The sequence below is a fragment of the Anoplophora glabripennis genome, unplaced genomic scaffold, assembly GCF_000390285.2.
Source record: "Anoplophora glabripennis isolate ALB-LARVAE unplaced genomic scaffold, Agla_2.0 scaffold90, whole genome shotgun sequence".
Lineage (NCBI taxonomy): Eukaryota > Metazoa > Arthropoda > Insecta > Coleoptera > Cerambycidae > Anoplophora > Anoplophora glabripennis.
In genome coordinates, this window is record NW_019416260.1 from 679 (window position 1) to 144,857 (window position 144,179).

At 32.3% G+C, this 144,179-nt stretch overlaps 4 protein-coding genes across 7 annotated transcripts in view; all 4 read left to right on the forward strand.

Annotated features, from left to right (window-relative positions):
• Window positions 1–1,874: 1,874 nt before the first annotated feature.
• LOC108918007 (class A basic helix-loop-helix protein 15) lies at window positions 1,875–82,730 on the forward strand. 2 transcript variants are annotated; one of them, XM_018724846.1, is made up of 6 exons: window positions 1,875–2,070; window positions 28,619–28,675; window positions 74,315–74,486; window positions 76,075–76,220; window positions 80,070–80,206; window positions 81,813–82,730. In XM_018724846.1, exons 3-6 carry the CDS (start codon window positions 74,330–74,332, stop codon window positions 81,958–81,960), a joined length of 588 nt encoding a protein of 195 aa, XP_018580362.1. In that variant the 5' UTR covers window positions 1,875–2,070; window positions 28,619–28,675; window positions 74,315–74,329; the 3' UTR covers window positions 81,961–82,730. The 2 variants fall into 2 exon arrangements, with proteins under 2 accessions (XP_018580362.1, XP_018580361.1); XM_018724845.2 differs by lacking the exons at window positions 1,875–2,070; window positions 28,619–28,675 and adding an exon at window positions 56,796–56,979.
• A 3,616-nt stretch (window positions 82,731–86,346) lies between these two features.
• On the forward strand, window positions 86,347–92,091 carry LOC108917985 (nudix hydrolase 8). Of its 3 annotated transcripts, XM_018724819.1 has the most exons (6): window positions 86,353–86,458; window positions 86,675–86,740; window positions 86,798–86,940; window positions 86,995–87,086; window positions 90,556–90,772; window positions 91,489–92,091. In XM_018724819.1, the coding sequence occupies exons 3-6, from the start codon at window positions 86,817–86,819 to the stop codon at window positions 91,908–91,910; spliced, it is 855 nt and encodes a 284-aa protein (XP_018580335.1). In that variant the 5' UTR covers window positions 86,353–86,458; window positions 86,675–86,740; window positions 86,798–86,816; the 3' UTR covers window positions 91,911–92,091. The 3 variants fall into 3 exon arrangements, with proteins under 3 accessions (XP_018580336.1, XP_018580335.1, XP_018580334.1); XM_018724820.1 differs by lacking the exon at window positions 86,675–86,740 and having other exon boundaries at window positions 86,347–86,458; XM_018724818.2 differs by lacking the exon at window positions 86,353–86,458 and having other exon boundaries at window positions 86,517–86,740.
• A 4,916-nt stretch (window positions 92,092–97,007) lies between these two features.
• LOC108917984 (sodium-dependent nutrient amino acid transporter 1-like) lies at window positions 97,008–108,196 on the forward strand. The gene is made up of 12 exons (XM_018724816.1): window positions 97,008–97,122; window positions 97,182–97,262; window positions 102,565–102,859; window positions 103,063–103,297; window positions 103,352–103,622; window positions 105,099–105,202; window positions 106,254–106,443; window positions 106,720–106,896; window positions 106,983–107,082; window positions 107,138–107,314; window positions 107,421–107,518; window positions 107,597–108,196. Exons 1-12 carry the CDS (start codon window positions 97,117–97,119, stop codon window positions 107,750–107,752), a joined length of 1,890 nt encoding a protein of 629 aa, XP_018580332.1. The 5' UTR covers window positions 97,008–97,116; the 3' UTR covers window positions 107,753–108,196.
• Window positions 108,197–132,732: 24,536 nt separating this feature from the next.
• Window positions 132,733–144,179, forward strand: part of LOC108917997 (sodium-dependent nutrient amino acid transporter 1) — a 16,477-nt gene continuing 5,030 nt past the window's right edge. Inside the window, exons 1-2 of the mRNA XM_018724832.1 lie at window positions 132,733–132,801; window positions 144,170–144,179. The exon at window positions 144,170–144,179 is cut by the window's right edge and continues 71 nt beyond it. Coding sequence (XP_018580348.1) covers window positions 132,784–132,801; window positions 144,170–144,179 — 28 coding nt within the window. The 5' untranslated portion in view covers window positions 132,733–132,783. The remainder of the gene's footprint in view (window positions 132,802–144,169) is intronic.

Genomic DNA, 144,179 nt, shown 5'->3' on the forward strand with positions numbered 1-144,179 from the left:
GGCTAATTTTTGCTTCATACAAAGAACTTTTATAACGAAAAGATTTCGAAATGTCTTTACAAAATGAAAAGTTAAAATAAGAGATCTCCAAAAAGGGATGTACAAATTAAAAATTTTCTACGTAGTTATACCTATTTAAATTACCTGTATGAAAAACGAAAATTTTGAGAAGAATAAAAGAATCTGCTGTTTGTGTCTATCAGTTGATTGCGAAAAAAATATTTACGAATCTGTGCTCTTTTCGAGATTCCAAGGCTGGCAACCTCTAATTCAATTTTTTTTATTTTGCAAATTTCTTTTATGGACCTAGAAATCATCCCCTAAAAAATAGCTTACGTCACATGTTATTATCAAAATATGATCACTTGAATTATCTCACTTTATTCACAGTAAAAAAAGTTATACTCGTGTTGTTCATGTTGTAGAATTACACCAGAGAAAAATGGGTTTCAATTTGTCAGTTATCAGTAAAGCTCGGGACTCGGTCTGATAATCAAAACCGTCGCGTAGGCCTTTGGCTACGGCGCACCGTATGAAACCGATAATAACGGCAGTTATTGGCTTTGTGTATACGTGTATTAATATTCTAATAATGTCGCAAAGGGGTAAAGACAACCTTTCGCTGATAAAGTACATAAATTTATTCATTTTTATTTATATTTACCTGTGTACGAACACGCCTATGACTAGCCGACGAAAACCCCGAGCCTTAGTTATCAGTTACGGACAGGCGGCATTTCTGTTTAATTATGCTTGATATTTTTGCTACAGTTGCAGTTATATTAAATATTTTCTACGAGGTACTAAGGTGTCCAGCAAGCACCAATACGCAATTCAGTTGGTATCTGGATTCGACCGTGTCGGAGTGTTTTCTGCGTACCACTATTTCCTTTGCTTGAGGTGTTTTCCAGCAAATGGTGGACATTCTGAGCATGTGTTGTAGTTTGTTTTGTACTCGTACGTTTAAAAATTACTGAATTTTGCTTCTTCGTAAGCACCTAAATTATTTTTAATACGTATGATTATTTGGAAGACGTGAGTCTTTGGGTACTTTAATTATATATTTTTCAAATACGTAATTTGATTAAAAGTGAAGTTCCTGTTTTAAGAGATTCATAATTACTAAAATTCGAGCTAAAATTTAAGCACAACACTACGTACAACAAAATCGATAAATTTTATTTTAATTATTTAAAAACTGGAAAACAATTGCCTTGAAATTTACTAAATGTTTCACAATAATAGCTGTTTACATTTTTTCCGCAGGACAAGTTTGCCACGTGTACACGTGATGTGCATCAGCTGTGTAGCGCCGTTGTCACGTTGTGATGAAGCTCCCCAATATTAATACTCGCTGTATTTTGAAAACTATTAATTTTACGCCCCTGTAATGTACAACTTTTTTGTTCATTTATGATTACTCTATCTCATGCTGATGTAATGGCAGTCAAACTACTAAAAATTGCTCATCGGTGGGTTCTTGTATATGTGCTTAATTGCTACTTTCATTAAAATCTTTGACTTGGACAGCACCTGGACACTATTTTGTTTTTTTTTTTCTTAAATTGCAACGAAACAAATGCATATTTTGAACACAGCAATGATAAAGGAATATTATCATACATAAAGCCTCAAACTTGTTTAACGGCTCTACGATATTAATCGCCGTCCCTTCCGCTGCTGTCTAGTTCCGAATTTTCACCGTTTCTATCGAAACTGCAAATTTTTTCGTGACAGCGTGCCGCACGTGTGCAAAAATACGCCCGCACTACATGCGATCAGCACGAAAGCGAGCAATAACAACAACAAATCTCGAGATAAGAAAACGATACGTTCGTCTTGGCCGAGGCATCTACTCGCGCTAAGCCCGCGCGTCAGTTCAATCGCGGCATTAACTGAATTATGTCATCGGGTATAAACTCACTGGTACAGGTAACCGAGGCCGAGCTCCATTGTTTTGTTTATAGTTTGAATCATCGCGGTGTTCCGTCCTAAGAGTCGAAAAGTGTGCTGTGCAACCCTATCAGGCTTTTTTGTTTTCAACGCATGGCCAACCCGTCCTTTAAGAAGGTAAGTTTTGTTGATCTTTAAGCTTTCGAGGAAACATTGGTAAACGACGCGTACGGTCAAAATGTGAAACAGCAAATAAAGAAAACTAACTTATGATAAGCGAAAATGTTCACAAAAAAACAAGAAATATTGAACTGAAAAAAGTAGTTACTAATTTGGCGAATCCTAAAGACGACACTGGTTAGGGATTACCGCGGAATTTTAGATTGTAATAGGAAGTATGTCTGTTATTGATAACAGGGATTTGAAGGCAATCTGACTCATACGACAATGTCGTGAAGAACGTTGCACTTTACCAATCATAAATGTACTAATAAACAGATCTCAAAGCTGCCTAGGGCCCCAAACTGTGTCTTGCGGCACAATTTTTGGTCAGCTAAGGACATGTACTGATAACATATTTGAACAATATCAGTAGATAGCATTTTATGGTGTCCTACTAAAACATAAGCACTACTTTTATTGGGGCAGCATAATCTTTTATTACAATTAAAATGGGCACCTAACGAATTCGATGTTTACTGAAAGTGCAGATATGATTTTATTATTCCAAAAGTTTTATTATCTAAAATGTTTATTGTGTTATTTAATTTTTATCATTTACAGCCGAATTCAATCTGATCGTAAAAGCCTTCATTGAAATTAAATACGATTATTTGAGTGGGTACAATGATACTTTGATAAAATTGGAGCATAAATCAAAAATTGAGGTTAGAAATGTTTATTTCGTAGGGTTGTTGGGAGGAGTCTAAATCATCGTGATTCGAGGTTGTAATAATTATGGATTACATAAAAAATTTAATAACAATTTAAATAAATACTCAAAATTTCCTGTGAAATAATTAATATTTAAAAGGTATTCCTAGACCTCGATAAATGTTTAAATACATTTTAAAAACGTCTGAATATCGTAGTAAATAATTAAGTATATTTATTATCTGTGAATTACCATTTCCTTCTAAGTACATGACGTGCAATACAGGGTGGTCGCCGAAATATCCGAGATAATTCGTATATTAATTCTATGACTAATTTTAAGTAAAAATGATTATTCTGTCCACTTTTCCCCAGTTCCCAATGGTTTTTGAAATATCGGGGTTTGAATTCGCCAGCTCGTAGGGGTAGTTGCTAAAAAGTAAATTACATTGTTGCGAATAGAGGGCTTAAAAAAATGTGAATCCTCTCGTTTCCAGTTGTAGTTCCCCTCATGAAACGCTGTATGAATCTTCTCAATGAGTTGGTTCCTATGATTAGGCCAAGCTGAAAATTAGTCGTATACGAAGTATCTCGGATACCTTGGCGCCACCCTATATATTAATGTGGAAATAGGAAATCCCAAGTAGAGAAAGAAAACAGGACAAGGTACTGCTTTGTTTGGTTCATTGCCACCGAATGTTCCAAGTCTAAAATCAAGTACTTCTCTTTTTATGGCGAAAATATATCAGTGACGTTGTAAACAAGTGGTTAACAGCTAAATAAATCTCTTATTACACTAAATTCTGACCCCCTCCCTTTGCAACACAATTTTAATGAAATGTCAGCGTTTCGCAGCTGATGTTTTCATGTTTTACGCTTGCACAAATGAAGCAATTAGACAAATCAACACGGGCTATCCTTATTTAATTTGAGAATTATATGTACAGAAGAACGTTTATTTATAGAAGCTTAATTCACGTTTGTTGTACTTATAGCCCAGTCGAGTTGTCATTTAACCGGGAAAAAAGTAGGGACCACAATTTTATTGTTCTAACCTTTACGGGGGGTTAATAGTAGTGTAAATGCAGAATCATGACTGAATTCCACCCCTGCATCAGCCGCCATCTTGAATTTAAGGAAAAATCGTTTTAGCTCAATATCTCGGCCATTTTCAACTTTACAACAAAAATAGTAAGATCTTAAGATGTTGAAAATGCGATTTCCTACAACTTCTTTATTTACAAATTTTATCGTGCGATCGATATTTTTCAAGTTAAGGGGGAAAATAGTGACAAAGTATAATTATTGAATTATCTGGTTTGTTATTGACTTTACCACATAAATGTACATAAACAAAGTTGGAAAGAATTATATTTTCTACAATTTTGATCACCTTAATTTTTTCGCTATAACCAATATTTAAGGTCCCAAATTCGTTTTTGCAAACTCTTTTCCACACCACCACCGGAGTAGAGTTTCAGGCGCGTTTTTTTACGTGGTATCTCCAATAGGCCTAATCCACGTGTCATTGCTTGCAAGATATTTGCGACTTCTGCCGTCTTCCTCTTTATAAAAGTTTCTTGCAAGCGTTAAAGGTGTAAGCCATGTTTTTTAAAATTTATTTTTTCTTATAAAGTTTGGACCATTATTGTTCATGGCCAGCTACCGGTGACGTCAGGCCTATGGAATGATGATCCCTTGAGTTTAGTTAGGCTTGCCATAGGCGTAGGACCTTAAATGTTGGTAGTAGCGAAAAAATTAAAGAGATCAAAACTGTAGAAAATATAATTCTTTCCAACTTTGTTTATGTACGTTTATGTCGTAAAGTCAATAACAAACGAGATAATTCAATAATTATACTTTGTCACTATTTTCCCTCTTAACTTGAAAAATATCGATTGTACAATAAAATTTGTAATTAAAGAAGTTGTAGGAAATCGCATTTGCAACAACTTAAGTCCTTACCATTTTTGTTGTAAAGTTGAAAATGGTCGAGATATTGAGCAAAAACGATTTTTACTTAAATTCAAGATGGCGGCTGATGCAGGGATGGAATTCAGTCGCGATTCTGAATTTACACTACTATTGACCCCTACCCCCCCCCTAAAGGTTAGAACAATAAAATTGTGGTCCCTAATTTTTTCCCGGTTAAGCCCTTTTTTTGTCTAATCCGACTGGACTATTATTATGATTACTTGTTTGCCCCGCTCGTAATCTTACGATATTACATTGACATTGAACTTTTTCGTGAGCACGAGTAGATAAATAACAACCTTAAATGTTGGAATCGAAAAATAGTCTACAGTGTGGAAATATCAGCGATTTATTTATTTATTTGGAGGCTTCAAAAAATTACGAAATTATATTTTAAATGAGTGGATTTATCTAAGCGGAATCCCACGGCAGGAAAAATATTTTTAGAACAAATACTAATTACCTCTACAGTATGTACTTACTGATGTGTACCATAAAATATATAGGTATAGTACGTAATAGCAAGTACCAGAAAAAAATTAACAAAATAATAATGTCTTACTCATAAGGAAATAGATAAGAGTTGATTTTAATAGATGCTATTTTTGCTAATGGTGGCAAAGCATCAACTACTTCACATTCTGAAGCTTCGCATCGATCAATTTATTCGATACGCATCTAGCGGCACCCTAATGCCTGCCCTGTCATTTCACTGTCGTTTGTGAGTGCGTGAGTGAGTTTGGTCGAGTGTATGCCACGTGTTTTTATGGCAGTCTGTAGCACTGTGCATCGTAAGCATAGAGCGGCACACAGTTTGACGACAGGTTAGGCATATTTCTGGTACTACAGCATGTATTGTCGTTTTTTAGCACAATATAGATTACTACTGTTTATTTATCTGATTGTCGCCACAAAGTTTCCGATGTCTACTGATGGAACTTTGAACATTGCGTAAAAAAACCAGTGATGTCGGCTTTGGGAATCTCTATCACGTGCACAAGTGATTGAGTGTGGTAGAGTTTACAGGAACAATACAAATTATAGGTATATCAATTATAAGACATCTCCTGTTTATCTGGCATATAGTATAAGAAAATGCGTTGCTATCGCGCAGACTTTTTGGTGGAAACGCGATAAAGCCTTAGGCATGCTGATATAAAAATAACCAATATCAATGATAACTTGTGGTTAGGTATTCCAAGCAAGCCTGAATGGGCTCACTGTTTGTTTTTGTTGTTGTGTATAAATCCCATCTTGAATTTCAGGTTTTTCCCGGCCGTCTCTGGTTCATTCACTTATTTTTCCATTCTCTTTCAAAAAGTATATTTTCGATGTACACAAAATGTTAGAGATTATTAACATAGCGAGTATATTTGATTGATTAGATTACGGGGAAAAATAGGATTTATTAAATTTGACTACCACTTAATCTGTATTTTCTCCCGAAAATCATATCTGTCAGTACGAGCTTTGATCTGATAGAGAGTTTGTAGCAATATTAAAATCCCAGTTAATGATACACCTACTGATATACAGGGTGAGTTTTTTTTTTAGTGTAGATATCTGGGAAAGTAGCAGAGATACAAACAAGTTTAAATGAGGAAAGATGTGCAGTTTTATCATCCTTATTAAATGTTATTTCTGTTTTTTGAAAAAACGTTATGGCTGGCTAGATATTTGGAAAAATTCGAATTCGGTCAATTCCTTGTAGCTCCGTTGCTATTTATTTTACAAAAAAAAATTGAAATTACAAAGTTTCAGGTTTCTGCGATGTTAATCAGACAGTTTGATCAAATTGTCCGTGTGCACTTTTGTTTTCAAGTTATAACATAAACTTCAAGTTTTTTAAATGTAAACCATAGTTAAAAACGCTTTAGTTCTCCCATTTTTCAAAATAACCATACCGAATATTATATCTGTGGAAAGCATAAAAAAAAACATTTTTTTCTATGTAGCTAACTGTGGTTACAATTAAAGACAATTAAAGAAAGGGTTAAACTTTTATTTCCATAAAGTTTTACATGGATTAAAAAATCTCGCGTGCGAGATTTTTTAACCGAATTTGAAATGTTCAAGTCACAAGCTTTGAATAACAAATATTCCTTGACGTAAATGTCTTTAGATTTTGGCGGAAGTTAACCCAGAGATGCAGCTTCGAGTTCTAGTAGAAAATTTTCTGTCAAAGTACGGTAAAATATGGAAATTCTTTCCAAGATCAACAATTATTATTATTGGACAAACCGGCTATACTTATAAGTTCACAATTTATAACGACTTTATTAGTATAAATTATTTTACAATATTATCTTATGTAGTTATTATAAAGGTGATACAGAATTATTATATAGAGTAATTTTTAACATTATCAAGAAAACATACACGAGGCTTACCGGGGATTAATTATCGACTGTTAAAAATATATATCTGTAGCGAATACAATAATTACGCTTTATCAGATCTATATTTGACGTCACCCCAACATGTTATCTTTTCATTATGAGGTATTAATTAATAGCTATAAATTTAATTGAAGCATGTGCTTCCGGTTTCTCGAAATGAGTTTGTTTTCATATAAACGTGATATCTTGTAGTGAGCCAACTCTTGTTTTTTTTTATGGTAAAACAATTTCTGGCCCCGGATTCTGAAAAAAAAAACAAAAATTTTATATAGTTCGAAGACGTGGTTGAGTTATTTTTTCACTTTTCGGTCCATTTGAAGGTCAAATCACCCTCTCGAAATGTTCAGGTTGATATCTCGTTAGGATAACGAGATATCCTGAAAATGACGTCTACAAGAGTTGTTTGGGTCATTGGGGCCACAATATGATGACATTGAAGGTTATTCCAAGGTCAACTTTAGTTTTTCGAAGGTAATGTCACCATCTCCAAAATATTATGAAAAATCCTTACTGGTGATCCATAAAACTTTATAGAGGACATTTTCTCGATGCCTCGCTATCCTGACCTTAGAACCGTAGAACTTTGAAAGTACGATTTGACCATCAAATGACCTTGAAATGAAAAAACAATACAACCACGTCTCTGATCGTAAAATTCCTTATTCTTTCAGAATGCAGGGTCAGTAATTGTCCTACCATAAAAAACAAGAGTTGACCTTCGAATAACCTTGAAAATGAGACATCGGATTCAGATAGCACCGTATGGTGGCTAGTCTATCACATCTTAATTTTTTTTGCCGTGGGGCTATGTTATATTTCTTCAGTTATACTACGAATATTTTCAAGATGTTAACAAAAAGGGTGTTTGTTGGAAAGCAGAACTGTGTCAAGTTAGAATAAACAAGGTCGAGCGGGTTTTCAAAATTTGCACGCTTTATTAAATCAATAATTATCATATTGATATTTAAAGATTTTCTGTCCGAAGAAAAGAAGATGGAATGGAGTAGCTAGAATAAAACGCCCTTTTTCATGTCAATGTAATGTTTTTTTAAGTGATTATTGTCATAGAAACATGGAGAGTTTGGATATTTTTATTCGTTTTTGGTCCTCTAAACCGGATATTACCTAACTTGCTATAACCACCTGCTTATTATATTAGAAATTTTTAAGGTACGTCTTTCAACAGAGTAAATATTTTGTTAAATGAAATATTCCTATATTTGGTATATCTAAAAAATACGCACATCTAAAGCACAGTTATTTAAGACACAAGAATAAAAAGTTAGGAACGAACAGCTTCGTTGCGTCTAATAATAATCAAACATCAAACTATCAAAATCAAAAAATTCGCGGGTGTCATAGATACATCTTGGATACATCGTTTATACATATATTGAAAAAATGTTTTCATTCTCATTTACATTTAATTATTAAATTTAAGATAAAGTTAAGATCAGATGTGTAAGTAAAAAAAAGTAAAACGTTGTATGCACCACAGGAGATACTAAGATGATTATGCCCTTAAGCGACTTGCTTTCTTTGGGTCTAAACGGCCCTCAAAAGCAACCTGTCGCCTGCGGGTATAATTATCCCTATACTTCCCTTGGTACATAAATAACATTTTTTTTTTTTCATTTATTTTATTGTACACTGGAACTGATGTCACTGTCACTTTTAACATGTTGATAGAAGTAATTTTTGCTTTCAATTTGTATTTGTACCCACTTTTTTCCGGCCATATTTCTGTCTTTAAACCGGATATTTATTTCCTGTCATTAACCTACCCTTTGAATCGACCGAACGCCGTGATGACCGACCTCTTAACGGCATTTTTTTCCCAGCATCCTGCAATTCTAGGACTAATAGGTGACCTTAAGGCTTCCAATCGCAGGCCTACATATCCGCGTTATGAAATTAAGCACAAATCGCGCTTATAATTACAGAAGAACCGAGCGAATTCGAAATGGTTACGCCACCTCTAATGCCATACCTAGCCGCATAGTTTTACGAGCGCATGTAATTATTTCATAAACTGGAAAAAAAAAAGAATAATAGCATCGTCTTTTCCGATACGGCTAATGGCACTAATGGCCCTAATTAATGAGTTGACTCAGGTAATGACTGGAATGGCCGATAGAACCGCTAAAAGGATTGTATAAGTTAGTTACACTGAAAAAGTGAGGGACAGAAGCATTTACATAAAAAAATGTTTAGTTGGCAAAATTTTGTTAAAATGTCAGGTTAACGTTCTTTAAATGTTTGTTTTGTGATGATCGTTCGACTAAATGCATCTTCATATATTTTTTGTCCTTCGGGCCGGATGTGATTAGAAAATTCATATCCCATTAAAATCCCATTGTAATTTTTTTAAATTAAATTGTTTAAAACGCAAAGAAGCAGATAAATATTAAGAGAATTATACAGGGTGTTTCTTAAGTAGAGGTCAAAAATTCAGGGGCGTATTCTGTGGCTAAAAATAATAGTTTTTTTGTTATGTAAATGTGGGGACTTAAGGCAGCCATTATCCAGCTACAGCGTGTCAACAATTTTTTAAAAAATCAGTTTTTAATTCTTAATTTCTAAACCGCTTGAGATAATTTAACCAAATTTTATGTGCGTATTTACTATGACAGTAGGTATGAAACAAAAAAAATACCAGCTTTAGAAACATACCAGTGGCGGAGATGTGGATATCATCGATCATTATTTGCCAAAAAAAATGTCACTATTACGTAAAATGCCATTGTATCATCTTCAACAAAAATCCTTTATTTTTGGCCACAGATACGCCCCTGGATTTTTGACCTCGACTTAAGAAACACCCGGTATAAACGGCGCTTAAAAGTTAGGAACCAGTTAGACACTTGCACAAGAAATATTGTGTGATTCAAAATTTTAGGATTATCATCAGTTTATATGAATTTTCATTCACTTTTGGTCCTTCGATCCGGATATTAACTAAACATTCGTATCCTGTTAAAAATATAACGCGTGGCCAACCCAGTTGTCAATTTTTTAAAATAAATCCTTTAACAGATTTATAAAATAGTGTAATGTGAATTTGGGTGCGAAAGACTAAAAGGATTAAATCCTGCAGGCGCCAAATCTCGTTACAATAACAAACGTGACCGACGACTGAGTATTTTTTTATTTTTTGTGCCTGAATGTGAAACATTTATCAAATCTCTGATCTGAGTATTCCGTAGGGAGTGTTTTTCTAACGAAATTTTATTAAAATCACACAAGCATCTTTTAATTATACAGGGTGTTCAAATTTAAAGCAGTTATTTCAAGTTTTCAAGAGTTCCAGGTTGTTTCTTTTGTCAAATTTTTCAAACCTAATTGTAATAATGAGTAAATCGGGGTGTCATGTGGGGAAGGAGTGGCATATCAATACTATCGAGAAATGTCTCTGGGACCAAACCCACTTAGTTCCCAGCACGTTTAAAAAAATTTCCACCGGTAGCTGTGCGTAAGCCGTTCGACCAATTAACCTGTTAAATATTCATACGCCGTCTCTGACTATTCAACAATTTTTTTAACGCAAAGTTACGATATTCGTTTCATTCTCACGGGCCGCAAAGCACATGGCTTGTCACCGTTTTCACAATTCACGTGTCGATCATACAGTGCGTAAGTGCAATGGAAGAAGTATTTTGTTTCCGTAAAAGTAGTTGTGGACCCGAAGGACGTTTGAACGCGAGTGTGACACACTAGACGGGATACTGTTATGCCTAGAACAGTTACGAGACGTGACGGAGCATCGGTATATTAGTATTAGTCGGTAACAACGCGCATTGTATACGTTGAGGAATGTTGGGCGCCGAATAATATAGTTTTTCGGTGTGTCGAAGTGTCGGAAAAGCACTTAAATGATGAGACATTACAGTATTTTGAAACAAAAGTCCAAAAGACGTCTCCATCAAGCAATTTATAATAATTAAACACTGATTTGAATGGATAGATTTTGTTGTACACTAAAATTCTTTGACTATGGAATCTGCTAATATCTATGTTTTCTGATCTTTTCCTGAGTGACAAATTTGGATTGTCTTGTACAGAGTCCATAACCACAACAGTAACAGCATCGTTATCATTGTATTATTTTTTTATTTTTTTAATATTCTTCACATCACCAGTGGTATCGAATTTTATAATTAGCTTGCGAATTGCTCAACGAGTTAATTACATTTGGATACTTTTCATTAAAAATTTGTATTGCATATCGATATGAAACATTACCGATTCCATAACATTTCAAAGATAAATTCGTTGTTCCAGGGTTGCATTATTAATTATTATTTACAAATTAATCGGTAGGCAGTTAATAAAAATAAATATGTTCACTTTAATATTGATAAGGAAATATCTCTGGTAATTATATGGTTGTAAAATTGTTAAAAATTGCTGTTCTTTTTATTTGCAACATGTAATTATTGTTCTTTTCTAAAAACTTTAACAATTGTATTTTAATATAATTTTTAAGTAACTTAAAAAAATATTTTAAATTTTTCTTGATAATTTAAAAACAGTGGCGGTGATACAGGGTATCGGTGGCACATTTTCTAAATAAAATAGTACGCCACTGCTTTACCAACCATGATATTTTCGGATTCATTTTTCAATTTTCTACAAATTACTACTCTCTTTTATGTTTTTCGAAAAAATCCTGATTTTCGAGTAAAACTTAAAAAACAAACTGAAAACACTTTTACTTAAATGACATGATAAGCACTCGGTTATTTATTCCAATAAAGAAAATTAATAACATTAGTCATCATTTTAATGATTTTATTTGAGTAAATGCTCAAAAATACCTCTATTTCCACGAACACACGCACGACATCTTTTTAGTAACGAAAATGTAATTTATTCGAAATTTATTGTTGCTTGAATCTGATGAAAAGCATTATTTATTCTTTCTTCTAACTGTAGGCCAGGAAAATATGCTGGGAAATTACCATTTCGCGGCATTTTGTTTCGACAAGTTGAATTTGTCACTATAGATGCTAAATATGTATTATGTACAATAACATATTAGTTTCCACAGTCATAAAAATGGGGGGAAGATTGTTTACAGGGTGGTTAATTGTATAATTTTTAAGTAAATTCACGTTTTTCGCTTACAACTTTTTTTCCGTTCATTTCCACGAGAAAACAGTAAAGTACTTTTTTTTCGTCTTCAAAAGACCTACAAAACTAGCCCTCGAGCATCAAAACATATTGATTAGATCAAAAGTTATAAACAGAAGAAGTTTATTTATGACTTTTGAATTAAACATTTATAAACTGCGTTATTATTACCAGAAAGTGTTGGCATCGCATCCTCTTATTCCTTATCACTGTCTAATAACCCACACGAAATCTGGAATCGGTAAGTTGAATAGTTTACAAGTTATGGCCTTATAAACAAATTAACTAATTATTAGTCTGGACGACTCTCAGTTGCAAATTAAGTATTTCACTTACTAGTTTTTGAATTATTTAAAAAAATTAAAAATATTTTTGAAGTTTAACACCCTGTATCTTTTTAACGAAGCGTCCTAGATAAAAACTTTATAAGAAAGACTTCCCTTGAAATTCACCAAAGAATACGAGGTTTCACTTTTTGTCACCATTTGTGGAATCACTCTGTATATTCACTTTTGCACTATATGAAAGTATCATTATTTTTTTCCAGTTATTAGTGAACTGCAAACCATTTTTCGATTTTTGATTCTTTTACGGCAAAATAGTAGGTTTACTGCTTGTAAAAGTAGTAGGTTTGCTTTTAGACAATAGTATGAACCTATAAACCTAAAAAAAAATAATAAATTCGTAGGAATTATAAAAGAAAGTTTTAAAAAAAACTAGAATATAACGACGTTTTGAACGGTTTCCCAGCCCCATCGTTCGAATCGCATCGCACTGAAGAAAGTAAAACCAGCACTCAAGAATGTCTGACCCTGTATAACAGTTTTTTGCAGACCTAGCGGCGCATAGCTCGATCTGCGGCAATTGCGGACTTTCTATTCGGTTAGATGGAAAGGTCATCTTCAGTGTTGCCAGTGTGGACGATTTATCGCAAATTGGACGATCGGAAATTGTACATTCGTGGCTAAATATTACGATCAGCTTTGGGCAATTTTTTATTTGCGTTTATTTTAATATTACTTGCACTATGTTTTAGAATCGAGGATCCAAAGGATCTCTAAGGCTACATGCTTCAACTAGCCTTGAATTGCACTAACAATATCAAGTAAATAATTAACTGACATAAAAATTATAAATATATGTCCAAATATTATTAATTCAAAAACACATGCTTAACATATCGAAATTATTAAACAATGTAATCTTTCAAAGAAATATCTGGTATTCCTGCAACATGTAAAAATAACCGCGATAGATAAGATCTTACTATTTCTGCATATTACTTTAGAATTGCTTTTTCAAGTGGTGTCCTTACGAATCAACATTCCAAACACATACCTTAATTAGAATAAAAGATATGAAAAATCGTTTATTTTAACTGATTTCGAATACTTTAAACTGAAAATATATTTTTTTTGTTTTGGGCATATCAAGGCGGCGATCTGCTGACGTAAATACTGGCAACGCTGGTCATCTTCCCAGCGTTGGTTTTATAAGCTACGCTATATATCTAATGTCTATGTTGCGAATTTTTCGCCAAGAATAAGTGTTAAATACAGAACAGTTAACAATATTACATCCGTCAGGTTTCCTCTGAGGACTTTCTAAACCTAAATTCGGCAGTCTCTTCGCATTATCGCCCACGCTTATATGATGATTTATTAAAAAAATTAAATAAGGACCAGTAGCGCCGATATCCCGTAATCCAAAGGGGGGAATCAGAGGAAATATCAGAATATATAATTTTTTTTTTATATATACAGTATTTTCAATATTTCGAAATGTCAAAGTAAATTATTCAGACAGACGTCCTATTATTAACTGTCTTGTGTCTTGAATATGTCATAAATAATACACAGACTATTTATAAACAACGCATTTCTTTGTGTTTATTAACTAATTAATTGCACCTATCGCGATGTTTGTTTTATTTTAAGATGCCGTAACAATTTAAAAGTTATGGTAGTGACACAAAGGCAGAAAAAATACGTTTATTATTTTCTTAATTGTCTGTTCTACGTCTCGTAAACATCCACCTCTTTTATAGGACGATAAATCAACTGCATACACTAGACAACTTGTTTTTTTTAAATATTCGCTGGGCAACATTGTAGGTAATCTTTAGGCTTTAAAATTCTGCAAGGGTTAAAAAATTAGATAACTGCTAAACTAAGTGGGAAATCAGACATTTACCGTGAAATTTTTTTAAAATTACATTCATTAACCGGTATAAAAGTGGTACATGGGGAGTAGAATTTTAAGTGGTTTTACGAAAACAAAAATTACTTTTCTTTGAAAACTTTCTCTTTATAGTTAATTTCATCTTAATTCTTTGTCAAAGGACTTGTTAAGTCACCCCGTACGCCTTAAGGCAGCGGAAACATTTTTAATGTAGCAAAAATAAGTTATCCAAGAAATGTCAATTTCCTGCTTTGGACACAAAGAAGGCATTAGTAAGATAATCGGAACATACTTTTTGAGAATATGAGTATAATTTGTGAAGCTACATTAAGAGAAAGGATCGTAGGGAAACTTTATCTGTGTCCAAAAAATAAGGTGAAGCTGTTATAGGGAAGCAAGATACTTGACAAATCCTTACGATTAGAAAAATTGAATCGCTAGTTTTTGAAATTTGATTTTAGTCACTACAAGCCAACCTATAAAACATGGAACTGCAACTGTTAGACAAAGTGTATTTTTCTTCGAACTACACGCCATTATTCTGGAAGCAATATTACATGTTAAATCTTCAAACTGAGATCTGTAAAGGGATGATATATATGCGATAATAATATTTTCCGGCATGTAAAGATAATATATCAAATACAATGAAACACAGATGGAAGGTTAGACTGATAACCGTATATCAGTCTCTGTATCCAGTAATCGATTATAGTCATTACTGATATCAATAAAAATGTATATTACGAGCACAAATATACAGGGTGGTCTCCTCAAATGACAATTATTTTATTGCAAATGGATATTTTTTTTTATAAAAACATCTTCTGTTTCAATATTGTATACTGGTTTTTATTTCAATTTTTATTGAGATATATTCAGTCAAGACAAATAATCCGGCAGCAATAGATTTATTCGTGAATAAATGCATAAATAATTAGAAAAATACATGAATAAATAAATAAATGAACGCTATTAGATTTTGTCCCCTGAACATACAGAAAAATTTCTTGACACGATCTTTCTGGTTTATCAACAGAGTTTTTTTGTGAAATATTTGCGATGTAAACTGATCAAAATAGAATTCAGTTATAGCCAGTAATAGTTATTCTAAACATTAGATTGATTTTTATTCATTGATTTTGAGACAACTTTTATGTTGATATATTCTGCACCATTATAGGTCATAAATAAATATTTATTCAAATATACCTATGGATGAACAGTAAATATATGAATATATAAATAAAGTTATGGTGTAAAACACATTTGCTTTTAATATGCTGTGAACTGAAACTTATTTTGTAATAATAAAGTTTCGGGGTACTCCAGGGTTCCATTCTGAACCCTATTCAAGTTAGCCTCAATATTAATGATGTAATATAATGCATATTCAGCGTAAATCATGGATTATGGAAGGGCTAAGGGAAAGTTAGGATAGTCCTTGGTAATTACATATATTTGAGTTAATACGAAAATATGTCATTAAGGACCCTGCCACAAAAGCTGCCCCAACAAACAGAAATTCCAAGTGGCAATTACATCCTTCCCAGTGTCCTTAATTAACGTTCAACCATACGTACTAATTAAAATAATCCACGTCGTAGGAGGCCGTGAGGGCGATTAAATTAACGAAACGCATCTTTCAGCCCACTCGATCATCCGAGTATTGTTTTACTGCGAGGAAAATTGGCGTTAATTGGAACTTATTTTTCTTCCAAATAGACAACGAATTATATTAGTTTTATACCCTCTTATTAAGGCCTTATCGATCCTGTCTAGCCCCACGGCCTTTTCATTACGTCTCCGAGTTACGGCTCTCTGTTTTATCTACCGAGTCCTAATTATAGGAAGAGGTTTATTATAGACGTCGATTCGAGGGTCCTCGATGTAAACAAATTCGTGAAATTCAACCACCCACGCCCTCGCACAGCGATAATTGGCTGCAGGAAGTGACAGAGGTGTACCAAAGACATGTTTCGTGGTTGCAAATACTCATCAGCTGGATGTAAGCAAAGAAAAGTTAATATACTGCGCGAAAAAGTGTCAGATGTGAAGAGTTCTATTAAATTTCAATAATTCTGACTCCACAAATATGATTGTGATGTGATTATAGATAAAACGTTGTATTGAATTTGCGTTTTAATTGCCTTTTATCCACTTAAGAACATTTTTGCGTGGATAAAATGCTACTTAAAACACTTATACAATAAATAACCATAAATTGAAATATATAAAAAGTGTAATGTATTATTGTTTGCTATCTCCAAAGTAAATTTAATCGTTATTTCTTTATTATAATGTTATCTAGAAAAATATTTTATTCCTCAATGATATCTCTTTATTACAAGCTTTTATTTAATTCCACATGTGTGTTTGTTTGTATGTATGTTTAGTTCAAATCTTGAAAGCCATATATGACCCCTTCTTCTAAACTTACGACTTTGAAATTTTCCATAACTTACCCCTTAAAATAAAAATTCCAATTAGGAATAAACCTCGCGACAAGCTCTTAAATCGCATAAGAACGTGAACATACTGATTATAGATAGTACGTCTTTATTTACCATAATTTTGTTGATGACAGCCATATTCAACCCTTTTGGGGGTTTGGGGTTTTATGAACTCTTTGGTTTAATTTTTTCCTTTTAGTGCATTTCAATGTAAGCTTGTTTTTAAAACATATTTTTTTTACTTTCCTCAAAAAAAATCATAAAAATATTACTTGAAATTGGTGATAATGAAAACCCCATTTCCATTCCGAAATCCTGTCGTTAAAGTTCGTTATTTAATTGAAAATATGTAGTTTTTATACATAAATATAATAATTCCATTATGTACCTTATATTTAAATTGGTCCTATCACTAAATTGCTATTATTTTCTAGTTTATTTTGGATAATCGATTTTTGTCTACTGTTCTTTATTATATTAATATTCATATTCTTTGTGTCATATGAGGACGTGTTAAGTGCTAAGTGTGGTATCATCCTACCTATGAATAATTGTATACAAAACGGAATTTGGTTGTATAACGTAAAATATACAATAAATCGTGTTCAAATTTCTTATTTGTTGGAATTCTTTAGCTGCAAAATGTTTTCAATAGTGTTTTGTAATTAGTTTGGTCAATAATACTGTTTAGTTTTTATTTCAAGATACTATTACTATTTTCATGTGTCCCTTTTGCAACTTCAGCAAATTGTTTTCACACAAAATATCAAATTTAACAATTTTTTAAACTTATTCAACACAATTGTTCTCTTTTAAATATAATTATGTCCTTTGTGAATGCATTTTTATAGCGCAAATATTCCATATTTAATTATCCTGGTTTCCTGCTAACCTCTGGCAATTATTTCTACGATTGCGTTTTTCTGAGTTCTAATTACCACTCACAATATGTTACCAACCGCCTCTAGTTATCATAACTACTGGATACGTAACAATTTAAAACGCAGGTAACTGAAATTTTATGATAATTTTCAACACGTTTTCCGTGAAAATATAAGTACAAAAGGGTATAGTATAATAACAATAAGAATATGATAGCAGAAATCGTATGTGCGGGGGTGGGGACAATATATCTACGCCTGCGATCAAGATATTCAAAATTCAAATTATGTTTATTTAGCAATGTCGATTTACCCTAGAGAATAGTAATACGTTAAAAATGTATACATTATTAAACGCATCTAAATTGGGGGTGTTTTATAAAGTATAGGCAAAATAGGCCCATCCAACCCAACTTGTCTCGATGTAAAATTTAATAATAACAAACATACAGAAGGCTTAAAGATGAGAAAAACTTTTTCCTCTATATTTTTTGACACATGGTAGATATTTCGTACAGTTACAGTACAACTCGTTCACTACAAAACACCCTGTATAACATCATGCGACAAATTCAAACACTACAGAACCAAATCGTTCAATAAATTTGGATCCTTTGTTAGTATCTTGAAAAGTAAACGAGATGTGGGTAAACTGCGGCCTTTTTCCACCAGATTTACTTTTGCCCTAAGTTCAGAAAATAAAAATTTTGCGAGGACAAATCATTCGTTTACTTTCAGGCGGATTGGGCTTCCCGGTGAAGATTTGTCTGTATCTTGTAAAATAAACGAGCTGCGGGCAAAGCGAGGCTATTTCCGAGCTTCGCGTAATCTACTGAATGCTGCATAATGTTAGAAACTGACATTTCCACTAGGAGAGACACCTTAGCAGACATTTAGGCGAATGTATTTTGTTCAAATTTATATTTTTTTTTTTATAAAAATTCTTTATTTTTTGGTTTTTCTATGTAGAGACACCCCAGAACTGTACAGTAAATGCACACGATGAATTTCCACGAAACATTTACATACATTATCATACGTATGGTAATTGCCCAATTATATCCTAATAAAATATTCATTTTGCCTAAAATTTATTACATCTCAAGTTCAGAACTGGATTTTAGGCGTCAACCTCAAAATTCAATGCGACAAAATCGTGATCGAGTTGTTTACCTCAACGGAATTCAGATTATTCTATTTTAATACAATGAATTTGTTAAAACTTCAGTCCATTTGAACCGGACTCACTCTAGATGGTGATCTATGAATCTAATAAGCATATTTAATGTAATGCCTATTTGAGAATTCCCTATTAGCCACATCCGTGTTCTATTTTTTGCGCCGGCTGATACGAGAGGAAGTCGAAAACATCTCAACAAGACAACAAATAAACCCTAGCTCTTAAACAAGGAAACGTTTCCCAATTAAAATTAATTTAAATAATTTACGAATTTATTGAGAAACTATGACAACTTTTTTTAAAAGATAGGCATATTTAAAACTATGTGCCAGATACAGGCCTTAGTTTAATATAAAGTGAATACTATAATTAACATAACGAGAACTATTATCACAAATTTGATATCACATAGGGGTCATATTTATACAGAATCTACCTTTGAGCTTTGGAAACATGTATCATAGTGTGGCGCAGAGTTTAACAGGACCGGAGTCAGATTACGAATGAAAATATTAATATACAGGGTGGTCCAAATTTTATACAGGAAATTTCGAGGGTAGATAGATCTCTTTAAAATAATATGTGTTTGCCTTATAAACATAGGTCTGGAACGGCCCCGTTTTGGAGATACAGGGTGTTGCTGTTTAAAAAAAATGATTTTTTTGTTTATATCGCACCTACCTCACAGGTGGTGTAGAAAGTAGTGTAAATAATTTTGTTGATGTGCTTACAAATTGCACTTACTTTTAAACATAAACAAATATTCTTGTAATATTATCGTTAGAAGTGTCTGCCACAAGGGGATTATATTGGTATGAAAAACTTGAAAACGGCGAATCTTTGGGAAAAATTAAAGTCGCCTTTTTTACGTATTTTGTGCATTAAAATATAAATCAGTTACAATGACATGTAAAAAATGCAGTGGCGTAGATTTTTTTGTAAAAAAGAGGGTGACCCCTGTCCAGTTGTACACCACTGGTTGAACCTTTGAAGCTCATATTTCAGGGAATATAAGGCCTATTATCATACATTATATGTACCTAATTTTATTGAGATCGGTTAATAGATTCCGGAGATATAAACAAAAAATCAATTTTTTTTGACAACTTCAACACCCTGTATCTCTAAAACGGTACCGTTCCAGACCTATGTTTATAAGGCAAACACATATTATTTTAAAGAGATCTATCTGCCCTCGAAGTTTCCTGCATAAAATTCGGACCACCCTGTATATGTAATTTATAGAATACCACGGATAAATATTTACTAATAAAATTAACTTAAAATGGAATGATAAATTATGAACTGGCAAGTTGACACAATGTGACAGTTTTTTCCAAAGCCATTTCGTGCGACCGAAAATATTAAAAATTAGGTTTTTCCAGAAAAGTTGCTATATCTTAAAAACTAACAACTTTAGGTGTAGAACATACTTAATAAAAGTTGAAGTGGACTGATATGTGAATAAAATAGAACAATAAAATACAGGGTGTTCCATCTGAAAAATTTTAAGAAATCAAGTTTGAACTTTCTAAAAATGATCGTATTACAAAAAAATGCCCTGTATAAAGTACCGATAGTAGCTAATACAGGAGTGTTTGCCTAACATTTGTCTACAACTCTGTCAAATATTTTTGCTCCAAGTGTTAGCAATTGAAAGTTAATACAATTTCTTCAAGGTCACGTTTTTTCCAAAAATTCGAAGATTTTCGAAGATTTTTCTACATAACTTGGCATCCCCGCACTAAAAGGTTTAACTGTTTATATTGCCATATATAGAATTTTCTAAGAAATCCATATGTTTAAAAATATACAGGGTGTTCCATTTAAAAAATGTAATATTTGGCGTGTCCTGTTTTTATTCATCGCCCTGTATGTTTCGAATTAATTTTATCCTTTAGGTTTTTTGATTCTGTACAACTTTTATATAAACTTTTTTTCTGTATTATGAATAACAAGGGAGTTACATTACTTTCTCACACTAATGGCCCACCCTGTATATACAACATTGAAAACGAATTATAACCTGCATATTTATTTGATTTAGAAAAAAAATCTTTATTTTGACTCATTTAATTATAAAATATCGTTATACCCGGATATCCGTTTGCAAGATTTTTTTTCATTTCGTTATGTTTAGGACTCATGATATATTCCTTTTTATTAGTTTTACAATTTGTATTAATTGAGTCAAATTACAACCCTTTTATTCTTGCATTTTTTTGTCTAAAATGCATCCTTGAAGAATTATAGGCATTTTAATAATGCTAGAAATTGGTTACAAAAAAGTGCAGGAATAAAAAGCTTTATTTTAACCCTACTACAAAAGAATCGAGATTTCCACTAATTTTGAGCCATTTTTTGAGGTTAGGAAAAAATCCTGACAATGGAGCATTTCCAATGGCTCCATTGTCTCAAAAAAATTTTTTGCACGCCTGTCTTATCTATTTATACAGTTCCAATATGCGGAAGTTTCGACTGTCCCTCGTATCCTACAGCGGACGCTTTCATTGACAAAACGCCAAGTAAAAGTAACAATTTAAATTTTACTCTTCCTTTCACTTTTACTGTCGCAACGTTGATTATATCCAATATGTGGTCAGTATTGATTTCGTACAGGGGGCTGGTTCTAATGATAGAAAGATTATCTGTAGAAAGTAACGACGATCCATTATGTTGGGCATTCACCGTTCGAAAAAAATTCTTTCGGCAAGGCTCTTCAGTTACGTAATTAACAGTGCTTGCAGTGTAAGAGGACTTGAAGACAGAGCTACTTGTCTAGACGGTATGTTGTGTTGCTTAACGATTGACTAATACCTCACTTCTATTAATAACTTGGTCAAAATTCCGTTTTACCTGTTCGCTATTTATTTAGAGAATTAATAAATCTTTAATTTCCAGTTTTCATCTTCTGTAGATTTAAATTACTTTGGAACCAAAATAAGGGTTTTTTTACCACAGGATAAACGTTCCAAAATAAACAGGACTTTTCAAAAATAGGTATTTCTAGTGAAGTACTGTCAAAATTTCATGGCATTTGGACGAATAGAAGCGTCTGAAGTGATAGTAGGCTTGTATCATCGGTACAAAAATGAGCATCGGAAGAAGAGCTAATCCTAGGTTTTGTTTTAAACTTGGTAAAACTTCTTCCTCTGTTGTTCTTATTTTTTAAAAGTCCTGTTTACTGTGGAACGTCTTAGTATATGTTTGTTTTAGAAGAGAAGATGTAGTAAAAATTAGCAATTCTTTAGAGTTATACCTTTTGCCTTAAGAACTCGCTACAATGTAACATCCTGTATACTGAATGTTATCTTTAAGTGCAATAAATCAAGTCCAATCGAAGATTTAGCGAATTCAACGAAATATTAAAAAGCGTGTCGATTTTGATAACTGACCTTGACCTTTTTCAGATACGTATTACATTTGCATATTTAAGCGGTTTTTGCTTTTAACTTTTTTTTCTCATTTAATTTTAAAGCAAGAAACGTAAAAAATCTGTATCTACGAATACGGAAAGGCTCTAAAAACCTACATTGCTTTCTGTGGGATCTTATCCTTACTAATTCCTCAGCGTTTATTATAAACTTCTGAGCTATTATTCAAAATCTGGCCTGTCAGAAAGTGTGAGATTAGAAATATATTAAAACAATAACACACTAAGCCTAGGGTTGGTCCCGAACCTTGTAATTTTCTTTCTTTGATCTAGATAGTTTCGTTCGCCTCTACTGGCCATGAAAATATATGGGATTGTCTATTCGATATTTGTCACAAATTTATGATTGAAATCAAATAAATGGCATTGCTCTTTCGCCATTGAGAATTTTTTTATAGGGGGAGTTGCTTGCTAAACAATTATATAGGAAACCTGTCCGTCAATGCGTGTAATTTTATATACGAACTGTTCGAAAAATGGTTCGATTTAAAAATGGACTACGAATCACTGTATTTTATTTTAATTATTCCCCTCGCGTTTACTAATTATCACATTTTTCTGAGAATGATTTGACCGCTCCATTTCAGTCACCCGATGCTCAATATTATATGACTGATCCATTACTGATCCATGCGTACTACTAGAACCTGGAGTTGAAGTGTCATTGTAAAGAATCCTGTTGGCTATTTCATTTTTGTTACTTAAACTGTCGGCAACATAATTTTCTGCAATTGTGGCTGATTTCCGTCCATCACGTCTCTTGATTGCTAATACATCATCTCCTGTATTAGCGAGTAACGTTGCCGATGTTCTTCGGAATTAATGGCCTGTATATGGTTCAGGATGTTCTAGTTTCAAAAACCGTGCAATCTTATTAGGAATCATAGAAAGGGTATTCTTGCCGGCGGTTAGTGGTAACATCTACCTGCTTGATAGCGCATAAAAAGCGTGACATAACAGTTTTAATTTCCAATCTAATCTTGATATATTTCCTGAGAATTTCTAGGTGAGAAACATAACCCGGACGAGAAATAATTGACAATTGTAAACGTACTAAACCATTTTTAGAATCTGGAATTGTAAATTGCTGAAAATTTTCTCGACTGCGCTTGTCGGCGATGTTTGGGCGATGAGGATCATGCGTGGTGGTACTATTGAATGTTTTCGCGGCAATCAGGGCTTCGTAGGGAGATTCCGCAAATTTTGGAAACATGCGTAAAATTACATTTTGTTGGTAGTTTCAGCAGGATTTGTGTCCCGTGGATAGCCTTTCGAAGGATTATTGAATTCTTTTCTAAACATGGGTGAATTTCGGACCCAATTCGGATATCTCCGTCTGGCACTGACTTTTACATAAAGCGTTACAGAACAACGCAGCGTCGATAAATTGGCGATTTGTGAGGTAACAGCTAATTGCCTCATAGAAAATTACGAATGGAATGTAGCGGTGAAACGATTCGATTAATAAAACGAATACAGTTTAATTAAAAAGGTGTTTTGGTCGGACTCCAGTTTCGCTAGGTGCAGAACTCTTTGGGTCAGCGGTTTTTTTAAGGTCAACAGCTCACCTTGAAGCGAACGCCAGAACGACGGCGTATACACGTTCACAGAACCCGGGCATCGGGTATATCTAAATTATACATCTATTTGCCGATGATTGTTTAGAAATGGTTTCGTTTCGTAGACAATAAGTGCGTGTAAAAAAAATTGGCAGATAGTAACTGTGATACAGAACAGTTATACTTGTTATTAAATAAATAATTACTGCTCTTTAGTAATGAAGCTTTTGTTTCCTGCCTTTGAAAGTTGTATGGACAACTTTCTTTATTTTGTTTACTTCGGGACCCCTTGATACGCACCTATAACTATAAAAAATTGAAGTATAAGAAGTCAAAATTTGCACTATACAGGGTGTTTCAGAAAAACCTCTCGTAAATTCAGGGGGTGATAGTACGACAAAAAATAAGAATTTTTTGTCTTATGAACGGTCTATCTCCTCTTGTTTTTGAGATACAGAGCGACAAAATAAAAATTTTCAAATAGAATTTTTACGAAAATTGCCAAACGATGCGAAATATTTTCATGAAATTTGGTATACCGGGGTTTTTAAGGACGGCCAAATACGCTGGTCTAATTATTTTTTGGATATTTCGTAGAGAGCGCTAATTACACTACATTCCTATTCCATTTTTGGTTCTAATTTTGTTAAGGTTAGGTTTCTTACCATTCAGGCTCCAATTTTTAATGTACAATTTCATTTTCTTAAATATTACGATGAAGAAAATAAGTGACTTTTCTCAAAGTAGGCTTATGTCAAAACTTATTGATGGATGTATCATAAACAACGCATACATTGTCAGTAATATTTTAAACTTCTAATTAACTTTATATCAAAATTTTAGTGATTGTTAGTGACTGACGTTACTAATTACAGTTCTTAAATCTTCTGAAATAATAGAGATATTTGTACTAAATTTGGTGTACGATATATTGAGTCAAGTTTCCATAAAATGTTGTAATATCAAGACTTTTGCGCAACCAGTAGCGAAGTTATGGAAAACTCATTCAACTATTTATAAAAAAAATTAGTTAATAGATTATACTTTATGAAAAAGCCTGCCAATGGGAACAGAACATGCCTCTTACATTTTATCGATATCTGCCTCTGTTTTATGGCAAATCAGATTTTTAATTTAAATAAAAAATAAAGTACACTGAAAAAAAATATTTGGATCAAATGAGCAAAATAGTTTTAAATGGAATAATTTGCGGTAAATGTTACTTTATTCTATTAAAATGTCAAACTATGTGAAATATTTGCTGTAATCTATAATTTTTCTTAGAATTTATATTATTGTAAATACCTATATATAATTTAATTCAAATATTTTATAGTTTTGAAATTTATTATCTCTAACTTTAGCTACAATATCTCTTACAGTTCATCATATACTGCAAACATATTTGTTTCAAAACTACCAGTTCCTTAAAATATGTATGTATATTTACAATTTAGTATTAATGTGGGAATTATTCAAGACAAATGTAGCATATTATAACCAAACTTATGTTTTCTTGAAAGAAAATTGTAGCAGGTCACAGAATGGCGTAGGTGGGAAGTAGTACGATAGATGGAGCCACTTACGCTCTGTGTATACACTACTCCTTGTGAGTAACGACACTAAAGCAGCTGGATCGTTCTAAAGACATAATTATGAGGACCATTAATAAGTCCCAAACCAAAAACCGACCTATATCTGGTTGGTGAAACTTACAAATGATCCTAGCTGTTGTACTAGGTGTTGTCAGTTTGAAACAAAATATTTTTTATTACTAAGAAATATTTGTGGTGTGTGGTGGTAAAAAAATTTTTGAGAATTCTAAAAAACATGGATTTAATGATTCTCTTAAAGTTCTTGTAATAATCAAATAATAATATTATTGATTCGAAGGATGCTACTTTATTTTGTATTTAAATTAGTTGAAACTAGCCGAAATATTTCCAACAGGAATTTAAAAAATCCATTAGCGCACAGTATCTGGGTAATTTAAAAGGAAAAAGAGAAATCCAATTTGCCGTAAAACGGAGACGGATATCGACAACATGTAAGAGGTATTTTTTGTTTCCATAGCATGCTTTTTCAGAAAATATAATCAATTAATATCTTGCACAGGATCGTACTATTTTTTTTTTATAAAATAGTCGAATAAGTTTCCCATATCTCCGCAACCGGTAGCGCAAAGGTCTTGATATTATTGTATTTTATGGAAACTTGATCCAAAATTACGTACACCAAATTTAGTTCAAATATTTCTATTGTTTCAGAAGATATTTACAGTAAATTATTATTTTTAACTATTAACACCCTGTATCTCGAAAACGGCTGAGATTTTGAAATAAGTATAATATAATATAATAAGAATATAAAGAAACATTTTTGGAACCCCTGTCTCCATTGATAGCTCGGCTGTCTCAGTTCACAAATTTTGCATAGGAATAAATAGATTTACGAGACAATTTTGCAAATTTAGAACTTTTTCATTCACTGATCATATATTTTTTTATTAACACCATGAAACTAAAAAAACGCAGACAGGTTCAAAATTTCTTCTTCTTATTCTTGTATCTGTTCATCAGTAATAGTAAATATCTATACTTTTATACGTTTGGGTTATTGTCTCATAATAGGGTCTTGAAAGAAAAGTATTTCCCTAGGGTTGTTTCTGCAAACTTGATATACTCAGACAGATACACAAAGAAAACGTCTCCGTAGAATAGTGGCCACTTTGATTCAGAGTACAATACAGTCATATGTTAACTTGCGTATTTCTGTTTTATTTTTGAATTTGCTTGAATTAGCTTGATATTACTTTTAGAATAAGATAAAAATTATAAAAACAAATTTAATAAATAAGGCAAATGTTGGGTAACCACACTCAACACGTTTCACAGTTTTTGCATGCAGTAATTTTTTTCTAAAATAAAAATAAAAATTGACCTGTTTCAGAATTTTTGTCCAGTCACAATAAATAGATCTCAACTATTTCTGCGTGTTGACGATTGCTTTTTCAAGTACCCGCTTTGTCTGTAGAATTAATAAATATTAACGTAACAAAGTCATATGAAAAACTCTTAGAAAAAATTAAAATTAAAAAGTTTCTTATTATAATCAATTCCTCTATCGTCCCAATAAATTTGGCGCAATAGAACCGAGACATCCGGTATATTAAACGCACGTTTAAAATAAAACAGCTTCTATTCCTCTTGCGTAACCAAAGCTGCCGTAAAGTGAACATTTTGAAAATCCTCTAAGTTCGCTGCGATGGAGACGTCGCAGAATTATTAAGTCAAATATCCTCGCCCGGATGTCTTTTGAATATTCCTGAAGGACCTTCAAAGGGCATGTGAAATTTCAGAGCATGTCTGCCAAGATTTAGCATCACAAAGGTGATGCTTTCTTTATCTGATAACTTTTGATCTTATACGCGTACTGATTTTAGCAGTTTTCTTCAGATATTTATAGATATATGTGTATACAGAGTCAGTTTAAATTTTTCTTTTCCGTAATAGTCCAGTCGAAATAGAACCTAAACCCTGAAAACTTAAAAAAATTATTAGTAGATATTTTGTTGCACTTTATGAAGTGTATGTAGAATGATAATATCAAAAAACTAACTCGAAAGAAGTGACACTAAGAGGCAAAATTACGTGTTTTTACTGCTCAGGAAAATCTAGACGACCTATCGGAATATTCGTTATTTTGTGTTGGACAAAACAGCGTTACAAATAAATTGTCCCAAGGTCAGGAAAAAACCGCTCGAGAATTCGCTCTTTTTGCATTAAATAGAGCTTATATTTACGATAATTTAAGAAAAATTTAAAAATGAATGAACAAGTGCTTTTGTTTGCTTGCCTACTTGATTTTAAGAATTGAATTTTTACTTTATGCCTTTTTACCTTAAAACACATTTAAACATTTTAATGCTTTCATCTCGGCAATAACTGTATGTAATTAACAGTAGAACAGGAACAAATTATAGTGGCTGCAATTTGATATAAACGATATAGTATATAGGTAGCCTATATTGTTTTAACAATAAGACATTATTCGATTAATTGTTTTTGTAAATCCATATTATTTTTTACTGAAACATTTTAATGAAAATATGTACAGATGCATTTTTTGCAGGGAAATGAAGGTGCAATTTTTTTTTAATTGTTCTGTGACTACTATCTTTTATGAATTTCATCACATCCTGTATCTCTGTAAAAAGGTATTTTTAAGCAAACGTTTTGAACGTTAACTTCCAAAAACTTGTGATTTACTCTTACAAATCAAGTCTTTTGGAAATAAAATGATTAAATAAATTATACACAAAAAATATCCCGTAAAACTAAACAATGGCGTGTATGTTTCAAGTGGCCGCTCTGTATATTAATAAAATATTTTATGCAACTGGTCTGGCTGTCTGCCTCGTGTGTTGACATTTTGAAAAGGTTGGCACATCGCTATTTCTTTAATTTAAATTAATACGATTTCTACATACGGAAACATGAAAAAATTATATTTATTTTCCTTATCTCGTAGTTACAGTAGCCGATACAAAGGATTCTTTGTTACTTTTTATGAGATTTTTCACAATATTGTTTAAAAAAAAAACACGATAAATACCTAAATATGCAAGCGACGATGGTTGATGTTTCATTCTCTTTTCAGATTTTGAAAAACGGTGAAAGCTCACAGGACAAGAGGTGTTAGGCACCTCAAAAATTGGTGAGTAACTTTTGAAGTATCTACATATAACTGTTAAGATAAATGTATATTATTTATTAAATGTAAAAAAAATAACGTGTATTAATTACAGATGGTTTCATAATATGTATGTATTTTAAAATTTATGCAAGAATTTTATTTTACTAAGCCTGTCTGTTAAATCATAATAGTCTCTCTTTGAAATAAAATACTTGGCCAGCAAAAAACAAATACAGTATATAACAACAACCTTTTGTTATTATTTACATTTATACTGTTATTAACGTCATAATCATTTAGTGTTTGTAAGAAAACTAAAATATAAAGTAGTACTTCATTTTTTCTCCGTTATTTCTGATATTTTCAAAGAAAACATTTTAGATAAATTTGTAGTAGCGTTTATATCTTTCGTAGTTCTTTGAGAATTGATGTATATTTAAGATAATACAAGACATATGTATAAAGTCGTTTATTTCGTGTATAGTTTCTAGAAATCTAACATAGATTCATTATTCTTGAAGCTTGGTTCTAAAATCGTTTGTAATAGCGTTTATATTTTTCGTTTTTCGTCGTTCTTTGAGAATTGATGTATATTCAATATAATCCAAGACAGACGTATAATATCGTTTGTAGTAGCGTTTATTTCGTCTACGGCTTCTAGAAATCTAACGCTTCTAACGCAGATTCATTATTCGTCAAGCTCTGGCTCTAAAATCGTGTGTAGTAGCGTTTATTTCGTGTTTAGCTTCTAGAAATCTAACACAAATTCTTAGTTCTTCAAGCCTTGGCTTTAAAATCGTTTGTAGTACCGTTTATATCTTTCTTAGTTCTTTGAGAATTGATTTATATTCAATATAATCTAATACAGATGTATAAAATCGTTTGTAGTCGCGTTTATTTCGTATATGGCTTCTAGAAATCTAACGCTTCTAACGCAGATTCATTATTCGTCAAGCTCTGGCTCTAAAATCGTTTGTAGTAGCGTTTATTTCGTTTGCAATTCCTTGAATTCGGAAGTATAATTAGTATAACCGAATATAGTTGCCTAAAAAATCATTTGCAGTAACTCTTATTTACAAAATATGTTGTCGAAAATCGATCATATTCGCCTACAAATAATTTTAGAGCAAGAGCTTGGGAAATATTGAATCTACTTTAAAATTTGAGGAATTTTTTAAATATTTTCAATAAAGATACCTTCTGGAATAACTTTTCAGAAACTTCAATATAATCCGAGACAGATGTATAAAATCATTTGCAGTAGCGTTTATTTCGTGTATAGCTTCTAGAAATCTAATACATCTAACACAGATTCATTATTCTTCAAGCTTTAGCTCGAAAATCGTTTGTAGTAGCGTTTATATCTTTCGTAGTTCTTTGAGAATTAACGTATATTAAATATAATCCAAGACAAACGTATAAAATCGTTTGCAGTAACGTTTATTTCGTCTACAGCTTCTAGAAATCTAACAGATTCATTATTCTTCAATCACTGGCTTTAAAATCGTTTATAGTAGCGTTTATATATTTCGTAGTTCTTTGAGAATTGACGTATATTCAATAAAATCCAAGACAGATGTATAAAATCGTTTGCAGTAGCGTTTATTTCGTTTGTAGTTCCTTGAAATTTGACGAATAGTCACAATAATTCACACTGGATGTTTATGTTTATAATTCCTTGAATTCGGAAGTATAATCAGTATAACCGAATATAGTTGTCTAAAATCATTTGTAGTAGCCCTTATTTCCAAAATATGTTGTCGAAAATCGATCATATTCTCCTACAAATAATTTTAGAGCAAGAGCTTGGGATATAATGAATCTACTTTAAAATTTGAGAAATTTTTTAAATATTTTCAGTAAAGATACCTTCTGGAATAACTTTTCAGAAACTTACTTAATTATATTGGATTCAACGCTGTAGTCACTTTTTCCGCGAAACAGAGGCGTAGTTTTAAAAGGGTCCAATTAATTTTTAATATGAAAAATACACGAACGACGTGTAAAACCTTGAAATAATTCCATCTCAGTTCTTAACTTCACTTCTCCAACGAAAGATGTGTCGCATTGTGCGTGAATCAGCGTGATGAATGAATATAAATGGTTTTTTATGTTCCGTCTTACTTTGTATGGATTTCGGACGAAGGGATGGATGTATTGTGGCAAAGCCTTCGCCCACAATTCGAAAGAGTCCCGCTAATTCCGTATATCGATACGCAGAGATGTCGTTCAGTTAAATAAAAATAGATTGGCCTTATTGACTGGAATATCAATAAAGGGTCTGGGTTTTGTTTGTACGCAATTGGGAATCCGACGAAAGGCGAGCGTGGGTAATAAGATAAACAATGCTTAAACGGTAAATATTATTGGATCCAATAATAAAATGCTCCAGAATCGACGCGAGGAGTCCGAAGTCTAAGGTCGAAAGCAATGACATTTTTTCAGAATTCAAATTCCTCGATCAACAGAGTGTTTCTGAATTAAAAGCGTTCTTTGAAGAGGGTGATAGGGGGACGAAGATAAGCAACTTAGGTTTAAACAAATTTAAAGCCGACCCTGGTGCGGCAGCCAGCTGTACCTTTGATATCAAAGATGCCGCGCGCCGCAGTGCGAAAGTGCTGATGGCGGTTTTAGCGGTTTAAATTTTGTATTCGAAAATACTGAAATTTATTTAAATCTCTTTAAAAAGTAAATACACCAACGTACAGGCGACTAGAAGGTGGACGAGCATCGCGAACCTTCCCCGGAAGATCTCCCATCCAAGCACAAACCACAATCAGCATAGCTTGACTATTCATATCAATGACATACCGCTAGGTCACCCTCGCCCAAATGAGTAACCTCAAACAATGCAGAAACACTTAAGACAAACAAATAGTCAGAACAAATACCAAATGCAAAAATGTGGAGTAAGAACGGAGAAAGTGACATTGTTATTGTAGCATAACAAAATCGATTTTATTCTGTAATTCAGTATCTGTTATATCTAAATCTACTTTGCAAATATCTCATTTTATTAAAGTAGCCACCTCTCTCTTTCTTGCACCAGAATCCTCAATAATTTCATATTGGTATAGTCTTTCTGATCTCAATTGAAGAACCAAGAGGTTGGGTCGCTGACGCAGCAACTCAGCACTGAAATATTTGACTAGGCAATAAATCTCAGTTGTTGACAAGCGGTTGACGAGCCTAGCAGTGCAGTGCAGCAATGCGGAATTTGGTGTGATTCAGGTAATTTTAATTTATTATAGGCACCTTGTATTAATCATTCATATTACAATTGCGAAAGGGAGAAATAAGAGGGATATTTCGTTTTTTGGAGACCTTTTGAAACGTAACAAAACGATATTTACCATCAATCAAATTGTTTGAGGACATAAATAATTAAAATATGCTGTTGGCCAAATGAACATTATAATATAAATTTTCAACACATTATATACAAATTATTCTCATTAAATTTTATTGCTAGGCGTTTTTATACATGTTCGGACTTCGGAAAGACTATACTACAGTGTAGATGTTCAATTTTTTTCACAAATAATTTTTGTGCTTTTTCCAATACTGCTATCGCTTAGTTGACAATCCTACCCGCAAAACTGTGAACGTGCAAGTACTCTGACTACTACAGCATAATTTTTTTTTTTCGAGAAATAAATCGACACGAGTTTTTTTATCGCTTGTTCATGCAAGGTCGTTCGAAATTGTTGCATTACCCAACGATAAATAAATGCCAGTGAAAAATGTCGATGGGGATTAATTCACACCTACCGGAAACGTAATTTTTTGTAGAGAAACATAACTAGCACTACTGCAAGTAATTACTTGCTGGTTACTGTTACGAGGGACGCTGGAAAAGTTGACAGTCCATGCAAATGAAACACAGATGAGTATATTTGGTGATTGTCTTCTAACAACAAAGATATGCATGTTTGTACATGCATATGTTTGTTCGGACATCCTGTATAATTTGTATTATACAGGGTGTCCGAACATTTCGTGTACATGAGGCTAATGCTACACCACCTGTGATTTTTTTATTTGGGGTGGGGGTGCGTTGAAACAGAAAGTGTACTCTTTGAATCTCGACATAACATGATTTCGAATTCCCCTCGTATCGAACATTTTCATACACAATTTTTCCCGTGTGTTATATTTAATTATGCTTAACTGGGATCAATCCCGGGTTTAATTACACCGATTTCACGGGTTCTCGGCCGAGTTTTTGTGATACGCAATTGAATTAAGATTAACACGCGCGTAAATTAACAAAAAAAGACCTTGTTTCCTTTTTACTTCGACACCGACTGCCTAATTCGCTTGCGGAAAATCGACTTCCCGTCGTTCGTCGCGCGAAAAACATGTGCCGACCCATTTGCCTGACCTACATCATAATTTGCAAAAGCTCGGTACATTCATTCTCATTAAAAATTCTTTTTTAAGTTTTATCAATTCGACAAGCAGAAGAGTCTAAAGGTCGTACTATGGGATATGCGATGGTTTCTTTCTTCATAGCGTGTTGGATTTTGAAATTTCCTTATTGGCAACCTCGGTTTAGCCTCGGCATTAAAACAAAATCATAACTAAGACATTTATACTTGTAAGTGTTCTAATAGAATATTATTTAGAGGTAATTTGGAGGTTATACTCCAATAGGAGTCAATGACTCATGCTTAACATGTAGATCAGCGCAAGAGTAAAGGGCGCGGGATATGCGTTTCCATGGGCGTATCATTTTAGAAGGTACCAAAAATAATATAAATATAGAACAATTAATGAATAGATATGACAATTTTAGTAAAACTTTCATTTTGAGGTTGGTTTTTAAAATGTACGTTTACCTTGGTATCACTATCACTATCACTATGCTGTCACTAACTCCGCCACTGCTGTCACCATAAAATGGTAAAAATAGCCTTATAATCACATCTGCAAAGTTTATTTGCATGGAAAACCCGAAAGAAGTATCAATATTCGTCTGAACGCACACAGCTCTCTCTAATCGGTATGACGTCACAATGCGGAACAAACTACCACGTGACAATTTATAGTTAGGTTAGGTTTTCATGTAATAGTCCTTCGAGTCTGCCCAAGTCCACATTTTTGCGTACCGTTGTGCCCTTCGTATCTTATTTTTGTCGTTTATGCAACTGCAATTAAAATGAAAGGTTTTCAAAAAGTTCATACACAATCTTTCAACTGTAGACTTTTCTGTGATGTTAGAATTTTTTATCATGTGCAAAGACGTGAACAGGCTGAATAGTCCAATTAAATGGACCTTTAATTCGCAATTTTAGTCAACTTACCTGAATTTTTCACATAAGTTGGTTTGAGGGATATAATAATAAGTAACAGTATTTTTTTTTTTTTCAACCACCAGCTAGGTGTGAAAAGATAAAATTAAAAGTTTTTTCAAGATAACTCAAAAGGGGTAAGGCGCTAGAAAAAATGTTTCATATAAAAGTTGTAGAGTATAAACTTCTACATAAAAATGGTCTATTGACTTTTCTTGTACCATTAAAAATAACAGATTTAGTGAGATGGAAGTTAAGGGATGATTTCAGAAATTTAAATAATCATAACAAGCAGAAAAATGACTGAATTTTATTTTATTTTTTTTCAATTTACTCTAAAAAAATGTGAACTATATTTTCAGAGTAGATATATTTTTTAATTTTTAATAAAAAAGTTCTAACAATTTCACAAAGCGAACGTGATTTTTTANAAAATGAAAGGTTTTCAAAAAGTTCATACACAATCTTTCAACTGTAGACTTTTCTGTGATGTTAGAATTTTTTATCATGTGCAAAGACGTGAACAGGCTGAATAGTCCAATTAAATGGACCTTTAATTCGCAATTTTAGTCAACTTACCTGAATTTTTCACATAAGTTGGTTTGAGGGATATAATAATAAGTAACAGTATTTTTTTTTTTTTCAACCACCAGCTAGGTGTGAAAAGATAAAATTAAAAGTTTTTTCAAGATAACTCAAAAGGGGTAAGGCGCTAGAAAAAATGTTTCATATAAAAGTTGTAGAGTATAAACTTCTACATAAAAATGGTCTATTGACTTTTCTTGTACCATTAAAAATAACAGATTTAGTGAGATGGAAGTTAAGGGATGATTTCAGAAATTTAAATAATCATAACAAGCAGAAAAATGACTGAATTTTATTTTATTTTTTTTCAATTTACTCTAAAAAAATGTGAACTATATTTTCAGAGTAGATATATTTTTTAATTTTTAATAAAAAAGTTCTAACAATTTCACAAAGCGAACGTGATTTTTTATCTTTCTGGTACAACAAAATTTCGAAAGCCACTTTTCATTCTTTTAAATAATCAATCGAATGGCATATAAAACAATTGTTTTAGTGTTAAATCATAAAAATTAACGATTAAACAATTGAAATTGTTATAACTTTTTTATTAAAATTTGAAAAATATATCTATTTCTCTGAAAAGAATGTTTACATTTTTTAGAGATAGAGAAAAAAAATTTTTAATTCATTCACTGTCTGCTTATGATTTTTTAAATTTCTGAAATCATCCCTTAAATTCTATCCACCCTAATTATGTTAATTTTAATAGTACAAGAAAAGTCAATAGACCATTTTTATGTACAATTTTATGCTTACTACTTTTATGAGAAACTCTTTTTCTAGCTCTTACCCTTTTCGAATTATCTTGAAAAACCCCTTTACTATATCGTTTTTCACCCCAGACCGAGGGTTGAAAAAAAAATTATTGTCACTTATTTATATTATACAGGGTGTTTCTAAATATCATGTACATAATTAATTCTTTGGCTAATTCCATGAAAAGTTCATATAAACATAGGTCCGCAAACGCTTCGTTATCGATCTACAGGGTTTTGAAATTTTAAGATTTTTTTAGTTTTTTCTCTATAGCTCCCACAGTTTTTGAAATATTTTTCTCAAATTTGGAATATAGGTTACGCTGTAGGGCTTACATCATTGGACATGCCAAATGATCGTGATATTCTACAGAGTGATATTTTTTCGGGGTACATGCCCCCTTTTCTTCCTCTGAACTTTTGTGCGGTACGCCGCTGGTAGATTCTAAAATCAGAATTTGATTCTATGTTTTATTGAGAAACTTTTTTGCCTCTTATGATTTTTTCGTATTTGTGACCGTTATCGAGAAAAAAAAATAAAAAACGATTTTATGTAATTCATTAGATGAAATTTAAATTCTTAAAATGGTCCAGTAGGCTCTGGCTTTATTTAGATAATCTCTTGTTTCTATTAATTTTGTGACATTTATGCACTTTAAACAACGAACATTCAATTATTTTCCAACGACTACTTGATCTTTCCACCGCTAATGTGATGGTTAGATGGTATTTCTTTTGAAACTCTTTAGGACAATATTGCTTATAGATAATACTTTCGATTGAAAATGGAGCTTACCTCATCCCATTTAACACCACGTGTCCAAAATTTTATTTACATTTTTTGTATCCTCCCAGTAGGCCCATACTATCGAGTTTGAGACTCCCTGCACCTTTATATTTTAATGACTTACATTTTTTTCAGTGGAGTATGGAGGAAATATAAGTAACTCCCTAGAACTGCGGCACTGCTTTTATTAATTGGCTATTTGAATTTAAAACGTGTACCGTAAATCATCAATTTTCTAATGACAATTCTCGTTTCGTCAGGTAAGTGTATTTCAAAACCTGTTTTCGTTCTAAAAATAAAACAAAATTTATTAATGAATTATTTATAACTTGCATCCTGTCTGTGAATTCTTTGCAAGTTTACGTATTTGACAGTGTATTAAAACAAAATTACGGTTTCTGCTTCCGTAATTACTATAAATAAAGTAATTACACGATATTATGTTTCGATTTCGACATAAACCGAGTCCCTTCTTCATCTCAATCATTACAAAAATTAAACGGTAATATATAGTTATTACAATTCCAAAAAGGAAGTAGTTCTAAGTCCGGAAAGGAAGTTTGAAAAATCAATAATAATAATTTGAGCGTCAAAGAAGTTTTCGTTGGATTTTTAGGCCAGGAAATATAGAATTGGACGCGACTTTTTGTTTCGGCAAGCTGAACTTATCACTATAGATGCTAAATATTATGTACAATAACATATTAGTTTCCACAGTTATAAAAATGGGGGGAAGATTGTTTACAGGGTGGTTAATTGTATAATTTTACTTAAATTCTCGTTTTTCGCTTATAACTTTTTTCCGTTTATTTTCACGAGAAAACAGTAAAATACTTTTTTTTTCGTCTTCNTTTAACACCACGTGTCCAAAATTTTATTTACATTTTTTGTATCCTCCCAGTAGGCCCATACTATCGAGTTTGAGACTCCCTGCACCTTTATATTTTAATGACTTACTTTTTTGTCAGTGGAGTATGGTGGAAATATAAGTAACTCCCTAGAACTGCGGCACTGCTTTTATTAATTGGCTATTTGAATTTAAAACGTGTACCGTAAATCATCAATTTTCTAATGACAATTCTCGTTTCGTCAGGTAAGTGTATTTCAAAACCTGTTTTCGTTCTAAAAATAAAACAAAATTTATTAATGAATTATTTATAACTTGCATCCTGTCTGTGAATTCTTTGCAAGTTTACGTATTTGACAGTGTATTAAAACAAAATTACGGTTTCTGCTTCCGTAATTACTATAAATAAAGTAATTACACGACATTATGTTTCGATTTCGACATAAACCGAGTCCCTTCTTCATCTCAATCATTACAAAAATTAAACGGTAATATATAGTTATTACAAATCCAAAAAGGAAGTAGTTCTAAGTCCGGAAAGGAAGTTTGAGAAATCAATAATAATAATTTGAGCGTCAAAGAAGTTTTCGTTGGATTTTTAGGCCAGGAAATGTAGAATTGGACGCGACTTTTTGTTTCGGCAAGCTGAACTTATCACTATAGATGCTAAATATTATGTACAATAACATATTAGTTTCCACAGTTATAAAAATGGGGGGAAGATTGTTTACAGGGTGGTTAATTGTATAATTTTACTTAAATTCTCGTTTTTCGCTTATAACTTTTTTCCGTTTATTTCCACGAGAAAACAGTAAAATACTTTTTTTTCGTCTTCAAACGACCTACAAAACTAACACTCGAGCGTCAAAAAATATTGATTAGATAAAAAGTTATAAACAGAAGAAATTTATTTATGATTTTTGAATTAAACATTTATAAACTGCGTTATTATTACCATCAGAACGTTTTGGCATCGCATCCTCTCATTCCTTATCACTGTCTAATAACTCACACGATATATAATTAATATAATATACAATTAAGGGCCCCAGATTCTTTAAATAGTGTTTTCCGTAAAGACAAATAATTTCAAACATTTAATAACTGAATAATCTAAAGCTCATCAAATAATAGGAATGTTATGTCATGCCACCTGAGTATTTTCAAAGACGCCGCAGTAAAACGAATAAACAGGTGCAAAAAACGATCAAACCATCAAGGTTTTAGGTACTGAAATCTACGAAAATACTAACTTTTTTATATATAATTCCACATGTAAATATTCTTATAACATTTACTTGCTTAGTCCTACATATAAAATTGTTTACTTTTATTTATAAGTACGTGAAAATAATTCTTAAAATGTGGGTTTAGGATAATAGAAAACGCATGTTTTACCAACGCTTTTTTTTTAGTTATTATTTTATTCGAGTAAATTTAAATGGTAACAATGAATAAACAAAACATCATCGGTCGATAGCCGCACGGTTTAAGGCGTCAGTACTTAAATCGATGTGTCGAACTGCCCGGGTTTCGAATCCCGCGGCCGGTGACCGTAGATTATCTATACTTGTACGGAGGATTGGCGCCCTCTGTGCAGGTATGGTAGGGTGGAAGAATGTTGGCTTGGGTCAATGTGAGAGATTGACACCGGTTGGCATTTGACCACCCCCCTAATTAATGAGGTTTTCCAGGTTTCCCTCATTCCTGCACTGAATGGTGGTTAGGGCCTACCAACATAAGTCGTTCCTGGGCGCAAATGCGGCCTGCGTAATAATAATATGCCGCCTCCTCTCCCGCACAAGTCTCCGACTTCTGGGCTAATTCTCGTAATTAAAATGAGGAGTAGAGATATTATTATTATCAAGGATTTTATTTTTGTGCTTACTTTTGTTCTACACGTTTTACTTTTAAAGATTTCAGTACCTAAAAACGCCAGAAATTTCACTATTTCTCGGCCAGGAATATGGCCACCTTAACCACCCTGTAAACAAGCTTCCCCCCATTTTTATGACTGTGGAAACTAATATGTTATTGTACATAATATCTATAGTGATAAATTCAGCTTGTTGAAACAAAAAGTCGCGAAATGATCATTTCCCAGCTTATTTTCCTGGCCTATTTTATTCGTATTGTCTGTGGGTCTAGAGCTTGGCCAGCGCATCTCCACATATGATCTACAGGAACTCATGTCTGTCTACTCGTAGAAAGTAAACTGGAACCGGAAGTACACATTTCCCAATTAGTCTCACGTCTGTACCAAAAAAATCGCCTGTTCTCCTCTCCTTGACTCAGCAGTTATTTCTTTTTTACGAAATCAACTCGGAATGTGGCATTTTTAGCGCAATTACCCAAGTATTTGCTTTGTTATTCACAAACCAAGGTAATAAGAAATTTATGAAATACGCCAAAAAAAGTTGAAGTGAGTCCGTGCTTTCTTTAACCTTCACGGTTAGTTAGGCGGATGTGTGCTGTATTCTGGAACCCTCTTTTATCATCGCTGATATCGTAGGAGCATTAAGGAAACGTCTCCTTACGGCGGGGTGCTTTTTCTGCGCCATTTTCTAAATAATTGCGGTTATTAAAGAACACTCGACCGACAAAAACGCTATTTTTATCTTTTTTGTGTTCATTTATCCGTTTTAATTTGGTGGGTATAGACACCTTTGAAACTTTAATTGGAATTTGTTTGTTCTTTTTATTGTTACGCCACGACCAGTGGCGTAACACTTTTATTTTCACCCGAAATAGACCGGTAAAACGACTTTATTTGAGAAATATTAAAACTGAACTGGAATTAACGACAACAACGAAGCAAGTCCAATTCAACTTGCAAATCTCTATGTAATACACATTTTTCTAATCTTTTTCTAAATTCCTTGTACAGGGTGTCCCAAAGTACGCGTTTCGGCCCCATGACAGACAAACGAAAAACGACATTAAAAATCTGTTTAGATGGCGTGAAAAGGGACTCCCTAAGGTCTGTTTTGCACTTGCAAAAACATTTATTCAAATTTCGGAAAATTAAAAAAATAACGTTATCAACTTTTTTTTCGACGAACACACCCATTTTTTATGATAACTAAAATGATCTGTTTTTTGTGAACATTTTTTGTGCAGAACTTTTTTTCTATCTCTTCTATTTAAAAAGTTACAATAACAAACATTATACAAAAATGTATTCTACTGTATTGGAACTATACTAGTCATGACTTAATCAACATTACTGTGGAAAACAATCGCTGTAACTCCTATCACAAATTTACTTACATATTAGTTGCTGTGTTCTTCTTAAAAAATGTCACTCCACGAAGAAAAGTAGAGCAATACACATAATGACGGTTAAATGGGATAACCAAATATAGAAAATATCAAACAATTTTAATTGTAACTAATAAATATAACGATAACTAATAACAAAACACAAAACAAAGTATAAAATTATGATTATTACTTTAAAAAATTTTCGATATGCATGCCTCCTACTTCTAAGCATTGATCCAATCTTTTCCTAACTTCCCTTTAAGCTTTAAACAACGTTTCTCTTGAAAGATTCTCACAAACATGTCGAATCTTTTGTTTTAAATGCTGCAAACTTCTCATGGGTGTCTTATACAGGGTGATCCGAATTTTATGCAGGAAACTTACTCTTAAACTAACTCTTTAAAATAATAGGTGTTTGCCTTATAAACATAGGTCTGGAACGGCCTCGTTTTAGAGATACAGGATGTTGAAGTTGTAAAAAAAAATTGATTATTTGTTTATATCTCCGGAATCTATTAACCGATCTCAATAAAATTTGGTACAGATAATGTATGACAGTAGGTCTTGCATTCCCTAAAACATGAGCTCTAAAGATTCAACCAGTGGTGTACAACTGGACAGGCTCTCTTTTTATAAAAAAAAAACTACGTCAGTGTATTTTTACAAGTTATTGTAACGGATTTATACTCTAATGCACTAAATACGTAAAAAAGTAACTTCTTCCCTTCGTGTCAAAATTGACGTTTTCGTGCCGGACGACTTAGAATCGGACTAGACACTTCCAATCCTGCCGGCCAATTAAAATTAAAGCACATTTCACAATGCCAAATCCGACGACGTCCAAGGCCTGTCGCGATTTCAAGTAAATCCAAGCGGCTATAAAAACCGTTTCTATTAAAACAACCATTTACAATAATAGGAACTTGTAATAAGAATTGCACTATTAATACAAGCAATTAACATAGACATTAGGAAATAACTGGTTCCGGGTTGTTATGCAGCTATATCGCAGTTTTTTCCACACTCTCGACAAAGTAATTAACAATGCAAATACACATTTACATAATTTTTAGCGGTGCAAGCTCGTTGATTGTCGGACAGCTCGATTTATGCTAATAGGAGGGAATGCACTTGCAGGAACAATCGAAATATCAGCGTTTAAGTTTATTGTGGCGTTATGTAACCTTTGAAATGAGTTCTATCTCTCAGTTTCTCTATTACCCATTTTTCCTGTGGTATAAATAAATGGAATGCGAGGTATCTCACCTAAATAAAAGTCTCAGCAAAGCTGTTATATAGGGTGTCAAATTCCTTCTGGGCTAATTAGCTTCATTCACTCAATTGGAACATTACGTGAATTAACATTTTTTAATTTGTTGTTGAATTTAAGGCTTATTTTGTTGCGCAAATATCAGGTATAAGTAGTTTTTTTTGTTGACGTTTTTGTTGACGTTTGTAACAGTCTTGAAAAGGTTATAGATTTCATTATATCCAAAAAAAATCACGTGTTTATTGATTTTAATGTGTGTTGGGGTCTACTTTTATTTATTTATTCATTTATTTTCCTTTTATGACAATACAGTTATTGTATAGGAATGGTCATAAAAAAAACCTTAGGTCTAACACTTAAAACAAAAAACACATATATTCAAAAAACATTGCACACATTACATTACTTAAAATATTCCTCTAGAGAATAAAAACACTTTTCTTTCAGAAAGTCTGTCAAACACTTTTTAAATGCTGTTTCGGTAGTACTTTGTTTTATATTTGTCGGTAACAAATTAAATATTCTAGGCCCTATAAATCTGGTTGAATCACTAGTTATTTTTAATCCAGCAGAAGGCTCATATAGCTCATCCTTTCGTCTAGTATTCACACTGTGATGACTATTCAAAGCAAAAATATTTCTATTTTTGAAAACATATACAGGGTGATTCAAAAAACCGCTGACAGACTTCTAGGGTAAGTAATACATGAAAAATTAAGACGAAAAGTCTTAATAAACATAGGGTCGCCTCCTTAACGAGATACAGGGCGTCAAAGTTTCTGTAAAATTAAAGCGTGAAAATGACAAAAANAATCACGTGTTTATTGATTTTAATGTGTGTTGGGTTCTACTCTTATTTATTTATTTATTTATTCATTTAATTTCCTTTTATGACAATAAATTTATTGTATAGGAATGGTCATAAAAAAAACCTTAGGTCTAACACTTAAAACAAAAAACAGATATATTGCACCCATTACATTACATTAAAATATTCCTCTAGAGAATAAAAACACTTTTCTTTCAGAAAGTGTGTCAAACACTTTTTAAATGCTGTTTCAGTAGTACTTTGTTTTTTTATATTTGTCGGTAACAAATTAAATATTCTTGCCCTATAAATCTGGTTGAGTCACTAGTTATTTTTAATCTAGCAGAAGGCTCATATAGCTCATTCTTTCGTCTAGTATTCACACTGTGATAATGACTAATCAAAGCAAAAATATTCCTATTTTTGAAAACATATACTTATCTCAAATATATATACAGGGTGATTCATTAACAATGGGAAAATCGAAAGCTGAAGATACTACACGTAAAATGATGACCATTGGCGTAAACATACCTTATCCGAAAGTTGATAGTTTCGGAAATACAGGGCGTTGAAAGTTTAAATCGTTTTTTTATGATTATTCTGAAAATATGTAGGTTAGGAACTTGAAAGTTTGTGAAACTATATTTTTTAAGCGTTAAATTCAGCGTTGTTCATACGACCAATTTTACAGAAAATTTAGTTAATAACTTTTTACCTTACAATTTAAGGTATCTAGTCATATTTTACCAATTTCTTGACTGTAAAATAAAGGTTGAACGCAGAAAAATAAGTTATCGAAAAATGCGCATCATTATTGCAAAAAACGATATAAACAAATCCCAGGGTCAGGCAAAAGCCGATCGGGAATTCACTCTTTTTGCTTCAAATAGAGTTTATTTTTATGGTAATTTAAAAAAAGAGAAATCACCTACGCCTCTTTGTTCCCAAGATAGCTTCTTTATATAATGTTAATTGTATTGAACGTATCGAACCAGGATTTTAGAGACAATTAAAGACAGGGTTAAACTTTTATTTTCAGAAAGTTTTACATTAATCATTCATGTAATAATCGCGCTAGCTGCAGTAAAAGTTAACGTTAATGAACAGCCTGTATGCGGGAGAAGAACCGCCAGAACCGCTCTATTTAGTCCAAAAAGAGCGAATTCCCGAGCGGCTTTTGCCCGACGCTGTTTTGCACGTCCTACTTTCCTAGTTGTAAAGGACTTAATTTCAACTTTTGAAATTTTTTCTTTCGGTACGTTAGTAAACAGATTATGTGGTTACTTTTGTGTATTCCATTTATCATTATTTATTTATAATTGTTTGAGTTTTCTGTTAGATTACTTGTTAGCTACAGTTTCATAGTTTATCTTATTTAAAAGATTAAAATTTTCGTTTATGGAATGGCAGGGCTGTGGCTAACACCCATTCAATAAAATTAACTTGCCAACGAGTACCTCACCGTGGGTAGTTTAGAAATATGCTTTCTAATAAAAGTTGCCTTTTAGTGACCTTGCCTTTAAATTAAAGAGATTTTACAACAATGCATATGCACTGCAGTTTCAATGTTCCCAGCGGCGGGGTATGAAAATTACTGAAAATAAAAAGGTACACAAGTCACTTTTCACGACAGAATTTGAGAAAACAAACTTATATGTGAATCTAAAGGTATAAATATGACCCCCACCCAAAGTTACGCCCTGTATATTGTATTTGTCTGCATTTGTCAGTATGAAATTTATTTGGTGCAACTTCTATTTAGCATATTCTGTGCTAAATAGAAATAACTTAATTTCAGTGTTCGATATTCCTATATTTTGCTTACAGAAAGTTACTAGAACGAAAGAATCCTACAACGCCAGCCTAATGCTTTAAAAATTCCGCTGTGGCTCGAAAAATCAGTCCGGGGCCTCTCTAAAGCGTTACAATGTATGAATATTCCGAATCGTATTGCTGAAAAGAGGCCGCATTTCGTCACAGTGAACAAACAGCACATGAATCGGTTTTTGCTCGAGTTCTTGAAGATCTGTTAGAACTCGAGGAAAAAGAGAACGATTGGGTGGCCAAACACCCGTAGGAAGTCATCGACCTACTATATACATTTCGCGTTGGGTATAATAAGTCAGGTGGAGGCACTAATTTGATATTCCGAACGCGGTTTCTAATTTTACATACTAGGGGCCTTATCTGACGATAACGCCTAACGTGGCCTGCCTGTCTACGTCAGTGCAAATTGAAGATGAATATATTATAGAGCTGGATAGATACCTTTAATAATTAAAAGTATATTTATATACAACGTGTTACAGTCTTTCCGAAGTCAGTTGAACATGTATAAAAACGTCAAGCAATAAAATTTAGTTTCATATGCGTCCCTAAAAAAGTTTTCTGCTAAGGGTAAAAATTATAATAATTTGTATATAATGTGTAGAAAATTTCTATTATATAGGGTGTCCGCGTTTTTTGTAGCAGGACTTTCACAACATGTACTGAAAGTTCTTGTAAACATATTATGTATAGATGCGTCGTTTTCGATTTACAGAAAACGAAAACCCCTTTTCAGACTTTGTTGAAACTTGGCAACTTTATTTGTAATAATAATACTCATTTTCCCACATAATTTAATTTGTCCTATTTTCTCCAGTGGCGTCACAACAAGATACCAGCTTGATAAAAATAGAAAAAAATATGGTACGCCACTGCTTTTTGGTAAGTTTGAAATTCAAATTACAACTTTTTTGTTATTTACTTTTTTCCTATCTCGCTTTGTTTAGACAGAAATAAAACTTTTTGTTTCACACAGTTTATTGTAAGATAATAAAAAAAATAAACAACACGGTATAGAAAAACAACTTATTGTATAACTAGACCTCAAAGGAGCTGTTCGAAATGCCCGCCATTTCGTACTACACACAAATTACAGCGTTTTTTTGTGTTTCAAAAGGTCTCCAAATGCCATGTAATAATATTAGTATACAAAATATCCCTCTTATTTCTACCTTTCGCAATTGTAATATGAATGATTAACAGAAGGTGCCTATAATAAAATTAAAATTACCTGAATCACACGAAATTTCGCATTGCTGCACTGCACTGCACTGCTAGGCTTGTCAATCGCATGTCAACAACTGAGATTTATTGCCCAGTCGCCCAGTGCGGCTGTGTTATACGCCATTTACCCGCGCGTGTATTCTTCAACTGGGCGTATACATTTCTATCACTGACCTGTATATGGGTATGACTAAATAAATATGGGAACAAGTTTTTCAAATATTTTAATACCGAGATGCTGACTATACTTTGTACGGAGTTTGACCTTTAAAAACACATATCATAAGTATATTTTCTTAAATTTCAATGCGAAAACTGAATGTTTGTTACTTTTTTAGAGTAATTCTCATACCCCGCCGCTGGACAAACTAACGCGGCCTCGAATAACGTCGAGCTTTGCGGTGTGCATTGTCGTCAAAATTTATTAAAAAGCAAACTTCCACCACCACCGTGAACTACTGCTCTTTATCGCGTTTTTTGGAATGGGTGTTCACCAGAAGCCTTACCATCAAACATGAACGAAAATTTGATTCTATAAAATAAAATAAACTACCTTATAGAGAACTCAGTAACAAATAAATAATGACATATAAATATATATAAAAAATAAGTAAATAATCTGTTTACTCACCTGACTTTTACGGCATATGACAATAACGTATAGTTCACCTCTGTTATCTTTCGTAAGCGTTCGGAACAGGATCGCATTCTGCTTAAATTTAAACTGTTCACGATTTGATTTTGTTGCTGCTTTGTTTACTTTGGATTAATTTAGTATGTCTACCATTATTGACTTCTGAAGAGGCTGAATAAGAAAATAAGGCAAAAAATGTATCGTATTTTGTTTAGAATTTCATAAATTTTTAATATTACTTGTTTTAATGTTATTAAATGCGTCCCCTATTAGTTAGCTAAATTAAGTCATTGTCGGAGATCATTGACACAGAGATTTACAAATTAAATTGTACTCTTTGAAAAAAATAATAACATATAATTGTTTGTGAAAACTTGAAACAATTAAAAAAAATTCCTATCAATAAATAATTATTATAAAACATAAATTAGTTATATTTGCACGTACCAATATTTGTTAATATTTAATAAGTTATGTAAAAAAGTCTATATTTATAAAAAACAATAGAATAGTTTTTCAAATATTTCTCTTCGTCCACGTTGACATAAAAGAAATGTGTTGACTTTAAAATAACACGTTGCAAATCCATACAAAAGCAAAATGTTTTTCTAAATTATTTTCCATTGCAACAGTTTTAGAAAGGTAACAACTGGCAACGTTGATAGTGCACTAATACAACTTACCATGCTAATTCCGAGTGGCGGTGTGAACAAGAATTAAAGTGGAGCTTATAAAACTAATTATAACGTTGCGTTCCCTAGCGGTGAAGTTACAAACTTGAAAATATTTTAAATCAATTTCTTTTGGCCGTATTTGTTAATAGATTTTTTACCCCATAATTGTAACACGTCTAGTTTCCTATATACAGCCACTCCTTACCGTTAATGGATCACCCTGTATAGAGTGTCTCGTTTATACTTAAAAAATTATTATGTCAAATCAAAAAAATATTTATTTGACACTAATACACGTTTTCTTCCTCGAAAACAAATTGAGTTCAAATAAATTGAATATTTAATTGAAAATTTGCATTAGTCTGCATATGATACTTGATTTTAAAATAGAGTCAAATTTTCATTTTAATTTACAATCCTCCTCAGGACTATTTTATTAATCCTCAATTTCCTGACACAACATTATCGGATCCTCATACATCACTTGAGCCTATTTGAAACCCATAGATTAGTGGAATACTTTTTGTACGATTATATATCATATTAACTGACAGGAGACTTCACCTGACTTTTGAATATTTTAAGCCCCTTAACCTCAGGGTGAAACTGCATATCATTCCCTGACTGTCGCAACTGTCGCAATCAGAGCAGATCTAAGCAGGACTTATGGCAATTCTCTGGTGTATTACACAATCCGGCGATCGGCATGGGAAAAATTAACAACGCCTTGAAAGAAAGCAATAAGGAGGGGCCAAGGATAATAAATAAATCATTGATAAGAGTTTTGCATACATTAATATGTCGTTTTTTATGGACTGGTTAGCGAACGGCGTTTTTTTCAATCGCTGCTATGTGGTGCACCACCCAGTAGAACGTTTCAATTTAGTTTAGATTAACTTTTTTATTATTTGCATTGGTAATTGCTTACAATTTTTTTGCGAGTTGTACCTGTTCGACCATTTTAGCAAATGCATGCAATATAAGTTGATTTAATTAATGCTGCTTTATAAATGTTGTGCTTAGTAGTTAGAAAATACTTCTTCTTCTTCTCCTCCTTCTTCTTCTTCCTGTGGTTGGAAGTCCCAAAGCGCGCCTATTGTGTGTCCCACTGCCCAAACCTATTCAGCAAGTAACTTTGCCCTTTTAACAAAGCTTCGTTGCCGACACTTCTGTCAGCTCCTTGGGTTTCAAAAAGGGTTTTCCCAATCGCCCAGGAAACCTTGGGATCATCTTTTCGAATACCATCCCCCTAGTTGGTTCTGACATACGAGTACATGTTTCCATTATACTAGAATAGGGACTATTTCTCCAGCCATTATTATTCCTGAGTCGATATACTCTGGATTTTATTCAGTTTTTCTCTCGCTGTAGTCTGTCGTGTTTCCTGCCACAATACCACAGCACCCTTCTGGTATCCCTCAAAGGTCTATATTTAGGCCCTTGTCATTTGGTTGTACTTAGCAGTAAGAATATATTTGAAATTCAACGAAACATCTCGGAAATCTTGAAAGTTTTACTTGGAAAAACAACAAAGACTGTAATAAATCTGCTAAATATCAACAACTTTAAATCTAACATTTTGTGATGCATTGGCAACTATTTTATAACATTCTTGATTATTACCGTAATACTTAAAAAAATGTTAACGCTTAATCTTGAGATCAGACCTGGAGGCTTCCACTGGAGGATGTCATAAAACTAAGGTGCATACGTCTACACAACCTTTCCTTAGACATTAATTTATTACACAAATAAAATATTAAGAAATTTGAACCCTTCGGGTATTCGAATTTCGAGATTGGAGTAATCAAAGCAACAAACAAATATATAACTCAACAACGACCTAAAATTTGGGGTGCCTCAAGGCAGAATTAAAGGACGGGCTTGTCAACCTGTTTGTACGCAAAAATTATGATGGTGTTTGGCACCAAATCGAACGACTTCACGGTACTTGATGGATGAAGAAACTGTATCAATGACGTACTCCTTTCCGACAAATTTTGAACGAAAATTGGCATAATTGTCATATTTTTACATTCTCTTGATGTAACAGATACTTTTTTTGATAATTTAATTCTAGTTTATGAGATGGGTCTTGTACTTTTTATTCGTCCGATGTTAAAGCAGCCCAAAATTATACAAACGAATTCTTTATTAATCATTAACGCAGACCGACTACCGTCGGTAATTAGAACCTAATTTTATTAAAAAAACGTATTTTTGTCTGTTGCTTTTGTGTGTGTCGCAATTATCCATTTGCTTTGAGTCGAACTTTCATCATAAATATGCATGAGAATTCGAAAAATTAAATTGCAACTACTAATTAGTCGAATCTCGCAGGAAATATCAAATTAAGAAAAAAAATAACTCGGAATCAAAGCCAGCGTGAACCGTGTCATGGCTTGCTGTTAATTTATAACACTAATTTGGTCTCTCTAATTCGTTTCGGTTGTTATCGGGGCCCTCTTCCAGGCAAGAGCCCCGAAGAAACTATCATATATCGGGAGTGGTTTATAGCGCGAAATGTTTTATATTGTTTTACATGAGTTAGCATGGAGAGGAGGGGAGAATTTTCAAAGAAAAAAGTGATCTCATTGAATTCAATTGAATTCAACCTTCTCTAAAACTACACAAGGTAGTTCCAAAGGATAGAAAGATAGTAAATGTAATTGACAATCCTCAAATATGACCTGTACAAGAAATTCATCAAAAAAGAGGAAATTGTATTAAGACCGACGGATTGTAGATCAGGATGGATCGGTTTTGAAGTGGTTGTGAGAGAGGGTAAGCAATTTTTTTCTGGATTACCTTCAGTACAACTCACATAATAAAAGTGTACATTCCTAGATCTGGGCGAGGTCCGGAACATTTTCAAAATTGCAAATATGTTTAAAATAATTAAAAAAAATACCTATTATATCTGCGTTTTTTACTTATATCTTGGAACCTATGCATTTTGGAAGAATATTGAAGAGGAAAAAGTTTTAGAATAGAATTTTTGCACAATATAAGTTAAAAATGTTTAAATTTATTACCGATGTTGCAAAATATCAATAATTGAAAGAAAGGCAAAATAATCAAGTTTTTTGGATAATTTTTTTAAAATATTTTAATTGCTCCGAGGGAATTCTAATTTTGGTAAAAACTTTAAAGTATAATAAAACAACGCACAAAATTTCATTAAAATCGGTTCTATAGTTTTCGCAAAATAATGATATAATAATAAATATCTCTACAATCACCGGAGTTCAGGATCAATAAAAACATTTTTTAAATTTAAATTTTGACATCCTGTATTTTGAATATGGGGCGCCGATATGAAAAGTGGCATAAGGAAAGTCAAATTATTTTAGTCCAAAGAATATGTGGTTAACTGCTTGACCTACTAATTTGTAACACCCTGTATAACTAAAACGGATCTCAGTGCATGTCGTAAATGTCATCAAATTTTTAGTCGGGTTTCGTTTAGAGAGAAAAATATTTAGAATTTCCCTTGCCGCATAGGAACTATTTAAAATATCCTGGCTACAAGATCGACGTGTGAAATGTTCACTTATAATCTCCCTAGTGCTTGAATTATTTTCAGAACGCAGTTTTTGGGAATTTTCAGATATTAATTCAAGGACGTGGGGGATTCGGTAAAAAAATTTTACAACCAAAATTTATTTTAAAAATTTGACATGTTTCATTTTGAAACTTATTTCGCCAAAATAAAGTTGGCTTGACAGGTAGACATTGTTTTGTGGTGCATGACATATTTTTTTCTTCTTAAACGTCATATAATTTAATCGCATTTCACGCGTTTTTTTAATTAAAAAATGGCTCATTTTGGAAATGAAAATTAGGAAAACATAAAAACAACACGTTCCTTTCACTTTAGTAATAAATGAGACATTTAATTTTTGAATTCAAATATTTACCTTTGCAATACAATTCACTTAGTATTACTAAAATAGAAGGAAAGTAAGTTTTTGTAGAAAAGCGATGCCTATGGCAGTTTATCAATGATTATTATTAAAACATATAAAAACACATTCCTTGCACTTTAGTAATAAAAAAGGCATTTAATTTTTTAATTTAAATATTTATCTATGCAACACAATTCACTTAGTATTACTGAAATAGAAGGAAAGTAAGTTTTTGTAGAAAAGCGATGTCTATGGCAGTTTATCAAATATTCTTATTAAAACATAAAAAAAACTCATTCCTTTCACTTTAGTAATAAGAAAGGCATTTAATTTTTAAATTCAAATATTTATCTTTGCAGTACAATTCACTTAGTATTACTGAAATAGAAGGAAAGTAAGTTTTTGTAGAAATCCGATGTCTATGACAGTTTATTAATGATCCTTATTAAACATAAAAAACAGCACATTATATTCACTTTAGTAATAAACAAGGCATTTAATTTTTGAATTCAGATATTTATGTTTGCAGTATAATTCAACTAGTACTTCTAAAATAGAAGGAACGTAAGTTTCTGTGGAAAACCGATGTCTATGGCAATATATCACTGATTCTTAAAAAATCATAACTGCAATCAAGTAGGCTTACGCTTGTGATGTCAAAATCGTCTTCGCTATATGTCACGTTGACAGCCATTTTCTCTATCTTCTACAATTAAATCATGGCAGTGAACAACCAAAAAACTAACTTAAAACCTTATATTATAAGTAATTCTTGCACCAAAATAGGGGACATTCTTATGTCTCATAAAAATTTAAAGTATTTGCCATATTTACTTAAAAAAACTGGAATCAGTCCGCATCAAGAAAACCTTTTCGCAGCTATTCAAAAGATTTTGGAGGAAGATATTACATATATTTTATGAATCACAGACATCTGATGGAAATAAAAAATAAAGGTAATTATTATGGTTCTCCGTTGCGAAGAGAAGAGTTCCAGCCAGAATTTCAAAAACATTTAGCGTTAATAGAAGAAATCTCGGAACAAATATTTATTATTTTAAAATAAATAAAAACATTACAAAGCAAAATTCTGGATAGGTACTGATTTTTTAACCATACCTATGATAGCTGTCAAAAAAAAATTCCACTTATTAATTTTATTTGCCTAGCTTGGCAGGAGGAAAAAAATTTCCGAAAAAATTGAAGGTTGCCATGGGCAACTGTCGAAATTATAGTATGTAATTGGTTTAAAATGACAGGTGTAAAATTTTCAGTATAATCCAAAACGTTATAATTTATTAACAAGCAACCTGTACAGGAGAAATTGAAAAAATATTATCAAACGATTACAACACATGCTGGAGAACTAGTCTGTATGAAACCAGCCTCGCAACCTTTACATATTTATTATCTAAAATTTGAAACCATTTGACGTAATCCTTGTAGTAACTCTTAATGTAACTAACAATAAGCCACACCTAATTCAAATCAGGCGTTACATCCTGCATAAGAAATATCGCCGATCTGGGTCGAATTTGTTTACTATATCTAGTTCCTTATACTAAATGACAAATTCTGAGCTTTTCGTTATCGAAATGCGAGGACGGCCATCCTTTTTTAACCATGCCACCTGATAAATTACTATTTACACTTAACTTACTGATGAGGAACGACTACTTTGAAACAATATATCAACTTTTATAGCTGTGATATGTGGACTAGGTCGTCCGTATAATCTTGGTTGAGTATTTAATAGATTTCTGTTTAAAAAAACAACTTTCTGAAAATAGTAGTGACATTGTAATATCATTCGTGAAAGTGGTAAATGCGAAGGGCCCAAGGGTGGACCCTTGAGGTACTCTAGATATCGCTTCGTAATCCAAGTACTAATTCTACCTCACGCTGATTTCACAGTTATAAAATACTAGACGTTTTTAAGTTTAGTTCACAAATACAAGGTAAAAAAAAAGGTAAAAAATTTTTATTGTGCATAGTTACAATGGCAATATACAACCTATACACAAAAGGACTAGACACAGATAACTGATAATTAGCCTACCCCTCAGAAAGTCAATTAACCTACACATATTAAAAGCAATATGATTATAAAGTGTTATTAAAACAGTGTAAAAAAAAACAATATAACTTATAAATATACATACACAACACTCATACATGCTTGTGCAATACACATACAAATACGTGGTATAGTCAGATTCACACTCATACACACACGCATATTATATTAATACAAGTCAAAAATTAAAAAACTAAAACTAAAAAACAGCAGCATTTGTGGAGTTATCGTTTTCCATGACCAACTCACTGTAAAGTCTTGAGGCATCAGTACATTATTTAATATCATAGCTGCTAAATAGGTAAATGAACATCTAAAATACTCAGTTCGATGACGCATTATTTACAAATCATGTAAATTACGAAGCTGACGATCATGTACAACAGGCCATTAGTTGTATAACCTCGATATTCCTCGAAAAGTTGCCAAACTCTGCGGTTATATCAACTCCGTTTAATGAAAAGACCTATTACTCGTCGTTTTCACAATACCATGGCGTTTTAAATAGATTCACGTAACGATCACACTAATAAAATCGCAGCCATCTACTTAGAGATTCGTTCCAGGTGATGCAGCATTCCCGTGCTGCATTTCCAAATACAAAACTATAGTAAGATCATATTCGATGCAAAGTAATAAATCATTGCCTGTCAAGGGAACCAATGAAGTACGCTTTTAAGGGTTTTACAAATTGAATAATTTCTTTATACATTATGAAGGGACGAGGGGATCAGTTCAGGTCTGGCACCCTTGTTCCTACAAAAATTCCTTTATTCTCATAAACTATTTATTTTAAATGTAATTTATTATAAATCCAATTTGTTTTTTAAATTCCACATATGTACTACATTTTACCTCTGTACGCGCCACTGTTGTTTACTTGTTTTTTGGAAGCGCTCTCTAATTGACGGCAAAGCTCGCCAGGTTAGTATTTGACGTATAACCGACCAGTTCGTACACTCGATGCACCTGGGCGACTACAGCTACTACCAGAACACAGTGCGTATGCAGCGGTATTTCAGATTTTACATTGAATTTCATTTTAAATTTGAAATGATTTATCTTACGCCTCCTAAAAATGATGACATGATTTTCCTTTGATAAAAGACCGACAACTTTTTGCTCTACTTTGCATCGAATACGATCCTACTATACACCCAGAAAAGATATTGATACGATATAGAGGCTACCTTTGACCTTGAGATCATTATCACATATCATAACTTTGTTTCCTCAAAATCTATCGTAAAAAATGATTTATTAACCTTATTTTTCAATGACGACACACAAACACAACATTACGTCATTGAACACTGAAATAAAAAACTATAAATTTTTACACTTACTGAAGACAGCGCATTTTTATGGACCCTTTAAATAGGCTATTGAATATAATAAAAAAAAAATAGGGTTAAAAGTAGGATTTCTTTTGAAAAAGTCATAATTTTGGTATTGCAATTGCGAAGTAAAAACACGCTAATATTCTTAACAATCAACATTTATTACTTATTCATTCTTTTTTGTTAATTACTTCCAAATGTTTCTACTTCTACTAACAAAACCAAATTAAACTTTGAGTATCTTCCTGAAAACCTTTAAATTGTCTCTTTATTAAACATTTTCAATATATTTTTATTTAAATGTTTTTGAATCTTGGTTTCCTTCCAATAATTAATAATAATCATTCACACAGTCATTTAATTAAACAAATAATAGATAAGGAATCTAACTTTCTAACCCAAGAAATCTTTAAAAAAACAAACTTTAATTTAAAGATTATGTATCTGTTAATAAAATTTCTACACAGTTTTTTAACTATGTACATAAAAAAAAATGAGAATCATCAAAGTAGACTAGCTTATTAGCCTTATAAACTTAAAATAAATAAATCACTTCAACCGCTCAGCTATTTGTCTCTAAGTATTTTTTATGAAATGTGCTTTTAAAAATACAAGCGCATTAATAGCATTATCTGACAATCGGTTTCAAGATAATGAGAAAACCAGTTCATTTTCTGTCGATGTTGACTTTATCGTCATTAAAGCTTTATATAAATGTTTAAGGTTTGGCAATATTTTACCAGTTGACTCAAAGAGCTGATTTCTCGACACTTTTTTCTCGTCTCGAGTAAGGCCAGATTTCCCGGGAATTCTCGCTTCGATAAGTCTCGACCAAAAACCTTAGTTAAAAGGAACTATGATGTTTAAGCAATTTGATTGCAAGAATAGTTCAAAGGGTCATTTTAGATGAAAAAACGGCGGAGTGCTATTAAATTAGAGGGTAGAATTTGGAGATAGGGGTGAAAATGCACCCCTTTCAGTTTTTTAATTGGAAGTCGAAAACGAAGCAAAATTTCGCTATAATTCGTAGGAAAAATTATTTAGAGAATTGAATTTCCCATGGAAATAACTTATTTAAAAAATTTTATGCAAAAATATCGTTAATAAACAATTTAAAAAAAGCAAAATATTCGATTTTCTGATTTTTTAAAAATTTTTGCTTCTAGTTTCCTTCAAAACAAGAATTTTTGGATGAAAATTGAGTGATACATGGCCGCTCGAATCTAAGATTGCATGACAGTTTAATATTTTCGAGGGGCAGAACTTTTTATAAAGACTGACATTTTTCGATAAAGTCAAAAACAAAAGAATTTCTCTTCTTGTCAACTCCATCCGTGGACACACTGTATATACATTATTAATAAACTTTATTGTACTTAAATTCTCAAGTTTTAAGTAAATTATTTTATTAAAAAAGTAAAAAAAATAAAAAAAATCTTATTTTTTGTTTTCTTTAAAATTGTTTATTAATGGTTTTTTGCATAAAATGTTCCTTTTACATTTTTTAAATAAGCCATTTCGATGAGAAATTCAATTCTCTACAAAATTTTTCCTATGAAACACCGAAATTTTGCTTCGTTTTCGTGCTATATTTAAAAAATTGCAAAAGCGCATTTTCACCCGTATCTTCAATTTCAACCCTCTAATTTAATAACACCCCGCGGTTTTTTCATTTTTAATTACCCTTCGAACAAGTCATGTGATGAAAATCCTTGAGCGTCTTATTTCCTTCCTTGTTTGCTGCAAAAAATGAGAATTAAAACGTATAAGGGTAAACGCGAAGAAAATCGAAAAATTGGCGAAGTACTTTACAACCTCTTGTTTTGAAGGAAATTTTATCTACATTTCTTTCTTTGAAACACTGCCTATCTTTACTCAAAAAAAAACTAGAACCAAAAAAGTAAAAAAAAAATCTGAAAATCGAATTTTTTGCTTTTTTCAAATTGTTTATTAATGATTGTCTTGCATAAAATTTTCCTTTAAATTCTTTGAAATAAGCTATTTCGATGGGAAATTCAATTCTCTAAATAATTATTCCTATGAACTATAGCGAAATTTTGCTTCGTTTTCGAGCTACAATTAAAAAACTGAAAGAGGTGCATTTTCACCCCTATCTCCAATTTCCACCCTCTATTTTAATAGCACTCCGCAGTTTTTTCATCTAAAATGACCATTTCAACGATTCATGTAATAAAATATCTTAAACGTCATAGTTCAAAATTGTTACTTTATTTTATGGGGAATTTAATTCTAAAACTTTTCTTACTCCTGTTAGTTTTCAAAAAACTTTGTCGTTTTCAACAAAAACACGAACAATTAGTAACAAATCATGACTGTATAGATGGATATATCCTAGCAATATCCAAATGCTCTTCAGATGCAAATAGACATTTCTCCTCTTCTGATCCAATGTCTCAAGCAAAACAATCATTGAAGAAAATGAATAGACAGACAATAAAATCATATAAACAGATAACACAAGCTTTGTACTCGCTTTAGATGTTAGAAAAGTTAACACCTCCCAAAGAAAGTGTAATTTTACCTTGTAAAATATCTGTGGAATTAGAGAGATTAATTCTAAGTTGCTTCGGGAGGTTCTAACATCGAACCTCAGTCTGTCAAGCAGTGTACCACCAAACCACCAAAAACTGACCCCAGGAAATTAGGAAGTCGACATTTCTCCATTCCTCGGCAATGAACCTGCCGCCCGGCTATTGGCCAGCGGCGTGGGGCCGAGGGGGGTACCGCGAGGCACACCGTTCCCGCTGCCAAACTCGAACAAGACGACCTAGATTTTTACATTGCCATTCACCAGGCTAACGGGAAAGCTTTGAATTCTTTTCGAACATTACGATTCAGTTTCACTGGTATACTCGCGGTTGGAACAGCTCGCGGTCGGCGAGCGCACGGTTTTTTTTTTCTCTCACTCTAGTCAGCCCGAGCGGTGGTGCTGCGGCCGATTTTGTGCTTTGTGGGTTTCAAATTGTGCTGCATCGGTCCGTGCTTTGTGGATATGTCAATGGTGGTAGGTTCTCTTCTGTTTTTACGACCCTGGTCCGTCTGGATTTAACGGTTTAAGTCTGACAGAAACTTTAGAAGATTAATAATGTCTTCAGGGCGTCACTTTTTCTAAAAATCTACATTGTAGATGCGAATTGTACGGAAAGTGAGTTCATACTCAAATACTTATTTAAATTAGAGTTTTATTTTGTGGTTATATGTACTACTTTCAGTTTATTTTACCGACCTTTCTATTCTTGCTGATTGCAATGATACGAAGAATTTGAACTGATAGTTCTTAAAATTTCAATCAATAACTTAAAAGAACTGTTAAACACAATGTCAGCAAATTAAACTTTGACAGTTTTTGATAGTGCAGGTTTTAGGTCATTTTAGATAACGGGAAAGCATTTTTCAAACTAGTAAATGAAAAATGTAGGTCTTATAAACAATAAACAATTAAAATAATCCTATTTAGTGAGTCAATCAATAAAAGAATGAATCGATATAAACAAAAAACATCAACGACCAATAAAAATAGAATAATTTTGATGCTGATCGCGTTCCTTTGCAAATATTTCTAATTTGCAGGTGTTCGCATATAGGCGAGCGGTTCACCCCTAATTAAAAGACATGAACCGACTAAATTTTTAAAACAAAAACCTACAGCATGAAACTTATTTTATTTTATAAAGTGTATTTTTCTGATAATTTACATATTTTCATATAGTCAATTATTATAAACAAAAAAGTTGTAAAAAAAAGTTAATCGCCGAATGGCTTTGAAAATTGTTTGTTATTGTAAAATGGACCAAAATAAATACTTTTTGTTCTTTCACAAAAATTCGAAAAATGCTTCGTTTCCGAGATATTTAAAATTTAATGTAAAAGTGACGAAATCGACAAACTTTCGGAATTTTTTTCTCAAAAACTGCTGAACAGATTTTAATTCTAAAAAAAGCATAATAACTGGCAGATTTTCTACTTTAAGATATATTTTTTTGGTATGGGTCAATCATTTTATTGAAGGTCTAAAGCGAGTAAAAAAAAGCCTTATAAAGAAAATTATGATAACACTTCAAATTTAAATTTTCTTTTTACAATATCTTGGATTAGATTATATTTACAATAAACATTATTATGATTTTTTTTAATCGATATATGTTAACAGTACAAATGTTCAAAAGATCATTTTGTTTGGTTTTGTAGCCGGAGTAAGGTTTTTGCAAGTAATTAGTAAAATTTAAATATTCGATTTTTGGTTTTATAAATGGCTAAAATTGACTTGAAAGTTATACCAAAACTAAACTAAATAAGCTTTTTAAATCGTAAAATTAACCTAATAATAATAATTGACCTAGCGGTCTCGAAAAATAAAAAAGTTATTGGATAATTTATTGTATAGGATAATTATTTTATTTTTATTTTACAAAAATATTAAGAGCAATAAAAGTATATTAATTTCTTTTTTATTTAATTTTTAAATAATAAGTTTTTCGTTATTTTCGACAAGTTCTTGAGTTGAAATAAGCGTTTTATCATCAATTTCGGATGGAACATTCTAACATTCATCTGAGCACGCAGAGACTGCACAGCGTTCCAGGTTCGATGACAAACAGTTACAATTTTCCTCTACATGAACAAAAATATTTTTGAAGCATATCTAACGCAGTTTCTCCTTCGAAATAATTAAAATCCAAACAACCATTTTCGGTTTTCCATCCATGTGTCAATGGATTAAGAGTTACAATTTCACAATTTGTAGACTGTCTTTTTACTCGCTTTAGACCTTCAATAAAATAATTGACATATACCAAAAAAATATATCTTAAAGTAGAAGATCTGACGATTATTATGCTTTTTTAGAATTAAAATCTGTTCAGTGGTTTTTGAGAAAAAAATTCCAAAAGTTTGTCGATTTCCTCACTTTTTTTACATTAAATTGTAAATATCTTGGAAACGAAGCATTTTTCGAATTTTTGCCAAAGGACAAACTGTGTTTATTTTAGTCCAGAAACTGTTTTCAAAGCCATTCGGCGAGTAATTTTTTTTACAACATTTTTGGTTATAACAATTGACTGACCACGCCGAAAAATATAAAAAAATATGTAAATTATCAGAAAAATACACTTTATAAAATAAAAAAAGTTTCATGCTGTAGGTTTTTGTTTTAAAAAATTTAGTCGGTTACTTTCATTTAGAAGCATCTTTTTAGGGGTGAACCGCTCGCCTAATACAAGAAGCGGTGTCGAATCTCCAGACGATTTAAATTCACTGTAAATATTGCACGGTAAAATCCTGCAAGTTACAATAGAGCGACAAGAATTTGTTCCGGGAAGGTGTGTGTGTCTTCCTCGAATCAAAACGGTTAACGTTACGTTTTAATTAAGCGATTATATTCTCAAAGATTTCGTGGGAAAGCGGCACCAAATTTGTGGAACAGAATTGGCTTACTTCCTGTCAAAAATATAGATGCTAGTAAGTTGTGTATTTCAAACGTATATTTTTATGTTTTATTGTTAACACAATACTTTTAGTAATTATTATTATCTGGAATTTCGAAATATGACATAAAAACTATATTTTATTATAAAGTTTTATTTGCGTGTCCGATATAAATTTGACTTTATTTCCTAATGAAATTGGATATTAACTTTTAACTGCTGTCGATATTGATTTTTATATAAATCTGTAAAAGCGCCTAAAAATGCTAGAAATGCGACCTCGCAACATCCTGGTTATACTTACTCGTATTTATATATTTTTAATTAACTACTTTTTAGAGAAATTAGCACCGGTTTAGTCCGGCGAAAAACTGACGTAGAACTTTTATTGCTCGAGACTTTCTCTCCCCTTCTAAGTGTACAGGTTCTGTCCCATAAACTTGCAATCGTCAGGATTTACATAATGCATACATATCTGCTTTTGATTAAAATAAACTATCTCCGCAGGAACAGAACGTATTTAATGAGACAGGTGAACGCCATTTTTAACTGGACTACTGTAACAAAATTGCTAGTTCTGTTATGCCTAATAGAGCATTTGAGGCGTTTGTATTTGAAAATTCCCAAATATTATGTAGAATAAAAAACCGAGTTTGCCTATTCCGAAAAACAGTTGCTAAATTCAGGGGAACAACAAACATACAAAAAGAACGAAAGATGACTCATTTTTCGACACATTTTTCCCTGTAACATTGATAGTAAGCCCTAAATAACAAAAGTAATTCTTTATTTTTTTGTTTATTTGACGATTTTCTATAAAGTCACAATAACTGCGAATCAAAAAAGTTGAATTTTGCATTAACAATGGGGGAAAAATTGTAGAAAATCATATGTATGGAGCAATTTTTAAAACAAGTAAACATTTATAAAAATTGATGAAACTTTGTGAACAAATAGTAAAACATGTCAATTCTACCCTAAAAATTTTGCAACGATCGATCTCGTGGTTTTCGATTGACAGGATTGTTAATTAAGAAAATATCAGAGTTTACCGATTTCAATTTTTCAAAAACCATTTGAATAGTTGAGCAGTCTTTTCTGTGTGAAAAAATTTTTAAGTATCTAGATGACTTACAGTGTATTATGCAAAACTATGCATTTTGGAAGAATATTGAATAGTTTACAAATTATGGCCTTATAGACAAATTAACTAATTATTAGTCTGGACGATCCCGAGGATCTTCCACAATCGCACTGATTTTTTTCATGGTAGATTTCATAATAATACATTGAAATCTATAATTTTTTTTTTAATTTCAAATTTGCAACCTGGAATTTTTTTAATTTTTTAGCCTTAGTTGCAAAATGAAATATACGACGCACGAGCGTGATATAGCCAAAAATTATTTCATATTCGGAAAGCTTACGAAAATAGCTTTAAGTTAAAAAAAATCGTCAAGATTCGTTGAAAAACAACGGAGTTACAGACTGTCAAAAATATTATTTTCAAGCGAATTTCGCTTATTTAACGGCAGGACTATGAATATTATCGTTGTTTTCTTCGGACTCGCTGTCGTTCGCTTCCCCCACCCTTCCGCCGCGCCACGGCTTGCCGAAAATCAAGCGACCCAATGACTTTTTTATATATTATATATTTATATAATATTTTTAGTTGGGAAAGTACTCGGATGCCGGTTATGACAGTATTTATTTTGCCACTGCCAACCTAATTTGCTTAACAATAGGCCGACAACTTTGACAGTCTGTAACTTCGTTGTTTTTCAACGAATCTTGACGATTTTTTTTTTTTGACTTAAAGCTCTTTTACATAATATTTAGCATCTATAGTGATAAATTCAGCTTTCTGAAACAAAAATTCGCGTCCAACTCTATATTTCCTGACCTAACCTACTTGACACTTGCCTTTTTATTTATTATTTTTTTTTTTGTGAAATGTGACATCTCATCAAACAAAGCGACTTTACCAAAAATTAACTCCGTTTTTGACGCAGGGGCTGTTTGTATAATCTCTTCCCATTAGTATCTAAATAACCGGGAGAATAATGCCAGGTACGAATGTCAGAATCAGTGGTTTGGATAATTTCGACTTCGTTGCGCAAATTCGGCAATTAGAAGCGAGCCTGGTGGTTCCCATTACCTCAAGGACGTAAGTCGTTGATTATACACGTATGTTTAGAAACCGTGAACGCCGGCTGTATCACGAATTATTATTTGGGCGTAAAACGCTTTTAAGAATGTTAATCGGAGTGGAGCAGATACAAAAAAATTTATTCGCGTCTGATGCACTCGACAGTAATCGTCCAGTTGATGAGAAATGTACCGAAACATTTTTTAACGTCTTTCACTAATATTACATTACGGGGGTGCCTCAAGGTTCCTATCTAAGCCCGCTTGTTAATTTGTGAACATATCAATGACTTTTTTAGACTTTCAGTGACTCTCATCAAATTGTTTCGATTTCTTTATTATTACCAAATGTTCTTTAATAAGACCAACAATAAAATCACTTGGGGCTATGTGTGGATTGTGAAGAGGGCGACCAAATGCATTTCTAATCACAAAATCATCTCGTTGGAACGTAAATTTTAATTGTGCCTTTTTATTAAATTTTAATGGTTAGGATTTAATAGTTTTATAAAACCTTGTCTGAATGTTATAAATTTACCAGAATTTATTGCTAAGTACAAGCAAGAAACCCACACTAATATACTAATAACTACAATAATAACTGTAATAAAAGCCGTCTATCGGTAACTTTTATGAATCCATCAAATCCAACAAAATAATTTTTATAATTGAATAAAATTTGCCATGTAATTTAATCCTATCATTATTAGGCTAAGGATTAAAATATCAGCTGTCCGCACAACATCCTGTTATAATCTTGTATCCTGCTCTACAACGTAGATTAGATTTCTCGATATAATAAATAAGTTTTATTGGCATATCTAAATATGCTCGGCCCAAATAGTTTCCCTAGAGACACAATTTGTCGAAAAATTATGTGATCGCTGGGAACAGACATATTTCTTAGCATATATGAGAGAAGCCCGAAAAATCATGTCTTGATAAAGTTTTTATTGAAACTGAGATTTAAACTTCCAAAATATGATTATTTGACAGTTCGTGATGATCTATAACTTTTACTTGCAGTATATAAAATGTTTCCATTTTTTATCTGATAATGTACAGATAAATCAAATCTATTATATAATTTTCATATTCACAAGTGGTCTCTAAGAATTTTTTAAATCTTGTCGGTTGTTTAAAAAAAAAACGACCGCATAGATTGATGGGCAACAGCAGCGACTTGAAGTATGTAAGATAAATGTTTACTTTAAGTTTAATGTTTTCTTATCCTATTGGGATTGGGAATGATAATAAGCATTATCACTGAGTGGTGGATTTCGATAAATCATCTTAATTTTATAAAAATTTTGATAAGGGTATTTTTACGGTCTAATAATTATAAACATTAAATTCTGAGTAGATTATTATTGATAAAAGTACTCAGTTCGACTAAATACAGCCTAAATTCTACATGTTGTAACACAATTATCGTGCTAGATAGCTGACGAGTCCAAGACATAATTATTATTCGTAAGTAAGAACTGTTTGTTTACATTGTTTTCCTCTTTATAATTTAGTTTTTTATTTGTTAGAAGAAATATCATGTTTACAATAAAATAATGACCTTAAATAAGTTACGGAATCAACAGAAGTAGTTTATGTTAGTAATAGAGATACGTAACGATGAAAATATAAGGAGATCGCTTATTAAACTTAATAGGTGCTTTTATCTCGTTCACAAATATATAACATTTAATTAAACTCAGTATTCATTTTCTGTCAAATTATATTCTACTCTACCAGTTGTGACTGTTAATTACCCGCGACTGTTTCTAAAGATTAATGCAACAATAGTGACAAAGAAGTTTTTTTCCAATCTTCATTCAGTGTCAGCTGGTACATACAGAGTTAATTTGTATCTGCGTTAACCAGAATCTGAAATTATTCAATTTATCCGCAGTGTGCTAAGCGCGATCCGTGCATTTTATCGCTAAGGAATAGCTACGAAGTCATTTACCTGTTGCCAGCTAACCGTGTAACAAATTTTTGAATAGATATAAAGTTGTTGGGGCCCTCAGTTCCAGCCTAGGTAAATGTTGCATAATTTAAATGAGAAGTATATTCTGTTTAGTTAGTCATTTTCAAGATAAAGTGGACGTAAACAAAAACCCCTAAGGAACACGTAAACCTTAAACCTAACTTTAAATTTTACAACAAACTCTGTATCATACCAACAACTATTTATGATTGTCTTTATCTGTTTCGATTTTAATTGGCTTTTATTTATTTTGGTGTATCTTACTAGATCAACCTACTCTTGGTTTATCAGGATATCTCACTTGAAAGATAATACGTGATAAAAAAACGTGAGGGACAAGTGCGATCTATATATCAAACATCGACACTATTACATGCGTCGAAAAGGCAGATTCTTCAGTGGTGTACTGTCAAAATTTTACAACCTTTGGGCAAATAGAAGTGAAGTTACTCTGAGTCTGAAGTATGTTGAAATCTGTATATTAAAAAACCGCCGAGATAAGGACCCTAGTTACCATTTTTTTTTGGGTTTTTTTGTTAATAACTTTTTTATTTTGCAACTTAAAAATCTGAAATTTACACAGACGCGAGATAATGTAATTACCTTTCGATCCTTATTTACCGAATTTCTATATCTTGACTTTATCAGAAGATATACGCGCTCGCGTTTTCAACTTTATAGTTTTGCAATAAACCGCCATTTTGAAATTGGGGGTCTGGATTGCGCGTATTTGTTGAGCACCCCAACAGTTATTTTTTCTTGTACTTTCATCCAATTTCAGTCAAATTTGTTCTTTTTATGTAAATCTGAAATTTTTGCACTTTTTTTCACTGCTAATTTTGCAACGAAAAAAATATTTTGCGAGCTTTGGCGAAAGCCTAGCCTTGTAGCAAATTTATTCAGGAACAAAATCGATAAGTATACTTCATCTCGATTAGAGGCTTATTTTCGGAGATGTAAGCCAAAAACTGAAAAAAGAAAGTTTAGGTAGGAAACTTTTTATTGTCTACAGCTGTATCACAACGATGCCGTGTCTGACAAGGAATTTCTCATTTATTTCTAACATCTTACACTCCTTAAGCTTAAAGCCAAACCCTCAATCGAATCAAAGCTAGAGAATGTTGTACATAAACTACATACCGAGTGTCTTCAAACTACCAAACGCCTTTTTTGTATCCCGCAAACTTATTTTTTATCGACGAAAGTCGTAGGGATTGACATTTTTCCTGACCCCCTATTTTTAAGGCTAAACGCAATAACACTTCAAGATAAATTGTTTAATATTTTGGAGCAGAATAAATATTTGACGATAAACTGACTGCCTTGTACAAACAGCTGCTGTTATTAATGCTTTCAATTCTTAAGCAAACATCAAATATACAATTATTTATGAAATAATTCACCTCGTAAATTACAAACTGATATTCAGCATTGTTGCGGTATACGTACTCGTGAGAGAAAGTGGTCTGGTTTTCTCTCTTCCTTTAGTATTTTACCTTAAAATGTCTTTAGTTAATAAATATTTAACGCCAGTAGCTACTAAACTTTGTAACTTTTACATTTCCTTAAAGTTTTATACGCGAGTACTACATCTTCACTACTGACGAGAACCAATAATCCCGAAACCGGTATATGTCTGGTGGGTTGACTGACGAATAGTCCTAGCTATTTACTAGATATTACTGGTATAATTCAATTTTGGTCGAGGCATGTAGGTTGCATCTTTTTGATGGTATAGGATATAAGAAAAAACTGCAATAAAAAATCTTTAAATCTTTAATCTCTTTAAATAAATAATAAATAATTTAAATAATGCTGGACTTACTATCTCCTACTATTATTTCCAATAGATATTACATCTAGCTCGAAAACGAAGCAAAATTTCACTATAGTTCATAGGAAAAATTTTATGCAAGAAATCGTTAATAAACAATTTGAAAAAAAGCAAAAAATAGGTTTTTGATTTTTTTTTTTTACTTTTTTGTCTCTAGTTTTTTTTGAGTAAAGATAGGTATAGGCATTGCTTCATAGAAAAAAAGTAGATAAAATTTCCTTCAAAATAAAAGGTTATAAAGTATTTTTGGATGAAAATTGACCGATATATGGTCCCTCAAACTTACAATTAGCCAATTTTTCGATTTTCGTTGCGTTATACGTTTTAATTCTCATTTCTTGCAAAAAAGGAAGGAAATAAGACGTTCAAGGATTTTCATCACATGACTTGTTGAAAGGGTCATTAAAAATGAAAAAACCGCGGGGTGATCTTAAATTAGAGGGTTGAAATTGAAGATAGGGGTGAAAATGCACTTTTGCAGTTTTTTAAATATAGCACGAAAACGAAGCAAAATTTCGGTATAGTTCATAGGAAAAATTTTGTAGAGAATTGAATTTCCCATCGAAATGGAGTATTTTAAAAATTAAAAGGAAAAATTTTATGCAAAAAATCGTTAATAAACAATTTTTGAAAAAGCAAAAAATAAGAATTTTTTATTTTTTTACTATTTTGACTCTAATTTTTCTTTTAGTAGAGGTAGAGGTAAAGAAACTTGCTGTACAAAAAAACTAGATGAGATTCCCTTCAAAATGATGTGTTCAAAAGTTTTTGGAGTAATATCGTTTGAGATATAACCAGTCAAACTTAAATATTTTTTAGACTTTCGTCGTTTTTAACATAATAATGATTATAATTCTTATTATTTTCACAATACTTTGTTTCTTTACTTAATAAAAAATTATTTCAAAAGTTTGTTATTATTTGTAAATAATAAATAAAGATTTTTACAACTGAGAAAAATATGTTTTAGACAAAAGTAGTAAACCTTTTTATAACAAAAATTTTAAGATCAGCTCGATGTAAATTGATAAACAAATGTATTAGTTATTGCAAAAAAAAAAACGAATAAAAATAGATTTTTTTTTAAACTTCTATATCTTCAAAACGAAGAAAGATTTTTTTACGAAACTTTCAGAATATGTAGTCCTTGGCAAGTAGAATAAGTGCATTTTTGTAAAATTGCAAAATATGTGATAGTTTTTGCAAATATTGAGTTTTTCGAAAAAAATACATTTTTTTCAAGTTTTAATAAATCATACAGTAATGCACTCGCGTGACCCATCTTGGGCTTAAAATTTTCTCTAAAAATTGTACCTTTCTGTGCAAATTGTGCGCGTATTGCAAAATAATTGGATGCGAAAAATTTACCGAAACGTCTTTTTTCGGGTCGAAAAATGTAGATCTTTTTCTTATCGTTAAAATTTAATCGAAATGGCAATAGTGTCATTTGAAAGCTGACATTTTTTCACGAAAAAATCCCAACAGGAATTTTGCAATTTTATAAAAATGCACTTATTCTACTTGCTAAGTATTTTTTCCTAAAATGTTTAGTTTTTTATAAATGAAAAAACTTGTTTTTTGAGAATTTTGAACGCCATTTAAAAGTGAAATCCTAACTTGCAAGTGGGGTAAAGTAGTTTTTTCAATTCTACGGAATTTTTCCTAAATTTTGCGTGTCTTGTTGACTGAACCAGTTTGAGTGGCTTATAGCAACACAAAGTTGACGAACATCATCACTCAGCTTAAATAATTACTCAAATTTATACTTAAAACCAAGATCATGTCTTTTTCGAGGGGTATCGCAACAGAATACTAACGAGCATTGGCAGTTCATTTTCTGTTGCTTTTGCTGGCTTAAAACGCCTTATTCATAACATATAAATATTTTATTGCAATCCATAAATTACGTGCAGACGCGGATCCCATTCCTGAATAACCTTAAAACTTCCAGAGCTGTTGTTTTGCAGAAGAATACAAATTATTCCTTTTGTCTTTATCGTGCCCACGCTTTTACAGAATCAGGAAAAGATAATTTTTCCACTAAAACGTAACTCTTATGAATGACAGTAGCGATGGATCGCGCTCTATAAATAATTTACGTAACCATCCTTTCAAGCCGCATTAACTTAATAAAATAGAATTCTCTATGGTCGCTAACTGATGCGGTGATGGCATCAATCTATAATTGAGAAATCACATTACATAAAACGGACAAGCCGACAAAAACCATCGGGACCGAACCATTGCGTAAATGTCATACCATCGGAAAATGAACCGTTGAAATGAAAAAGCCACAGTGGTGTCAAAATTTCGTCATCCGATTCGAAACTGTTAAGTAAGTACTTCATCCGAGTACACTGAACTGCTCCAGATGTCTTTAAACTCGAGAAACCTTGCAATGGTATAATTTAGTCAAGTACAAACGTTTCTTGCCTTCCGACCCCTTTAGAAAAAAAAACTAACGCCGCCTGTGCCGTATAATTGCAATATCCACCACCAGACTACCTGTACACATGAAGATCACTGAATATTAAGGAGGTTTATCGGGTACGAAGGTACATCTAAAGTCTAACGAAAGTTTCTGTAGATTCGCTAGTGACTAAAATAGTAAACCTATAGATTTGTCAACGTTGCACTTGGCTGCCTCGCTCGCCTCGGCGTCCGCTCGCTCGCGTTCGATCATTCTGTTTGCTTGGACACCTGCAAATTTCAAATAATATGCTACGTCGAGATAGCGGCGTTGCCGCTATCACGCATATGGAGGATAAGTTAGTCAACGACAGCAGTTTGAAGGAGAATTATTATAAATTATGTATCTTACAAGTACCTAATCGATTTCTACGAGCTATCATACGGTTCCTTAGATATCGGTTTCCTATTTATACAAGTTGCTGTGGAAACTGTTCGTCAATTGTTGCGCATTCTAAGTGGAAAGACCAAAAAAATCTGCATTCTCATAAGAATCGTAAAAAATTATTTTATTAATATCTCGTCTCTTAGGTATCCAAACTAGTCATAATTTTGTTTGGGGATTTTCTTCATATTAATAAGTCTATATTAATTTTTTTATGAATATTTGTTTGTCAGTTCCAAATCAGATAAATCTCCTTGCGAGGTAATTCAAGCAACAGTGTCTAATACATGATAACACAGGAAACTGTAAGATAAACCGTCAGATTTCAGCGCCTTATATCTCTCATCTCGAACAATATCTGCAAGCATTCAATCAATCCAAGTCCTTTTCCAGTTTTGCACAATCAGATCCAGGAACAATTCCTCTAATCCGAGAAACGGAATATAAATTGAAAATTACGCCCCTAAACGGTCGGTAACGGAAAGCCCTACGCGACTTATTATTCAGTGGAGGCGCCCGTCAAAAAAGTTGGTAATAGAAAAACAAAGTTATACTATTATGTTAAGTAGGGGGAGGAGTGGGGGAGTGATTATTAAGGAATATGTAATGAAGGAATTCGCCAGGGAGGGGCTGCTTTGAAAAAGTTCATCCATATTTCATAAATAATAATAAAGTTTCATAATGGTGTCGCGAATAGCAAGTAGAAAGATCAATAGGGGCAGGGGGTTACACAGGGTTAGTCACTATAATCTGACAACTTATTGTGAGTATTATTGAAATTACAAAAAAGTTTTTAGTATTAAAGCCTTTTATATGGATTTTTATAACACAGTATTAGAAGAAACAATTGAATAATAGAAGTCACTAAATTAAATTAAAGATAATTTTTTTTTTAATGGAACACCCTATATATTAGTGCATACTAATCTACTAGTACTACTATCTACTATACTAGTACTACTATACTAGTGCATACTCGTTAAATTTTTCTCTTTTCAAAAATATATAATAGGTTAATGTTTGATTCAGAACTTTTCGACATATTTCAGTTTAAAATTATTTTTGAAAAAACAGGAGGGAAATTTATGTCTGACAGATCGCAGTGGCTATGGACGAGGCACACAGAACAAACAAATGACTTTGACAGAAGTTTATTTATCATCATTAATTTATTTCCTGTAACAAATTATTTTAACAAAGAAATAATGTGAGAACGAATTATAAAACTTCATACAAAAAGCTAAAACCTTTGTATTAATAATAAACTCACAATAAGTTGTCAGATTATATTGACTATAATAATAGAGAGAGATTTTCATTACACTCAATTCAGTCAGAATTCTGGTCTGAGTCAATTCACATCTTATTGGAATTTGTTCAATTGGAACACTATTGGTGTCATTCAAATTCCAATGGAACTAATTGGAATTCTTATGATCAGCCCAATCCATTTGAAGTAGGCGCATTTGCAGTCTATCAAATCTTAGCCCAATAGGAATTAGTCAAATTGATTGATTCTATCAATATTTGTTGATTAATCTTTACCAAACCAATTCTCAAACTGATAAAAGAATAGCTAACTACTGAACTTACTTCAGGAAACATAGTTGTGACTACTATTTTCTATACCTCTAGCATGTGGTAGATCGACGTTTTTATCAAGACCTCAAAGATTGGATTCGGAGGCTTTGAACTGAGTCCGGTGCCTGTTATCACTATCTTTGATGTAGACTTTGCCTAAGTATTTAGTGTTTATAAGGTCCCCTGAAGGTACCTAGGTTGGAAGCTACAAAGCTTGTTTTGTGAGACCTCCTTAGAAGATTTGGATATTTGTCGCAGACTCCGAAACTCTAGTCTAAGCCGGGAACATGTTTGTAACTATTTGTAATACACTTTTGAATGAGAGTAACTGTGATAGTTTTATGTAATACAAATAAAAAAAATTAGAGCATACTAGTGTTTGACCAGCTTCTTGGGTCGACGTTTGGACACACCTCATTCTGGGTCCGCATGGGTCCTATAGTGGTCTTCGCGTTGACATTAGAAATTTTACCTCCTTGAAAAATGACCCATTTCGCGGTGGTGGTCGTTTCGAAAGGGTTATCAACCTGTAACTAATTTTTGTAATTATGATGATGCTATCTCAGTCCGAATATCGTAATAACGAATCATTTTGGAACTACATCTGTAGCGTGCTTTGCTTTGTGGGAGAATTTTGGGAAATTTTCCAAACGTCGTTGAAAATTTTATTTCTTACTCTGCGTATTTCTACGTATGACAGAATTGGAACGGAACAGAATTGGAAACTGGAGTGAATTTTCAAAAGACAACATACTTAAACCGCGTTCTAACAGAGTCGAATTTCATTTAAAAACATGTGTTTACTCGGTATTTTGAACAGTGTAAACATACTTTTTTCACTGTTGCCGCAAAAACGCGCTCGACCTGCGTATGCAAATTTCATTCTGCTCGTGTAGGAATTATCGATTTAGTTCGTCGCAACGGTGTTCTCTATCCACATTTATATCTAGTTGGCGATGAATGGGGGAGTGATATTTAAAATCGGAGAGAGACTCAGTTGGCTTTGCCACATTCCTCAGGTTGTTGTTGCAATTTTCGTGAGCGCGCTGACCTTAGCTAAAATACCACGTCGACTATAAACTAGAACAAAAACGATATAAAAGATGGTTTAGTGTCTGTTTATTTATAACATGATGGTCGCTTATACAAAAGATTCTAAGGTTTTAAGAGGAAAAGAGGACAAAATAGAGCAGGGCATCCAGATATACCAAAATGATAATTAACAATTCAAATAAAAATTTTTGAAAAAATAGTAAGTATTAAGTTTGAGATTGCCAAAAGTTTAAATTTACGATTTAAATTAAATTATCCTGAGTAATCCATAATCATTAGAATTTTTTTAAATTATCTTAAAATTTCTAAGTTTTGATAAAATATTTTGAGGAAATATGAAGAAGTAGACTTCAGTTGGTGAAAAGGAAAATAAATTCCACTTTTGGTTATTTTATACAATGGAACTTTGGTTCAAGAAAAAAAAAAAAAACAGGTTTAACAGGTGTGTTGACTTTAAATGATAATAAAAATCTGCAATAATCTATAACAAAAATAGAAATCTTGCTTATAATTTCGAAATTATTAATTTCACTTTTAGATCTTTGCCTTACTTAGATAATATTTCTAATATATCAAGGTCCTTAATCAAAAGTTCTCTAAAACAAGGATTTTTGCAGTTTATTCAGTTGTATTCATTTTGAAACTAAAAAAAACTAATAAAATGATTAGCTTTCCAAATAACATGGGCGGGAACTTCTTTTTTTTCTCCCTAAAAAGACACAATTATAATTGCCACATTACAATTTTCGGAAAACTCAGTGGCGTCGAAATTCTAGGGTTCCTAGCGACATTAATCCCCCAATACCTTGACACAAATTCGGTATCATCAAATTCTTCAAAACTGATTTTTAAAAGTAGGTTCTACACAGAAAATACCAATTAAAACCGCATTATTCGATAATTAGAGACTTAATTAATATTTCACGGTTATTTTTAATTCATAAAATAGCAATTACCAATATCTGGAATTTCTAATCATAATTTTATGCGTTATTTTTAATTTGCAATTAGATATTATTTTATTATAACAGAGTGTAGCTATTAGCCTTGTTTATGTATATTTTTATTGGATGAATCTGGCAATCTGAAGGAATTTTATTATTTATTAACCGAATTTGAACAAAAAGGCGTAGGTGATTTCTCTATTTTTTAATTACCGTAAAAATAAGCTCTATTTAATGCAGAAAGAGCGAATTCTCGAGCGGCTTTTGCCTGACCCTGAGACAATTTTTACCTTAAATTGTAGGTAATTTAATTCCCTACAATATAATATATCCAGTAAGGCGTCTAGATTTTCAGTAAAGGGCAGTAAAAAAAGTGAAAAAACACCTAATTTTGCAATTATTTGCAATTTGTCAACTTAGTGTCGTTAGAGTTACTTTTTTCTATGCTTTCTGTTCATCTCAAGATTGCTGAATCTGTTATTTTTGATCAATTGTTTGAATATTGTGTTGAAAATTCAATAATTCCTATAAATCAATCAGTTTTCAGAAGCCAACATTATTGGCTAATGTAACTGTTGACATTTTGACAGCTATCGACAATTCTTTGATTTCGTCTCTAACTTTATTGGATATGACTAAGCCATTTGACTCAATTGACATCAATTGTCTTAATGCTAAACTTCATTAATAGGTATTTCTAGGATTATATTTTCCTGGTTTTGTAATTACTTACACGGTAGAGAACAATATACTAGATTAAATACAGATTCCTCGATACTAACATCACCTTATAGATCAGTTGGTTCTGGTGTTCCTCAGAGAGCTATATTAGGGCCACTTTTGTTTAACATGTTTATAGCAGATTTGTGGAGAATTCCTTTGAATTGTAAACTAAATATGTACGCTGACGGTCTACAACTCCTTTATAGTTTTAAGCCTTCTATGAATCGTTCAAATGGTCATTTTAAATGAAAAAACCGCGGAATGTTATTAAATTAGAGGGTGAAAATTGGAGCTAGGGGTGAAAATGCACTCCTTTCTGTTTTTTAATTGTAGCTCGAAAACGAAGCAAAATTTTGATATAGTTCATAGAAAAAATTATTTAGAGAATTGAATTTCCCATCGAAATAGCTTATTTAAAAAATTTAAAAGGAAAATTTTATGCAAAAAAATCGTTAATAAACAACTTGAAAAAAGCAAAAAATACGATTTTCTGATTTTTTTTTACTTTTTTTCCTCTAGTTTTTTTTTGAGTAAAGATAGTTATAGGCATTGTTTCATAGAAATAAAAGTAGATAAAATTTCCTTCAAAACAAGAGGTTGTAAAGCATTTTTGGATGAAAATTGACTGATATATGGCCGCTCAAACTTAGCCAATTTTTCGATTTTCGACGCGTTTACCCTTATACGTTTTAATTATCATTTTTTGCAAAAAAGGAAGGACGTTCAAGGATTTTCATCACATGATTCGTTCGAAGGGTCATTAAAAATGAAAAAACTGCGAGATGCTATTAAGAGGGTTAAAATTGAAGATAGGGGTGAAAATGCACTTTTGCAGTTTTTTAAATATAGCACGAAAACGAAGCAAAATTTCAGCATAGTTCATAGGAAAAAATTTGTAAATAATTTAATTTCTCATCGAAATGGCTGATTTAAAAAATGTAAAAGGGAAATTTTATGCAAAAAAACGTTAATAAACCATTTTAAAGAATGCAAAAAATAAGATTCTTTTATTTTTTTTACTTTTTTAATAAAATAATTTAGTAAAAACTTGAGAATTTAAGTACAATAAAGTTTATTAATAATATATATACAGTGTGTCCACGGATGGAGTTGACAAGACGACAAACTCTTTTGTTTTTGACTTTATCGAAAAATGTCACTCTTTATAAAAAGTCCTGCTCTTCGAAAAAATAAGACTATCATACAAACATCTTAGATTAGATATACAGGGTGCTCATAAATTAAAAAAACACGAAAATACTCGAGAGAATTTCCATTATTTATTATTTTACACAACATTTTTATAAAACAAACCTGTTTATAACCTCAAATAATGTCCTAATACAAACTTTAAAATCAAAATTTCAATTCTGACGTTTACTCTATATAGCCTATTAGGGGAAAATGTAAAATTAACGCTACCGCTTATTTTCCGTTTGTGTTTTTGTCCGCAGAAACCAAATATACCAGTCGCAGTATTCCGTTTCCAATAAATTGAACGTTTCACACCTCACCGTCAACAAGAACATTTACGACATGGCCATTTAATGGCAGTCTTTTTTTGCCTCGTTCCTCGTTTACTCTCTAAGTGAAAGATATTTTGTAACGGCGCAGAATTATTACTTTCACAATGAGGCAAAGAACCCGTGACGAAATGTTACTTCACAGGCAGCAGCGGCGCACGCGGGTGGGCGGATTGAATCCAATAAATGTCAAAAATAACAGACTTATAAGCCGTAGTACTTTTAATTTTTCCCAGCAACATACTTGGAGTTTCTCACTTTTTTTTTTGTTGCAGCGTGCTTAGGGAACCATGCGGTCTCTCGAAATGACGGCGCCCTGGCATGAAGAAGAAGAGGACGTCGAAGTAGAAGAGATGGAGCTCAGAAAACACAATAACGACGGGAGGGATGATCTCACCGAGTCCAGTAGTGATGAAGCTATAGGCAGGAAGCGACGGAAACACGGAGGTAATTTTTTTTCTACGCTATATAACCCTGAAAAAGATTCTAACCTGATGATGGCAATTTTGTAAGCGAAATAACGGCGATATTCACTTAAGTGTAATGAAAGAGATGTTGTGTGAGGCTAGTTTAGATTAAAATCAATCGATTAAGCAGCGCTACAAAAAAAAAGTTAGTCGGGCCTTGGACTATGATCCCCTGAATCCGAATCTAAAATCAGAATGCCTGGATCAGTTCGTGCTTTGACCCTAACATCTAAAAATTCCTGTAGTAAAAGGTTTTCCAAGACTTTAATAGTCAGTGATTGGAAAAACATTGGAATTCATGATCATTTCGGAATCAACGGGTATCACTACATTTTTTTGATGCTGTGTAATTATTAAAACCTAGTCATAATCCAGTTATAATAAAATCCAGATGAAACTTTATTAAATTTTAATGTTTCGATGTTAAAATCAATGCTAGTTTTATAGACCAACTGGGATCTTAATAAATTTGCAATATACAATTGGATTCTGTTAAGTCCCCATTGAGATCAAATTGGAATCCAGTTGGAATGCCAGTAGATTTTCAGAATTCAAATGGAACTGCAATATAACAAAAATAAAAAAAGCAACTGAAATATTATTTTATTGGATTCTAATAACATCCAATTCGAATTCGGTTGGTAAAGAAAGTAGTTCAATGGAATTCGATGAAATATAAAAATACAATTGGAATGCTATTTAAACGTTAGTGGATTTGAAAATAAAACTTATTCAACTAAAAAATGGAATATAACCTCAAACCAAGCGAAATAAAATTCGGATATTATTGTAGTGTTTCTGTTCAAGATCCGTTTTGAATTTGAAATATTATTAGAATCCCATGGAATATAAAATACTATTGGAATCCGATTTGAATGCTAATGAATTTCCAATAAAACCTAAAACAAACGAAACTCATTCAAGTAATATATTGTTAGAATTCAATGGACCCAAATTAAATAAAATTCGAATATTATTCTAATGGTTTCTCATTAAGATTCATTTCGAATTCAGTCGAAACTTTGATAGAATTACATCGAGATCTAATGAAAGTTTGCCATCAGAAGCCAATGGAATCTTAAAATTAGAAATTTTCGCTTACAAATGAAATATTAACATAAATCTGTAACTTACAAGTACGAGTGTCTCTTTCACTCGACATCCCCAATTAATCTTACACAAACTAGTTCTATTCTTTGTTCAATTATTATGCAACAGTATCTAAGACGTCGTAGTCAAAGCCTGGCTTTTTCATGAATTAACGTTCTTTATCTGACGTCTACAACTCTGTTGTTTATGAAATAGTTATAAGTGAGACATAACAATGCTTCCTAAATATGAGTAGTCATTGCCACACAATATCTAGGTCTTCAAACGTACGAACTGACAGAGAGCAACCTGCATTGGATGTAGCATTGTTATATCTTACCACCACTCTCTCCATGTCTGTCGTTGAGACACCACAAGTATCTGTTACCTATTTGTTTACCAAATATTGCGGATGTAATTCGATGCTGATCGTAACATTAAACCGCACTTTTCCTAATTTTTTATTATCTTCTTTTTAGGTAGCGCGTCAAGTGGTAGTGCGTCGAGTGGGACGACAATCAGGCGGCGTAAAACGTGCATCAGTGCGAGAGAGAGAAACTTAAGAAGACTGGAAAGCAACGAGAGAGAAAGAATGAGAATGCACTCGCTCAACGATGCATTTGAGGTAACTTTAATTATTTCTCACCTACCTTTCTAAATCCAAATCCCACTGCCTTGGGTACGTTCCAGAGCCCCCCTCATTTCGTTGTTGAAAGGTTCTGAAACAAAATAGAGGCTATAATTTGAATATATGCTAGCATTCAGAAAAAAGATTCAAATTCAGATAAAATTCATTTTATCTTTTAGTACTATTCAAATTATGCACTGATATACAACATAAAAATGCAATCAAGCTCTGCAAAGAGTTGGTACTTGGACCAAAAAGACACAAATATTTCATGGAACCAGTGGAAAACAAGGCTCTTCGAATCGTTTGAACTCTTTGTATAGACGTTTATTATCAAGAATTAACTCTGAGCCAAATTACACACTAGAAGCTGATCGGATTCTTCAATCAGGTATCAAAGAAGCCTCATACATGGTGTATGGCGGTGTAGTATCCAGAAGGATATGGGAGCGACATTTTGATCATCGTGTTTTGAATCGACTTGCTGAATTCTGTCTTTGTGGAAAATGGACTGGAAACTGTGGTCAGTCTAATTTGGGTGTTCCCGCTGACCTACTCACTCTAGTGAGGCTTGATTGGAAACGTCGTTCAACCTAAGAGGGTGCTATGCACCTTGGAATAGTTACTGCTTCAGGTGTGTTGGTGTATTACCTTTTCTTGTTGGTCCTGTGAGCAATTAGGTAGTCCTGTGTCAGTAATTCTGCATCAATGGACAGAGTATGAACGTTATGTTGAATATCAAAGCACAGAACTTTGTCTTCTATTGTACTAGTTGTGGGTTTCTCAATGGTTTGATATGTGACGAGAATGGGACCATGATGACTGAGTATTTTGATGATATAAAAATTATTTTTGATATGTTTATAACGTGGACTCATTTATAACCAAATAGATTCCTTGTGAATTGGAGAATAGATAGCCATAGTTCAGCGAGAAGTATTGAAATAATATTGTATCAGCGTTGATGGAAAATATTGAGTATGAGTAACTTAGTTCGCTGATTGATTTTAATATGTTGTGCGTTACAAAAGTTCTGATATTTGGGAAAAAAAATGAATGTAATATTAAGGAAATTCCTGTGTCGTTAAATAATGTGAAAATTAACTGTCCTTACTATAATTCCATTAAATGAATTGATTTTCTATAGACATAAATGAAACTTTACGTATAAGCCTTCACCAGTTTCTTTTGAATCACCAACAACATTATCTGTCACGAATACATATTGTTAACCTGCATTATTTTTTTCGAAAACTGTGATCAAAAGTCGACAATTTCGTTAAATTTTAAGTTGACAAAGTGAGTCTTTTTTGTCACCTAGTTGCAAAATACTTTTATGTTATAGAACATAAAACAAATGTCAAAATAATTTGTCATTTTTTTGAAACTTTATTTTATATAGAATCTTCTATGTATTATGTCCCCGCTACCGTACTAGAACGCCACCCCCATATCGATTAATGGTGGTAGTATCGGCCCCTGCATCAGCTAACAGAGTGGCGTAAGAACATCTAAAGCAGTGATATGTATAAGTTTCCGGATGAGGTAAATTGAGATAAGTTGCTATTTCTTTTGGCATATTCCTTATTTTGTTGATACCAACCACTTGGTTAACACATTTTGCGATAAATCTTCATTTGATCTGGACTTGAAATCACAAAACATCTCGAAGTATGAGTTTTGGAATCGGGAATCTTAAAATAATTGAATATTTGTCTTCTATATCATAGGTCGTTATCTTTAGTATCTTTTCTCAAAGCTCCACAAACACCAATTATTAAAGTGACCTGAAAAGTTGTCCAAAATTAGTTAAAACAATCGATTTATATTAATTTGAATTACCTTGTCTAGCAGAAATCTATTAGCAGGTGTTTCTTGTAAAAATCTCACAATTTCCTCATTCGTTAGAACTCTGGACTTTTTCGGACGGTATCCAACTGATTTCCTTTTCAAATATGGTATTAGTTTTGGAAATTTTCTGATATTTACATTTTTAACATGGAATATACTGACTATAACGTCGAATGTTTAATTTTACTAATTTTATGTTCGAAATATGCCAGTAATACCGCTTCGAACACTTGTTGAATTTTCTTCGAACTACAGCACCCTTTGAATTCATTGTAGATACAAAAATAACTATTTTCGGCTACATATTCAAACTGAAGATAATATATCCGAAATTAAAACTAGTTTCTTAAAAGGCCAGTAAAAAACAGTTCAAGTATATCAAAATTGGTTTAATTAGGAGCTCGGTTTCTTTTCTCTAAACATTTAAAGTGAAAGGCCAATATATTTGACACGTGTAGCAAGTATTTACTACAAAAATTTGACGATTTTTTATTCGGACGAAGTTTAGAATTCCATCACGATTTCATGTCATTTTTCCAACATAAAAAGGTCATAACTTCGAACAATTGCACACCATAGTTTTATTTGTTATTTATATATTGAACCTATAAAAAAATATTTTGAATTCTTCCACGCTAAGGCCGGTCGAAAGTCCTCAAACAAAAAAGTTGCATCACAGAAACACCTATAACATTATCTGCGTTAGTTGCTATAAATATAGTTTTAAAACATTCAAATATATACAACAACAATTACCGCCGCTAACAAGCAACAGATTTATGTTACTTATTTATAATAAGTACAAATATAACCTTGAAAAACCATAACCTGTCTTCGAAAAATGTATGCCAAAACGCTTAGCCAGAGCCACAATAAATATGAAACAGATACTGGTTTTTGTCGATTAATCCACGTTCTCTAAAATGTCCTTTAACAAGGCCAATCTGATTGCTAGGGAACTATTTGTCGATTTACCATTTTAAAAACGTAAAAGAATGAGGAAATCAATAAGTCGGTGATACAAACCGATAAGTCGACTTTAAATTCACGGATTTGGTTAGTCCGCGTTAATATTTAGAGGTCTTGCGGAATTTAGAAAATATTTTAACGTTTCGAGAATAAATTTTGAGGCATCTTACATTTCCGTCACGTAGTACAAAGTAATTTGCACATAAAAAAATTCGGAATAGACTCTTTTAGTGTAACGTCACATATTTAGGCAATCCGCAACATATTGTCATAGTTGAAATTGTACAGACCGAATCTGACACTTGTGTACTATTTACATAGATACTATAGAAATGAACAACTTCAAATGAATTTATATTTCAAGGATTTAGAAGTATTTAAGAACAAGCAACACGTGTTTGGTCAAATAGATACACTAATGTGCTAAAAAACTTATAAAAACTGTATAACACTGACACAGCACAACACCAAGAAAAACAATAAAAATGCTTAGTAGAACTAGAAAATGCCAAGATTAAACAAAAGAAGAGAACATACGCTAATGATGACAGCGATGACGTATCAACAGGATCTCACCTGAGTGATACTATTCTCATGAATAACACGACTAACGATGCTTGAAATCTAATAAAATCGAATTTGTTGTCCAATCAGAAACAAATTTCTGAATGTATTGCTGTTTTAAACCTATCCTATCTAAAATCATTTTTAGTGGATTTATAACTACACTAATATTAAACTTTTCCTTCTGTCTGAAAGATGGCGCCACTACCACATAACATCATGTTAAAAATTCTGATCACAGAATGAGAAAAACCAGTACAGCTTTGTTCCTAGAGCAGTCCAAAATAATTCCAAAACTGACTATTGGAATCTGATTCTAATGCACTAGGAACAAAGCTATTTTCAACATACTTGTCATAAAATAAACCTACAGCTGTCGCGATATGTAGATTTTGAAACACTGATTCTGTTTACGTAATTTCCACCAAATCTAAATTTAAATCTTCTTCTCTTCTTTTTCAGCAACTTAGAGAAGTAATCCCACACATAAAGATGGAGAGGAAGCTATCGAAGATAGAGACACTAACTTTAGCTAAGAACTACATAATGGCGTTAACAAATGTCATATGCGAGATGAGGGGGGAGGAGAAACACTACACGTGAGTTCCCTTTTATTAATTTCGAGCAGTAAAACTTTTTATTGGTCGTAAAACGTAATAAAACTATTATACTTTATTACACCGTCCACTGTTTTTATTGTTCTTACAAAGAGGTGGGAGTGGCCATATCTATAAATCCTAAACCGAACGCAAAATATAAAAATAATTAATTCGTATAAGGTGGTCTTCTTTTTTCGGAATTGATGTTTTATTCCTTGTATGTGCGTACAGTCATGGACAATAAAATGTAGTTCTGTGTAAAGCGTTTTAGATCTCAAACTTTTTTTGTCCACAGCTGTATGAAGCTTAGATTCACATACACCAAGAGAACAATCCATGTATTTATAGCGAATTGTTATACTTGAAAATCAAGTTGTTAGCAACAAATCAAACTATAAAATAACTCATAACGTCACATTTAAACCTCGGAAACATATAATTTATGAAAACGGATTCATATTACTACAAAAACACTTATTTATTTATTAAAATCTTAAAAAATGATAAATTTAATTTTTCTTTTGACTGCCCTGTATGAATGTGTAACAGGAAATAACCGCGGTGACGCAAAGATAGATAAAAAACCATCGTTGTAGGTGTAGTTATTACATTAATCGATAATTTTTCCAGTAATTTGCATTGTTAATGTAACAAACACCACAATCTCATTCACGAAAACCATAAAAGTTAACCGGAAATGATAGTCTTACCTATGTTGTAAATATATTAATTGGAGCTATGATAACTCGATATAAATGATAGATGATAATATACAGGATGTTTTGAGAAGATACTACAAGTTAAGTGTTGGTTCAACGAGAATTTTTTTCCTATGGCCCATGGGCTTATTGTCTTTGGTTTGTGAGATATAAAGCCCCGAAGAACATTTTTGTAAGTCAAATTTTAGGCATGTCTTCCAAAAAAAGCAACATAATGTTTAAACAAGCACCAGAGCTTTCCTAATTGACGGATTCGAATTTTTCAAGAAGCATTTGAAAGCTTGAGAGCCCTTCTATACGTGATTAAATTTTCAAGTATCTAAGGGCCTTGGTTTTTGCTGAGCAAAATTTTGAAAATTTACAAATTTTTTTTCAAAATCTGGATTGCAAAATTATTATTCAAAATCTATCGAACCGATTTTGATAAAATTTGGTATGAAATTCCAATAATTCTAACTCCACGAATATGATTGCGATGTGATTATGGATAAAATATTATATTGCATTCATGTTTTAATTGCCGTTTATCCACTTAAGAATATTAAACACTTGAATTGCGTTTTCGCGTTTAAACATTCTTGCGTGGATAAAGTGCTATTTAAAACAGTTATAACTATTATCAATTTGTAAAATCAGTGTCCACAATAAGTACCAATCGAGTTAAAAAAATAAAGAAAGCTACAATCGGAAATTTATTGTCTGTCGCCATTTAATAGTTGTCTGTGGTCTTTTGAACGCGTTTAAAATACTATCCTAGCCATATCCGATCAAAGATTACCAAGTGGGCTGGTGCAGGATGTTCTATCTATATTATTTCGTGTTCTATGGTTCCTGTGTTTGTGAAATCGATTTTTTAGGCATCGGTCTGATCCATCTTATTGTTTCAGATTCGTACAAGACGTAGAGAGCGACAGCAACGCCGAAATAGACACACACACAACAGAAGACACAACGACGAGGGAGCAGAACAACAACAGCATGTACCAGCAGAACCTGGAGTCCCATCCGGAGAACATGATGGTGAATTCCCGCTAGATCGACGGCTAGGCGTCGACTCTAGACCAGTCCACAGGGTGAACATAAAGTTTTAGATCTTCCAGAGTGAGAGCGAGCGAGCGAGAGAGAGAGAGAGCGACGAAACGAGAACGAAGCGCGCGCTAGTTCACAAAAGGAATGATCCTCGGAGTGAGGTTATGTCTGAAGATAAGGACACCCTGCAACATTCCGATTTCAGTCAAAAAGACCTTTTTCTAGTAGATATATTTACTTAATTTTATTAAGGTGTAGATGTATAGAGAATTTATATAAATATTATATATTTATAAACGGGAAAAATCACTCAGAACTTCCAACAGGGTAAAAATGAATTAGTTAATTTTCCCGTACGATATTGGTTGTAACAACGCTGTCAATTTTAGGAAATTTATTATTTCTGACGATCCAGTAACATCTGAGTGGTTTTTTTGGAGACTTAATGTGCATATCTTAATGGTAAGGCCTATTTTGCATCGGAATTAGAGATGAGAATTCTTACTGTAGCCTAGGGAATGATTTTCCAGCTTCAACTGAGAAGCAGGTGAAGCTGAAAAGCCGTCAATTAAATTATCGAACCGTGCCCATCTCTAGTCTGGACTTTTTCGTTAAAAAGCGATTGTGATTTTTTGCGCTTCCTGTTTTTGTGAATATGATTCATGTTCGGTAGTGCACCTGTACATAAGTAGATTTTTTGCGATGTAAGTACTACAGTATAAGAGTATAAAACATATTTTTAAATCTATATCTCTATAATATATAACTATATTTTATATAAGTATTTTTTTTATTTTCTATTTTCCTTTTATTCTAAGATGCAGTTATAAGAGATTATCTGAAGATTGGCCTATATGAACCGTTGAATTGTATAATATTGTGTTTATATAGCGACCTTTAACCATGTTAATGTTACTTTAGATTGTTTATGATAATGACATTGATGTTACCTATACAGAAGGGTATCTTATAAATACTCTTTAGACTTATATGCTCAAGGATGGCTTGAAGGTGTACCAGAATCTGCCAAAATATCAATTGCCAAATTATTATTATAATCTCGTGGAGTGTTTCGGCCAGGTGGACGACGGGAAATTCCCACCAAATAAAAGCGAACGTCACGGAAATCGCTGGATAATAATACGCCTTCCCCTCTCCCACACGAGCCCGCGACTAGAACGAGGGGTAGAGATATTGTTATCACTGTAGCATTGTCATAAATTCGCAGGATTCCGCGGAATGTTCGAGGATGTACAAAATATGTTTTAAAATAAAAATTGTATGACTGCCTCGCAAATATAATATTTATTTTCACAAGAAGCTCTGCCGGATTCAGGTGCGGAGAGCGTGCGGGTGGTCCCAGTCCAAATCATTCATGTACCATCCGCACGTTTTGTGCTTTAAGTTCGTTTATATTTCGAGGTGGGTCTCTAGGGATTTGGTGATATTTTTTTGGTGTATTTCCGGGAAATGAAGCATGAGTTCCAAACGCAAATGTGATATCGTAGAAACTTGCACAAGTTTTAGTTTACAAAATATAAATATATTTTATGATATGTATTAAGTGTATTCTTGTATAATTATATGAGACAGTTGTATTGTAAGATATATCAAAATATGTATAAATCATTAATAAAAAGTATCTGATGTGAATATAGCGAAACGAAGTGTTTCTATCCTTGTCCAAGTCCCCATTTGTGTGGCTAGTAGAAAATATAACACAATTTTTCTGTATATTACCACAGACAAAATAGCTATCGCCACAGACCGCTCCTGGAATAGGCCAGCAGTTTTAAATTTCCGAATTGCCGGTAGAGTACACCACTAGCAGAATTTTAGGAAGAATCAAATACAGCGGCCCGCATACCTAAAGGTATCCTAGNACCCACTGTTTTGAAAATGTGAAGGAAAGGTTTGAATGAACAGCAAATGCGAATTATTAGAAAACTACCAGGAGACATGAAAGTAACAACGATAATGTTTAGTTTAAAGTTGTGGCGTCCGCTGTTGAAAATCCAAATATTAGTGCCAGGAAATTAGTAGTAACCTTAGAGTTTTCAAAAGCTTGACAAATAAAATATTGAAGACGAAGTTTCATTCGTATCATATTAAAAATCAAGCACTGTTACCGTAGTTAGGAAAGTTATTAGTGAAATTGGAGATTAAAAAATTTGAATGAATAGAATTTTGAAACAAGAATACTCATAGTCGCAAGTTAACTTAAAATAAATACCTTTACAATATTTTTCCCGACAAAGGAACGGGCGCAAATCCGGTATTTTACATAAAAATGTTTTTTTTTTGCAAAAACTACGCAACTTAGGTATAGGGAAAGCTATAAAAAAATTGTAGGGTCTACAGAGAAGCATCTAATGAAATCATAAAATACAAGGTGTTCTATTTGAAAAAGTCGAGATTTTTGAAATTTTATATTATCAGGTTTGGCACGATTTTTTTTGGCCCCTGTATATCGCAGGTCAACTTTTGATACGTTTTTTGAAAACACCATCTTCACTCTACAGTTCCTAAAAAAAATAACTTCTAGCTGTCATACAATCATAATTATGTCAACTACTAGAAGTGACAAAACATAAGAAAAAAAATTAAAAGTCGATTATCTCTAAAACTATCAATATTTTAATAGGGATCATAACACAAAGTCCCGGTAATTTTTCACGCAATTCGATAATGCCATAAAAATATAGGTTTCCATTTAAAAAAATTAAGTTGGTACCTGCCCAGGGAAAACTAAACACCCTGTTTATGCAAATATATTTTCATTTTGTGCAGCTCGGGAAAGTAGGCAACTCTGTAGAAAAAAAATTAAGTTATATCTTTTATTAACCTAGATATTGGCTTACGCGCACACGGTGTATAATATTTTAAAAACCGATTTGGTGTATTACGTAGAAGATTGGAGTAGGTAAACCTAAAGAAATTTGGAATTAAATAATGTCAATAAATAAAGGTATTACTATTTAACATAGTTAAAGTTGTTGTCAAACACCTTATTGAATACCTAGATGTTACTTGCTAAGTTGGATCACCAGAAACAATTCTGATAACATTGCTGTCATTGTTATATTATAAGCTTAAAAACTAAGCGAAATTCTGACATTGCAATCAATACGTCTGNATTGACTCAGAACTAGACCATGTGCATCATTACAAGTAGACATGAACTAAGGCGCTCGGGCATCAATAAAGTCAACTGGCGAACGTTCGTTATATATATTTTTATTGTTTAAATTAAAATAATAAAGAATAGGGCATTTTATTATGATATTTGTAATCGGATCAAAGGCTTGTTTACGCTAGAGCTCAAGAGAGACTGTGAATAATAGGTGTAATATTTTTAGGACGTAGAATAATTTAGGCGACGGTTGGAATTTTGTTTCTGCGCATATGAAGGTCAAAGCTCATAAGATTTTAAAACATCTCTACTTGCTAAGTTGGATCACCAGAAACAATTCTGATAACATTGCTGTCATTGTTGTATTATAAGCTTAAAAACTAAGCGAAATTCTGACATTGCAATCAATACGTCTGCCATTTTCAGTAATTTGTAGGGAGACAGATTAATAAATTGTAAGTACGTTTTTTAAGTATAGAAGGGACTATGACTGTTTGAAATAGTCGTCAGTACGATATAAGACAATTTTATACATTTTTTTAACTATGACAAAAAGTAGGTACAACCTTTTATCGCTGAATTCGTCTTTACAAGGGCTATCTATTTACACTATAAAATATAATGCGTATTGTTCAAAAAAAAAATCGGAAATGTTATAGGTCTGTCAAGCATGGCTCAAAAAAATAGAAAATATTGCAGAAAAGTGACAATTTCTATTTACTAATTGACCTGTTTCAGCGATTTTTTAAAACCTAAACTGGAAAAAATATTAATTTTGTTCCATAATTTTGGGACTATATAAATAACTGAAACAAAAAGAGTACCTCTTCATTTGAATGTTGGGAGAGAATGATACAATTTCCCCAACTGTAACAATAAAAATATGTTGATCTTTGACACCTAAAATTTAGAAATTCTGAAACTTTTTTTGTAAAAAATTGTCGGGGCATTCCGGTCTTTTTTGAGACACCTTCTGTTGTTTGGGCCACTTGCTATACTAGCGCCATCTAGCGTTACTACCTAGTTCTTTGTAAATCAATATCAATGGTATTGATGCATAGAGCAATCTGAGGACAGCACATGCAAAATTGACTTCTGAATTATCTCCTTAACATTCCTGGATATTATCCATAGCATGATTGGTTATTCCAAGCACGTCACGTTATTATATTGATTAAAGTTTCACTCTGTACTGTATACTGACATACTGGTACAGCTTTACTCCAAGAGATGGCGCCGTACTCTGATCGAGATAACATCAACATGAATTTATTAATCCATACAAAGAAAGTCAATATTCTCATCAGAAAAACAAAACCACTTTCGCCCAAATATGCTGCACGAATCCAACTAATGCACCGCAAGATCCAGGTGATTATATTTTAACAATAGCTTCCTTCATCGCTATGCATCCTTAAGTGTTGTTACTTGTGTCAATGTCATCACGACACTGGTATCATTTTTTTTAAATGTAATCTTATCGTAACTCGCGAAATTCATGCCAGTGCCGTGATCGCGACAAATACCTCAGCGCCTACTGCAATATGAAATGCGCATAATTCTTAACGTAATACCGTTGTTTTGCAGGTATAGGTTATGTCAACTGAAACACAAACCGTCACCGAAAATAACCAGTTTTCCTTCTAGCAGAAAGTGCGTCGATATCGCGGAAATAATTTTCAACAATACAATAAACATATTTTGTTTCAGTTTTCGCACGACGTCGGAAATGGCATCGAACACCACAGAAAACGAGGATATATTTTTGGGCAAAACCGACAGATTCCAAGGCGTCACCGTGCGATCTGACAAAGAACCCTGCGGCTCGACGGAATTTGCCAAGAAACTTGAAGGTACGGTATCTGTATTTACAACTCGCGCGTGTCTAGTGACTATGTATTTTGTAGGGTCCCTTGAATTTTGGAAAACAAGCGGAAAACGCGGGATATGGTTCAAAGTTCATTTGGACCACTCGGAATGGGTGCCTATCTTAGCGAAGGTCATTATGTAATTAATAATTTATTGCTATCGCTATTCCTTCATTGCATAAACACAGAGATCTACTATTTGAAATCCCAAGTATGTGCGATGTCCGCTAGATGTCGCCATCACCTATAACGTCGATTTTATACTGTTTTAATTTTTCCTTTCGTCATCGTCACGCTGTAGTAATATTTGATATACTGGATGCTCGAAATATGATATATCTGGAGATTGGAGTGCTATACAGAGTGAATCATATAAGCGTACATATACTTTAACAAACAATGTAATTGTTCGCTGGGTATTTATGAATTTACGATAATTTTGATGACGCCATTCGTTCTTAAGAGTCCGTCACGCGCTTGAAATAAACCCATTTTAAGGGTTCGGCCCAAACAGATATTTGGAAAACGAATAAACATACCCAAATAAAAAAACAATCGAAAGACAAAGTGTTTTCCTAATGCTGTCTTGTAACAGTTTTTTCAAAATTGGTTTCTAATTGTTTAAATTTAAAGAGTAAACTATGCAAGAAATCGTCATATTTACAATTTATTTACGTAAAAATAAAGGCTTAAATCAAAAATTGCTTACAAGAGGGAAGTGGGTCTATCTTTTAGCTTTGCAATGATACCAAAATTATATTGATTTGATAAAAATTACTCAAAATTCTATGCTAAATCCCGAACGTCTACAACTTCAGAAACGAATATATTTTAAATGCTGCAACCACGTGTGTTTTACTCAGTGGGATGGGCTTAGAGATTGGTAATTGCGGACAGGACCGGAGTTCAAAGAAATATCTAGTCAGTGATAATCTATACGTTTTCAATTGAGAGTATTGAATTAATCGATCTTGCGGGGTTCGATTCTTTTATTTTCATTGGAAGAAGTTTTTGCATCCAATTAGATATTATATCAGAGATTGATATAAAAACTATCTTGAGTTAAAAGTTGTACGGCACAGCCAGGCAACGTTATTTCTAGCGGAAAACTAAAAAATGTATTTTTTAATAAATGTTTTTACTGCACTATCAGCGGTAATAATTAAATTTTTAATAGTAATAGTATATTTAATTTGTACAGCACAACATTTCGGCGTTTCCATCCCAGCCCATGTTTATTAAAGGAAATGCCGACAATAATCCCGTTTTCGTTTTTTGCCGTTTTTCTTGAGAAAGTATACGTTTTTTGTTTCCAAATGCACCTGGTCATACTAGTGAAATAACTCAATTATGATCGAGTGCTCGTTGATGAATATTGACGATTTTTAATTATTTTTGGTCATATTGAACTTATTCTCCGAGATTTCTATTCGGATGCCAGTTATTAAAAATGACTGCCGCTTCTTGATGAGTTTTATAATCATCTCCCACAATCAAAACTATTTAAATTTTCTCCTAAGAAGTTAACAGAGCTGCCATTTCTTGTATTTTATAAATTGTAACTAGCGTTTTGACGTTTGCTATCAAAAATTCCATTGGTTTGTCAGTGCATCTTACAGGAGAAGGTAAGGTAGTCGGATTTTTGTAATTTTTGATATTTATGGTATGTGTAGTTTGGACCTTGAATAAGAATTTTTCGAAGTAGTTCGATGCAACGTTCATAAATTACCGAGATAATCGATTTTGAAGTTTTACCTGACAGCTAAATCCAGTAGATGTGACGCATTCTTCAACTGGGAGCGTGGCGGAATTGGTAGCGTTCGGGACTGACAGTCACGAGATGACTGGTTCGAGTCCGTCGCGTGACAATTTTTTTTTCAAAACGCACCATATAGTTTTTTATTATTTTTTCATCTCGAAAATTATGAACAAAGGAAATATTATAATAAACACTTATGTATATGTAGAAATATTCCTCAAATATTTCATTAAAATGCACAATTGGTTGATAAACAATATTTATTATGAATTAACAATAAAGTTTCTTTAAAAAAAACAAACAAGGTTAGGTAGGTTTTTATTTTATTTTTAGTATTTGAAATTTTACGCAGTGTGGCATAAGCCAGAATGATAGTTATCATAGAAACATGAGAAGCAGAAACTTTCTATGCCCGAGCAGGTGTGTTTTTTTTAAACACGGTGGACGACCCACACAACCTAGCTCAAAATGTTAATTAAACACTTGAAGAATATTCCTACATACAGTTATCATAATATTTCGTTTGTTCATAATTTTCATGATCAGAAAAAAAAAAGAAAGGAAAAAATTTCTGCTTCCTATTTTTTTTATGATAACTACTATTCTGGCTCGTGCCACACTGCGTGTCAAATAGTAACATAAATATAAAATAAAAGAACATCCTACCTGACCTCGTTTGTTTTTTTTAATGAAATCTTATTGTTAGTTCATAATAAATATTGTTTATCAACCAATTGTGCTTTTTAATGAAATATTTGAATATTCCTACATATACATAAGTATTTATTATAATATTTCGTTTGTTCATAATTTTCGAGATGAAAAAAAATAATAAAATACCATATGGTGCGTTATGAAAAAAAAAAAAAAAATCACGCGACGGACTCGAACTAGCGATATACTGACTGTCAGTTCCTAACGCTACCTATTAGGCCACGCTCCCAGTTGAGGAGTGTGTCACATCTAGTGGATTTAGCTGTCAGGTAAAACTTCAAAATCGATTATCTCGGTAAATTATGAACGTAGCGTAGAACTACTTCGAAAAATTGTTATTCAAGGTCCAAACTACACATACCATAAATATCAAAAATTACAAAAATCCGACTACCTTACCTGTTAGATTTAATGTCTATCTCTAGACGTAAATTATCAATGCTAATACGGAGAAGAGTTTGTAAAAATAACAAAATCTGTTTTTTAATGGTAAATGGATAATATTGGATACCTGACCGTAGTTTTCTATTTGGATCAACTTTAAATAACGATTGTCGATATTTTAAAAAATAAAGGTACTTTACTCTTGAGCAAAATTTACATTTTTCGACAAACCTCGTATACGACTGCAAAAAATTGAAATCTGATTATTTCATTTTGGATTTTAGGCCATGCAGAACTCTTCATCAAGAATAACTTTTTCTCATAAAACCAAAAAAGAGAAGGAGCGTTAAATTGACGTCCACGGGATGTCGGTTATTCAATTTTGTATTGCGATGAAATTTGTTTGTACAATTGCGGTACAATAATTGTATTAATTCTAAATTGACACAATTATTGAAGTAAAAATTGTAACGTTAGTTTCACGTTTAAATCAACCTAAATACGTCCACTGTAAAATCATCGTAGTGGGAGAGCGATAGTCTCCGCCTCCAGCTGTAACGCCCGTGCACCCGACCCCGCAGCGATACCATAGCAGTGTACAGAGAACGGAATCTTAACAATTTTCTATTAAAAAACCAAGCATGTTTACTTTCAATTTCACTTTTTTCCTGCTAACATTTTAGCAAAAAACTATCAATTACATATTCTACATCCCGTAGAATCAAAATTAACTTTAATTTCAGAACGGATTCAAATACCACCACGCCAAAGAAGACTACGTGATGATGTACCGCTGGTTGCCGATCTTAGAGAACTGTAACATCCCCCACTACGCCCACACGATGGTGGGGGTTGGAGCGGTGGTGGTAAACAACAAAGACCAAGTGTTGGTGGTGACGGAGAAGTACAACATCCTGAACAGGCCGTTTTGGAAATTACCGGGAGGGTATGTCGAACCAGGTGGGTAGAGATGTTGCCACTTAAATAATAAATACAATATTATTTACAAATGAGCACTACTACTGGTCCGTGCCTGCCGGTCGGGGCTACAGTCCGCAGAGTCGTTGCTTCCACATCATTGGTAATTGGTCGGCAATAGTTGTTAAAACGATTAAATTAAGCCAACTAATAATACAAGTACCAATTTTTGTCACTTTCGATTAAAGACTGTCAGCAATGAAACAACGATGCATCAGGTGTTAGATTTTGTACGGTATGGTGGAAGTTTGGCTGCTATTATTTCAGCATAGAGTAGATTAAGTATAAATGAACTATATATGAATTATAGATGAACACTATATGAGAGTAATATTAACTGCATCTCGAATAGGTCTAGTTATATCCAAAACTCTCCTTAGGCACGAGGAATAACACTACCAGTATCAAGATGACCTTGAAATAACGTCCTATTAGGCAGCTATCGGTGGTGAAAATAAGGGATAAATACAGCGTGATCACAGTATACAGTATACAGGAGGAATAGACTAATCGTTATGCTAGCAACATACCACTCTCATTCCCTCGCGCAATACCAACATTATCGAATTTTCTGTTCTGTGGACAAACTAATGTCTAAGGTTCTTAATTAACCAATCTTTGTGGCAGTCAAACCTCCAACGCACTTGGTGCAATGCACAGATGCACCACAAAAGACCTCCCCCTCTCTCATTTTTCAGGTGAGAATCTGGTAGACGCCGCCATCAGGGAAGTGTGGGAAGAAACGGGCATCTCCGCCGAATTCGAGTCGGTCCTGACCCTGAGGCACGCCCACGGTGGCATGTTTGGTTGTTCGGACATCTACGCGGTAGTCAGTCTTAGGCCTCTGAGTGAGGACATAGAGAAGTGCGAACGCGAAATCGCGGATTGCAAGTGGATGGATATAGAAGAGTATATGACCCATCCACACGTCCATGAGTTGAACAGGTTCTTTCTGCAGAAACACTTGGAGTATGAGAAGCACAACATCAAGATGAATTGCTTCCACGGGATCCACCAGGTGCTCAACAAAGCGTATACTGTTTATTCCGTTACAAAGAGAGATCTGCCCGCTATCGAAAGAGGGGAAGATTCCGGTTCAAAGCCTGAAGGCAACACTTGATCTTAGAAATATTTAGTTTTTAATTTTAGCTTGTTCCACGTTTGGAATGTATCAAATTTGATGCTATGCATGGGTAAAGTTGGTTACAGAGTATAATTGGGAGTTTTTATTGATATTTGATCACCTATTAACCTATTTATTGTTAATATATGTGTCTACTTAAAATTATATGTATTGTAAATGTTTAATAAAACAAAAATAATTACGTTTTGCGTTTTGTTCTCCCTTAAAATAATGATAATACACTGAAGGCATCAATAATGTACTTATAAATAAGTATACATGCATATTTGATTAAATATTATCTAATTAATTAATTAAAAATATGGAAAAATTATTAAAGTTGATAATTATGAACATCTAGTATAGATAAACTGTATGTCAATTTTTTTTCTTTATTCTTAAACATTCAAACAAGGTAAGTACAATTTATTTGCAAAATACTTTTTTCTTTAGGGATTCGTGTAGAACTGGTTTTATATCTAGTATTATAATTATTATATTTTTACTGAATTTAATAGTTCATGGTACTCAATACTGTCTAATTGAAACTTAAAAAAAAACAGAGTAACATCTAATAATTTTTGTAAAGTCATTAATAAATATCGCAAATAATAGGGGTCCAAGATTAGATCCCTGAGGAACACATGATTCGGCTGTACCTAAATATATCATACATTAACCCATTATAGTCGGCATAATAAATTGGTTTTAGAGAACTGTAGTAGATTTTGAGAAATCCAAATTGATCTACATAATAGGTAGGTACTATAGTGAGGTAATTTTGCATAAATTACATCCTTGAAAATGTACTCCTCTACAAGATACAAAATTTGGTTATCTGTTGTCATGATCCAAATACATGAAAAGGCTTACCACTTTATGTAAGGAAATCATATAAAACTAAATATTAATGCTTTAATAACACAGCTAAAATCATTATAAAATGATTTACATACTAATTGACTAGGACGTAGGTGATAAGATAAATTGCAATGACAAAAATAGAAAATTAAAAGTAATTTTTAACCGCAATGATAATATGCGTTTTGATGCTAGGTTGTCAATTGTCGCTTTCAATAATAAACATTCCATTCTGGAACGCAAAATCGACTTTGTCACTATGTATCAAACCATATTTACTCCTTACAAATATTTGCAGCTGGAAGTGGGTAAAGTCGACGTTCGATCGCCTTTCTAACCAGACCGCGTTGAAATCTAGGTGATCTTTGATACGATTACGATGTGCTCTCGGAATCGGGGTAATTTTCTGAGTTTATCTCAGTCTTTTTCAACGTAGTTCTTGAGCATGCCCTGGCTCTTGAAGATTACTGAAAATAAAATCAAATTTTGAAAAATAATTCTTGCAGGATAAAAGGAGCTTCCGGACCTTTTTGCTTTTTCTGACACAACATGAAACTGAAAAAATTGGTATCGGAGACTCGAAATTTCTTCTTCGGTAAAATTTGTAGGAAATAATCACAGACCCTCAAAATCTACCTGAATCAACTTTTCATGCAAAATACGATAGCATTTGTAATTTTCCGTACAATTAAACAAAGTCAACCCGTATGAAAGTCGGTGCAGGAATCATTATTAACAAAATTTTTCTTTTCCACACCAAAATTAACTGTATATCAGCTAGGCAAAACTAGGATATGCCCTTGGTCTCCCTGCATCTCGTTTAGTTTGCGAGATACACACAAAAATGCATCCTAAAGAAACTTAACGTTTCGAAATCTACCCAAAAAAGCCTTCAACGTAAAATATGGTAGAATTTTCGAAATCTATCCTTTTGAATTGGAATAATTTTATGCAATTTTCAAGAGACGTATATAAATTTAGAATCCATGTAAATGTTGAGGAAAGAATTGTTTAAAAAGGTAATAAATAAACCGGGCGTTCTAATTTACAATAGGTACTACATTTTTACTTGTTTATTTAATTACTAATTACATACGTATATCTATGAAGAAGCTGCATTTTATTTGTATAGTCTAAGCAAAAGTATGTCACATATCATATATTTATATAGAAACAAGCGTTTGCTCATAACTAATAATAGCTGAATTAAATAATTTAATTTACGTAATGTTAAACAGGAAAATTTTAACCTCGCAAAAAAATCTGGAGGAAATTTGTGCCACAATAAAACTGGAACGGAAAAAAACTCGTTACCAATTGAACGAATTTAAATAATTTGGTACAATAAGGAACATATTGAAAATGGTTACTCGTGGCGATACTTGCCAAGTATATATTTTTAACGTAAAATAGAAAGGAAAATGAAAAAAAAATCAAAGAGGCAGATATACCAAGGCGCAAAAAAGTAAAGGCACTTTAAAGACATGCAATGTGCCTCAACTGGCGCCCCCTAATAACCGATAGCAAAATTATGATCTGATTTGATTTCGTCCCCTCAAAAAATCTTCGATGTCCAAAATTTGTGCAATATCTGTAATTTTGAAAAGGTTATTTAAAAATAACCAAGTACCAACTCTTGGACTGAGGTAAGTTTGGTTAAATCGTAATATTCCATATACCATTACTCGAAAAATTACTTGGACACACAAAATATAAGTATTTATCTGTCCTTTTAATTACCCTAGAATTTTCACGGTTACCAATTTTTTTTACCAATTTTAAGTTATTCTGTTTGCCTGGAACTTTTGTAACTTTTGTAAATATAAGACGATAATGTGATCTCGCTCACTTGGTTTATCGTTTTCAAATATTTAACATGCCACGGTTTAAGTATACGTACGAGTAAACTTTTGTTTATGAGACCATTGTTTCATAGGTGAGCCGCACACAGTTAGGTAAATATTATAAACAGACCAATTAGCAAGCAGGACCGAACTCTGAATAGGCAGAAAATGTTTTATTAAATCGTGGGTATCTTAATAATGACTACTTTATTCGTTCTACCTATAGTCTATCTGTATACTAATAAATTCCCTCACTTTCCTTACAAACGGACTTATTTTTACAAGACTGAAAACATGTTTTTCGAAAACTGTCATCAAAATTCGACATTTTCGTTTTTTCGGTTTACAAAGTGAGTCTTTTTTGTCACCTAACTGCAAAACACTTCTATCTACTCCCACTATAGTAAATAGACTAAGGAGGTAAGTGGATTTTACCGTAGAAGTGGAAGTTGCTATGGACAACGGAAAGTAAGTGAGGTAACTTACATCGCTAGGAAAAAAGCGATTTCGAGATATAAATGTATATTTTATAAACAAATAAATAGAAATATTTGATAAACATTACATTCTATTAATTATTATGAATGAATATTTATAGTAATTGTACAGTTATTACATTTAGTAACATTTATAAAATCTCGATAATTATTCCTCTCGTCTTTAATAATTATCACATTTTTCTCAAAATGATTTGACCGCTCCATTTCAGCCACATAACTTTCTGCAATTGTGGCTGATTTCTACCCACCTCTTGATTGCTAATACATCAACTCTTGTATTAGCCAGTAACGTTGCCGATGTTGTTCGGAATGAATGGCCTGTATATGTTCCAGGATGTTCTAGTTTAAAAAACTGTGCAAGCTTATTAGGAATCATAGAAAGAGTATTCTTACAGACTGGTTGATTATAGCATCTACCTGCTTGATAGCGCATAAAAAAGCACGGAATTTCAGTTTTAATTTCCAATCTAATCTTGATATATTTCTTGAGAATTTCTAGGACAGAAACAGAACCCAGACGAGAAGTAATTGTAATTGACATTGTTCAAAGTAAGTTTGCATAACTCATCAGAACGGCATGCTCCTGCAATGCCTAAGACCGTCACTACCTTCATTAGCAAATATGTGTTGTCGGGTGCCTGAACGAGAAAATCGTTGCCTAGATCTCTTGTAAAAACGTTTGAATTTTTAGGTGTATAGCCGTCATTTTACGTTTCAAAAATGCTCTCAGCTTAGGGTATTTTGATATATCCACATTCTTCTCTATGAAAATAGTTAAAGACTTAATCATTGAATATTCACTCCACAAACTCGACGGTAACTTTAAAATTCTTGACTTCTCCATGAAATATACTAGCAGTGACATTTCAGAAACACCAGTATTTTTGTTCTGGCACCATTATTTGAAATTTCTATATTTCTTTTCGGACGGTATCCAATTATTTGCTTTTCAAATATGGTATTAGTTTTGGAAATTTTCTGATATTTACATTTTTTGGTATTCAATGTACTTTTTAACATAGAATATACTGATCATAACGTCGTTTAATTTTATTAATTTTATGTACGAAATATGCCAGTAATATCGCTTCGGACATTTTTTGAATTTTCTTCGAACTTTGAATTCGTTGTAGACAATCTCGTACTGTCTCGACGATTTTTTGGAGATTAATTGTGAAACAGCACTTTGTGCCGATGCCGCTTCCAATACTTCCCCTGGCAAATGCTCATCTTCACTTTCTGAGCTTACTTTGAATTAAACACTTAGAATATGAATTACAATATATAATTCTGACACTACTTTTTCAAACAACTAATTATATTATTGTTTATTGGGTTGCTATCATTATGTTAGAACTTCCTGATGTAATATTGTAAGAGTTCAATTAAAATCTTTTTTTCTCGAAAACTGTCCAAATTAGAAAGTTCTAACACGAGTACATTATTTTTAGAAAATAAAATTATACATTGGAAAATGAAGCCCGAATCGTAAAAAACCTAACCTTAAAAAAATTAGAACGTAATATGTGATAGGAATGTAGCATAACTAGCGCCCTCTATGAAATATCCAAAAAATAACTAGACCAGAGTATTTGGCGTCCTTAAAAACAACGGAATACCAAATTCAATAAAAATATTGCTTACCGTTTGGAAATTACCGCAAAAAATGTATTTCAAAAGTTTTATTTTATTTTAATTTACATGGTTCATAAGACAAAAAAAATCTTATTTTTTGTCGTACTATCACCCCCTGTATTTACGGGAGGTCTTCCTGAGACAGCCTGTATATTATCCAGTTGCCCATTGTAAGTCCGGACCTGGCGAGCCGGCAAAATACGATGTTTATCAGGTAATTGCAGTGATTCTCACAGAAAGAAAAGGTATTTCAGTACAACAAACATCTCATAAACCCGCCTAATCTCCAATAGTGAAAACAATAGTGATCCAGTTAAAACTGCAGTTATTCTCCACATTTTTTAATGCCCTTTATTTCCGACGATGTCCGTAAGTTGCTCTCTTTAAATTGCCAAGCCGGTGAGGTGAACCTGTGGCTGTTTTTGCAGGAAAATCCGGGATTCCTGAAGGAAGACATGGAACTGCACAAGCAGGAAAATGGGAAGGAGACTAAGGATGAGAATCTTGTAGTAAGTAATGGATCCGGTTCCTTTTTACGTTCCAGTGCATAAAAGTGGAGTCGTCTCGTAAAAAAGCTACAACCGCCTTGGTGTACTTCATAATACCCTCGGCGGGAATGTTAAGGGAAGGCGTATAAAATGAAAGTAGATTACGGAGTAGTTAGTAAAAATTTCCCGGCTCTAGTCTTGTTGTTAATGATTCGTTTGACTTTCAAAGTTCAACAGAGTGAGGTGCTATTGCTTTTCACAATACGAGATAAGAACAACGTCGATTTAAAGAGGTATAGCCGAATAAAACCGAATTTTATAGAATTTAAAGGAAAATCTCATCAGTTATTTAATTTTATAAAGTATAAACTAGTCACAATTATTAAAGGATTTTACATCGTAAATTTTCAAAAGGCTGCAAAGTGAAAAATCCTAAGACATCCAGCGGAAAAGAAATTCAAAATATTTGCCTCCCTTTCGAAAGGTTCAAGGCTTTAATAAGTTTTGTTGGAAATCCCACCTGTCAGCTTTTTTGGCCTTGATTCCTTCTCTTTAATTTAATCTATTCAAGAGATTTATACGACGATTTGTCGCTTTGGAGGACGATCCTAAGGAAAAATGACCTTTTTGGCTCTGATAATTAATTACCCGATAATTAATGATCGCACAGAAAATCTAAGCATGTGTCTTGAAAGCATTTAAATATCCTCTATAAAAAATCTGCTTGCTGTTTTTTGATACAAGAAACTTGATTCAAAAACGTAAAAAATTGCGTATTTATGGATTTTTATTAAACTTGGAATAACACAGCAACACAAAAAAAAGTTGTCTACTTTTCATGCGACATGTTATCTGTAGTATTTTTGCCTACTGATCACGAATTCGGTGTCAGAATTGAGCTATCACATCACAAGAATTTCCTAACCTCAAAAAACAAGTAAAAAATACCAAAAATTCACGAGAAAGTGCTAGGAAAAATACAAAAAAAAATTTTCTATGTTCAAATGTTCACTTATGTGGTTAAGACAGCACCGAACGTGAATCCGTGGTCAGAATTGATGGTTCTGTTTCTAACCTCAAAAAACGTGTCAACTAAAGTCAAACATCACGAATTTTCAAGAAATAACAGATTCGCGCCAAATTTGGTATATGGGGATTTTCGGGGTCGCTGATCACGGATCCGAAATCAAATTTGCAAAATTCAAGATGGCGGATCCAAGATGGCCGACCAAATTTTCAAAAGATGGCACATTCGCGCCAAATTTGGTATACGGGGGTTTTCGGGGTCACTGATCGCGAGTCCGAGATCAGATTTACAAAATTCGTTTTTAAAAATTTAATCAATTAGGTACCTAAGTACTTTATTACTTGAGATTAGGCAGAAAACCCGTGAATAGATCTTTGACAGAAAAAATAAAAAGATATAGCCGAAAAAATAAGGTTAAAATATGATTGATACTCAGGTTATCAAGTAAACAGAAATATTATAAAATGAATTTCGAATTCGTAATCAGCGACCCCGAAAACCCCCGTAAACCAAATTTGCCGCGAATCTGTTATTTTTTTGAAAATTTGGTCGACCATCTTCGATCCGCCATCTTGAATTTTGCAAAATTGACCTCGGATCTGTGATCAGCGACCCCGAGAATCCCCGTATACCAAATTTGGCGCGAATCTATTATTTTTTAAAAATTGAATTTTTGCTATTTTTGACCTGATTTTTGAGGTTAGGAAATCCCTGCGATGTGATAGCTCAATTCTGACACCGGATTCGTGATCAGGAGGCAAAAATACAACGGATAACATATGTCGCATGAAAAGGACAGACAACTTTTTTTGTGTGTGGTTGTGTAATGGATATACTAAGGGTTTTTAAGTTTTTTTTTTTAATTTAAAGTATCCCAAAGTAACCGTCAAGAGTTGAAACAGCTGTGAATTTTCTTTCTTGTGATACAAATGATTGAAACTGTCACTTTTGTTAAACGTCTGTTAAAGGATAAAGTTTGTATCCTTTCATTCTTTTGAATTGAATGATTTTTTTCTCAAAAATCCAAATCATTTTTTTATCAGAAATGTCAAATATTGTAGAGGAAGAAAAAATAAAACAAAAATTCAGAAACAAAAGTTTTCCGAAATTTATTTTTACAATATTTGAATATTAAAAAATATATTAATAAATAATAAAAATTAATAAAATAATATTGCAAATATTTAAAAAAAAAATTTCGAAAACTTGATTTTTTTTTGCAAATCATTAGAAATTTAGGATTATTATTTTTTTCTTTTAATTTTTGTGACTACTGCATATTACTAAGCTCCCTTTACTCAATTTGTACTCAAATATAAAAAAAAACAAATTCGAAAACTTTTTTTTTTTTTGAAAATCTTTAAAAATTTGGGATTATTATTTTTTCCTTTAATGTTTGTGACTAGTGTACATTACTAACGCCTTCTTTACTCAATTTGTTGTAACGTTCACTTTAAACTTAAGCCAATTAAGTAGATAAAATCTATTCCACTATTCCTTTATATCGTACCTATCTCAAAAACATATATTTATTACTAAATTAGTTTCTCTATTTGGCTCATCTTATCACGGACATGGCAAACAAACATAATTGTTATCATAACAGATTTTATTGGTTATTTGAGCGAATTTATAATTTTTCACGTATTATCCAACCTGGTTTATAACAAGCAGAAAAATTATTCACCACATCTGGTGAACGAAGAAGCAATTATTTCATTACGTGTTTGAACAATAGCATATGTTATAGTAACGATTAAATAACTATAAATCTTCTAAACAAGTGGTAAACACAGTAATTATACCCACCTACTAATATATCGGGTGTCTCAAAAAACCCGAACAATTCGTTAACTCTACAGGATGAAATCCTATTAAAAAATAACAAACAAATTAAAACATTCCTCATTAGTATAATTCAAACAATCCCCAGGCATTTTTATTTAAATTTTCGGCACAAACTATTCAGACGCAACAAAATTTGACAACTAACTTGACAAATGTCATGTTATTTCAATTGTTTTTGAAGTGTTTCTGGTCATGGCCAATTTGACAACAGGTCTGATACGAAAAAAACTGTCCAAAATATTGAAAATTACAAATATCTCTAAAAGTAGTAACAGCAGAGTAAAAAAATATAGGGTGTTCCATTTAAGTTAACAAAGTTATAGCTGTTTGAAGTTATCAAAATGTAAGAGCAAAAATGAAACACCTAGTATTAAATGTTTTAATTTATTGGTATACCATAATTTAGTGTTACTTATGCCCTTTACAGGTACCAAAAATCCGCTTGATATTGTGCTCTTGAAAAGAGTTATTAGCATCCCTGTGAACCCTTGCATCTGTCAAATTTTTTCTTTAAAAATTAATATCTCAAAATCTATAACTCCTAGGTATAGGAAATATTTAATAAAGTGACCCTCAAATTTAACGTAGAATACGAAAATGCAATAATAGGATATCTCATTTAAAATAACGAAGTTGGTGTCGACTTCAGTATTGACTCGTTTTGATTTTAGTCTCATTAACATACACCCAAGGTCGTAACATTATTTCACGCAAAATCAGAGTAATGTGAAATTTATGAAACGGCGACGATTGCTAATTAGAAAATAATCACGATATTTCTCCATCTCAAAGGACAAATCGATTTCTCGACTGCGATATACTGTTAGAAAAACAATTGCCGTCAACAAGGGGAATTGAAATTTATTTCCTCCAGTGTGCTTATAATAATTTTTTTATTTTCTTTTTATGTAGCAAATACTGAATTTTCTTTTAGAAGAACTTGAAGGTCATTTATTTCGACAACAAAATAAAGGCAAAGGGAATATGTTAACTGCTTCTTTAGATCTGCTTCATATCGTACAATAATTATCTTCTTTGTATACTTATAAGTATCTCCCGTCATATCCATGTGCGTTGTCAAATCAAACAAACAGTAGTACTAAAGTCTATTTTTTAATGTTTTCTTACAGAATCATCGTGATGGGAAGGTTTTTTTGCTTCATTTACTACTTAGATTATGTAACATTATAATCGCATATCAAGTGATATTTTTATCAGGAACATAAGTATTATCTTCATTAAGCAATTTGAAACAACCGCCAAAAACACCTCCTTAGTGGTAAATATTTTTTACTATGGACTTCTCCAAAACGGATAATCTTTTATAAACAACATTATCTGTAATAACGTGTCATTAATATATTGCCCCAACATAAACTTTGACAGTGTAATACATGTATAGACAACATGATTTCATTTTTGAACTTATACCTATAAGCCTATATTACAGATAATGCTAGTCTCTTATTTCCTATATGAAAAAAAAAAAAAAACGATAAATAGTGTATAAATCGTACTGACAACATTGTAAATAATTTGTTTTTGTTTAGGTTGTTCAAAATGTATTCCTTTGTAAATAAGGATTATCCCCATCTCGATGTAGTTTCAGTTTTTTGCGAAAACTTCTGTTATGTGCCAATGATTTTATTTCAAATATTAAAATATCATGTTACATGTAGACTGTAGACATAACCCGTTGACCAAAAACCATATTTAAGAGAAAAAAAAACAAGAGGAGGAAAAAAAGTGAAATGTAAGATCAACAGTACAACAGCTTAAAAGTGAAGCAAACAATGAGAAAAATGTAGAACAAATAGTGCAAACAACAAAACAAAAAATTAAAAAGCATGTAAGAAAAATATGCACCAGTATAAATAATAAATATAAAATAAACTTATAAAATACAATATATATAAATTTAAGAGTAGAACGAGAGTAGAAGAGAGATAAGACTGTTTAACTCGAAACGGTTGTAAAATATATTCCGTGGTGTTCCTCTAACAGAATAGAAACCGTGAAATTTAAGATTTAAAAAATCTCCTCTGAACCTTTTCAAGTGCAGAAATTGCAAATTTTCGCAGTCGCACAAACCGTCAGTTCTGCAATATAACTTCACATCAGCGTACAGAAGCGAGCGAACATTAAGGTCATTAACAATGTCATTAATAAAAATTATGAATAGAAGCGGACCTAGTATTGAACCCTGGGGAACGCCGGAAGTCTGAGAAAAGGTGTACGATTTAAAACCACGATACTGAACAAACTGATAGCGATCAGTTAGATAAGATTGAAACAGTCGGGGCAAATCATCGCAAAACCCAAAGTTGTTAAGTGTTAAAATGCAGCAAATGTATTCACAATATCTTGAGGATCCTCTATCTATACTTTCGTTCCGCTTAGAATTAACATGCATGCTAGTTATGAGACTATATCCACTTCATCTTTTAGGTAACACCTCCCATAGAATTCGCCAGCGGACCAGATGACCAAATTGAAAACAGGGCCACGTGGGGCAACAGCATAGAATTCCTCATGTCCTGCATAGCCATGAACGTTGGTCTGGGTAACATCTGGCGTTTTCCCTTCGTGGCCTATGAAAATGGAGGAGGAGCCTTCCTGATCCCTTACCTCATCGTCCTTATATTCCTGGGTAGGCCTATGTACTACCTGGAGATGTGCCTGGGTCAATTCTGCAGTCGTGGCAACGTTAAGATGTTTGAAAGTTTGGCACCGGCACTAAAAGGTAACACAGATAAACGTTTTTGATATCATATGCTTAAGTAGCATGGTATGGTGCTTAGATTTGTTGTAATTCTGGTAGAGGTCAAGATAAGTATAAATACTGTGTCAGAAGAGTCAAAATTTCTTAAACACCCTAACAGTTTTGCGAGGAACTTCCCCTACCCAGTTTGTATAAACAGATAACCCTCTATCTCCCCGCTTTAGGTGTTGGTTATGGGCAGCTCATAGGTACGGTCTGCGTAGCAACGTACTACTGCTCCTTGATGGCCTTGACGTTGTTCTATGTCGTGCATTCTTTCACGAACTACTTACCCTGGTCAGAATGCGACCCCGCTTGGGACAATCACAGTCTACTCCAAAATTTAACTTGTATCGCCTCCAAATCGGAAGGAGGGAGCAATTTCAATGGAACCATCAGCTCGGCAGAGCTTTGGTTCAGGTAAATTGACATGGTACGTATTACTTAACGTTACATCTACCATTTGTTTTGCAGGATCGAAGTTTTGAAGGAAGAATCTGATCTAAGTAATGGTATTGGGATTCCAGATTGGCGCCTTACTATATGTCTGTTCGTGGCGTGGTTGCTAACCTTCGCTGTGTGCGCAAAAGGAGTTCAAACCTCGGGTAAAGCTTCCTATTTCTTGGCCATATTCCCTTATGTAATCCTAGGTGCCCTGCTTATAAGAGCTGTTACTTTGGCAGGATCAGGAACTGGTATTTTGTATTTTATCCAACCTCAGTGGGAGAAGCTTTTGAGCGCAAAAGTAAGTATTGAACGATGGAACGCGTAAGTTAATATGCTTTATTTTATGATCCTGGTGCGATAATTTGATATATCTATGCAGAAATTTTTTAAATCTTGAGAGAACCCATCAGCTTCAACACCAACGGTATTTAAAAATAAAAAAACCAAAAATTTCGTGATTGAGGTTGATTAAACAATGAAAAAAATCATGTAGCTTCACAATCCTTATCAACCTTATACCTGAACGCAAAAACATAAACTCGAATTCATCAAACCTAACCTCAAATTAATACACTTACCCTTTTCTAAATCTATGGGTATAATTACTTGAAAAATATATTTTTGAGCTTATATTTCCTAACTCTAAAGCCATAAACCTACACCCATAAAAACCTAACCTCAAACCCTTCAAAACCTAACCCCAAACCCTCAAAACCCAACTTCAAATTCTAAAAACTTGAGCTAGAAATTCATAGAATGTATATGTTTCATGCCAAAAAAATAAAAGTCCTTGAAAATTATTTTTAACCTAACCTCTATTCTTAAATATCTAACCTCAAATTCAAGAAATCTGAGCTGGAAAGTCAAACGAAGGATATTTTCCAAACCAAAGAATGTAACACATAATATTTTGTATTTCTGATGCTTCAAATCTATGCTATGTCGATAAAAACCTAACCTCAAACCCTTGAAACTTATTCTCAGATCCACAAAAAATAAGTGGATATTTAGATAGAAAGAATTTTACATGAGTAAAGATCACTTCACGATGATTACTGTCGCTCTTATATTTCAAATAGCAAATTGGTAACTGAAGAATTTGTAACTAAAACTAGTAACTGAAGAGTTTTCAAGGAGTTACATTCTTTGGTTTGGAAAATATCCTTCGTTTGGCTTTCTAGCTCAGATTTCTTGGATTTGAGGTTAGATATTTAAGAATAGAGGTTAGGGGCTTCAAAAATAAAAAAAATAAGTTCCAGAAAATAGTTTTCAAGGGCTTTTATTCTTTGGTGTAGAACATATACATTCTATGAACTTCCAGCTCAAGTTTTTAGAATTTGAAGTTGGGTTTTGAGGGTTTGGTGTTAGGTTTCGAAGGGTTTGAGGTTAGTTTTTATGGGTGTAAGTTTATGGCTTTAATGTTGAAAAATATAGTTTTCTAGTAATTATACCCATAGATTTAGTCAGTGCATTACTTTGAGGTTAGGTTTGATGAATTTGAGGTTATGTTTTTGGGTTCAGGTTTAAGGCTGAAAAGTATTGTGAAACTACAGGAACCTCAGATACGAAATTTTTTATTCTTTTAATTTTAAGTATCAAATTATTATCTTTGGTGTTGAGACTGATGGGTTCCCACTCGATTAAAAAAAAATCCTATATAGATATATCAAATTATCGGATCACAAAATTAAGCATATTTGAAGAAGAATAATAAAGAAATTGCCACTGTACGACAGTTCGTGTGTCCAATTTTTATAATGCTCTTGTTTCCTAGGTATGGTATAACGCGGTAACGCAGTGCTTTTTTTCTTTGAACATCGGATTTGGATCAGTTACAATGTACGCCTCGTATAACAGTTTTAGGCACAATGTCTACAGGTAACTTTTTTTTAATAATTTTTAGCCTCCTAGATTTTTCTAGGATTAAGTTACAAAAAGTTGTATAACTATCATTTATCTGAATTTATTTTCGCCATATATCAGTCAATTAGCGTATTCGTAATTCATTATTACCTTTACCCCCACATGACTAGTAGAATGCAAACAATTCAAAAAAGATAGATTAGTATTGTTAATCCTGCGATAAATCTTTAATATTTTTCAGTACTAAGTAAATTGTAGATAGATTACTTATAGGTATCAGGAGGAGTGATGGAGCATTCTCCAATTTTATGCGGCCTATTCATGTACTTTTAATTACTTTTATGGCAATATTAATATTTTCCAAGTTAATTTATTTAATATTGCTTGAATATTTCAAAATAGTTTTATACGCGATGATTTTAACAAGTCATTGGAGTTTGGGGAAGCGAAATATCGATGACTCCGAAGTTAAAGGTCAACTACTCTGAAAGGTCGATGATTTTGGCTAAGGACAGCGACCTAATTCATAAAAAATTAAAATTATTGCTTCTCTTTCAAAAAGGTCCAGAACTTCAATAATATTTTTTTGGCAGTCCCACTAGCTTATTCAATTTTCGTGATTGAAAACAGTATTGCATTGTCGAAATCAAGAGAGTTGCATGAACAAAATTTGGACAGGACATAGCCAATACAATGCGAAACATCGCTTTAATGTTAAAAATGCTATCACCGCCGTTCTTGGTGGTGAAAATTCGAATAAAATGTAAAGACGATTTTTTTAAATTTATAATGCTGCACAATCGTCAAAAAAATTGTATCCTTTTTTTGTCAGCGATTTTCACTTTGTTCCCAAATGCCAATTTAAAAATCAATTGCAAAAAGTTGTATATCCCCAATCAATCGCTGTTCTGGATTTTTTTATACTGAATGCCATGAACAGCATATAATAAACGACTCTGTTTACAGTCGCGTGTCTCCACTAATCACACACTCTGTATATGACATGGCTTACAAAGTGTTTGTTGGAAACTTATATTAATAATAAATCCTCATTTTTTGCAATTAGAGATGCCATGGTGGTGACCACTTTAGACACATGCACATCATTATTGGCGGGATTCATCATATTCGGAATTTTGGGTAACTTGGCCTATAAAATGGACGTTGACGTCAGCCAGGTGGTGAAGTCTGGTGGTACCGGATTGGCATTTATATCGTACCCGGAGGCGATCGCCAGATTTGAAGCCGTACCATGGGTAATATGAATAATCACCTTACTTACTACTTTCTAGATACAGAGACTGTTTTTATTAAACTATCTATAACGTAGTTACGTTCTAAAATTATTTAAAATATCCCCTTTAACACAGTTGCAAGAGTCACTATTAACGTTTCGTCTTAATTGCATGAGAAATGTATAAATCGAATTAAAATCTATTCAAATTTGGTCAGCTATTGGGAGTTGCCAATAGCACTCACTCAATGTTCAATTAATTCTTATACATTTTGTGACTACTATGATTTTGTTGCAGCTCTTCGCGTTACTATTTTTCTTCATGCTCTTTGTACTAGGCGTGGGCAGCTTGGTGGCAATGAAAGGATGCGCTTTTACCGTAGTTATGGATTCCTTTCCTCATTTAAGGATATGGCACGTCTCTCTAGCAACAGCGATCGCAGGGTTTCTGATTGGACTTGTCTACATAACACCGGTAAGTCACAGATAACTACAAAGCTGGATGTTCATTTACTGCTGTATTTTAAGTTTGTGATAAAACACTACTGATCATTTTTCTAGGGAGGGCAATGGATCTTCACAATGGTAGACTTCTTCGGGGGAACCTTCATCTTCTTCGTTTTGACGATCGTTGAAATAGTGTCAATAATGTGGTGGTACGGTAAGATCAAGTGTTTTAAGTGTTTTTGAAATCGTTTCACAGCGTCGTGTTCCAGGACTGGAAGAAATTTGTTTGGACATAGAGTATATGCTGAAGAGGAAACCAGGGATCTACTGGAGAATATGCTGGTGCATCGTCATTCCAATGGCTTTACTAGTGGTATTCGTTTACTTTGTGGTGACTCTAGAAGAACTGACTTATGAAGGACAGTCGTATCCTTCATACATAATCGGTAAGTCATCCTCAAATACTCAAAGCAACCAAAATGTTCTTGTTTACAACTGAAGCAAACCAAAGACCGTCTTGAGGAAATCGTGTAACAAAGTGCTTTTTTTCAGTTTGGGGGTGGGTCTTATTGGGCGTAGGAGTCATACAACCACTAGTATGGTTCCTGGTTGAGGTACTGAAGCGGCGGGAGGCAGAAGGTTGCAATCAGGTATGATACTACGAGAAAATATGTTGGTTTTAGTGATATTCAACGCGACTATTTCATTCTACTTGTTTCGATTTTTAGGCTGTCAAGTCTCTGTTCTTGCACGACAGCTGGGGACCTAAAGACCTGAAGAAAAACAAGAAGTGGCAGGAGTTCAAGGCAAAGGAAAAGCATGCTAGAAAATTGAAGAACAGAAGTTGGATTGTTGATAAGCTCTGTATACTTATAGGGAGATAGGGCGTAGTAGCTAAATTGTTAATTTTAGAAAAGTTAGAGTTTACGAAGTGTTGTGATTTTGTTAGTATTATTGTTAAAATAAATGAAAAGTGAAAAGCGAATACGAGTGAGTCTCAGATTGGTGTGAAGATTTGTGAGAAATGATTTTGTTGGAGTTATTTTTGGTTACAAAATATAAATCTTACAATTATTTATTCCTAGTAAAACAAAATATGATTTAGCTAATTTTTTATTTATCTCATTTAATACAAAAATCCTGTGCTATCAAATCATTACACTATTTATACTACTATTTACCAGAAACTTATAATTAAAATTATCTTTTTATTGCAGTAGAGACTTCCAAGAAAAGCTAGTGTTTATTTTTCTCTTTTTTCCTGTTCGATTTTACAATTATATTCTCACCTTTGTGTTATTTTTTATATTTTTGCGGTACACCCTAGAACGGAGAACAATAAAATCTATAACATGTTTCAAATTTTTGCTCGTTAGGCGTAGTTTATTGCACCAATTCCCACTATAAATACCTTCCCAATCTCTCTCGGTATTACCAACACGAAAATAGCGCTTCTTATCAGACTTATCGCTCAATATTGCCAATAAACCTACGCCTAGCGCTTGCGATGAACTAAAAAAATAATCAGCGACAACAAAAGAATCTTTTTCGTGGCAATAACTGGTTCAGATTCGTTGATAATAGGTTACTAGCGTACCTTTTGTAATTTACAACGTTATATAAACGGTCCAATTAAGCTGTAATTAAATATTGGTGAAGATCGGCGCAATATGGGCTGGGAGAATGACGCAAAGATTAGTCTGAGGTCAGCAGATAACGCGTCAGGGATTTTTGGTTGATTGTCGATGCAGATTTAATGATAAATGAATTTAACTGCAATGTAAGTAGTAAGTTGCGAAATAAAAAGTCGGTGCTTTAAAAGATTTATCGATTTTTGACCTTGAAGTTGGCTAGAACATGACGCGAAACATCTAGAGTATTTCTAATTATTTGCACACAAAAAAAAAGAGAATTCCAATATTTTCGATCTGTTTTTTTGTTAACCAAATTCAGGAATACACAAAACGATTATTGGGAAAAATTTTCCTTCTTTATAACAACACTGATAAAAATTGTAGAAATTTACATACACTTTTTATATATTTGCAATGGTTTAAGCAGGTAATTTTTTACGGAATATTGTTACTTTTTAAATTGTACTGTTACATTTCAAAATATATTACCTCTATCTAATTAATTAATATCAACATTATAGTGAGTCTAGCTGGTTTTGACAAAGGGTTCGCCCCACACATCTTAGCCCGAGAACAACAAGGGCAGGTCAAAGATTCCTAGCTAAGGCTAAGGAAGTGCTACGGCATAACAACCTAAAGAACTAAGTATGTATACTAGGTGACCGGATCTCATAGAGGGGGGAAAAAAAATTCGGAATCTTGTTCGTATGGACCCCACAAAATGATTCCCCTTTCCAGATATTGAGATAGTCGAAATTTGAGCTCAATTAAACGACGTTAACCCGTGCCGTTCGTTGCTCAAAGTTTGAAAAAAAAATCCAAATTTTTGGCCAAAAAGCTGACATATGGAGCCATAACTCCAGAACGGTAAATAATAGAAACACGCTTAATATCTCAAAAGAAAGCTAATGTTGTTCTTCAAAATTTACATTCTATACATAATTGTTGTTATTTTAAGTCAAACCGAGTTACAACAGCTTTTAGCCCCAAAAACGTGACCTGGTACCACTAGGAGCATACTTCGTATATTTTGTTATTAAGTGATAAATTTTGCTTTTTTTGGTATATTTTTGAGTTTAAAGTAGAAATATAATAAAAAAACAAGTAATACTGATAAGTCTAATGACATTTTTTATTTTAAAATATAAAAATCAGGTCTATAATACATACAAAACAGACATAGAAAAGATACAGACGTAGTACCTACATGAGTTGATAATTTTACATAGTTATCTAATCTATTCTAGAGCTTTTGTTAAAGTAGTTTTTGAAATGTCAGGAAATAATGCTCGGCATTTGCTTACAACTTGCAGGACATATTGCTTTTGGTCTTCATCTTTTGTCAGAAGGTCGTTAAAGTCGGTTATTAATTTATCACTACGCTCAGCCATATCATTAACTACTTTTAATGTTTTGACAATTTTTAATCCTTCTTGGAAGTCATTATTTTGAGGCCAGGTGTTTGGATGTTGTCTTAGGAAATCTGTTTTTATATTAAATCGGTCAAAGAATGTAAACGTTTCTTTGGTACCTCTTTTAATTTTTCTTTCCTAACTTTTGGATTTACAACCCTAGCGTGCTCTGATGGTTCATCTGTGCTACTAAGCAATTTATTAGCCATTAACAACTTTTCATCGTCTGTAATGGTGGAATCAAAAAACGATAATCCCACCAACTTTACATTCAAATACCACAAATGGTTCGAAAATTTGGTCAGGGCTATTTCTGCAATTTCGTTGTATCTTTACATTTTACATGTTGTTAGGTATATAGTGAACTTTGAATTATTTTAAGTTGCACTAAAAATGGGGGTTTCTGGTGCCTGTCGATGCTGCAAATTGACAAATTTGAAAATTAGTGACATACAGGACGTTGGCAGTTACCTTCTTGTTTCAATACCTGACACCAAGACGGGCATTTCAAGAAAATTGACAATAATAGAAGAAGGATTTTGCGTGAATGCTGTTGAAATATGCAGAAAATATATTTCTCTGCGCCAAATTCGCCTAATACAAGACAGATTCTTTTTAAGATACATCAATCAAAAATGTACTTCTAAGCCTGTCGAAATCAACACATTCGTACTCTCAACAGTTGCTTCATTCCTGAATATCACAACTACAGAAGCATATACATTGTATGAGACGCACTTCAACAATTTTATTGGCCAATAAAGGTGCAGATCTTACATCCATCAAACGGCATGGTGGATGGAAGAGCTCCTTTGTAGCAGAAAGTTATGTTATATTTAACAAACTTGATATTGCAAGGAAAATCCAAGGAAAATATAGCTGTTCCTTACAAGAAAAGTCATCCGTAATTTGTGCAAGTCTTCACAAACTTCGGCAGATGTTATTAGTTCAAAAAATGATGGCAACAATGCTACAAGGGTTGTTATTAACGGAAAGGAAGTTAAATGTGATAAAACAAACAACGAAATGTCTATTATTATAAATGTAAATGTAAGTAAATAAATTAAATTTGATTTATTATAGGTTTATTATTTTTTCATTATTCTACTAGTGAAAGTTACTTTATTCCACTAGTGGATAATGTATCGCTTTATACGGTTCATATGTGTGGATGAAAGTCCGATTGTAAGGTGATTGCGGATAAATAACTATTAATTTCTTGATTGTTGTTTTTTTTCTCACATTTAGGTACCTCGTAACTTGCCACTATGGAAACATATAAATATGTAAAAAAAACTTTTTTCCCTAAAAATGTTGTTACTACGTAATAGTGCTAGATTTTGATTTATTCTTAAGAATATATAGTTTTTCTGTTTCTGAGTAAAATTACACTTTAAATGTCGTAAATATCGAATTTCGTATTTCTATTTTCTGTTAATTAACGATTAATTATTGTAAAATAACATGCTTATTTTGTATACCTAAGATAATTTTAGATTACCTACTGCAGCGTCAATATTAATTAAAATTAATTAAAATACTTAATTAAAATTACGATATTGTCTGTAATTATTTATTCTATTCTATTATTTATAATTCTGGTATTATCTTGTCAAAGCAATTACCAGGACGATAAATACATAACTAGTGGTTTTACTGTGAAACTTGAACTATTTCTATAAGATTCTTGCAAAGTCATATCATTAAAAATAGTTCCGCACAGAATAAAACTGTGATGATTCCATATTATATGCGTCTCTGTAAATGTAAAAGATTACGTTAACATGTCGCCTTATCTTTGTCTATAGATAAGCAATGGATACTAAAAAGCAACATTGTTTATAACTAATCTCATATGTATTATGTTCTATAAACCCGGATTTAGATTAAAAATTAAATACTTTTCCCAAAACGAAGTGGGCCATTTGTCAAATCTAATAATCCTGTACTACTCCCCGCTAAAAAATTACCAGTCATTTGTATTTTAGTCGTAAATTATAAGTACCCGTGATGTATTACTGTCTGCTGCTAGAACTTATCTTCCATAAGACAATAAATATTGATCTGTGTCACCCTTGACATTGAAATAAAATTCGTTTCGTAAATTAGCGCTAGGTCTCTCGAAACGCCATGATGCCCCAACCGATGACGTGGCAACCAGTCGAGAAGTTGTCCAGCCATCTATTAATTTAATCTCTAGAACATTAATGAATGTAGGTATTAGGTTATTCGCATAAAACAATGTATAGGCCAAAGTTGTACAAAATTTCCTTGTGATTTCAAAACTGTACGTGGAAAAACAATTGAACGTTGCATTTTGAAGATACAAGGCAAACTGATATATTTCTCTGATAGAACAATTATTTGGATAAAGCTCTTTCTTTTGACTCTTTTGGTCATATCTTTCTTATTAATAGAGATAAATATATCAAACCTATCACTGGGATGTTAAGGAAGAGCTTATCCAAGTTTATAGGGTGTTCGTCAAACAAATATACGTAGTATAAAAGTAAAAAAGATAAGGGAAGTAGAATAGTATGCGAAAAAACCCTTACAGTAACTTGTTTTTCATGTATATCTCACGATATAACACATTTTAATACACATATCTAGATCAGATTCAAAGAAACAGCGAAACAATGACACATTTTCCATTTCAAAGTCAACGCCGACTCGTACACTGTAATTTATTTCGCTTGTTTTCAATTTCCTTTGAAAATTACTGTGATCGATCACCCTGCTAATTTATTGCTATGTAAAAATAATAAAACACGGTTCTGTCTATCTAAGACAAACACGTTTGTAAAATTTCCAACATATCTTGAACAAAACCCACAATAAATCTTTTAATCGTTTTATATCCCCATACCCACCAATTTAGATAGGTAATACATATATCTTCACAAAGAACTGACCTTAGCAACAATCATGCTGTAGCGAGGAAAAAATGGTTAATTATTTTCAAGGACGTAAGTATTCTGTACAAATATTCTTGCGACGAAAAAATAAAGCATTAATTTTACAGTGGAGCCATCTCATTAAAGAAGAGAGTGAGATGACTGTCAAAAAATGTGACGTCTGATGATTTGGGGGCACTAATCTAATATGTTGATAACCTTGACTCATATCGTTTAGGTTTATTAATCTGTTTCTTGGACCAAAAAATCACGTGTTTCCACAAATTGATAAAGAATTGTTACGCGAAATTTAGACAAACCCTGCGTCGTCCCACTTTATCAACCGATCGACTGTTTACAATGCAGTAACTAGGTCAAGTTCAGTGTGGTTATTTGCACGGCGTGGGCGTGGACATAGCCTGCTTGCTCTCGTCGGCTGTAGATTGAATTTTATTGCCAAATGCCTCATACAAATCAGAAATTAGCCGATATGGTATTAATGTACGGGGAGTGCGAATATGATTTAAATATGACTTGTTTGTACGTGACCACGTGAATCATTTGCTCCAAAGACAGAAGAAAGAATAACAAAACAGTCCAAAACGCTATTCAAAGACTGCGGAGCATCGGTAGAATCGACAGAACGTATTAAGGTCGTAGACAGAAACGGCGACGTCCTTGAAATTGCTATCTGTTTCCTTGATTTGACCATCTTTTATTCTTGAATATAAGAGGCGATGCAGACTCGGTCTATGTTTCGCGTAATAATTCTCGTTCAATTTTCTGAAATGCAAGTGGCTTAATAGAAAGTTGTTTATGTTCATGTCTCCCTTTGAATGAAATCAGTTATTTCAGTAACGCCATATATAAGGAATAAGGAATCATATCTACGTCATAGGCTGTAAGATACTTTAAGATAGTCTACCGACGAAATAAGCAATTATTACAGGCTATATAACTTTATATTTGAACAAATTTTTACAATAACTATAATTATGTTGAATTCTATATTTATCCTTCATTGAAACCAGATTGATCCGATTTCTTTGTCGTCAAACATAACGTAGATAACACTCTTCTGCATATGTCGAAACTCGCGTGATAATAGCCACAATTACAAAATAACAATTGTGGGAACAGCTCATAAAGGGGTAATATAATGATAAAGTTTATATAGATCACGGTTTTTACAAGCGACCTTTTTCTTTGTATTAATTATTTTGTAATTTTAGCTTGAAAATCAGTTCAGGATATGCAAATATCGTCCTTTCTGATAAAACGTTACATTTTTTACCGTCAAAATATTACTCAACAGGGTCGTTTTCATGAAACTGAAATTATACACAAGGTGAGTCTGTGCGTTCCTCTAAAGGGGTGATGGAGAACGTGAAAATAGAAAAATTTCATCGAGAAACATTAGTCCAAACTCTCACATTTTCGGCATACGAAAATTGTCAAATTAAAAACACAGAAAATTTTGAAACCGGTCCTGTTGTGTAGAATGCACGTACCAATTTCAACGACATCGCGTCGCTACGTTGTTTGCCATTCGAAACTTTTACTCTCTAGTGGGTTCATATCGGGACTTTGCGTTGGCCAATGCACAGGTCCATTGTGTAAGATCTAGATTTATGAGGAAAACACATCTGTAAAGAGTTACAAACATTAGAAAAACATACAGAGGGGTACCATCGTGCATGAAAACATGTTTGTGTATAAAACGGAACGTTATCTAGTAAAACAAGACGCGTATTTATTACTTCGTAACTCACGTCTCACAGTAATATTAGAAACGTTCGTTTCACGTGCGATATTGCGGGTACTGCGGCTCAGGTTTTCCTCGACAAGGTTAATTGATTTTGGCCTCCTTACACTGAGTTCATTCTATCGATGTCTCGCAGTCTTTGAACAACCTTTTGCGCTGTTTAGAGAATCGGTTGTTGTTTCTCGGTTAGTTTCAAGTACAAACGACAATCTAAGTTCCGCGCAATAATTCTTAATTTCCTGACACTTTAGACTACAGTTTGAAGCGTAATAAACTTTTTAATTAACAATATCGTGAGTTATAACTACTCTGCGGGCTACAGCTTTGCCACTAGGCATTAAATAACATAAAAAATTAATATACGACTTACTTTATAGGTTATATATTACCCACACTCAGAAGATATCGGTAGATAAACATACAAATAGCTAAATCTTCCGTATCTGAAGAATAACGGCATTCATTATTTTCATAGTACAATATTTTTAACGAACAAATTGTGCACTTTGCTCACACCGAATTTTATTCTCTAAATCCTCCATCTACGCACATATTTTAACGATTTAAAATTCTTGGGCCAAATTGAGTAATAAATTCATATCGGTGACCGTCTAGATTTATGTTCGAATAAAGATAGGGTCCAATTCCTTGAAGACTTCAAGATTTATTGCTAACTCAGTATGACAGAGAAAGAAATCGATGACAATTTATCAGAATTTTTATATATGGATATTATTTTTAGAATCCTGACCTTTAGTGATCTTTATTGGTTCACCTGGGGATTTCAAGAAACCATAGTTATTAGCATGCAATAATATGTGTAAAATAAAAGAAGTAAAGCAGGTAAAAAAACCGAAGAAAAGAATGTCGTGTATATTTAAATTATGGTGGTGCAATAATATTTACTGCGTTTGAATTTTATTTACTAGCATTTGTTTTATGTTAGGTAAGTAACTTAGGTACTTAGGAAGTACCTCAGGGCTCAGTGCTTGGCCCGTTATTATCCAATACGCTCATCAATGACATTTGTGATCTTTTACCTAATATTCTCTTATATACAGATGACTTCAAGCTGTTTATCTCTGTTACATCTGTTGATAAATGTATTTTACTTGAAATAGATCTGTCAAGAGTAAATGGATGGTGTCAAAATAATAACCACTGCGAATGAACACAAAATGTTGTATTGTGACATACACAAGACAAATTAAGCCTATTGTTTACGAGTATAATATAGGAAATTTAAAGATTTGGGTCTAATTTTTTATACGAAATTAACTTTTACTCTTGACATGAATTATATTCTATCTAATGCTAATATAAAACTCTTAGTTCTATTATAAGAAATGCGGAGCACCTAAGAGAAGTTTCCGCAGTCTCCTTTTTGTATAATGTGTAATTTTCCACAATATTTATTGGTGAAATTTCCTCAACTTTTGAAATATTTGGCGGTCGACTGCAAAATAACGTAGTAACCTCAAACCGAGTAGTTAATCAAGTCCGTCCTTTTACGAATAAAAAAACCTATCACCTTTCATATAAGCATCAGGTGATGTCGATGCAATCGCGTCTTCCGACAAGACCGAATGCTTGACATATTGATCTGCTTTCGGCAAGTACTTTTTATGTCGGGATGCCTTTAATTTTCTTCTTTACGGCAAAAGCATTACCCCTGTAATTAAAGTAATTATTTTCTTGCCGGCCATTATACTTTCCCGTCGCATTCGGTTCAGTACACTGTAAAAAATCCGAATAAAGCCCGCTCGCATAACTCTTTATACATACGGACATAACAGCGTAGAGTAATGGGATCTGATCGCTGTAATAGGATGAAAAATGTATAATTGTAAACACATTTGGATTTTTTAATGCTGCACTATATACAGGGTGGGCTCTTGAAAACGAAACAGAGCGAATAATTGCCAGGAAAATTATTTTTCCAAAAAATGCCGAGATCGAAGGGGGGCATCTTTTTACATAAATTTCGTGTTATAGTATTTCCGATCTTAATTGAAGAATCAAGAGGTTGGGAGTATGTACCAGGTTCAGTCGCTGACGCAGCAACTCGGTATTGAAATATTTGAAAAACTTGTTCTCACATTTATTTAGCCACACCCATATACAGGTCCAGTTGCCCAGTTGAAGAATGAGCTCTTAATCCTGTACACAACTGTGTTTTATTTTTTGAATTTGAAAAATTAGTTTCGGAGATGAAGGTTAATAAAAAACCCTACTTTTTACAAATTTATTTGCAAATTACTACATGTCTCCATACAGTAATATAAGTTTTCTAAAAAGCATTCACACACGTATATGGAGTAACTTGACAGCATTCGTTGACAATGCGTTGGCGTAGATCTTGGAGTGAAATAAATTGTGGGCTTTTAGTGCCCCACAAGAAAAAGTCCAAAGGAGACAAATCCGGCGATCGTGCAGGTCATTCTATGACGCATCCCTGTTCTACCAATCCACTGATTCGCAAACCTATGATCAAGATACTGCCGAACAGGCAGGTGTAGTATGGAGGAGCTCCATCTTGTTGGAATGTCAACTAAGGTCTTCAAGATAATTCTCATTATTCTCAATAATGTTTGTCAAGGCTGGATCAACGTTGTTGTCCAACAAATCCATACACACTCCGTGAGCTTACTTGGTAGGATTTAATTTTTCTGGATGTTGTGTATGACTTTCATAAAATGTCCGTGGGTTAGTATCGGACCAATAACGACAATTATGACTATTTAATTTGTGTGAAAAGATGTCTCCCTTCGATCAAAGATCGACAATTCGGCGTTTTTCGAAAAAATAATTTTCCTGAGATTTATTTCCTTTGTTTCGTGATATCTATGTATATTTCTGTATGAGTTTATGTCACTGAATTTGTTTGCAATGTATTGCGGTTTGGATTTACCACATAAATTTGAGTTAAGTTAAGCGTAACTAACAATGGTTTATTAAAAAAAAACTACGCATTTGAAACTGAATAAAATCGTTTTGAATTATTAATCAGGAACTCGGTAATTAATGGTAGACAGAATTATCTCCCAAGGAAATAGTTAAAATACCTTTATTCCTTAATAAATCCCTATATCTCTTTGATGTTTTTTACTGTTTATTTTATTATTAGTTCTCGTATTTTTACTATATTGTAAAAGCATTAAATTAAATAAATAACAAAAATAAATTCAAAAAATGTTTTCTTAAAAACCTTACTATGAAATCAAATGATGTTGATTACACTGGCCCACAAAAAAAATTGTGTATGATACCGTTTGTATTTTGACCCGCTGAAGACGATAGAGCCATCAGAAATGCTCAAAACCTCAAAAAATAGCTGAAAATCGGTGGAAACCTCATTTTTTGTGAATATAGTTAAAAGAATAGGGTAAAAATAATAGTTAAAAGTTGTTTATTTGTTGAACTAGGCAGTACAAGATTTAATGACGAGGCGCAGCCGAGCAGCCAAGGCACTTAGATACGCAGTAATCGCTATATTGTTTCTATTTAAATCCATAAAAATAACTGTTTAGTATTCGAGATGGAAGAATTCACATTAACTCCGCCAGAAATGATTGAATCAGCGAAGCAAATAGAGTGTAATTTATTACCAGAAAAATCGAAGAAGATATATCAGCAAACATATAACAAATTTATTGATTAGAGGGCTGAGAATAACATCTTTTTCAGAAAATGTACTATTGGTATATTTTTCTGAATTAAGTAAAAGTATGAAATCTTTTTCATTATGGTCAATATATGCGATGCTCAGAACTACTTTGAATGTCTACAACAATATCGACATTGGAAAGTATCTAAAATTAAAAGTATTTTTGAAATGGCAAACGGATGGATATCGTGCTAAATAGTCACGTGTTTTAGAAAATGAATAAATTAAAACATTTCTAATGATATGTATTTAAGTACAAAGGATATTATAAACAAAATATTTTTGTAAACGAAGAATACTGACCATTATTAGGTGGCAAAATTTTTGACATATCTGATGGAGTGTGTCGATGTGATGGATTTCTTCAAATAAAAATTGGAGATATTGAAGATATGGGAAATAGATTGCTGATCACTCTGCCAACTGCAAAAACGAAGAAAAAATGATGCTTTATTGTAAGCGAATATTTAGACGCATATCAGAAATACAGTACCGCAAGACGTACACAAAAAGATAGATACTTTAATTTCAAAATCTTAACTATTTTAACAAAAACTGCAGATTTCCATTGATTTTTAGCTATTTTTTGAGGTTAGGGAAAAATCTTAACGTGATGGAGCATTTCGGATGGCGTCATTGTCTTCAGTGGGTCAAAATAGAGGGTGGTATCCCATACTCTGTAAAAAATATGATTTTCTTTTGTGGGACTCTTTACTAAAGAACATTTGACTTCACTTGACAAGACTTTTACCAAAAAATTGTTTGAATTCATTGAAATTAGTTTAGTAGCTCTAAAATAAATTAAAAACTTCTTTGCATGTATAATCCTTTAGAGAGTAGTAAGATTTCGACAAAGTATAAATTACAAAAATGTGCGAAATATTATTATGAAACCAAACTGAATTATGAAGGAACTTATTTATGTATTTTACTGTATTTGGCAATACGTGTCATCCTATACACTAGTCGACATTTCAATGGAATAACAGCCTCAGTTATTTTGGAAAGGATGCAACTCGGGTACAACTTAAAGATATTGGTGACATGCAAATTTTTTAACTCTGCGGATTCACCTTGACTTTTTACCTTTATTTACGAGTAGGTCACATTGAAATTTGAATCAGACTATGAGACAAAGGAATTTATAACACATCGGGCGTTGAGCTACAGGGGGATTTTCAATTTTGGCCAATTTCTTATATGTCCCTATTATAACTTTTTAGTTTGTAAATTTTTTAAATTTTTATAAAGAGGTTTCTTACACAGTTTTTTACATAAAATCCAGTGGTGTAGATTTAAGTTTTAATCCAAACTTATATCTTTCTTTTAGAGGTATCCCTTATATTTTTCAATTTTTGAAACCTGCATAAAATTTCCCTTCCATTATACGGATGGTATTTGCCATAAAAACTTTAATACATTAAACTAAACAATGAAAATAATTTATTCATAATTCAATAATTGTTTTATATAATTTTAACGTCTGATTCGAATTTACCGCGAAATATAAATAGTAGGAAATGTTTGCTATGAAGAAAACCACAATTAAATCAATACAACGTAACGTAATTTTAATATTTACAAAATAAATACCTATATATGTATTAACAAAAAATGTTTTACAAGCGAATACCAGTTGTGCTCCATTCTATAGACAAATTCTACATCGTTTTTAACATTATTTACACCCAATTTTATGTTGCGCACACTATTATAGGGTGGTAGTATTATAGGGTGCTTGCTACAACCCCTGCTTTATAGCTGAGGTCTTTAATTCTTCCCTACAATAAGTATTCCAATGGGTACAGATCAGGCGATCGTGGTGGCAACTGAATCGGTGCTGGATATCCTTTCAAGTTTTTATCAAACTTCTTGACAAAGTATACATAAATCACCCTGTATCTCTTAAACTCGTCAGTCAACGAGGTGTGATTTTCACCACTTTTTTGGAAAATCTTTACCTACCTCACTCGTTTTTTGAATATTTTCGGTAAATAAGCAAAATCCACCATAAACATGGAATTTGATGTACTACCATGTACCTAAACATTTATTTTAACCCACTCGTACTGGCCGTGAACAAAAGGATTAAACAATTGAATTACGCCGACGTCGACTGTTTTAAGCCCGTTAATCCACAGCCACCCCAATCAAATTAACAAAAACAATAAAAAGGGATCAGGATTCGTACGAATAATATATTTCTAGTCAATTTTTATTAATTTATTCGTATACAATGGACAATTAAAGCGGCATTCCAGACACGGTAATTAAATACACTCGAGACTATACCACAAGTATATATGTATATTGATTGATATTTGATTGATATTCACAAAGCTTATATATTCATCAATATCTAAGCCCCACTATATTACCTGTAGTTAAGTATAACAATATTAAACGATTAACTTAATTGATTTACAGTTTGCTAATAAGAAAATTATCTGTTTTATTTAATTAATCGCTATAGCAGGATAACGCTTGTACAATGATGGTTTTAATTATTTAACAACAGTTTTGAGTTGAAGAATCAGGCGTAAATTACATCTGCAATATACACTGTCTCCCAAAATGATAGATATTCCAGTTACTGTAGCTGAAAATATAGTAATACCTCCGAATCTGCATAGATTTTTCTCAAAATTTAGAATTAGGCTCATCTTACCCCCCACTTCAAAACTTATATATGCGCTAGGTGTACTTTTTGTTCTTAAGGGGTGAAAACCAGCCCTTATTGGAAAAAAAGAAAAAATATAAATTTAAGCATTTTATGTAATCAAATCTTTTTTATTTATGCAGTATGAGTAATTTTATGTGCTACCTAACATGAAACTTAATGTATCCCAAATTTTCAACCCGGAAAAACCTTTAAAAATCACCCCTTTGAATGAAAATAATATAATTTTTTTTTCAACTTTCAACATTTTAATCATGCATTTTTATCAAATTAAAATTGATAAATTAAAATCTTTTTTATCGATTGCAACTTTTCAACCCTTGAAAAATATCCCTTCTTTCGAAAATAAAATGAAAAAGAAACAGTAGAAAGAGTAGAAATATTTTAAATGTGCATTCGTATTAAATAAACATTTATTCCCTTATAAAATAATTTATGCGAGTGTGTAGTATAGTGTGTATTATAACATAGTACTGGTTTATTCGAATATACACATACTAAATACGTAGATATATATACAAAAAAGATCTAAATGCTTCAAAATTATTGTTTGACCTAAATTTTCCTAAAATTATCACCTATACACGTGTTTATTTTTTTGACGATAACTTTCTTACTTTTTAAGATTTTTAATCGCATAAAGGCTCATTTTGCAGGGAAATTGGGAATTGTAAGGGCTAGGTGAACTGTTGAGTTGATCTTTTTTAAGTCCTTCATTTTTAAGTTTGAAGGGTTTAAAGGGCTCGAAATGGGTGGTTCTCTCATTCATATGATAACTTAAAATGGCGATATTTCGATTAATATTAATTTTAGAGGAATAAAAAAAGCAAAATCTTCAGCAAAAATAAAGCTAAATTTTTTTACTCTTGTATTTTTTTCGTACACCCTTTAATTTTTAAGTTACAGCGTAAAAATCGATTTTTTTTCAAAAATTTGAAAAATTAACATTTTCAAAAATTTTTTTTTTCGAAATCATGCTTTGTAAGTGAACCAAAGACTCAGAACATATTCTTAGAACATAAATGAAGAGATCTGTAAATGGATTGCATTTAATTTTAATTATGTCGCCAAAGGCACTGATTTGTTTATTAATTTTTTCTTAAAAAAAAAATGAGACTATCATGTCGTTTCAATCATATTTCCGTTAATTTTGATTCTAAAGACTTTTAAAATAGGTCATTTTAAAACTTTTTCAAAGTACTTTAAAAAAGGTTCAAATAGTTTTTTCCTAGTATTTATGGTTTTGGCGTTATTTAACGTTAACTGGTTCCAATTTAGTTTTTAGGTAACATATAATAGTGTTTCAAAATCCATAACTCGATTTATATTGCAATTAGAAAGAAACAAAACATGCCATTAGATTTGTTTTCTTATTACCTTTCTTTTTCTTCATTACAACTTTTTCGTTAAATTCAATGGTTTCAGAGTTATTTGCAAAAAACTGTCCGAAAACAAGCACTTTTTCAGTAAAAAATCCACATTTTCAATGACGAATTACTCGGAAAGTATTGGATTATCCAAAAAACTTTATATAACATTTGTTACTTAAAATTGGGTTAGGTTAGGGCGTAAAAATTTCCACCCTCAAGAAGGGGTGGGAACCACCCCCAGGGCAAAAGCACACTTCGGCACTATATAAGTTTTGTTCCTTGTGGCATTCCCCACATTCAGTCAAAATTTCACGTCAATCGGTTCAGTTATAAAAAATTCGGAGGTAAAAACCCTGAGTAACTGGACTAAGAACAAAATTCATATTTTTTTCCAGTTGAAATTTGAAAAAATCGCTGAAACAGGTCAATTAGTGAATAGAAATTATTACTTTTCTGTAATATTTTCGCTCTTTTTGAGCCATGTTTGACAGACCTATAACATTACCGACATTTTTTTAATAGGACGCTCTATATTTTATACATAGTATAAAGAGATAGCCCTTCTATCGAAGGATTGAAAAATAATATCAAAGAAGAGGTTCGAGACATAACACCAAATGTTATTCAAAATGTAATTGATAACTTTGAACACCGATTTGGACATCGTGGAATGGTTAATGGGGGTCACTTTGAACATTTGCTGTAATAAAATAAAAAGTAGTACTAAATTATTGTTCTGATTGTGACAAAAAAGTAGGTATAACTTTATATCGCTAAATTCGTTTTTAGAAGGGCTATTTATACTACAAAATATAGAACATCCTATTGAAAAAAAAATGTCGTAATGTAATGTTATAGATCTGTAAAACATGGCTCAAAACATAGAAAATATTGCAAAATAAGTGGCAATTTCTATTTCCTAGTTAATCTGTTGCACAAAAAATTATGAATGTACAATACGTGGTTCCTTTGTCGCACAACTCATCTTTGGAGCTGATACGTTTGAACAACAGGCGACATTTTTTACGCAAAATAAACTTGACTTAGTTGATCCGTAACAAATACAAGTTTAATTTACTGTTAAAACTAACAATTATGAATAAAAATGAAACTGTAGTTGTAATATTTAAATAGGCCCAAATTTTTATGTTCCTGGTTATCTAACACCAATAATTGTTTATTACTGTCTAAATATAGTTTATATCAACGGGCGGCAGAACAGGATATCAAAGAATATACTGTATTATTAACTTTTCTGTTTACCTCTGTAATCTTTGACGAAAGAGAGCATAAATGTAAAATAAAATCCTGGGAGCATTTAAAACTGTTTTAGTTTTGTTTTGAAGATTTAGAGGTATACGAAGCTCCCTGTCTTTAAAAACGAGAAAGTAAATGAAACAGCAGTGGAAGAAATTCGAAATAAACACAAGAACGTGGATTTATGAATAAAAAAAAATTAAGCGTGTAATAATCGCACAAATTTTTAATTCCACTTTAGGCAGCAACGGATCTGATGAAGCGGCTTCTTCTCAAATGGTTTTTTGTAAGTAGTTACATATTATCATAATTCAATTTACATTTAAATAATTTTGTAATGACTTGACATGTGGGTGATTCTGTTCTAACTGTTACTTTCTTGATTAAAAATCTTTTTATTTTCTATTTTTCTATTTTTATATACATATTATTACTCTATTTTACTGCAAAAATAAAAATCCGAGAGGACTTTACTACAACTTTAAAATATCGAGAATGAGAATCAAATTCGTCCACGGTACTGACATGAAATAAATTTAATACATATTCTTCAGAAAAATTATCAAATTTATTTATGAATTGTATTTTAACACTTTTAAACTCTTTTGTACTAATTATTTAACACTATAATAATAAATAGTAACTCATTTATACCAAATAATAGTACATTATAAATTATAAAGTATATAAAATATTAATTAACTGAAATTTAACACATTTTACGAAAAATAAATTAATTTAAACGTAGTTTTTGGTTTTTATCATAACATTTTTTGAATTCTTGAGCTTCTACTTAGTGGTACCGTCTGAATTTTTGTTGGATTATCGCTAGCAACATCTTTTTGACGACATTTCAGAGTTTTAGTAAACTTTGGCGATTTTTATACTTTTTTTGCATGGTACTAACAGCCACGGTACTGACATTTTAAATTTAAATAGCAACTATAATTATTTGGTTATGAATTTGATAATACCCAATTACCGTATAGTTTAGGTTAGTAAGAAGTACAAAAATTCATTACTTATACAAAAAAAATTCAATAGTTAATCAAGTATACCAATACCATGGTACTGACAAGTAAATTTATGACTTACCTTTTTGAAAATTGACTTTTAAAATGACACAAATTTGTTACACTATTCCATCAACGTAATGTTTGTAAGCATTGCTCACGTGAAGTACTTTCAATATGGCTAACGAGTTGTTTCATAAATCTTGAGGTAGATGGCGCGCGAGTCAGACGAATCCAAATTTAAAAATTTGCTTAAATCTAAAGACAAAAGTTACTAAGCTAGAATTCAATGTTAAAGTATATACATTGAAAAAAAAATTGTCAGTTTTTGTCGATTATATACATTAAGATTTATAGGTAAATTAGTTTAAATCATTTATTGCGACAAGGAAAATAATGAATGTATAGATAAATTCTAAGACACTGACATGACACGGTACTGATATTTGACAGATATACTGTAGGTTTTCTCTGGACTGCAAGTTATATTACACAAAAAAAGTGATGAAATATGTTGATGAGAATCGTATTCATACAAAAATTTTATAAATACATTGTTAATGTATGACCAGTTAGAGCAAACAGCACAGGACATTAATAGTCACTGTTAAAATGGAATCACCCATGTACCTATGTTTATTTCTACATAAAGCTTCGCTATCAGGTATACATATTTTTAGATACAAGATAGTTACAGCTCATGTTTTGCAAATTGCATTGTTTTACTGCGTTTTTTTCCACCTTTTATCCATAAAATATATATTACGTAACATCCATAGGTAGTTAATGAAAATTGTTTTATTACTAACAAAACCTTTGTCGAATTACACTATTCTTACAACTCATTTGATGTTTATAATACATTCCAACTATTAAATTCAAAACTTCTGCTGCAATTCAACAAGTCGTAAATTGCATTACATAAATACTATACAAGGTTTGTTACAGAAAATGAACCAACTTTATTTTTTTAAGCTTTATTATTAATTTTATTCATTATTGTCAATCCATTTGATTATTGTCTCATTAGGAGCTTCCCCACCCTTCTCGTCGAGAGATAGAACAAAATGTCAGTAACAAAAGTTATGTGCAATGAATCCGGCTATCTATAATTGTACTATTTAATATACCTGGGAGTTAATAGGAAATTTCTGAGAAAAATTCAACTCTATGTTTTGGTATGTAGATTGCGCCGCCTTGAGACCGAGTTACGAACTTGAAAACTATTTCCTGCGATTTCTGTTGGTTGATTTATTAATCAAAATTTTTTCCCGAAGTTCTAGGGCTTATACTTTCCCTAATATCGTACCTCGCCGCCCTTAGTGGGACACCCTGTATATGCAAGTTGACAACTAAGCATTTTAATCCTCATAAAATCCCCATAGCAACCACCTCATGAAATATACATGTTATTTTATATCACATTGTATATTCCCTCAAATCTAAGCGAAAACATTATAAAACGGACTGTTCGAATTCTTTAAAAAAATGTTGTTTGTTATAAGAAAGTTAATTTATAATAATTCAATACTGCATTAGGCACTTTAGGTTCTTTCGAGTATCTCCTGCAGACTTTACATATTTAGAGTTTACTTAATATCCCTTAATGCCTGTTTATAGACACTTAATATTAACTTAGCGATCATTAAACAATAATAATAGCAATAAAATGCTTACTCATAATTGAAGCGTAGATCATTTATGCTGATTGATGAGATACGCAGTTCAAGGTAAAGTGATGATGACATGGGACAAGAGCTCTAAAATGCCGTGAAACCGAGAAAAGTAATGAAAATTTTGAGTTTGTACGAAATATTTAACCAGAAAAAGTCTTTCTATGGACAGACATTATACAGGGTGTTTCTAAAATAGGATACCAAACTTCTACTACGTTTATAACTCATTAAAATAAGCCAAAAAGTTCCTATTAACATGTGCCCTAAAACGCACCCTTAGGCAGTTATATGCCCTTAAAAGGGCTCAAACAAAACTGTTTTTTTTTCTGTTATTGACAAAACAGTCGCAAATAAATGGAAAAAAATTTATTGGTCTTACATAACTTTTTACGTTAAATAACATAGGCTACTCCGTTTTTCGACATGCAAATCATATGCGCCCATTTAGGTTGGTGAAGGGGGTTTTCGGCCCGTAATTTTTTTTATTTCATTTTTTTACAAATTTCTCTACAGATTTATAAACTCTTAACAATTTTACGTAAAAAATATTATCTTTGTCCAAATCGATATTTCCAATGGTTTTAGAGTAAATTGAGTTTGAAAATTACTCTGCTCTTTAAGTTATTAGGCCAAAAATTACAAAAATCTGTTTACCATGACAAATACAAGACTGACGTTGCCACAACGCTTAACATTTGAAGTTATTGATAAACTGTCAATTGAGCTTTGCAGTGTTTAATTAGTAAAAGTGGTGAGTGGAAAATTTAAATACCACTTCGAGCAATTGATGTAAATCAGCGATCTAAATATTCTTCTCCTTGTTGTGTTCCGAGTTTAGTTTGTTTCGTTTCGCGTTTTGTTTTAGTTGTTGTTAGGGATTCCAGACACCTTTTTTGTTGTAAAATGTTAGGCAAGTTCGAAAATAATAAAAATAAAAATAAATCCATTGGCGTTCTACATTTTATGAAGAAAACGTCGACTGACTCATGCCTAACTACATCACTGGCTACAGATAAAAATTGACTTTATGCTAAAAATGCAGCTCTTTACCAATGTACAATAACTACCAAATTTTAAGAACCTAACATTGACCGTTCCAAATTTAGTTCAAATATTAACATATTTTTTAACATTTTCAACACCCTGTATCTCGGAATCTAAGCGTTTCCCACCACATGTTTATAGAAACTTTTTTTCTTTAAATACCATAAGAAATTGTGTCCTGAAGTTGCGGACCGTAATTAAGAAACACCCTGTATAGGGATACAAAAGAGTAAACTTTTTTTTTTCGAAATTTGAAGAATAGCGCCAACCAAAATAGCCAACGTAATAGAATAAAATTTTAGTATACTTGTGTCTGAACAATTCGTTTTATGATTTACGTCGCCCGTCGTTACTCGACCTTCAAAATCGTGCTTTCTTTTACCTGTGGCATACAAGATACAATCTTATACTGAGAACCACACCGAAATGTACCCGCGAAAAAAGAACCTGCACTTTGGGAATTATCAAATTGTCGACTTAATGACAGGGCAGGCACGCAAGTAATCATGATCGGACATAACGTCTTTTTAGGCCGTCCTGAGATGAGGAATTTGGGAGGGCAGGGGGGATTTTTGAATGGACGGCTGTATGAAGCAACGACGTCTGGTCTGGCTGGTCATCTTAAGGCGATTCGATACTGCAGTTAGACAGAGATACTTATGATACAGTTGGCTGATTAAAATTTAAAAAAGTTAAAAAGAAAGCTTTAAGGAAGCCCTGATCACTTGCAGATCAAACGGTTTTTCTCTGAAGATTTTTTAAGTCCTTCCTATACGGTAAACTATTATACATATTAATCATTTTCTGAAGATCATTGAACAAATAAGCAATATAAAAATCCATAGTTCATTATGTTTAAAATTTTCAAAAAAATTGGTTGGTGGAAAAAAAACGTTTTGTTTTTCTAGAACAAAAGGAAAAAATCTGAAACATTCAGAAAGTTGATCGGTTTTTTTTAATGATAGAGAACTGATTTTTTTTCCTTTTTGATTTGATTTTCTCCATTTCTCCATTTTTCAAATTTATGACATTTTTTTCCTTCGAAAGAGAACAGTTCTTTCCCCAATTCGTCCTTTTTTTTCTTCGAATTCTTAAAAAATCTTTAATAATGGACTGAATATTACATATAAAACAGAATCAATTTCTCCAAATGAACACCTCTAAACAAACAATTCACTTTGGTTAGCTTTACAATTATTGACTTAATTCTAAGAAAGCATTATGAATGAATATCTAATCGCAAAAAGTAAAATAAGTTTAAACCTCTGTTTAAAACAATTTAATCGTTGCTTTTTAAACACTCGAATTAGCTGTGCTTTCGCCAAATTCCAAGAAAAAAAATACACCAGTAATTATTCAAAGGAAAACTACTCTGTCACCTCGCTATAATTTAATTTATCCGTCAAATTTGACATTTGAACAATGAAATTACAGTTTCTTTCCACTACCTTGAACCAGTGAATCGCACAAAAATGATATTCTTGAAAAAAGATAATATTAGGGCCTACCAACATAAGTCGTTCCTGGGCGCAAATGCGGCCTGCTTAATAATAATAATATGCTGTCTCCTCTCCCGCAGAAGTCTCCAACTTCTGGGCTAATTTTCGTGGTTAGAATGAGGAGTAGAGATATTATTATTATTATTATTATAGACAGTTTTCCGAAAATCATCTCAAAATTAGAATTTTTTTCTTACGATTTAGGTCTTGAGTAAGTTCAATTATTTCTAAATCTAAACCGACAACAGCGCGACAGTCAACTCGTATTTTTTTTTGTTTCCTCAAAATAACATTAATTTCATTACATTTACATTGACATTTATATGTTGTCTTATTATGCTACTAAGATGGAGTACCAACAATGGCCAATAATAGCGTTTAGCCGCTTAAGTGTACACAGGGTGTCCCACGGTGACGAGACACTCTCCATGAATAAATAAATTCAGAATGTCAGCATTTGAATAAATCTTAACGTTTCCCATTCTTTAGCAATAAATAATACTCAAATAAACATTCACTGCATGTGTTAAATTGACAACAATAAACTGGTGACAGATTAGATGGTTGTTTTGAAGTTCCATTAAAAATTTCACAGCCATCCTCGCAAGAAATTATGCGATATCCGTTGACTTCTCGAAAAACAGTAAATACCTTAAAAACCAGAAGGGATCGTTATAGGGAACCATTATACCATTTAAAAGAGAACAAAATTGTTCATTAGTTTGCACAAAAATATACAGGGTATTCCATTTAAAAAAAAAATAAGTTAAGATGGTTTAAAGTTGACTAAATTCGACATTAAATTTCTACCACCCTTTATGAAGTCAAGTCATTTTGAATTATGGCAGGGAAGCTTAGAGTTTTAATTAGTCCCCTATAAATTTTGTCGCTCTAACATTATTATTGTAAAATACACATCTTTTTGAACTAGGCAGTGCTTTTTTAATATTTTTTGAAAAAAATTAAATATATATCAAAAACGGTTAACTTTAAGAATAGGAAACCTTTATGAAAGTTCACCTAAAAATGGACGTAGAATCCAAAATTGCAATAATATACAAGGTGTTCCATTTAAAATAATGAAGANCTAAATCTAAACCGACAACGGCGCGGGCAGTCAACCCGGATTTTTTTTTGTTTCCTCAAAATAACATCAATTTCATTACATTTACATTGACATTTATATTTTGTCTTACTGTGCTGGTAAGATGGAGTACCAACAACGGTAACAATAAATAATACTCAAATAAACATTCACTGCATGTGTTAAATTGACAACAATAAACTGGTGACAGATTAGGTGGTTGTTTTGAAGTTCCACTAAAAATTTCACAGCCATCATCGCAAGAAATTATGCGATATCCGTTGACTGCTCGAAAAACAGTAAATACCTTAAAAACCAGAAGGGAGAGATATAGGGAACTATTATACCATTCGAAAGAGAACAAAATTGTTCATTAGTTTGCACAAAAATATACAGGGTGTTCCATTTAAAAAAAATAAGTTAAGATGGTTTAAAGTTTAAATTAAATTCGGCATTAAATTTCTACCACCCTGTATGAAATCAAGTCATTTTGAATTATGGCAGGGAAGCTTAGAGTTTTAATTAGTTCCCTATAAATTTTGTCGCCGTAACATTATTATTGTAAAATACACATCTTTTTGAACTGGGCAGTGCTTTTTTAATATTTTTTGAAAAAAATTAAATATATATCAAAAACGGTTAACTTTAAGAATAGGAAACCTTTATGAAAGTTCACCTAAAAATGGACGTAGAATCCAAAATTGCAATAATATACAAGGTGTTCCATTTAAAATAACGAAGANTCGTATTTTTTTTTGTTTCCTCAAAATAACATTAATTTCATTACATTTACATTGACATTTATATGTTGTCTTATTATGCTACTAAGATGGAGTACCAACAATGGCCAATAATAGCGTTTAGCCGCTTAAGTGTACACAGGGTGTCCCACGGTGACGAGACACTCTCCATGAATAAATAAATTCAGAATGTCAGCATTTGAATAAATCTTAACGTTTCCCATTCTTTAGCAATAAATAATACTCAAATAAACATTCACTGCATGTGTTAAATTGACAACAATAAACTGGTGACAGATTAGATGGTTGTTTTGAAGTTCCATTAAAAATTTCACAGCCATCCTCGCAAGAAATTATGCGATATCCGTTGACTTCTCGAAAAACAGTAAATACCTTAAAAACCAGAAGGGATCGTTATAGGGAACCATTATACCATTTAAAAGAGAACAAAATTGTTCATTAGTTTGCACAAAAATATACAGGGTATTCCATTTAAAAAAAAAATAAGTTAAGATGGTTTAAAGTTGACTAAATTCGACATTAAATTTCTACCACCCTTTATGAAGTCAAGTCATTTTGAATTATGGCAGGGAAGCTTAGAGTTTTAATTAGTCCCCTATAAATTTTGTCGCTCTAACATTATTATTGTAAAATACACATCTTTTTGAACTAGGCAGTGCTTTTTTAATATTTTTTGAAAAAAATTAAATATATATCAAAAACGGTTAACTTTAAGAATAGGAAACCTTTATGAAAGTTCACCTAAAAATGGACGTAGAATCCAAAATTGCAATAATATACAAGGTGTTCCATTTAAAATAATGAAGATGACGTCAACTTTCGGTATAACCGGAAGCGTTAGGTGGATGCCATTGTTTTAGTTGAGAAGCATATGCCCGAAAACACTATTGCCCATATTTTCAAAATTAAAATCGAAGTAGTCTCTGAAATATGTCTAATGTCTCGTCATCATGGGACACCCTGTATATACAGTGTGGAACAGCAATGGAATAAATTCAGTATGTCAATTATTGTGTATATTGATAAAAAATCCTGAGACAGGTCGATTATGGATTCTGAAACGACATCTTGCAACTTAAAAATTTCAACCCTAATTCAACCCCTTCGAGTGGTAGTTCAACCCCTAAATTTTTAAATGGGAAGTAGGGGGTTGGGTTACCTCATTTGAAAGATATTTTCATTCTCTATTCAAAAATGCTATGGATTTAATATTTATTGCAAAAGTTAACGGCCTGCAACAAACAAAAACAAAAAAACTTACAGCATTATTAACTAAAAAGAAGACATCAAAATTCTTCAAAGCAGACATTGCCAGTTTGCCAGAAAACACCGTAGTTACTTGGTATTTAATTGACAGCAATAAATGGTTGTCAGTGTTTTGCGTATTGTTTGACTTCTGCTTACTGAAATTCCTAAAGATGGTTTATTTTAACAGAAATACGTAAAATAATTATTCAGATGGTTGGTATCGGAGATAGAATGCTATTGCAGGTGGAAGTTGTTCACGTATTTCAAGAAAAACCTCCCGAATTTGCCTCCTATATCTCAATTAGCAAGATTGATTCCAGCTCAGGAGCTTAATGAGGAGGGCGATTTTGATAGAACATATTTTTATGAACAAATGATGCAACAATGTTATCCAATTAGAAAATGTTTTGTTTTCTGACGAGTCCACTTTTATTCTTCACGGCCATGTCAATCGTCACAACTCTCGTTACTGGGCTAATGTAAATCCTCATTGGATGAAAGAATTACATAAGCAAAATTCTGAAATATTTGGGAGGGAATAATCAAGTATCATCACCAATCAAATACTTTAGAAAACAAATACTAAAAAAGGCACCCTGTTTCTTTGGTTTTACCAAACACCTGAAGTCGCGAATATTTCCAAACACCATTGTACCAGTTTACTCTCCGTATGTAAACAAACAGTCTCCCCCACCGCCGACACGATTCCGCTGTAGACTAAACGGCTTACCTTTGACATCGCACACATCCTCTTGTGATAAATTGGCCATAAACATACTCACGAATTTCGCCGGTATCTTGAGCGCGACTTACCCCCACCTAACCGCAAGACACTATTACAGGTGCGATCATTCAGGTGCAATTTCAGTAGTTCCCGATGTGTCCTACATCAAACACACTGGCTAACAATGAACGGTGAAAGTAAGGTGGGTGATTTCAGTGGTGGATGTTGGTGATTCTTTTCCTTTGTGCACATGTGAGGTTCCGGAGAATACTTATGTCGTTGTTTATTTTTGTTTTTTGATATCCACGTTTAATTTTAAGTAAACGTTCCGAAAAATTTCAGGACATTCGCTTAAATTTACAAAAAAACTTTTCTGTTAGCGTGTAACTCAATTAGGCCAAAAGACATCGGAATATATTCATGAAATTTTTGGAATTTTTACTAAAAGTGGACTGAAATACGATACGCTGTTGCTTATTTCGTTATAAATGGTAATATCTCATGTCAAAACATTTACATTTTGTCTTCTATACGCCATTTCTACATCTCATACATATTTTGTAACTCAACCTTCATACTTGATTCGTTGAAAGCGAAAAAAGTTTTGACACATATTTGAAATGTCTGACACAATCTAAACATTGTTTTCTGAACAGGTAAGTGTAGGGATAACGTTAATTCTCAATTAAAATAAAAAAGGGTATAATTTCTAAGAATGTTTTTAACGACCATATACAGGGTGTCCCGAAATTAATGCAACAAAATTTGGTCACAGATTTTGAAGACAAATTTAGAGCAACCGTATTTTTTATTTTTGCCAAGTCGCCCCCTCTTTCGGAATTAAAGCCCCCTGAAATCCGCCCATAACAATATCTTTTTTATATACAGGGTGGGCTATTAGTGTGAGAAAGTAAAATAACTCCCTTGTTATTCATAATACAAAAAAAAGTTTATATAAAAGTTGTACAGAATCAAAAAACCTAAAGGACAAAATTAATTTGAAACATACAGGGCGTTTAGTAAATTTTTAAACATTTGGATTTCTCAAAAAATTCTATATATGGCAATATAAACAGTTTAGGATTTTAGTACGGGGTTGCCAAATTATATAGAAAATTCTCCGTAATTTGGAAAAAACATGACCTCGAAGAAGTTGTATTAACTTTCAGCTACTAACACTTGGAACAAAATAATTAGACAGAGTTATAGACAAATGTTAGACTCCGATATTTTATACAGGGCACTTTTTATAATACGATCATTTTTAGAAAGTTTAAACTTGATTTCCTAAAATTTTTCAAATGTGTTTTATTGTTCTATTTTATTCACATATCGGTTCACTTCAACTTTTATTAAGTAGGTTTTATATCTAAAATTGTTAGTTTTTAAGATATAGCAACATTTCTGAAAAAACTTAATTTTTATATAGACTATATATTATTGCATTTAGGGATTCTACGTGAATTTTGAGGGTCACTTTATTAAATATTCCCTATACCTAGAAGTTATAGATTTTGAAATATTAATTTTTAAAGAAAAAATTTGGCAGATGCAAGGGGATTTGACGGAGATGCTAGGAACTCTTTTCAAGAGCACGATATCAAGTGGATTTTTGGTACCTGTAAAGGGCATAGGCAATACTAAATTATGGTATACCAACAAGTTAAAACATTTAATACCAGGCGTTTCATTTTTGCTGTTACATTTTGATAACTTCAAACAGACATAACTTTGTTCACTTCAATGGAACACCCTGTACTCTGTCGTATGCAGAATGAAATTTCCTTTAAAGCCATATAAGCATTGTTAGGGTTGCCGTTACTATTTTTAGAGATATTTGCAACTTTCTATTTTTTGGACATTTTTTCTCGTAACAGACCTGTTGTCAAATTGGCCATGATCACTCCAAAAACAATTAAAATGACATTATACAAATTTGGAATACCTATTTTAATTTGTTTGTTATTTATGGACAATACTTTGCTTTGCTAGGTTGCCAAATTTTCAGATTTATCGGATCAGTACTTTCCGAGATATCGATAGTAGCGATTCCTGGTGGAACACCTTGTATAATTTTACAAATGTAAATATTCATTTCACTGTGTTGTTTTCCTTGCAATATTTAAATGTAAAAGTGGTTTATGTTTATCGTGAACGAGATGAAGAAAACATGTAAACATAACCTCAAAAACTTCTAAAGTTAGGTTATGTTACCTTTTACTGACACAGAAGACGTGTCATCGAAACAATGAGCTTTATTATCGTAGCACAAAGCATGTGCTTTGATTAATAGAATATAAAATCAACCCATGAGAAAAATTCCTGGAATAATCGACAGTTTCTGAATTAAAAAATGACCAGTTCGATACACCGTTAAATTAGATCGTTAATTTGGCGTTACAAAACTCGCGAAAAAAGTTGGTTTTAATCATTTGCTTGTTATTCGTTTTGGGACTAATAACTGGAAATGGTCCGTTTTTGATCACTGGAAATTTGTTGAAATTAACAATACACTGGTATTTTACTTTTACCTATTTATTGAAAAAAAATACCACGGTTTTTTAGTGATCACCGATGCCGAGGAAATTTTTCAACAAAAGCAACAAGTAACTGATTTATTATCCTAACCAGTGGCGTGCTTGATTGATTGATTGATGAATTTTTTAATTAATTTTCAAAGTATTGTAAAATTTCAAAGAAATGATAGTATTCATATTCAAAATTAAAACCTACGATGAAATGTTGAAAGAAAGTCGTATTTTGTTTTCAATTTTATTATAAATTATATCAAGCTCAAAATTAAGCAATTTCAGTTAAATTCACCTAAAAAAAAAAGACTTGCCAGCCCAGATTGGAAACGATGACATGCATTGTTGTCGAATCTCACCAACATACGTTTTTTTTTTTCATAACAGCAGACAGAAATTTAACAATGAACACACACAAACACCGTACCGGTACTGGAAACTGAAATATATTTAATAATCATGTCGTATCTCATCAGGTGGATTGATATCATGTAATTCACCTAAACTAGGTCTATACCAGAGGTTACCGACACAGAACCGCAAACTAAACACAGTACTTTAAAAAATATTAGTTAAAAACTTCCGAAGACTTTAAACCAACCTGTTCCTATGAAATTATTTTCTATTATAGTTCGCTCTATGTCAATCCATGTCTCATACAGTTGTGTACATTCAATCGGGTTCGGGAATTGCCCAGTGATGGCGTAGACAATAGTTTAAGACCAGTTAAAAAAGCGATTGTTGTTTGACACAGAAAGAACATGTAAACATGCAACAGCAAGTCGTACGAACTTCTTTTTAAATTTAAGTGAAGTTTCCGACCTTAATAGTGCCCCATACACATTCATAATCAGAACAAGTTATCTGCCAACATATTTATTACATAATGCAGTCTCCTGTGCACCTGTTCACACCACGCTCAATAAGAACAATCCTAATTAGCCAAGGTCTTGACCTTTATGCATATATGTTATTAAAATTTTTAATAACTTGCATCGAGCTTCGAGCGGAACCGATTCATCTGTGATCATTAAGTTACGAGTGTCGGGAAAATAACAAACGAGACAAAGGCGTACAATTTACGCGGTTTACTCCGTTTGTATTGACAAACGCAGATACAAAAAAAGTCGTTCGCGAATTGTATAACTATTATCGCTTGTTTTCTAATGAAAAATTGGTGCAAGGACTTTTAAAACGACTCGGTATAAATATACATTGCCGGAGTTTTCGAAATCTTCAATTACCATTTAAAAGCGAATGTGGGTTTCGTCACCATCTAACGTTCATAGCTGTCGCCTTAGGCTACAACAAATTACTATTTAATTTAATAGTTGTAATAACAAAGCAACACGTGGTGAATTAGATCAAACACCAATAAGCCAATGCATATTATAATTCGTATACAGGGTGATTCAGTCATAATGTCATTAATTTTAACAACGTACATATAGACTAGGCGGTATCTGCTTTGGTTTGGGTGAATCGTAGAGATCTTTTAATATCTCATGAGCCGCGAAATGCGCGAAAGGCATGGCGTATCCCCATAATTCTTCTAATAAGCACGTTGTGAAAACATTGACTCAGAATTAGACCACGTGCCTCAACACAACTAGAAATGAGCTAAGGCGCTCGGACATCAATAAAGTCAACTGGCGAACGTTCGTTATATATATTTTTATTGTTTAAATTAAAATAATAAAGAATAGGGCATTTTATTATGATATTTGTAATCGGATCAAAGGCTTGTTTACGCTAGAGCTCGAGAGAGACTGTGAATAATAGGTGCAATGTTTTTAGGATGTAGCATAATTTAGGCGACGGTCGGAATTATGTTTCTGCGATTATAAAGGTCAAAGCTCATAAGATTTTAAAACATCTCTATATCTACGGAGATTTTTGGCTTTTTGGCTTTCAAATATCACTGGAAATTAAAATTTTTCTATGCGCATAAAAAAAAACGTGGGCTTAACTTTTGGCGGCACAATACCTTTAAAAAATTCGAAAAATGTCATATTTTTCTTCCTATTTAATTATGTCTTTTCAAGAGTTGATTTTTGGCGAAAATGGGAGAAAAAGAATGTTTGTAACTAATTTTTTTACAAAATATGACTAGTTACAAATCGAATGAATCATGATTATTACTGTAAAAATCGAAAAAATCGCCAAAAATGGGGTTAAAAAACATTACTTTTTAGGGAATTTTATTGGGGTTTTAAATTGGGTATAGTACCTTCATACTTGGCTTCATGTTATATAGAATCATCACACCCAATTTCATCAAAATCATTTTAATAGATTTTGCATAATAATTTTGCAATCCAGATTTTGAAAAAAATGTGCAAATTTTCAAAATTTTGCACAGCAAATACCAAGGACTCTCAAGCTTTCAAACGCTTTTTGAAAAATTCGAATCCGTCAATTAGGAGAGCTCTGGCGCTTATTTAAACATTGGTCGAATTTTTGTACTTATAAACACTTAGAATAACTTTGTGAATATTCGACCAAATCAATTTTTTTAAAATGGGTTTTAAAAGTTCTTGGAAAGACGCTATTTAAAAAAACAGATCGATTGGTCAATTAATTACGTAGTTATAGCCAATCAAAGTTAACCTTCATTTACACTAAATGTACTGGGACATCCGGGCTAATTTTTCGAAATATACCTTTGGTATTCCAAGTACTTACCAGGTCTAAGTTTGCAATACTTTTCTTCATTGGCAATCTACTTTAAAACGTGTTTAAAGTTATTTATGCAAGTGAGAAATTCAAGAAAATCGTACGGGTGGTGGTGGTGGTCGGGTAAACAGAGAGCGCGGCCGCTTCGGCCTGCTCGAAATTGAATCGGCGAGTTCAAAACCGCGACGCGCTTAAAAATTTTTAATACCTCAGCTTCTAGAGGTCCGATTTTGATGATTTTTTGTTAAATCGATGTCTCGCGAGTTAAAAAAAAACAATTAGCGTATTTTCTAATGCCTATCGTTAATAATTATTGGTCTTTCAACAGCCCGATAATTATTTATTTTCAAACTTCCTTTAATTATCAACTTTACTTTTTTATTATATCAAAGGTAAGTTCATAAACTTATATACTGTTTATCAAAGATCAAAAGCAAATTTATGTAAATATTCTAAAATTGTTTAAACAACAATAATTATTTTCAAAATATGTAGAAAATTAGTAATTAAAATCTTCTTATTAGTGGGATTAAAGCCTATTTTTTAGATGAAACTCTTTTTTCTATGTATAAACTTTCGCAATATTTTATTGCTTCTTCAGTTACACTATAAGTTATAGATATAATTATAATAATATACAATATAAATGTGGATTACTTACAAGTAACTGAGTTATTGATATTTATATATAGATTGATAGATTTTGGACATTGACATTAAATGACATTTCATAAAAGGAAAACAAAAACAAAAATTATTTTATATTTATATAGAATTAGTGTTAGTATTACTAGTGCTATGATTTAGATTTTTATCTATAGAAAGTATGTTGGAAAATGTAATGTTAATATCTTTTGTATCTGTTTTTTTATTTAGAGCATTTTCTTCCTGGTTAATATAAAACATTTCTAAAGAACATCTTTTAGAATAATCCTTTTCTGTTGTTAAAATTTTAAAATTTTCAAAATCCATTTTATGTCCTGTAGAATTAACATGTTGTGAAAGTGCACAAGCATCTGGTCTTAATCTAATATCACTTTTACGGGAAGAAATTCGACACTGAATATTTCTAGAAGTTTGTCCTATGTATAACTTATTACAATTTAAACAATTTATTTTATAAACTACATTAGATCTATTTTCGATTTTTACTTTATCTTTAACTTCTGAGAATATATTTCTTACTGTTTTTATTGTTTTATTTGCAATTGTAATATTACTTTCTTGTTTTAAAACATTTTAAATTTTTGGTGTTAATTCTTTTATATATGGAAATGATTTATATTTTTTAATTAGTAATATAATTTAATTAGTAATATAAGTTAATTTCTCATTTGCTTATATTTTAAACAATAAATAATATGAATTATACTTTAATCACAAAAGAAATGATGATTGTTAAGTACAAAAATTCGATCAATGTTTAAATAAGCGCCAGAGCTCTCCTAATTGACCGATTCGAATTTTTCAAAAATCGTTTGAAAGTGTGGGAGCCCTTCTATATGTGATTAAATTTTTAAGTATCTAAGGGCCTTGGTTTTTGCTGTGCAAAATTTTGAAAATATTTTCTCAAAATTTGGATTGCACAATTATTATGCAAAATCTATAGAACCGATTTTGATGAAATTTGGTGTCATAACATGAAGTTTTCTCGAGCGGTCATGTACCCAATTTAAAGACCCCAAAAAATTCCTTAAAAAGTAATGTTTGTAACCCCATTTTTGGCGATTTTTTCGATTTTTACAATAATAATCATGATTCATTCGATTTGTAACTAGTCAAATTTTGTAAAAAATGTAATTACAAACATTTTTTCCTCTTCCGTTTTCGCCTAAAATCAACTCTTGAAAAGATACATAATTAAATAGGAAGAAAAATATGACATTTATCGAATTTTTTTAACATATTGTGCCGCCAAAAGTTAAGCCCACGTTTTTTTATGCGCATAGAAAAATTTTCATTTCTAGTGATATTTGAAAGCCAAAAAGCCAAAAATCTCCGTGGATATACGATTCACCCAAATATGGACTTTTTGAAACAAATACCGTCTGGACTAATATTCGGAAGGCCTAATAAGTACAAAAACGCGAAAAAAACATTTCTGAATGAGAAGCGAAACAGCTGATTTCCCCACCCTGTAGTTAGAAAAAAAATACTATTCAATAAAATTCTACTATTGCTTTTATAAAATATTTGTGATTAAAATTTTAAGAATCACATTTATTAAGACTAGAGAGAAATTATATCAATATAAAGTCCCGGCAGATTATCGATTGATTCAATAGCGATTTATGAGGAGGATCTAAGTACATCTACTTTGTTTTCTGATAGGTGTGTCATATCATAATCTAGGATTAAATTCTTCTATATTATCACCAAGAAATTTCTTTGAATACTTATAGGTATTGATAATAATTGATATAATGACTAATATAATAACTCGATATAATTTTTTTTAAATAAAATTTTGTATTTCTTAGTTTGTTAGATAAAGCTAGTCTAGTTAGATTCTAACGGGGATGAAACACAGACAAAAACCAAATAGGTGAATGTAAAAATCCCTGCCTTCCCCTAGCTGCGCCCATTGATATCTAATTTAACGCTCAAATTGCGTTAATTTAATTATTTCTTAAAACTACAACAATAAATCTTTGGAAACCTTGAAATCGGCACACCCCGTACGTATTTGTTTGTAAATAAATACCGAAACTGCACTTGTTTCATTTATTTCATATCTAAGGACTAATATTGACCTTCCGAAGAAGAGCTTCCTGTTCAGCAAACACATACTTTCATTTCGTCGTATCCACTTATCTACCTTTACCTTGAAAACAGTCCAATATAAAAAAAGTTACCGGAAACTAACCCTGTTCAAGTGACTGACCATCGAATGTGTCAATTGCTTATCCTTTTTTAGACATCTGCTCCAATTTTTGGATGCTTAACAAACATTTTCCTCGCAGTATGTTGTTAGGATAATTAATATAAATGTATTCTCGACTGTATCAATCATCATGGCACGCGCGTAATTGATATCTAATTGCTTATGTCATACACATTTCAATTAAATTGTACAGTGACATATTACTTTTCGTGTCCATCAAAGGACCAATGAAAAATATAGAACAGGTGTTAAACTAACCGCATAGTAACCGAAGATAACGGTGCATTGTGTTAAATAAAATTGACAATGAAGATAATATTTATTGCTTATTTTCGAGAAACATGTCGAAACGGTTGAGCGAATGTTTTTGTCGTGATTCCAGGGGTATAAAGCGCTATAAAAATAAACGCTGAATATGTTGTGATCGTTGGGTGGTACTAACTATCGATTTACACACGAAAACCACAACAACGACCTATTTCTTCTATAAATAAATGTAAATATGCACATGTTAAGGTGGATTTTTGTTCCTCTCTTTGTTTTACCTTGTCAAAAATTAATCGATAATCTAAATTACAGATTATTTAACAAAGAAAGGAGTAGTTTGGAGCAAATCAAGTTACTGTCAAGTCAATATGATGATGTAATATTCGTGTCTGGCTTGATCAATACCAGGGTCATTTAGCCTGATTTATCAGCTTCAATCTGTTTTTTGTTTCTGTATGATTATTTCTCTTATACTCATCATTAATTTGAAAAGTGCAAAAAAATTACTTTTTCTGCTGTTTTGGAAAATCAACGACTACTTTGCAAATATTGCGAAAAGTACCAATGGTTGTAGGTTTTTTTAGCTCAATACATGCCCATGTAAATTTTGAAATCGATCAGTAGAACCGTTTTCCTTTCCTATATCGTCAAAGTTTTATAAAAAATTAATTATTGCTCTTTAAACATCAATAATTATGATTAAGATGAAACAAGTTATTTTTCGTTATTTTTCTCACAATTTCGCGTTAAATACTCATCAAACATCTAAAAATATTCAAAATTTTGAAAAAAAATTAATTTTGAAAAAAATAATTTGGAAATTTTTATGTTCCTTTAATTTTTTTGTTGAGTTGAAATAGGTAAAATAACTATCAAACGTATAAATATTTTTCTACGTCTAATTTTTAGACAATAATTCTTTATTTATGGAAGGTCAATAAAACAAAGCGTCGTTTATCTCCATTTACCAGAGCTATAAATTACATACACGAGTAACAAGTCCAATGCCAACTAGTACTATATATTAATGTTGCAAAAATAATCTAATATTTCTAATATCAGTTGCGATGTATCATGTTACATACCTACCTCTTATATTATTTCATCGAGAACGTTATTTGAAAACAGATTCAATTACCAGCAATATCTCAAAACCATTTTAATTTCATGTAAGTGCAAATATGTAAAATCGTTAATAAATGTATCAAAGAAGAGTGGCCTCAGTTCTGAACCTTGGGGAGTCCCCTACATTGTCACTACAAATTGACCAGAGTACCTTAGGTATATAACGTTTTAGTTCCAATTCATTCGTTGTTAAATTATTTTGAAAAATGGTATAAAGTATCCAGACCAGACAATTAGTCAAGCTACAATAAGTAAAGTATTCAAAAAGATTGAAGAAACCAGAGGTATACAAGATTTTTTTTAAAAGAAAAAGTGAATGTTTGGGCTGCAATTAATTTCTCCTATCCCTAATGAACGATATGCCTGCTGGTGGTGTCTGGTTCCAAGATGGTGCCCCTCCACATTTTCGCCTCGATGTAAGACATTACCTTAGTGGAGTCTTCCCAAATCGATGAATGACATGAATGGCCACCACACTCCCCTGACTTAACCCCACTAGATTTTTTTTTGTGGGATTATCTAAAAAGCAACGTGTATGTGAACAGACCAGACACTATCGAAGAAATGAAAAGTCGTATCAGATAAAAAGTTCGAAACATAACACCAAAGGTTATTCGAAATGTAATTGATAATTTTGAACACCGAATTGGGCATTGTGCAATGGTTAATAGAGGCCACCTTGAACACTTGCTATAATAAAATAAAAGGTAGTAATAATAATAATAATAATAATAATAATAATAATAATAAGGTTTATTGACCAAACTTACAAATTATAATTCTATAATTAGGGTGGCATAAAAAAAATGAATATTTTTTTTCGTATCTCTTGTGAAAATATGTTAATTTATAATGTTTTAAGAGCGACCTCAAAAAATCAGCTCAAAAAAAATATTATTTTGTTGATATTTATTTTTTAGAGGTCGTTCGAAAAGAGGTACACAGGTAAACAGGTAAACAGGTACTTTGAAAGTTAAAATAATTATGAGTGACCTTTAGAAATTAAAATATCGATTTGAAATTTTCAGAATCGAGATCTTTTCAACCTAAAAAATGATAAAATAAACAGAAAAATTTTTTCTTTTAATTCAATTTTTGACGATTTTTTAAATTTTTAAAAATCTTGAGCGACCTCTAAAAAAAATATTCGTTTTTTTGAGCCACTCTACTGTACATTAATGGAAAATTAGCCACATTAAAAACAAATCTGTGTCAATTGGAGTGGATTAAGAGTGTCATTATTTGTCATGTCCTTGTGTCCGAAGCTTAGCGATGACCTATAAAAAAATAATTATAATTGTCTTTCATTCACGCTATAGCTACTATAAGCAAAATATTTTAAATGTGCTAGTTAACCTTACGGAGGTAAATAAATAACATAAGATTGAAATACGAAGTAATGGTATGTTTGAAAGTGAGAGTGATTTCCTTGAATGGAAGTAAAAGGTCAGTTCCATTAGTAGATCATTCAGAAGTGTCGTTTCCTGATATAGAAAATGTATCGGGTACAGTGTTGCTGCATTTGATATAATTTAAAAACAATGTAACCATAACCTAAGGTAGTTTATGTAACGCAAATTAGAATCGATAAATTACATAGTTTTGCTGTCATAGTTCCATTGTTATTTCCTGGAGAATTATCTTCGTTTCTATTTTTTCCCGGATGTAGCCAAACTGTTCTGATTATACTTTATATTTTTCCACATATCTCTTAATTTCTTTTCTATTGCCATGTATCTTCCTCTTTATATTACTAGTCTTTCCTGCTTTCTAGCTACTCATGTTCTTATTCTTGATTCTATTACTTTATTCCCATTGAATCCAGATCATTCCAGAAACCAGTGTGGTGTGAAAATGACCCTCTTTCAAAGCTTGATTAAAATTGTCTTCAACATCCATTACTACATAAAATGAAGATAAATTGGGAGTTGTACTTGGATCATCAAGTCTTGCTGTAGATTTCCTTCATCCAGTTGCGCTTCAATGGAGCAACTGCTGAATTATTCTATTTTTGCTATCGATTAAGGCATTGTCAGTTCTTATATTTACATTTCAACTGTTTCGTACTGACTGCATTTTTTCCTTTCCAGAGCAATGGAC

What these genes read in the sequence shown, in the direction of transcription:
- LOC108917985 (XM_018724818.2), top strand. Translation starts at nt 86,637, where the DNA reads ATGCGCATAATTCTTAACGTAATACCGTTGTTTTGCAGGTATAGGTTA. An exon ending in GGGTGCCTATCTTAGCGAAG is followed by an intron (nt 87,087 to 90,555) that starts GTCATTATGTAA and finishes CTTTAATTTCAG; the next exon opens with AACGGATTCAAATACCACCA. An exon ending in GGGAGGGTATGTCGAACCAG is followed by an intron (nt 90,773 to 91,488) that starts GTGGGTAGAGAT and finishes CTCATTTTTCAG; the next exon opens with GTGAGAATCTGGTAGACGCC.
- LOC108918007 (XM_018724846.1), top strand. Translation starts at nt 74,330, where the DNA reads ATGCGGTCTCTCGAAATGACGGCGCCCTGGCATGAAGAAGAAGAGGAC. An exon ending in GAAGCGACGGAAACACGGAG is followed by an intron (nt 74,487 to 76,074) that starts GTAATTTTTTTT and finishes TCTTCTTTTTAG; the next exon opens with GTAGCGCGTCAAGTGGTAGT. An exon ending in CGCTCAACGATGCATTTGAG is followed by an intron (nt 76,221 to 80,069) that starts GTAACTTTAATT and finishes CTTCTTTTTCAG; the next exon opens with CAACTTAGAGAAGTAATCCC.
- LOC108917984 (XM_018724816.1), top strand. An exon ending in CTAAGGATGAGAATCTTGTA is followed by an intron (nt 97,263 to 102,564) that starts GTAAGTAATGGA and finishes TTCATCTTTTAG; the next exon opens with GTAACACCTCCCATAGAATT. An exon ending in AGGCAGAAGGTTGCAATCAG is followed by an intron (nt 107,519 to 107,596) that starts GTATGATACTAC and finishes TTCGATTTTTAG; the next exon opens with GCTGTCAAGTCTCTGTTCTT.